General features: G+C 49.2%; 7 protein-coding genes across 14 annotated transcripts in view; 5 read left to right on the top strand and 2 right to left on the bottom strand.

Annotated features, from left to right (window-relative positions):
• Positions 1-6356, top strand: part of SDE2 (SDE2 telomere maintenance homolog) — a 12756-nt gene extending 6400 nt beyond the window's left edge. Inside the window, exons 5-7 of the mRNA XM_081039268.1 lie at positions 300-414; positions 2105-2609; positions 4858-6356. Of these exons, the coding sequence (XP_080895394.1) occupies positions 300-414; positions 2105-2609; positions 4858-5079 (842 nt within the window). The 3' untranslated portion in view covers positions 5080-6356. The remainder of the gene's footprint in view (positions 1-299; positions 415-2104; positions 2610-4857) is intronic.
• A 17462-nt stretch (positions 6357-23818) lies between these two features.
• On the top strand, positions 23819-25851 carry LOC308493299 (left-right determination factor 2-like; the record flags this gene model as incomplete). The annotated part of the gene is made up of 4 exons (XM_081039267.1): positions 23819-24068; positions 24467-24713; positions 24890-25132; positions 25488-25851. 4 exons carry the CDS (start codon positions 23819-23821, stop codon positions 25849-25851), a joined length of 1104 nt encoding a protein of 367 aa, XP_080895393.1.
• Positions 25852-30535: 4684 nt separating this feature from the next.
• Positions 30536-34465, top strand: PYCR2 (pyrroline-5-carboxylate reductase 2). The gene is made up of 7 exons (XM_081039245.1): positions 30536-30758; positions 31054-31124; positions 32130-32309; positions 32408-32629; positions 32838-32930; positions 33117-33280; positions 33842-34465. The coding sequence occupies exons 1-7, from the start codon at positions 30692-30694 to the stop codon at positions 34005-34007; spliced, it is 963 nt and encodes a 320-aa protein (XP_080895371.1). The 5' UTR covers positions 30536-30691; the 3' UTR covers positions 34008-34465.
• Positions 34466-52793: 18328 nt separating this feature from the next.
• On the top strand, positions 52794-55714 carry LOC308493319 (left-right determination factor 2-like; the record flags this gene model as incomplete). Its single annotated transcript, XM_081039314.1, has 4 exons — positions 52794-53043; positions 54330-54576; positions 54752-54994; positions 55351-55714. 4 exons carry the CDS (start codon positions 52794-52796, stop codon positions 55712-55714), a joined length of 1104 nt encoding a protein of 367 aa, XP_080895440.1.
• Positions 55715-58185: 2471 nt separating this feature from the next.
• On the top strand, positions 58186-89038 carry TMEM63A (transmembrane protein 63A). 2 transcript variants are annotated; one of them, XM_081038973.1, is made up of 24 exons: positions 58186-58406; positions 61513-61690; positions 63317-63515; positions 65497-65576; positions 67408-67474; positions 68376-68413; positions 71265-71407; positions 72158-72209; positions 72599-72707; positions 73422-73492; positions 75516-75596; positions 75851-75974; positions 76075-76208; positions 77471-77608; positions 78419-78572; positions 80468-80574; positions 80682-80768; positions 81225-81287; positions 83389-83551; positions 84443-84548; positions 85698-85865; positions 86320-86435; positions 86765-86827; positions 88083-89038. In XM_081038973.1, exons 2-24 carry the CDS (start codon positions 61602-61604, stop codon positions 88248-88250), a joined length of 2520 nt encoding a protein of 839 aa, XP_080895099.1. In that variant the 5' UTR covers positions 58186-58406; positions 61513-61601; the 3' UTR covers positions 88251-89038. The 2 variants fall into 2 exon arrangements, with proteins under 2 accessions (XP_080895099.1, XP_080895100.1); XM_081038974.1 differs by lacking the exon at positions 61513-61690 and having other exon boundaries at positions 58192-58406.
• A 582-nt stretch (positions 89039-89620) lies between these two features.
• EPHX1 (epoxide hydrolase 1) lies at positions 89621-130992 on the bottom strand. Of its 6 annotated transcripts, none has more exons than XM_081039474.1 (9): positions 130858-130992; positions 97414-97604; positions 95944-96124; positions 93336-93563; positions 92614-92743; positions 91881-92089; positions 91530-91638; positions 90678-90803; positions 89621-90116 (listed from the first exon to the last, which is right to left on the bottom strand). In XM_081039474.1, exons 2-9 carry the CDS (start codon positions 97594-97596, stop codon positions 89915-89917), a joined length of 1368 nt encoding a protein of 455 aa, XP_080895600.1. In that variant the 5' UTR covers positions 97597-97604; positions 130858-130992; the 3' UTR covers positions 89621-89914. The 6 variants fall into 6 exon arrangements, with proteins under 6 accessions (XP_080895600.1, XP_080895599.1, XP_080895595.1 ...); XM_081039473.1 differs by having other exon boundaries at positions 97414-97601; positions 130858-130989; XM_081039469.1 differs by lacking the exon at positions 130858-130992 and adding an exon at positions 115893-116203.
• On the bottom strand, positions 123056-131065 carry SRP9 (signal recognition particle 9). Of its 2 annotated transcripts, XM_081039476.1 has the most exons (4): positions 130858-131065; positions 126902-126970; positions 126179-126236; positions 123056-125236 (listed from the first exon to the last, which is right to left on the bottom strand). In XM_081039476.1, exons 1-3 carry the CDS (start codon positions 130927-130929, stop codon positions 126192-126194), a joined length of 186 nt encoding a protein of 61 aa, XP_080895602.1. In that variant the 5' UTR covers positions 130930-131065; the 3' UTR covers positions 123056-125236; positions 126179-126191. The 2 variants fall into 2 exon arrangements, with proteins under 2 accessions (XP_080895602.1, XP_080895601.1); XM_081039475.1 differs by lacking the exon at positions 126179-126236.
• Positions 131066-140062: the final 8997 nt, after the last annotated feature.

The raw sequence follows: 140062 nt of genomic DNA, 5'->3' as shown, positions 1-140062 counted from the left end.
TGAGCACGGGAGGAATCACTAGGTTTGGGGAGATCTAGGTTTGAACCTGTCACCTTCAAAGTTTACAAATTGGACATTGGTGCTTTAAACATCTGGTTCTAGCACCAGAATGCTTATTATTTTAAATCTGTGTAAATCTGAGATGAATCTCATTTCAACGATATTAACTTTTGATATCTTAAGAAATTTGAATCTGTAGCTTTAGATTGCAGCTCATTTTGCAATCCAGATTCCTTACAATTTCTTTGATTAAACTTAATTCTGATAATAGACGCTGAGTTTTTAAAATTTCTGTTCAGGTATGCAGGCGGCCTCCAGCAAGGTGGTATCTGCAGAAATCAGCGAGACTCGGAAGCGGCCTAACACATCCAAAACAGACCAAGGAACGAGTGCAGCGAAAAGGAAATGCTTTTGGTATGTTGTCTTTTCATTCCACATTCATCTTTGAGGACTGACATGCTCCATTTCCTTCTTGTCTATCTGGTATAACGCATCTTTAAGTAATGTTTGATGGGAGCTCAGAAATTTTCCAGAGTGTTTCGGGTTTTAATGATTGTCACGTTATACTCACTAGTAATGGTTTCTGCTGTGAGTGCCATTAATCGAATCTAAAGGGCAGTATTATTCCTTAGAGTGAAAGATCACATAAAAATAAATTTAGACTTGAATTACCATGTGGTGTAGAAAGAGTTAACTGTCAGAAATCCCAGGTGGAAACCCAGGCTGCGCTTTCCAAGTTGTTCTCTTTTCTCTGGGGTTTTTAACAGGCATCGTTGAGGTCTTTGGTCCCTTTGCCAGACCACTTCTCCACTTTGCACTTGCGGGTGAAAAGCACAACGGTACTTTTTCTTACCCATTCTTCTGATAGCTCTCCAGCCCTTCCCATTGGTCCTCTGGTTACCAGCTCAGTTCCCTTGGGCCGTGTTCTAGAAAATGATAAGTCCAAATGGATCTTGCTTCCTTGTTGGCCTCCCCTTTGGGGATAGAAAGATAATTATTAACAAAAGATCATGTAACTGTGAGTCCAGCATAGAATTTTGTGTGTTCTTTCTGAAGTGGGAATTAAATGTTTCTGAGAGAAAGCGTAGTGGCATTGTGAGTGTTTTTTAAATCAGGCTTGTTGGGGTATAATGTATATACAGTGAAATTCACCCTTTTTAATTGAACAGTTCTGTGGGTTTTGAAAAAATAGTCATGTAATTTCTATCACCCTGAAAAGTTCCCGTGTGCCCCTTTGCAGTTAATTCCCTTCCTCTGCCCCCATCCTTGGGAGCCAGTGATCACGGATGCGATCTTTGTTCCTGTGGTTTTATCTTTTCCAGAATGGCCTATGGCCTTTGTGTCTGGCTTCGTCCACTTACCATAATGCTTTTGAGATCCACCGATGGTATTTTATTGATCAGGAGTTCATTCCTTTTCCTTGCCAAGTATTATTGCATAGTACGGCTGGACCATAGTTATTTATTCATTCTCTACTTGATAGATATTTGGATAATTTCCAGTTTGGAGCGATTGTGAATAAAACATAAGATTTTCTTTAAACTATTTATTAATTTCCAACAGTTAATAGTAATATTAACTCATAATTTCCAACAGTTGAAATTCATACAATATGTGGGAAAAAAAGCTTTACGTAAAATCAGTTTTGCCTTAAGAGATCCTATAGAGAAAGACAACATACGTGGTTTTATTTATACGTGGAATCCAAAAAAACAAAGCAAGTGAACAAACAAAACAGAAACGGATTCATAGAAGTAGATCAAAAGAATGGTTGCTAGAAGGGAAGGGATGGGTGAAAAGGATGAAGGGGAATATAGTCCACAATATGGTGATAAGTCTGCTCGGTAACAGACGATGACTAGACTTAGTGGGGTGGTCACATTGCATGATATAACAATGCCAAATCACTATATTGCACACCTAAAACCAATGTAATATTGTATGCCAACTATACTTAAATAATAAATCAAATCAAATAAAAAGAGATCCTCCGGTATGTTCAGGACAGTTGGTGCCAGTCTCTGTTCCTTGAACAAACCGTAGCTCTTTGTTTTATTTTGAAGTAGAAGCTAGACATGGTGTTGAACCTTTCTGTTTCTGACAGGTTGGGCATGGAAGGCCTAGAGACTGTGGAGGGGTCCAGCTCTGAGAGTTCAGATGATGACAGTGAAGACGCACCTAGTACTTCGGGGATGAGCTTCCATGTTCCCAAACATGACAGTGACGGTGTTGAGATGGCAGTCGAGTTTCCCAGCAGTTCTCAGAGGGTGCCAGGATTAAGGACAGACTGCAGCTCACCAGAGAAACTACAGGCCCCCGCCACTGGCTCTGGGAATGGTATTTCAGAAGACTCGTGTGCTGAGCTGGGGGAGATCCCTACCCAGGCATACGTGGAAAGGAAGATGGCTACAGAAAGAGAGAAAACCCAGGAGGAAAAGGAGGCAGACAGAAAAGAACCCACAGAAAGGGAAGCCGCTGGGACTGGACTGCATGAGGAGAAAGAGACAAAAGAAATGACTGATGGGGAAAAAGCTGCCAACGTAGTACCTGGAGAAGGCAGGGAAAACATTCCTGATGCCAAACTGGAGGGGAGCCAGTCAGGAAACACAGTAAGTGATTCTGAGGGGTCGCTGTGTAAAGCCAGATCAGTTTAGTCAACACAATAAGTCATTAAAATAAAAACGTGCTCTTCCCCATCAGCTGCTTGTTTAATAGTGGAAAAGCCTATTTAATCATCAGAAATACAGAGAGATCATGGTGAAGCTTGCCGTGTCCCCCCAAAAATCCGTAGGGTTTTTTGGTTTTTTAGCTCTGGAATTTATATTATTTTGCCACTAGGTGGTGTCCTTGGTTCCATATTTCATTAATTCTAAGATTCATGTTTTTCACATTTTAATTCTCTCTGCATTTGGATGTGTATATCACATAGCATAATTGTATTTATTCTTTCTTGATAATACATACAGTAGTAAGGCATATTAAGATAGATGGCATTTTAGATTTGATGAAAGTACTCATTTTCCTATCACTAAGTCTCTAGTTACTCAGTTTCTCTTTTTCACGTGATACCATTTGAACAGTACTTGTCAGCTGTATGTGCAGGTTTTCCCTATGGAAGAGAACCAGCTCCTTCTTAATTTATCATTAAATCTTAAGTCCCTCATCAGCCTATTAAAAATTGGTCTTCGGGCAGGCCTGGTGGCTCAGGTGGTTTGAGTGCCGTGCTCCTAATGCTGAGGTCGCTGGTTCGATTCCCACATGGGCCAGTGAGCTCGGCCCTCTATAGCTAATGGTGAACAACAGCTCTCCCTGGTGGAGCTGGGCTGCCGTGAGCAGCCGGGGGTGGGCGTGAGTGGGCTACCGTGTGCTGCCTGGAGCGGCCCGCGTGAGTGGCCGGCAGCTGTGGATAACTGCTGTGAGCGGCCGACCGGCTGCCTCAGCCAGGGCAGCGCAAGGCTCATAACACCAGCCTGGGCCAGGGAGCTGGGTCCTACACATCTAGACTGAGAAACAGCGGCTTGAACCGGAGTGGAGTGTGGGGGGAGGTGGAAGAAGGGGGGAAAATTGGTTTTCATTGTGCATGCTTTCCCTCAAATGGTGGATTATTCTGTCATTCATGGACTGACTACCCAGAAAAATCTTTTAATATTTACTCTTTGATTTAATGATTTGCTTTTAGAATAGATGAAACCCACACTGTTTGGTTTCCTTTGATAAACACAAAGCCTATCATTATTTAACTAGCACCTCCCTCTCCCCAATAAATAAGCAAAAATGCATAAATTACCCTTTCTAGGGAGGATAGTGGAATTTTTTTATGTTAAGGGCTTTGAATTGACCCTTTAGAGTTATAAGCATGTAACTTTTATGTTACTTGTATATATTAGGAGCCCTAGCGTGACCAAAGTCTTAGGAAAATGAATAAAGGAAAATAGAATAAAACCTGATTTGGCTTTCAGTTGTTAAGCTTTCACTGTGGAAATTTTTCTCTTAATATTGTAGTAGCTATTGTATTCATAATAACTAGGTGTGATTCTCCAAAGACACATACGTGGTGTTTTAGGATTTAGCCACAGATAGCAAAGCCAAAGTTTACTGAGAAATCTAAAAAAAATGACTTTTTCTTTTACACGAAGATCAACTAGAAAGACAGGGCCTGTTCCGAGAGCTCTTTATGTGTAAAAAAAATAACTTATTGTGAGAGAAAATTCTTGTTCTTTGAGTATATTTTTTAAAAACTCCTAGATGTGAACATTTCCACATTATGGTCAGAAGTGTTTAATTGTCTCACAATCTGTAAAGATGCTTGGTGGCTAGAACAGTTGCAAATCTATTGAATAGCATTTGAATTTATATAAGTCGGAACTTATATAAAGTGAGTTATATAAGTGGGAAATTTGACAATCAATTTAATTATTCAGTTAGAATAGAAAGCATTAAGAGTGTGAAATTAATAGATTTACGGGCATGGGAACCTCATTAAAATTAAGCTTTATGGGTTGCTGCCTTTTCTGTGGTCATAGTGTGGGGGGAGGCGGCGTATATTTTACTGTTTGACTTTTTGCTGGAAAAATCCGAAAATAATTTAAAAAGTAATATTCAGAATCTGTTCCGGAATCCTGTAACTTCTGTTACTGTTCTGAATGCTTGTTTCTAAATATGTAGATGGAAAATTAGCATGAATTATGTGTAATGAGAAGGTAGGAAGAAAAACATTTAGATGATGATTAAAGTTCACTAGCAAGATAAGGCAAAAAAACTGCAAATTCCTTGGAAATAGAACGTGGTTGACAGTTCCATGCAGAGAAAGGAGCCTATTTTACAGATTTCCTTTGTGTTTTGTTTCGTTTTTCTCAGGATATTGGTCAGGAATCTGTAGATTTACTGGCATTCACCTCGGTTGCAGAAATGGAGTTGCTGGGTCTGGAGAAGCTCAAGTGTGAACTCACAGCCCGAGGGCTGAAATGTGGGGGCACGCTCCAGGAGCGAGCAGCAAGACTCTTCTCTGTCAGGGGACTGGCGAAGGAACACATAGACCCAGCACTGTTTGCCAAGCCTTCAAAAGGGAAGAAGAAATGAATTTCGTCAGAACTGATATCCTCTTTCTTTCTAGTCTAGCCCTTACAACCTGACATGTGGCCATTATGCCTGTTGATATTAAAGCTGTTAGAACCCAATTCTAACTATCCTCTTTTTCACGATTACAGTTACGGAATTAAGGTGTGAAACCAGCTGAGCTTGACGTTTTTGTGGGAAGATTTTTTTAAATAACGAATTCAGTAATTATGAAGCTATTCAGATGTTTGGTTTCATCTTGTGTCATTTAGGAAAGTTATATTTTCAAGGAATTGTCCATGTGACTCAAGTTGTCAGATTTGTGGACGTGAAGTTTTTCGTAATAGTCCCTTCTTTTGAAAGTCTGCAGGAGCTGCAGTGGTAACTTTTTCATCTGAGTTTTCAAATGGTGTTTCTCAAAGGGAGAAAGCCACTGCCATGGTTCCCTGCACTGGAGTACATAGATGGATAGTTGTCCCACAGGAAGCAGCTATTCAGTGAAATGTCTTGAGTAAAATCAGGTAGTAAATAGTGATTTAAGAAATCAAATGTCTGTTGAAAGAGATCACAGGACTTAAAGTCTTAGAGGAAGAAAACACATTGTGAGCCCAAATTATGCTGCCATGTGCCAGCTGTAGGTCCCAGGGTCGGGGCGGGGTTTTGCAGATTGAGTGAAGTACATATGCTCCACATTCAGTTTCATCTTCCTGAGAGTGGTACAAATTTTGCGTTTGATCTTACATGTCTACAGAAAAAGGTAACGTTTCAAAAAGAAATGTATTTTTTTCTTTATTCTTTCAGGAATATTTTGGACCCTTGTCTTTTTATATGATGATAGAAACCTTATAGAGACGTCACTCTGTTTTTCCTGGTTTCCAGTTTTTTAAACTGTATGTCAACTTCCCTCCCCTCCTTTTTTCGTAATGCTTCAAGTTTTTATTTGGGCCCAAGAATCATTCTGCTACATGCTCTGTCCAATTATTAACTTATTTTCATTTTTTGTCTTCTATGGTATTCTTAGAGTAATTTTTTTTTTTTTGAATAGAATATATGGCTGGTGTATTTTCTGAATCCTTGCATAATCTGGTATTTTTCTGTTGTCTTGTCAAATCCTCGGTGTACAGTCTTTTCCTTTCAAAATAAGAGATATTTGCTATTGTTTTCTGGCAGATAGTATTTCAGAAGAAAAGCTTTATGCCTGTTTTGAGTTTCTTTTTTATTGTATACAATGTGTTTTTCTCATTAGACATTTCTATATTTTTTCTTTATCCTTCAAATAAAAAAATGTCACCAGGTTGTTTCTAGGTGTGATCTCTTCCTTAATATTTCTTAGTATTGGGTGAACCCTTTTGAGGTCTGAAGACTAGGCTTTTTATTTTAGACCACTATTTTCCTATTACTTATTTGATTATCGCTTTTATTCTCTGCTCTGTTCCCATGGGACCTCATTTTCTTTCACATCCAATCTGCTGTTTGCCCCTCCTCTTGTGTTTGTCAATTCAACAATTGGGTTTCTCCTTTAGATCTTTCTCACACTCAGATTAGTTGCTCTTCATGCTTGCTTCTGTTTTATAGATGTGTTGTCTTGAAACTCAGTGTGCCTATGCTTTAACGACTTGTATATATCTTCTCCATTTCTCTTTCATAGGGATGCATTTCCTCTGATCCCTCAAATTGATTTATTTGTGATTAATCCTTTTTCCAGTGTGTCCTCATGTGTATGAATTTAGGTCTAGGATGGGGTTCTATGCGCAAGGCATTTCTTGGGGACTGGTGCAGGAGAGGGTAGGGAGAATCTTCAGATGCAGGTTTGACACCCACGGAAGGAGGGGGAACAAAGCATTGGGTAGGCAGAGTCTCCGGCTGCAGTGCCCGAGGAAGGTTCTTCCAGGTTGATGGCGAGTCCCAGAGCCAAGGTCATCTGTTGGCATCGGAATCTTGCCGGAATGGGACTCCTCAGTGCCCACACCGTGCTCCCTGGCTAGAAAGTCTGGCCTGGGTGTGAATCTGATGGATCCAGAGGGGCAACCAGTGGGACCACCAGTCAGTTACTCTCCCCAAAGCAGGGGGCCTGACGGGCATATATTCATAGCTGCCAGAGTGTTTTCCTGTCGCTAAGGGTTTTTTCTTGTTTGGATGGCTGAAAACAGTTTTCTTCAAACTAGATTGCTATCTGTACAATCTTTAAAAGCACACTCAAAGGGGGAAGGGGAAGCTGAGATGGAGTGGAGGTTTCCTTTGTCAGATTAGAGGTTCTTTTCACTTGTGAGACATGCAGGCATGCAGGCCCAAAGCATTTCTTTCCTGTTGTGGCAGTGTGACATTGGCTGGGTCAATGCCCCTTTCCTAATTGGCATGGTTAGCCCCTGCAGGTTGCCAGCTCCAGCTGTGCCCTGCTTCATCTAACACAGAGTGTGAGCAGCCCTCGCTCTGCTCCCCACAGGCAAATGGACCTTGACTGGCAAAGTGAAGAGACTGTCATTCTGAAATGGCCCCTTTGTTGTAGCATTAAAGGCTGGAAGTCAGGATGCTCACAATTAACAGAGACCGACCATCTTGCCATCCTCACAGTGACTAGTCGGTCCAGCTCTCACTGGTCCACACGTGGGGGCATTAATGGGCTTCTGTGGTGGGTCCATTTCACCTGCTGTCACTTTGATTTGGAGGGCGCAGCCTTTCTCCTTCCCAATTTCTGGTGCCAATACAGAGCTTCCTCGTTACATTCCTTTGGTGACCTCAATAGGAGTTTGCAAGAGGGAGTTCATTGTGTGTGCTCAGATTACCACCTTGAAGCAGCACTTGTTAGCGGATTTTCAAGATTAAAAGTGCCCCCCAGAAAGTCCAGCAACTTAACAGCAGCCACTAACAATTCTGGGCTGCCTCCGATCAAAACCAGGAAGGCACTGTCAAACTTCATGGCACAGTTTGCGTGTCTGAACTAGAACACTGCAAAGGGGACTGTGGAATCCAGGTAGCATCGTGTCACACAGGCTGTCACTAAGCCAACTGCTCATCGACCTGTTTCTGGGGAGAAGTCTGACTCAGACTGTGCCCGTCTAATCTCTGACAATGGAGAACGGATGGGAATGGTAAAAAGTGCTACGTGGTGTTACCTTTTCATTCCATCTCTATAAGGTTTCCGTTCGAGAAGAACTAAATTAATGGTACTCGGTGAAAGGGGCCTACATCCAAACCATTTCTATCTAGACACTGATTCAGGATCACCCCAAGAATTTGAGGTCACATGAATATGGCCACGAGTTGGTGACACTGGTGGGTTAAATCAAAGCCCTTGCAGTGCCATCCAATGTGTTTTCCGTGGAATCCCGGCCGTGTGGTGTGATGGGCTTTCTGTTACGGACTGTGCTGTCACAGATTTGGATCCAATAGTGTTTCTTCAGAGAAACGCAGTAAACTTTGTGAGCGGCAGCTCCCTAATCTTACCATCCGATGGGATCATGTCTATTTTTAGGATTGTTTGGACTAACTAGGATGCTATATAAGCACCAGCGCAGTGCTTGGCAGCTTGTAGGCGTTCGTTCAGGAAATGGAAGCTGTTGGAATACTCTAGAGTGTGCCATTGGCTGACAGCAATACAACGCAAGCCACCCGTGTCATTAGAAATTTTCTCCTGGTCACATTAAAAAGTACAAAGGAACAGGTGAAATTAATGTTAATACAAAGTATCAAAGTATCATTTTATATTTCCTATATTGGTTACACGAGGAAATGATACTTTGTATACAAATGAATACAAAGTATCATTTCCACATGTAACAAATATAGGAAAATTATTAAGAGAGCATATGGTTTGGGTGTTTTTGGGACTAAGCCTTTGAAATCTGGTGTGTATTTTACACTTACAGTGCTCAGTTCAGACTCGCCACATGTCAAGTGCATCAGAGCCCCACGTGACTTGTGCGACTTGGCCCTCGTGGCCCTAGGACACAAGGTGGTGAGCATTGTAGAACAGTCCATCTTAGTCCAAAGCAGCAGGCACCGAGCTGAGTCGAAGCAGAATGAGACTGAGGGCACTCGGGGCTCTTAGCGAGCTCCTCGCCTCCCTCAGCTGCCGAGGCGATCCAATGGAGTAGATGGGAAATGAAACCTTCCTGAGCAGTCCAGTGTCGCACGTGAGGTGGAAGCATCTTTCATGTGGGGAAACACCCATGCCAGTTGGCTCAGGGACCAAAACAAGTGTGAGCTGTCATCTATGACTCCCCATGTCGGCCTTGCTGGTGCCGGGCTGGGTGACATCCCAGCAAAGTACTCGAGGTATCTGTTTACTTCTAGGAATTGAGCTATAAAGCATAGGTTAAGTTTGCATGGGGTAATAATTAGGCTCTTTAAGATGAAAGCATCTTCAAATGAAAAAGTAGTGAGGAATTAGGAATGCAGACAAATACTCAGTGAAAATGGGCATTCCATTTTGAGAAGGACCCCAGTGCTGGCCACCTGGAAATGTCCCAGGTAGGTCACTTAGTACACTTCATGGTTTAGCATAGGAAAAGCCAATTCACCTAGGAAGGCATATCATGTCTCTGCCTGTTGAAGCTCATTTTCGAGCCAGCTCACGTTACCTCCTCCAACTGAGAAAGGAAAAAACAATGGGCTTCACGGAGTTTATTCTGCAGACCTAGGGCTTTCAAACTTTATGACTTGTTCATGTCTATCAGTAAAACATTTGGGGGTGTGCACCCAAGATTGTGCCATCTGTGGCGAGCACTCCGTTTGGTTCCCATTCCCTCTTGAGTAAAAGCCAAGTACTGACAACCGCCTGCAAGCCCTTCCCAATCCACACCCCTCTCTAACCTCACCCACTCTCTGCCTCCGTCCCCCTCAGCCAACATGGCGCCTTGCTGTTCCCTGAACAAACCAAACACACCCAAGGCGCTCTGGTCCCAGAGCTCTGCACTGCCTGCTCCCTCCGCTTGGGACATGCTATCTCCAGATGTCCCCACGAATGGCCCCCTCCCTTCTCACTCTAATTTACAAGGACAACTGCCCCTCCTCTTCCCATACACACTCCTGTCTTCCTTTCCTGCCTATTTTCCATACCACCACTTTTCATACTATTTATTTGCCTTGCTTATTAAATGTCCCTCTCCCCTCAAGGAGGATAAGCTCCATTAGGGCAGAGATTCTTGAGAGCTTTGTTAGTGCCTGGCACATAAATGATGCTCCACAAATATTTATTGAATGAATAAATGTGCTGCTGAATTCACGATGTACTTTATAAAACAATACACAAATAGAAGTCCGAACGAATTCACTATCCATCAGTGAATCTGCAGGGACGCATGGACCGAGTTAAAACCTTCGCTTGTAGACACAGGGTGCCTTTGTAGGTTGTTGAGGAAAATGGCTGGAAGTGAATATTTTACCAAAATAAAATCTGAGAGCATCTGAAGGGGGGGCACAGATGGCAGTTGTATAGAAAGGGATTCTGTTGCTCACCACCTTCCAACTATCAAAAATGCTACCAATTTCTGGGAGGAAGAAAGATTCTTCCATCTACCAGTAGGGGGTGGTGGGCACTAAGAAATGTGAGCAGAAGCCAAGCAGGATGGGTGGTTGCTCAGAAGTAAGATGTGAGGAGGTCACAGGGTACCTAAGAGCCCAGTGACCCCCTCACACACAGAATAAGTGGCAGACAGATGGAGAGGTGCAGCTGGCCTAGATTTGACCAGGTTCCGTCCTTTCTGATGCTTGAATTATATTTCACTTCAGCTTGCGTTCTAACCAGATGTGAAGAAATCATGTATATGCTTGCTGAATACCCCATAAAATTAGTACTTCTCAATAAACAACTCTTTCCTAATCATGTGCTATTATTTTCTGCTGAAGGAATTTGAGTCTCCTTGAATATCTGACGATTGCTCTATTTTTGTGTTATAAAAAAATTTATTTTTTTGGAATACAATGGGATTTTGTACAGCTCTGACATTTCTGACTGATCCCCACATGTCGCTTTAGTAGGAAATGTAGTCACTGATGCTTGAGCTCATTACTCCTGCCCCATAGCCTGAGACCAGCAGAGCCAGAAGCCTCTGCCCAGAGCTGGCATCTCGAAACCACGGAGACACAAGGAAATACGCCGTATTTCTTTTCCTTCTCTCTCATTTCTGGAGAGAGCTGCAGGAAGGTTTGGTCTCAGATTGAGTGAAAAGGAATTTCTGGAGAGGGAAAACAGAGGGAAGTCAGGCCAGGGAGTGGGGACGACAAAATCCCAGTCTCTGCCCTGGAAAATCAGAGAAAATGACTGCTTTTGCTTACCCTAAGTGAGTAAGCAGATAGGGTTCCTCAGAGCACCCTTTCTTCCCCTCATTCACTTGGTGACATTAGGGAGACTCCTAGAACTACCTGGAAGTCCCAAGTAGGCACAGCAAGGTGTAGGGAAGGGAGCCTTCTCCCTTGGCTCCTGGGAGTTGAACAGGTCTGTCCCTTTGTCTCTGGAGCTGCCACATGACGCTTGGGTGTGGGTGTTTGGGGTGCTGTGTTTCTGCGGCTCCTCTGCAGCTGTCGCATAGGCCTTTGGTGGGACCAGGTTCCAAGCGTGCCCTCATTTAAATAGCCTCAGTATACTTATTGATTGACATTACCATAAGCAAATACCAGGCCTTTGACTTAGAAAACAAATTTGACTAAAATGCCATCGTTGCCTCTTTGTATGTTGGAGTTCTCTGTAAGCTTCTATTAATAAAAATAGGATTTGTCAATAAAACTTAATTTTGAAAGCTTCTAGGCATTTGTTCTTCAAAATATATGCTATTTTGGAAACATGATTTTTGGAAAATGGGTGGTCCAGAACTGAGTGAAGTGTGGGGTGGGGGAAAGGATGAAAAATGATGCTGAGATAGAAGGATGAAAGAATGGAACACTGAGTGCCTCACAGCAAAGGAGCAGAAGCCCGCCTCCCCGCTGAGGCGGCCCGCACAGCTTCTCCAGACCACAGGGCCTGAGCTCTCAGCCAGCGGGGCCAGCCCTGGGCCCAGAGGAGAAGATGCCAGAAAGGCCCCAGCCCCCAGGGCCTCTGCATCACTCTCAGGTCCGGAGGGTTTGTGGATGAGCCGCTTCCCCCCCTTTGGGGACTGAGAGCTTCTGCTCCTTTTCTGTGACGTGGCTTCGTGCTCTCCCGCCCCGCCCTCAGAATCCACCTCATGGACACTGAGGCACAGAGTAGAAGCATTTGGTGGATGGCAGGGCCCATTCTGCTGGCCGTAGACTCACAGCTATTCAACCTCGGTAAGCTCATGTCCCTTCTTTGTAATATGGGGACCATAGTTAGTCCCTGCCTCCTAAAGTGGTCTCCGGGATGCCACATAGTTTCCCAAAAGCAGCCATCAGTACCTGCTGCTTTCACAGCTCTGAGACTGGACTGGTCCCCCTCCTCTCAGACAAAAGGCCAGGAGGAAGGAGTATGGGCAGCTTGCTGAACCAGACACCCCTGTCACCAGAGCTGTGTTGATAGGGTCCAATGCAAGGCGTTCTGCAGCCTTTTATGGACTTGGGGTCCATATCATGGCTTGGGGATTTATAGTGGCCTTACACATGGTCTTTAAAATCTTGCTGAAAAAAATCGTATATTAAAAAAAAGAAAAATTTACGTATATCTTTTTTTTGGGGGGGGGAAGGGGAACAGGTCTTTATTGGGGAACAGTGTGTACTTCCAGGACTTTTTTCCAAGTCAAGTTGTTGTCCTTTCAGTCTTAGTTGTGGAGGGCGCAGCTCAGCTCCAGGTCCAGTTGCCGTTGCTAGTTTCAGGGGGCACAGCCCACCATCCCTTGTGGGACTCGAGGAGTTGAACTGGCAGCCTTGTGGTTGAGAGCTCACTGCCCCATGTGGGAATCGAACTGGCAGCCTTCGGTGTTAGGAGCACTGAGCTCCAACCATCTGAGCCACTGGGCCAGCCCTAATGTATATCATTTTTAATATGCTACAATAGTATTCAATACAATTTTAAAAATTAAAACATCTTAAATACCATGCTAGCACAACTTATTTTGGAATGCTTTCTAGTTAGCCCTTTTCATATTGTTATTGTCGTTTGTCAGCAGGTCACAAACTTTTAAACTTTTTTTGGTTACAAACATACTGACCTCTCCCTCCCACTCCACTCCATTGCTAAGTCCTAGTGACCTGGTTGACAAATCTACCCACTTCTCCCCACCCCTGCGGCTGCTGCCTGGTCAGGCCTCCAACCTCTCGGACAGGCTGCCGTGTCTTGGAGGGTCTCTGCTTCGTTCCTTGAACATGAACCCACTGCTGTTCATCCCCCACACAACAGGCAGAATTAGCTTTTCAATCTTGTGTGGTAAAATACACATAAAATTTATCATTTTAACCATTTTTAAGTGCACAGGTCAGAGGCGTTAAGTACATTCACACTGTTGTGCAACCATCACAACCATCCACCTCCAGAACTTTCTCATCTTCCCAAACTGACACTCTGTCCCCACTGAACAATAACTCCCCATCCCGCCTTTTCCCAAGCCCCTGATAACCTCTATTCTACCTCTTGTCTCTGAACGTGCTTGCTCTTGGTGTCTCACATAAGTGGAATCACACAGTATTTGTCCTTTTGTGACTGGCTTTCTCAGCTTTAGCCTAATATCTGCAAACTTCATCCATGTAGTAGCACGTGTCAGGATTTCCATCTATTTTAAGGCTGAATAATATTCCATTGTACGTGTATATCACATTGGGTTTATCCATTAGGATTATCTTTGAAAATGCACATTAGATCATGTCTCTGTTTTGCTTGACATTCCTCAGTGGCTTCCCATGGCCTTCCCATGGCCTGGGACCCCCCTCTTCCAGCCCCTCCTTCTCAGCCTCTGTGCTCTAGCCACATGGACGGCTTCCTGATCCACAGCATACCAAGCCCTTCCGCATCCCCACATTCGCCGCTCCCTCTGCCTGGAACCATCTTCCCCACGCCCTTTCATGCTGGTTCATTCTCATCACAGACATTGCTTCTCCCTCAAGCCTCCCCAGTCACTCTCTCTTTCATCGCTCTGTTTACTTCCTTTCATTATCTGGCTTCTTTGGGGTCTTGTTTATCGTCTGTCTCCTCTCACTGGATTGGAAGCTTCACAAGACACAGGCCTGGCCGTCTGGGTTACTGCTGCCGGGAGCTCAGTAAAGATGGGTTGATGAGAACGTGGCTGAATGGTGCTGTCGGGCTGTCTGGGGGTGTGTGGCCTGGCATGATTTATTGTCGCTTGTCATAAGCGCTCATTTATAAAAATACTAATATTAGGAAGTGGTATATGGCCTTGGAAGGGCCGGAACTAGATTTAGGAATCCTGGTTTTCTCCCTTTCTTGTATCCATATTGAGGGAACAGAGTCCCAGAGAGCCGTTTCCAGGCTCTCAGCCTCACGTGCAGGGGTGCTGGCTCGGTTGTTGGATGGCCGTCAGCTGTGATCGGGTCGCCATCCGCTGTGCCTGGGTGGCCGTCAGCTGTTGTCGGTTGGCCATTGGCCACTGGTGTGGCTGCCGTGGCTGGGCTGGTGGGTGTAGATTGCAGTTAGCAAGGGGTTGGTTGGTTGGCAGAGAAGCCGATGGCAGATTGTGGCTAGCAAGTGGGGTTAGCAAGTGTGGATGGTGGATTGCGGATCATGTGAATCTGACTTCCTGTGTTTCGCCCAGCCACCAGCGAGATTGGGGTGCAGGAAAATCCCTTGTTGGGGTATTGGCAGATGCTTGCTTTTGTGTCTCAACCAGCCACCATCAAGAATATAGTGGTATGAACCCTCTATCCATGGCTCCATGGGTGTTCTTTTTTGGCCTCACCATATCCTGCGTTCTTGTTTGGGGAGCGGGAGCTGAGACCCTGCATGACACATATTTTCCTGATCATTTAGCTGGACTGAAGTTCTCAGTATCTCTTTATATCCAATTGCGGGAGGTGATGCTGACAGCATCCATTTTCTCTTTGCTTTCTAGCAAATTTGTGAAGGTGTGCGGAGACAGAGAAACCGAGAATATTGGGCAAAAACAAACAGTTTTAAAAAGAAATATATCACATCTTTTAATCACAGGGAAAAAGAAGCCAAGGACTACATAAACAAATTATTTGAAAAAAATTTTCAGAGAAATAGCAAAATTTCACTCATCTGCATTTAAAAGTTTGTAATGGGCGAACATCTATTTGGTAAATACAAAAAGTCATTTATTTTCAAATTACACATGTCTACAGAAACACATAAAAATGCATAGTTAGAGAAAGATGAAGAGATCCTAAAAATGAAGTAAGAGATCCTTACTTAATTTAGAGTGCAAAGATCAAGGTGATATATTAACATTTTCTTTTTTATGTATTCCAAATATCTCCTCCTACCCTCATCTTGCCTTTTCATTAATGGTGTCTTAGAATAAACATATTAGTGACTATAACATATGTGTAGAACAGTGAATAAATCATGATGTGCAATGTGAATTTTTTACAAATGAGCTATGTAACCAGCATCCAGATCAAGAATCGGAACACTGCCAGCATCCCATGGGATTGACCATCCATGACATTGCCCAGGAGCAGGCACTGGAGCCAATCAGAAGACAGAGACGGTCTCTGCTACGGGAAGAAGCCAGCACCCCAACTTAGGTCTCAGTCATACATTTCTCGACTTACCACCTTATTTTTTTTAGGCCCTGTCTTATTTCTTCTGGTGCCCTGAGCTGGAAGAATATATTTGCTACGCATATGATCAAGAGAGGCTCTGTATCCAGAATATATAAAAAAAGTTGCTGCAAATCAGTAAGGAAGAGACAAAGGACGCAATAGAAAAACCGGCAGAGGAAATCTAAATGACCCATAAACATTGGAAAAGCCGTTCAGTCTCATTGATAATCAGGGGAATGTAAAATAAAGGCAATAGGATTCCCTCTCACTCCCATCCCACATTAGATTAGCAAAATGTAGGAGCTTAATTAAGAGAAGGTGAGGATGTGAAAAAATAAGTTCTCTCAGACACAGTTGGGTGGGTCTGTAAATTGATAGAGAGTTTTTGGATAGCAATTTGGCAGAATCTGATAAAACTATAAAATACACACACACACACACACACACACACTATAAAAACTATAAAATACACACATCCTTCTACCCAGTTCTCAGTATTTATCTTAGAAAATATGTATTATACCAATGGAAATATAAGCATATTATCTCTCTCTCTGCATATATATATACATGTATATATGTCAATGTGCCACTAGAGTACCAATAGAGAAATACCCATACATGAGTACTCAAAGGAATGCTCAAGAATTTGCATTACGACATTGAAGACCCAAAAGCCTGAAGAGAAAACAAACATTAATAATAATAATAATAGATCATTATAATGGCATCCAACTTTTCTTTTTTTTTGGTTTTTCCTTTGGCATCTCACTTTTCATTAGCAGCCCTAACTGCCCTAATCACTAAAAGTCAGTGGAGCCATGCCTTAAAAATTCAAAGGAAAATGATTTTTGACACTAGAATTCTACACCCAGCCAATCAAGTCAAAGGAAAGAGAGAAGACATTTTTAGACATTTAAGCTTCCTTTCTGAGAAAGTTACTTGAAGATGAATTCTAGCAAAATGAAGGAGAAAACAGAAAGAGGAAAAGAAGGGATCTAGAAAAGAGTGGATTTGACCCAAGATAGCAATAAAGGGACGTCCCAATGACACCGTGTAGCAGACCTTGAGAAGAGCCTTGTCCAAATTTAAGCAAGAGAATAGAGATCTCTGGAAGAAGGGAAGATCTCTCTAGGGGGGGAAAAAGAAATGCTCTGCAATAGATAGATGGAGGAAAGGCTGAATAATTTTGAAGATATGATGAAGACAAATTATTCTTTTGTCAATAAGAAGAAAAGTAATCAAGAACTCTGAGAAAAGTGAAAGGCTGACCAAGAAAATCATGGTCCAAATATGAAACAAATTTAAAATAAAGTAGATTGGGAACAATTGATGGGATATTTTAAAAAAGAGAATCTATTTGTCTTCGATGCCAGAAACAATTTTCTTTGAATGACTCAGGGTTTATTTGCGACCCATAGAAAGATAAATGTAATTTTAGCGTCCTTTTTGGCTCTACAATAAATAGTATTTACATAATCGTGGTAACATAAATGTTATTTATTGGTTTTCAGCATTTAAAATCAACTTACAAAGGATTGAGCAAATGTTAAGGTTATCTAGCTTGACAATGCAAAAGTTAGAGTGTAGCTGGTAGAGGATGGGAGACTAGGGTGGGAGAAAGTGGAAAACCATGGCCATTTCATAGTCTTGTTGTATGTGTTGCTTACTATTTTCCTCTGTGAATACTGTCTAAAGCTCTAGGCGCAAGACATAGAGGTTTTAGTATACTGTTTAAATTTTCTAAAGCAACAAAAAGAGCTAAAATTACCAATGTGTTTATTAAAAATTTGAGAGGAGGATGAAACAAAAGAGACCTAAGCATACTGTTTATGGTTTAGGAGGTAAACAACCGGAAGTGATGTCTGAAGAGTGGGAAAGGATGGAGTGGGAGACGACTGCTTTTCATTATTAATCCTTCTTTGCTATTTGATTTCGTACCATAGATATGTCTTTGATCACACACACGTCCTTTAGAAAACTCATCAGCTCCCACCAGGAACCTCTCAGAGAGCCTAGAGATCAAGAAGCAGGCCAAATGCTCAAAGGACAGCTTCAAGTTGCATTACAGAGGAAGCAAGAAGTGTTTGCAGGAGGTGTAGGGGCTGCTTGGTGGCTGGAGTGTCACGTTCCCTAATGAACGTGGCGGGGGGAGGGGGGGAGAAGTAAAACGTGCCAGTACCTTCTCACCAGAGTAGATGGCAAAAGCTCGTTTCCTTTCCATAATAGGTACAGCACTGAGCTATTGATAAAATGGTTAAATTTCCGTGAAAAGGATCGTCCCAGCAGGACAGAGCTAATCCTCCAGATTTCCAAATGACTCCGTGCTCATTATTATGTATTTTGTTTACTCAGCCCGCCTTTCCAATTACCTCTCAGAATGTGGAAATCCTTCTTCCCTGATTTATCAGCCATGCTCTGGAGATTAAAGAATAGGGTAATGACTCTCATTGTCAATACCCCCCCCCCCCCCCAATGCTTCCCTCTGGATTGGTTGGAACTTGGGCTCCACACACACAGATAAATCTATAGTCTGGAAAACATGATCCAACCCTGGCCTTTAAGAATTTTCCATCTTGATCCTAAAGAAAGAACAGCGTGATCCTAAAGAAAGGCCAAGGGAATCACGTGAGGTCAGGCCCAGCTCTGGTCCTGAAAACTCCTGGCTGTGTCTCCAAGGGCAGAGAGGCGGTCAAGGGTCTGTGGTCAGGTGAAAACAGGACATGTTACCACGTACTGATGGTATCGTGCGCCGGGGCTTGTGCAAGTTCAGTCTGTCCTGGAAGTGCATAGAAGATGCAGCGTTGCTCTGGAGAAGGTGGCAGCATAGGAGACACTTGTCACTGTCCCTACCTCTTCCAAATGTAGATATTTTTCAACTTTAAAGTTGTATGTGTTGGTTACTAGTTTCCTGAATGAATACTGGCCTTACTTTGGACTAAGATCTCATGTCTCTTAGTCCAAATTTCAGAATTTTAGCAAAAAAGGGCTCATCTATCTATCCATCCATTTATTTCTCTCTGCTACTGCACTCCTCGCCATCCTCACCCTCTTTCTCAAACCTAATGTAAGAGAAGCTTTAACATTCAGATCCTTGCACTGGGCTCCCAGCAAAACCCACTCAGGAGGCCCGGGCTGGGGTCCAGGAATCTGTGGTTACACAGGTTCCTCAGGTGATTCCAGGCAGAAATCACTGCCCCCAGGGACTTCTCCCTGGAACAAAGCCAGATCTGGTGGAAGGTGAGAGGTGCCAGAACAAGGGTTGTGGAGCAACTGTTTGGGGGTGAGTAATGGGGAGTCACCCCAAAGCACAAGGGCAGCTGGCCCTGTGGCTCCGTGATGGCCAAGCTGTGTGGAATGACACCAGGTCAGGGAGCGCCCTGCGGAAACCATGGAACCCTGTCCAGAGAGGACAGAGGAGTCTGAAAGAACTGTTTGAAGTATCCTCAGTCCTAATGGACGTGCCTGGGAGCACGGCGTTTACCTTCTTGTAGAGCATTCATGCAATTACACTTACATCATTCCTAACACTGGAAAAACCATCTTCACACAGTTTGAAAATCCCTAACAATACAGGTTTGTAAACAGTATGGGTGTCTTCCACCATAGAAAAACCCTAAGGGAGAGAGGTCTGATTTAGACAGCTTTGTAAATTGTCATCCCTCCCCCATTGTCAGAAGAGGCTGTTTTACACATTTTCTGCTTTTCAAGCCCATCCTGACCCTGCAGACTCTTCTTCCAGACCCACAGTCAGGGGGGAGGCCTGGTTCCCTTCTCTGCATGACAAAAGGCAGCTGTCCTGACTACTGAGTCCCTTGTAAAAAGTCTCCCAATCCACATTCCTGGTCTTCCTTTGGCCATGAGCTAATTGCCCAATTATTTTATTTCCCCAGCAAAACTTCAGTCTGCCTGGAATCCACATTCAGGACCAGGAGCCTGAGTCCAGGAAGCCACAGGAGTCTGGAGATTTGTCCTCTGTCTGTCTGCTTTTCACGCCTGCCCAACAGCCCCGTCCAGCCCCAATCCTGGAATGACTGGGTCCCTAACTGCCTGGGGCTGATGGGGGCCTCCCTCCCGCTTCAGGGGGTCGAGCAGGACTGTGTACTGGAAATAGCTTGAGGGTGTTGGAAGTGCCTTAGGGCTGGAAATTGGAAGACCTGACTGTATGCATGTGTCCATCAACTGTGTGAGCTGGGGGACAGTTGTCATGACCTCTCTGAGCCTCTCTGAGTTTTCTTAGTTCTAAAAACTGAGGGCAGGACAGTGGCCTAAACAGTCCATTTCAGCTCCGATTCTACAGAGAATCAGAATCATTTGTATAATAAATCCTCTTTGAACGTTGTTGGTAGGTTCTCAGAAACTGTGACTTGGAGTGAAACGACATATAAAGAAACCAATTTTACCAAAAGCTAATGGATAGAAACTAGAGTTAAGTTGCTACCGCATATTTCTGGTCACAAAAACATCACTGCACTTCTAAATAAAGACCCCCAAACACTTCTAATATTAAACGTTGAACTAAATGGGAGCTATACACACATGGAAGAAAGATGAATAAAAACAAGTAAGATCATTATTTTCCAACCTGCTTACTTCAGTTCAGGGTCTTTGGGTGGCTGCAGCCTCTCCAGGCAGCTCAGGGCACAAGGAGGGACCCATCCTGGATGGCACCCTCTTCCATCACAGGGCCACTCACACCCACACCCACACCCACATTCACTCATACTGAGACAATGCAGACACGCCGATTCACTCAGCTGCACATCGTTAGGATGTGGGAGGAACTTGGAGTCCCCAGAGAAAACCCACGCAGACGTGGGGAGAACGTGCAAACCCACACAGAATGTGCAAAGAAAGGCCATTGAATGAAACACAATTATTCGAACACCTGCTGTAGAATCATTTCCCTCTGATTCTACAAGGTACAGAGGGAAGTAGGACGATGGGGCACATTGCGGGGTGTGAAACGCTCCCAGGCTCTGCCTCCTGAGGGGAGGCCTCCAAGATTGGGAAGTGTTCTCAGGTGCCCAGTCGAGGACCACCTGCCCAGGCTGTCAGGCCCTTCGGAGCTCCTGCACGGGGGCCAGCAGCCCATCCCGGCTGGACTGGTCCTCAGTCAGAGACGCTAGATGCTGACTGGGCAGTTCCAGTCTCCACTGAGGATTCAGGTCCAGAGCGGGCTCTGTGCTGGGAGGCCAGGAGGCCCAGTGCAACATCTGGGGCTGAGGGTGGCAGAGCACCCAGCAGAGGAGAGTCTTTCCACTTGACATTGTGCTTTGGAAAATGAAGCTTCTACCCCAGGGGCGGAAGGGGCTGCTGACCAGCCCCTGAGGCGGCTCCTTGGTGGGAGGAGCCACGTGTGGGCACACAGCGCTCAGGCGGGCACAGCACAGGGGCCTGGCCTCCCTCCGCCTTTGACTGCAGCTCCCTGGTTAACCATCACAGGCCTCATTGTGAGGTTTCACCCCAGGGAGCTCCTGGGGGTCTAAATGTTGGGGACCTGGTGAGGGGGTCATGGCAGGCAAGGGCAGCTTGGGTGTTATATCCGTGGCACCAGCCTGGCCGGTGATAAGCCACAGGGCTTCCTCTCACCCAGTGGCCAGGGGGCGGACTTTACATATTTATGGAACACCAGCCCAGAACAGCTTTCAGGGACTAAGGGCCACAGGTCCCAGGTTGCCTGTAAATGTGACACTTCTGCACCTTTTGGCCTGACTTGAGGCCCAAATGTTTGCATCAAGTAAGTCCTTTCCCTGTTAATCATCACTTGCAAAGAAAAGCAACAGCTATGCTTTTGAAGAAGGCTACACTTGTCACAGAGAGAGCAGGAGGGCCTGTTGGGGCCTGACGCAGAGGTGGCGCCTTATATTTCTGGGATGTTCAAACTCTGTGAGATATGAGCCCCAAAATGGGATTTGAATTTCTCCTTGTGAATGACACAGATTCCGTGGAAATAAAGGAGGGAGAGGAAAGGAAAGGGGAGCAGGAAGTAGCAAAGCTCACCAGTCTGTCACCTCGAGATTCTTCTCCGGCGATCAGCTGTCAGGATTTGTGTATTTCCTCTTACCTTGTCCTGTACATGTTTGGCTATTTCCTTCCCGTCAAACAACCGTAGCTCTGGTCCTTCCTAGCTACCTGATCTTGGGCAAGTCAGGTAACGGTTTTATGCCTCAGTTTTTCATCTATGAAATGGGAACATTAACGGCACAATGCTCTGAGGGTAAAGAGTTAGTGTATGTAAAACACTCAGAACAGCCCGTAAGCACTATTAGCCATGATGACTCCTATCCGTGGTATCATTATTCCTCCCCTTCCAAGAATTCTAAGCCCCTGTCCCCTATTTACTACTAAAAGCCCTTTATGCATATGCATATAGTGGCAGTTTGTGCATGATGTCCCTGGGCTCTCATCCAGGGGAAATCTAATGTTTGAGCACCAGAAGTTTCTCTCTTCCTCTGCCTGGGATGTGTGAGGAGCACAGCGGCAGGGGGCTGGCCCGAGAGCCCTGTCAGCGACACAGCATACCTACAGAGGAGGCCGAGTGTCCCCAGTCTGCTGGGAAGGGGCAGAGGGGGTGCTCCTTGCCCACTGGGCCCCTTGGCTCTCACCCAGAGTCCTGTCCCCACCTCCCACGGATAGAACATGGGAAGTGAACCTGCTGAGTTTTGGAAATGGCTTCCTCCTGCACATGCTTAATCCCCTGGGCCAGCAGGTTCCTCTGGGGACAGACGCCTGCAGTGATCTCCTGATCCCTCCGCTTGCTGAGTGGGCCTGGGCAGCATCCTACACCGGGTGGTGTTCTGACTTTGCATCCGGAAGATCTCCAGGGTGGGGGTAGGGCTGGGGGGTGGGTGCTGACACCTGCCTCCTAGGGTTGTTGTGAATACAAGACCAGAGCATAGAACAGCGCCTGGCACACAGTGAGCACTCAAGAAACGATGGCTCTTCTGGTTGCTGCCATGTTTTTAAAAGCCACATTGGGCGGATAATGACAGCAAACTCTTATATGGCCTTCCTATGCACCAGGCCCTGGGCTAAATATCTTACCTGTGTTAATTCATTTAATCTTCATACTAGTCCTAGGAAGTAGACCCGATATCATCACCCCCTCCTTTAGATGAGCAAACTGAGGCACTGAGTAGTTAAGGAACTTGCTAGCAGGTCAAACAGCCAGCAGGCAGCAGGCCCATATTTGAACCCAGCCAGTCTAAAATGTGTGTTTGAGGAGATGGGGCGGCTCCCACTCACCCCGACGTGCCCAGTACCTGTGGCTTTGGACAGGATATGACTCTGGGCAGCTCGGGCCTCTGCTTTCCAGCTTCCTGTCCCTTGAGCCTTGTCTGGGCATGATGTGGGCCGGAACTGAGTGCTGGTGGGGTGAGCGCCAGTGGCCAGGCTCCCTGTACGACGTGCTCCTCTGAAGGATGACACACCTCAGGGAATCTCTCACTCTGCAGAAGAGTGGGTGCAAGGACACTGCACAATCCCTGGCACTGCCAGGAGCTGAGCTGCCAGATTTCCTATCCCGACAGCCTCTAGCTTCCTTCTGTCACAAAGGAGGACAAGGTCCCCTGAGAGACTATGCAGAGGAGAGGAGGGGAGGGGGCCTTGCAGGAACTGAAGAATGGAGGGAGACGATTTAAGGGGCTTTTGTGGAAGTGCCTGGAACAGGCAGAGATGCAGGATACTTCCTTCCCCTCCTGCCTTCTCAGTGAAGAAACCTAGACCCAGAAAAAGAGACTGAAATGGCTGGCTTGTGGGACTCTTTTTTTTTCACAGAATAGGCTCGCTTTTTCATAGACTAGGACCAGAGTAGAGCCAGGGAAATTCAACAGGCACTGTATTTATTTCTGACCTGCCGGACAGCAGTGGCCAGAGCCCCAGGCCTGTGTGGCATCCACACAGCCTTTGTGCCCTTTCTAGACGGCCCCCCTCCTGGGGGCGCAGGGACCTGTCTGGCCACTGAGCTCCCAGGAGGGCGAGGGGTGTGACCTCCCTCCCTCCCTCCCACCACCCAGGCCCAGCCCAGGGCTGGCTATAAAGCTGGCCCAGCCTGGCTCTCAGCACGCCCAGCTGGGACCATCCTGGAGCCTCCTCAGGGGACACGCCCTCTCTGTTCCTCCTTCTGAGCAGCACCATGAGGTCCCTGTGGCTCTGCTGGGCACTCTGGGCGCTGCCCCTGACCCACCCTGGGGCAGCCATGACAGAAGAGCAGATCCTGGGCAGCCTGCTGCAGCAGCTGCGTCTCAGGGAGGTGCCCGTGCTGGACAAGGGCGACGTGGAGGAGCTGGTCATCCCTGCCCCCGTGAGGGCCCAGTACGTGGCCCTGCTGAAGCGCAGCCATGGGGCCCCCTCCCGGGGGAAGAGGTTCAGCCAGAACTTCCGAGGTGAGACCCTCGCTCCTTGCTGCTCCCTGGGCCTGGGTGTGGGTGGGGGGCTAAGACTGGATGTGCCCGTCTGGGGAAGCTGTCTGGGGCCCCTGTCTGGGCCTGGGCTAATCCTCTTGGTGCCCAGAGCTAGACTCAAGGGCCCCAAGGTGAGAACTCTGATCTTTAACATCTCTGCTGACCTGTTAGCTCAGGGCCCTAGGGCTGCCCCTTCCTGCTGGTGGAGATCCTTGCAAACAAGACCACAGAGCCGAGGGGGATTTGTAGGTAACCAGGCTTGGCCCAGGAAGACAGAACAGGAGCTGTTCTCTCGCCCCCTGGCTGCCACCTCAGTGGCCCTGCCACCCTCAGAGCTCCCCTGCCTGGAGAGGCCCTGCTGACCCTGCACGTGTCCCCAGAGGTGGCCGGCAGGTTCCTGGTGTCTGAGGCCTCCACGCACCTGCTGGTGTTCCGCATGGAGCAGCGGCTGCCCCCCAACAGCGAGCTGGTGCAGGCCGTGCTGCGCCTCTTCCAGGAGCCTGTCCCCAAGGCTGCGCTCCGCAGGCACGAGCTGCTCTCCCCACGCAGCGACCGGGCTCGGGTCACCATCCAGTGGCTGCACGTCCGAGAGGACGGCTCCAACCGCACCTCACTCATTGACTCCAGGTGGGAGGACAGAGGAGAGGGGGACTGGACCCAGTGTTGGGGAGAGGGACAAGAGGGAGGAGATTCGGGGCGGGTCTTGCCTAGGCTACTCCGGGAGGGGGATGGGGTGGGGGTGAGAGAGGCTCCCCCAGTCCCCACCCCACAGCGAGGGTCTCCGTCTCCATGTGGTGTCACAGGCTGGTGTCCATCCACGAGAGCGGCTGGAAGGCCTTCGACGTGACAGAGGCCGTGAACTTCTGGCAGCAGCTGAGCCCACCTCGGCAGCCGCTGCTGCTGCAGGTGTCGGTACAGAGGGAGCACCTGGGCCCGCTGGCCTCCAGCGCCCATAAGCTGGTCCACTTCGCCGCCCAGGGGCCGCCGGGCGCCAGGCAGGGCGAGCCCCAGCTGGAGCTGCACACCCTGGACCTCAGGGATTACGGGTAGGTGCTGTGGATCAAGACAAATAGGAAATTGCATTGAAATCGAAATGGGCATCTTTTCTTCTCTCAAAGTGCTTTGGGAGTGAATGAATGTATGAAAGTCCTTAGACTCTTAGAAGTAATAGCACTTATTATTTAGGGTATCACTTATATCATTATTATTATATAATTAATAATATCACGTATTTTTAAGGTTATTTCTAGGTATCCATCCTTATCACAAATAATCCAGCTTTTTTTACATGAGACACGGACCCTAATCTCGTCCCCCAGGGGCCCCTCTAGGCCCCACCGTGGGTCCCCTGCCTCAGCCTTCCCAGCTGACCTCGGACTCTGCCTCTCCTTGCCCCCACAGAGCTCAGGACAATTGTGACCCTGAGGCCCCAGTGACCCAGGACACGCGCTGCTGCCGCCAAGAAATGTACATTGACCTGCAGGGGAGGAAGTGGGCTGAGAACTGGGTCCTGGAGCCCCCGGGCTTCCTGGCCTACGAGTGTGTGGGCAGCTGCCAGCAGCCCCCGGAGACTCTGAGCTTCAAGTGGCCGTTTCTGGGGCCACGGCAGTGCGTCGCCTCGGAGACGACCTCGCTGCCCATGATTGTCAGAGTCAAGGAGGGCGGCAAGCCCCGGGCCCAGGTGGTCAGCCTGCCCAACATGAGGGTGCGGAAGTGCAGCTGTGCCTCGGACGGGGCGCCCGTGCCCAGGAGGCTGGAGCCGTAGGTGCTGGGGGTAGCCAACGAGGGATCTGACTAAACACGTGCCTCGAAGCAGGTCTTAATGTAGGTTTTAGTTTTGTACTTAGCAAGGGACCCCTGCTCCAATTAGCGCACCTAGTTTACCTTCCAAGTGTCCTTCCATTTCTTGTCCTCCTGTCCATTACCCTAAGCACTTATAGGAGTAACTACTGGCACTCGGGGTTGCTGAGGAGGAAGTGCCCGCCTACTTGTTAGCGGACAGAGCTGAGCATGGACAGATTGTTGGCTGGGAGCTTCTGTTTGCTGGCAAACGCTCAACTGAGTATGGGACAACACACCCTACCATAAGAACTGGGGGGAAAGAACGGATTTACTCTATTACATGATGAATGAAAGCAAACCAAAAAAATCCCAGTGTTTCTCCTCCATAGAGAGGATGTCTAAAAAAGAACCTCCAGCCTCCAAAACGTTGACCCATCTGGACTTTCATAAACATACCGTGGTCCGTGTTCCCCTGAGAGGGGGATGGAGGGAGGATGAAGAGCTTCAGGCTGGGGCAGTGGACAGGGAATCAGGACTCCTGGTTTCTGGATGTAACAGGGCCACAAGCTGTGACCTCAAGCAAATGCAGATGGCTTTGGGCCACCATCTCCTTGTAAAAATAAGGAGATGGGATTCAGCTCTATGATGGCACTGCCCTGGGGATCCTACAGCCCTAACCTCACCCCCTCCTCTGCAGGCAGAGCATTGTCTGTGCCTATTGAGTTACTTTCCCCACTGTTTTAGAGAACTTATCACCAGTTAACACCACATGTACTTATGACTTTTCTTTTATTATTATTATTTAGCAAAAAACAATTGAACGTAGATAATCTGCTGAAATAAAAGTGATGTTTCACTCCTTTGTCTCTGTATTTAATTTTGAGTATTTAATAATCTCTATATTTAATTTCTCCTTCGCATAGGAGAAGGGAGCAACAATGGGGAATGAGAGCAACATAATGAACTGAAGAAAGGGGAACCCCCAAAGACTCCCAACTTCTGGAGGTGCTGAAGACAGCAATAACTCAATTTAGATTTCATTTTCATTTATAATATTTATATCCCTTCCCCAACTCTCATCCCCAAAATAGTATTGTAAACAATCACTCACATGCCACCTCTTTAGAAAGCACTTTAATCCTTGCAATAGTGGTTATGGGGACACAGAGGGGCGTGACAGTCGTGTGGTGAGCAAGCTAACATCTACTGAACATTCACGATGAACCGGAGAGCTGTGCTAGGCAATTTCATACACATTACATCACTTAATTCTTGCAATTATCCCTTAGATAGCTGTTATTACTCCCATTTTTCAGATGAAAAAAATCAAGACCGAGGCAACACAAATCTGTTGAATCTCTACCCCATGGAATGAGTTCTAAGCTCCTTCCCACCCCACACACCAGTAAATGTGCTCTGCTGGTGACACAGGCATTAGGTTAACATGTCATTTGGGAGCTGCCACATCTGGCAATTCCCCTACGCTTACCTTTCCCAGTCAGCTGGGTTTCCCTATGCCTGACCATTGAAGTTCATGGACTCTCTTTTTACCGACAGTGCTAATTAATAGCAACTGAATAGTGGAGGGAAAACCGGTGCTCGTCTATGGACAGTCAGCATTTGAAGACATGGCAAGAATATTGTTCGTAGAGGGAGAGGATTTTGCTCTGACTTGTAAATGGCTAGATCATCTCCATAAGACATCAGAGTGAAGCCTTCCCACTTGGGCTGCTGTGAGAACTGGGGCGTACCGTTGCTTTCTCTACAAGAAGGATATCAGTATTATCTGAAGAATTCCACCAGCTATTCAGTGGCTCTAAAAGGTCTGTGGACTCCCACTCACATGCAATCAGTAGCAAAGATGGGCCAGCTCCCATCGTCCACGTGAGCTCAAACATCCAGGAGATTGGCTTCATTTCACAATGTAAGGATGTGCTCATTAGCACAGGAAGACAGTGAGATGGGCAGAATGTTCTCCCCAATTATGTCCACGTTCCCTTAATCCTTGGAATCTGTGGCTATGTTAGGTGACGTGGCAAAAGGGACTTGGCAGATGTCATTAAGTCTTCAGACCTTAAAATAGGGAGAGTATCTTGGATTACACAGGTGCACCCCATCTAATCACGTGATCCCTTCAGAGAACTTTCTCTGGTTGGAGGCAGGAGAGGAGGCAGAAGGGGAGGGCAGAGAGATTTGAAGTGTAAGAAGGACTCAAGCTACCATTGCTCTTTTAAAGATGAAGGTGATCAGGAACCAAAAAATCTGAGTGGCCTCTAGAAGCTGAGAACAACTCCTGGCTGATAGCCAGTAAGGAAAGGAGACCTCAGTCCTACAGCCTTATGGAACTGAATTCTGCTGACAACATGGATGAGTCTGGAAGCTGAGGCTGCCCCGGAGCCTCCAGGTAAGAACTCAGATCAGCTGACACCTTGATTTGACCTATGGGACCTGGAGCAGAGAAACCAGCTGGGCCCACTGTGCTGGAAAGGGAGAGGGGGCAGAACATGGCGGAGTGAGAGGGGAGGAGGGCAGGAACAGCTGAACCCATCTGACTGGTAGGTGAAAGGATTAGAGGAGCAGGTGAAGGTGGGCAGTCCTGGAGGCTTAGTGAACATTCCCATTTCCTTTCTGGAATTCTCTGTCTGTTCAGATGGAGGAAGAGGATAGATACAGTGGGCCCTCAAGAAGACAGGTGTTGACACAGAGAGTATCTGTCCATGGCAGGATAGCAGTACCAGGCTGGGGCTCTCCTTGAGGGTGTATCCTAAACGGCTGGGTGGGGAGAACGGGCCTTTCCTCTTCTCATCTATCTCATCCATCCAGCACTTCAGCCCAAAGGAAATTCACAGGAGTCAGATGTAATTGCCACGGCAGCCATGGCAGAGGCCACGGCGCCAATGAAATGGGCTTTTAGAGTCAGCAACGTTATTATAAGAGAATAAAATAAGATTGCCTACAATTAAAATATATAACACCACTTATATATAGATATAGAACATATATTATAGTACATATAAACTTTAAACTTTGGAGAGGAAAAAATAATAGATCTCAAAATACCACAAAAAATAACCAGTTTCTGGGCAGTGGCTCACATGTCCAAGCTTAGCCAGGAGGACCAGTGCCTTGGCTGTGCCCTCTCCTGTGTGGCCTGCCCTGGCTGGGGATCAAGCCAGCACTGGAGTCACCAGCATGGCCTTTCCTAAGCCCTATAGTCTTCCTTTTTCACCTCTACCCCTGGAAGCTGAGACAGGAGATAACAAGGCAAGCAAGTAAGGGATGGATGTGTGTAAGGAGTCTGATAGGAGACACTATTGTCTCAAACACTCCACTCCACTCCACTCCACCCCAGCACACACACACACACACACACACACACACACACACACACACACACACACACGGACTTCCATATGTTTTGTTCACAGCTGTGCCCCAGAACCTGGCTCGATAAATATCCATTGAATGAATAAACGAACCTAATGTTGATCTCTGGGAGAATGGTTAAATTAGTGCGGTGCCTGTGGCACACCAATGGAACGCTAAGTAGTCACTAAAATCTTGTTTTAAGTAACTGCAGTGACATTGGAAAATGCTTATTATATATCTAGTATAGAACTTTAAAAACTCTATGTGTATCAGTTATTTCCAATGATGGAAAAAGTATATATGCATGGGAAACAATGCATGGAAATACACCAGAAATATTTATAAGAAACTGTCTTTAGGAAGTATGATTATAGGCGATTTTGACTTTCTTTTACTTTTTTTTTTGTATTTTCCAAATTTTCCTCAACATGCATGCATTAAGGCGATTTTGACTTTCTTTTACTTTTTTTTTTGTATTTTCCAAATTTTCCTCAACATGCATGCATTACTTTTCTAATCTGAAAAAGCCATGCAAATATTATTTTGCTTAATAATAAACATTTGGTCCTCACTTTCAGGGGTGCAGCAACTGAGGACCTGGGTACCGAACTTCCTCGGGAATGTGATCAGTTAGAAGAAAATCGCAGAAAGCGGCCCTCTGCTGGGGGTGGGGGTGTGAATACAGAAAGGCCCAGAAAAACCGATGGAGAGACGGTGGAGGAAGTAATACTTTAGCTAGACCCTAGGGAGCCCATCATTTCCTAAACGGAGGAACTGACCCTATTTGCAAGCCATTAATAGTTAGGACCAATTCGCGGGAAGGATGCAAGTTCAGGTGAGTAACCGCGGCTGCCCCTGCCGCCTCCGGCTTGGGCCTGGAGGAAGCGGACGGACTCCCGGGGCACACCGAGGCGCCTGCTCGGAGCCCACAGGGCTCCACGATTTTGTCTGAACCGCTGGCGGTGGGGGGGTGGGGAGGTGGGCACACTCGTCCCCTCCAATCGGCAACCCGCAGAGCTCCTCTGGCTCACACGGGCAGCTGATGGCCCGCGCCAGAAATAACGTCAGCCACACCTCTGCTCGGCCTCAGGCCTCAGCCCGCAGCCCCCAGCCCCGCAGGTGCGGGAACCGGCCTCCCGGCGGCGGCGTAGGGTCGCACACAAGGCGGGGATCCCGGCTTCCGGGCGTCGAGTCTGAGGTTCCGCGCGCCAATCCCGTGCAAGGAGGCGGGCGCACAGCCCCGACTTGGCCTCGGATTGGCCGCCTGGGCGGGGCGGGGCCACGTGTGGGCCTGGGGCGGGGTCTGAGGGCCGAGGGGTAGCGCGATCCGGCCGGAAGCTGCTGGAAGTGGGCGTCGCGCTGGACTCGCGCACCGTCCACCTGTCCCTTACGGTATCTCGGGTCCGCGTTGAGTGGATTTCCGCGGCTGCCGGGGAGACGCCGAGCCCGGGACCATGAGCGTGGGCTTCATCGGCGCGGGCCAGCTGGCCTGTGCCCTGGTGCGGGGCTTCACGGCCGCAGGTGAGCGAGTGGAGGCGGGAGGCGGGTGCGCGTGCGCCCCGAGCCTGGGCTGCGCACCGCCCTCCACGCCACGAACGAACGAATGAATGAATGAATGAATGAAGAAAGGGCTTATCTGCGTCTGGTGGGGGAGGTCTGTTAAGGAGCAAGAGTCATCTGTCGGTGCAAGGGCTTGAGGGAGACGAGGGACACCGGCACCCTTAGCGGTGGCGGGTTTTGATGCCGCTTTCCGCGGGAAAGCGTGGGAACGGGGGGGGGACATGATCCCCGGTTGAAAAGCCCCTGTCTGCGGCAGGCATCTTGTCGGCTCACAAGATAATAGCCAGCTCCCCGGAAATGGACCTGCCCACGGTGTCTGCGCTTAGGGTAAGTGGGGCCCAGGACCGGGCGTGGGGAAGAGCGTGGAGACCCAGGCCCGGGAGGGCCGACGCGCTGCGCTCCTGAGCGGGGGCTGCGGTGCTGCCCGCGCCGCCGGGACCATCGCCGGCCTCCTGCCCGAGCCCGGGCGCAGCTCTATGGTGGGAGCTTCCCGACAAACAGACTGGGGGTCAAATCCAGGCGCTGGGGTGATCAGAAGTTTAATTGAGGTATTTATGTATGGAAAGCACCTGGCGCACAGGAGGTACCCAGTACATATTTGTTTGGCTTCGTGGACTAGCTGTGTGACCGTTAGGTACTCCGAGCCTCCGTTTCCTCATTAATACAGTGGGAGACCACAGTAGCCACTTTGCTATTGAGTTATTCTGAGGCATGAATGAACGTGTTGGGAAAGAATCGGGCAAGTTAGTGGTTCCTCTCTCAAGAAAGAATATCCCAAGTCTTCACCTGAAACCTGGGCGGTGTCACCTGTCTGGGTCTAGGATGGCTGGTGTTCCTAGCACTGGAGGGCCCTGCTTCACGGGTTGGAGTCCTAGAGGGATGGGTGTCCTTCAGCCCACGCTAGACCATACGGAGACCATGCAGTCTCATGAGCAAGTTTCCAGGGTTGGGATAGGGCCAGACCCAGCTCTACTTCTGACCCTTGGGCGCTAGCATTTCCCCTTTCCCTCTGCCACTTTCCAGCCAAGGAGCCTCCATGGAGCCTACCTGGCAGAGCCGTGACTTGGGTTCCAGGTTGGGGGGAATGTGGGACAGCCCTTTCCTGGTTGCCATGGAGAAGCTTGTCCATGCCCAGCGCCTGTGCTCACTTGCCCAGTAGCAACACTGGAAAACTTGGTGCCCACGGGGGTAGGGACAGACCGTTAGAGGACAGGGCAGGGAATTCCAGGCTGAAGCAGGGAGAGGGCTTGGCAGGGGTTTGGCTGCTCCTTGGGCGGGTCTGGGCCTGGTGTAACTGCCCTGCACTGTGAGCTAGGCAGTCTCCTCCTGCAGAAGTTGGGGGTGAACCTGACCCGGAACAACAAGGAGACAGTGAGACACAGTGACGTCCTGTTCCTGGCCGTGAAGCCACACATCATCCCCTTCATCCTGGACGAGATTGGGGCCGACGTCCAGGCCAGGCACATCGTCGTCTCCTGTGCAGCCGGTGTCACCATCAGCTCGGTGGAGAAGGTGCCCATCTCAGCCCTGGTGGCCCTGTGTAAGGATAGGGGTGGGTGCTAGTGGGTGCAGTGCCCTGGCAACTCACTCGGCCCTCTTCCTTGCTGCAGAAGCTGATGGCGTTCCAGCCGGCCCCCAAAGTGATTCGCTGCATGACCAACACACCTGTGGTGGTGCGGGAGGGTGCCACAGTGTACGCCACGGGCACCCACGCCTTGGTGGAGGACGGGCAGCTCCTGGAGCAGCTCATGAGCAGTGTGGGCTTCTGCACGGAGGTGGAGGAGGACCTGATTGACGCCGTGACCGGGCTCAGTGGCAGTGGGCCTGCCTACGTGAGGCCCCTAGACTTATGCAGCCTTTTGGGGACGCAGGGGAGCAAGATGGGATGGCAGGCAGGCTTGGGGCTGTTGTCCACCCCTTGAGCACAGTTGGCTGGTAGATGAGGCTGATCCTTGGCACTAGCTCCAGGCATCAGGCAAAGCAGACCCCAAGGAATGCCCTTGGTGCCTGCTGCCCCAGGACCAATGAGTGTCTCCACAGGCGTTCATGGCCCTGGACGCGTTGGCTGATGGTGGGGTGAAGATGGGCCTGCCGCGGCGCCTAGCAGTCCGACTGGGGGCTCAGGCCTTGCTGGTCAGTATCTTCCCCCTGCATGTTCTGGACCAGGGTATGCATTGGGGGTTCTTGTGTGTCCGTGAGCTGGGGGCAGGGGTTGGTTGCAAGGTATAGATAGGCATTGGGGAAGAGCAGTGGTTGTGGAGAAACCTGTCCCAAGGTGTACTGGCAGTTTGCTCCTCTAATACCCCCTTCCTGCCTTAGGGGGCTGCTAAGATGCTGCTGGACTCCGAGCAGCATCCAGGCCAGCTCAAGGACAATGTCTGCTCCCCCGGAGGGGCCACCATCCACGCCCTGCACTTCCTAGAGAGTGGGGGCTTCCGCTCCCTGCTCATCAATGCAGTTGAGGCCTCCTGCATCCGAACACGGTGGGTTGCTCTCCTCTGCCCTAGGCCCCCCAATTCCCAGCCGGTCCCTGGGCTGGGTTGGGTCTTGCAGAAGCTGTCGTCTTTGGTCCCATTAGCAGGGTTGGAGTCTGTGTTCTGTTAATAACCATGACTTATTAGACTCTGTTTAGCTAAGAGTTTGCAGGTCTTCATTGAATTCTCATCACAGTTCTGATAGTTGGGATTAGCTTTGGTTTATAGATGAGGAAGGTGAGACTCAGACGATTTTTCCCAGGATCAAACAGCTAACAAGCAATTGAGACAGGATTTAGCTTCAAGTTCATGAACTCCAATCCCTGTCACTTTCCACCCTCTGTCCTATATGACCACAGCTACCTTCTGGCGCTCTACATCTGTGTAGGAAGCCACACGTAGTTAAAGAGCGCTCTGCGAAGCTTGGGGGAGTGTTTAGTGCAGGGTTCTCATCTTGGGTGGTATCATGGGAGCAAGGGTTGGGGGTTGTGTGGATGGGGAAGCCTCGTGAAACTCTGCTCCAAGCTTTATTGCCTTCCTCCTTCAACCCCTCTCCGGCTTGGTCTGCAGAGAGCTGCAGTCCATGGCTGACCAAGAAAAGATCTCCTCAGCGGCCCTCAAGAAGACCCTACTGGACAGAGTGAAGCTGGAATCCCCCACAGTGTCCACGCTATCCCCTGGCAGCTCAGGGAAGCTTCTCACGAGAAGCCCGGCCCTGGGAGGCAAGAAGGACTGAGGTAGCCTCGTCCCACTCTGTGCCCAGAGCCCTCGCCTGAAGGGGCCGTGCAGGGTGAGGCCAGATCCTTGTTACTAAACCTCAAATCTGTTCAGACCAAGAAGCCCTAGTTTCCCCTGCTGTCCCCTGCTGGAAGATACTCCGAAGGGGTGGTTGAAAGCCAGATGTCCTGCACACCTCCCACTGTCAGAGCCCCAGTCGGGGGAACCCCTCAATTGGGGTTCTCCAGCTGGAGCACAAAGCAGCGTCAGTGTGATGGCACATCAAGGAGGCGAGAGGTACAAAACATGACGAGGGCATTTCTCTGTGAATGGAAGATGAGCAACGTTAGAATTGTCACGATGAAGCAGAAATGCACGAAATGAGACAGCTCATATTTAACTGTCGCTTCATAGGTGCACCATTGAGGAAGTGCTAAGTTTAGCTGCTTTAATAAAGTTTTATGTTTTGTTACCCTGCTTCTCTTGTGCTTAATCCCAAGTCGTCATTCTAGAGAACTCAAGGCCCTGGCTAGGTGCTCCCTGCTTCTGTGGGGAGCACTAAGGACACAAAGTGAGAGAAGAAATCCTCCCCGAGGGCGGCTCTATAGAAGATGCTGAAGCCTGGAGAGGGTACGCAGCCCAGCTGAGCTGCTGGTCAGTGTGGGGGCTGTCTGTGTTCTTAGCCGCCCGCTGTCCTGCCTCCCAGAAGCCAAGGCTGGGTATGCCATCCACACAGCCAGACGGGGCCTGTGATTTCCCCACACAGGCCAGTGTGCCTGGCTCTCGTCCATAGGAGCTCGCTGCCTGTGCCATTGGCAACAGCATCTGGCAACCTGGGAGATCCTACCACTTTCAACTAGGCGACTGGGAGAGATTACTGAGTATCTCTGACCTCAAGATTTCATCCTCCATCAGTATGGTCGTGCTTCATGAAAAGGTTCTGGTGGGTGTGAAGTGAGGCCATGTGGGATTGCTCAACAGAACATCTATAACACTGTAGACCCCTTGTCCTTCACCACCTGCTGAGGAGGGAGGAGAGCCTTCTGTTCCCGAGTCCGGGCAGCCCTGGCTCCAACTCTAAACCTGTGAGCCCACGAGGAAGGCTCAGTCCTATGGGGCCAAAGTGACCACAATAGTAAAAGCTATCATGTTATGCCCCATTACATGGCAGGCCCTTTTGCAAATCCCTTACATAAAACCTCATGGTCTTAGGAACCGGGTATAACTTAAAAGTAAGGTGATGCTCAAAGAGGTTAAGTTGCCCAAAAAGATTCGAGTAGACCTTTCCCCAAAGAGGATATACAAATGGCACATGAGCACATGAAACGATGCTCAACATCATTAGTTATTAGGGAAATGCAACTCAAAACCCAATGAGATGCCACTTCATGCTCTCTCTTAAAAAAAAAAAAGAAAAGTGTTGGCAAAAATGTGAGAAATTAGAACCCTCATGTATTGCTGGTGGGAATAGAAAATGGAGCAGCTACTTTGGAAAACAGTGGCATTTCCTCAGAAGGTTAAATTGACATGCTACAGTGTGATGGACCTCAAAAACATATGCTAACTGATAGCAGCCAGTCACAAAAGGCCACAAATTATATGATTCCATTTATATGAAATGTCCAGAAAATGCAAATCTACAGAGTGGTTGTCTAGGGCTGGGGTGGAATTGGGAAGAGCACGAGATTCCTGTTTGGAGTAACAGAAATGATTTAAGAGAAGATTGTGGTGATGGTTGCCCGAGTGTACATAGATAATCTTTGAATAGTACACTTAAAGTGGGTGAATTTTATGGCATGTAAATTACACTTCATAAAGTTCCAAAACAACAAAATATGTTGCTGAGGTTTTAATTAGCTAGGAAGTGGTGCCAGGATTCCAATCCACATCTGATACCAAATCCTGTCCTCTGTACTAGGCCTGCTGGTGAGCTGTCCAAGGTGACATAGTTAAAAGATTAAAAAATGTTTCCACTGCTCCCCACTGGCCCTGCCAGGCAGCTTCATCTGCGTCCCTAGGTGACCGTTACTAAGCAACGCTTGGAGGGACACTGGAGAGCCTGACTGCTCGCTCCTCTCCATTCTACATCTGAGTCACAGTGCAGCCTGGTGGGACCTGAGCAGGTGACAGTGTTGCCCTGACAGCCCCTCCCCTTTCTATAACACACACTGCAGGGTTTCCTCTTTTCTGAGATGGAAGGCCTGGCCCATGTTGCTTGTCAAGCAGCTTCTCATGTATAACTTAAAACATAGAAACATCCATGGTACACGAACATGTGTTTTCCCCAGTGCCAGACAATTATTTTGTGTACAAGATACATAATCTCATTTAATCTTTACTTGAGGAATGAGGATGTTGTTATTGAGTCTGTATTTTACTGATGGAAACACTGATGGTTGGGCAAATTAGGCGCACGGCCAGTGACAGGAAAACCCTGGGTGACTAAAACCAAGGCCCGTTTTCTGAAGCACTGAACTGTCCTGCCTCTGGCAGGCATTGCCACTCTCACTGCTCTAAGGGAGGGGCCCTCCTGCTGGAATACAGGAGTGACCTGAAAAGCAGGCTGGGTGAGGAGTGGGGGATGCAGGCAGGACATGCTGCTGCAGGGGTCCCTGGGAGGGGCCCGGGAAGGAACAGAGTGGGACTGGCCTCCTTACCACCTTCAGTGGGGGCAGGGACCTTGTTTTGAGAGTTACCAAGTTCCTGGGAAACCCACTCAGAGACGTAGACACTTTAATTTTTTCTGTTTTATAGAAGCAAATAAAACTATCATTCCTCTCTGCCCTTTGAATTAAGACAAAGGAACAAGAAACGAGCATTTATGGACTTCTTTTTCCAATACCATTGCACACCTCTCCCCATCAGGCTCCCTTTGCCCCAAACAGATACGTCTGTGTCTGCTGAAGCCCCTGGCCTCCAGGGTCTTGCTTAGCCCACCCCTCTCCTGGGAATACCTTCCCCTTCTCTTCAGCTCCTCTGCCCCAGCTGCTGCCCTCAGCCCTTCATTGGCCCTTAGCGTCCTGGAACTTGCTCTGTTGGTTACTTTCTCATGAACACAATACTTTGCTCTTTACTAGTGCTTTTGACCCGACAAGAAGCTGCTGTCACTCATCACATCCAATAGGATTCTCACAGCATCCTGGGAGGGAGGTGGGGAGCCTATAAGCAGCCCCACCTGGCACATGAAGAACCTAAGGAAACGAGGGGAGCTGGGGACAGGATTCCAGCCTTCGGAGTCCAGTCCAATTTCCCTCCCACTCTCACAGATGAGCTTTCAAGGACAGCAGGTGGTTCCTAACGACGCTCCTACACGCCGGCCCACTGGGAAAGCTAGTCCCGGAAGCCGGGCTCTGTTCAGGTCCCACGGCCTGGAAAAGGGCCCTGGCAAAGGAAAGGCTCACCTGTGCCACTAGAGGGCGCCAGGCGCTAACTAGTGAACGCCCTGGGTCACCTGCGCTGACGACAAAATCCAGGGTGCTGCGTCCTGGGGAGAAACCGGATCAGAGACACCCGATCCGGCTCCGCGCCCCGCGTGCCAGCTGGGGCACGTGATGTCGTGTAGTCACAAAACAGTGTTGGTGAGAGAGGGGAGATCTTGAATCTTCTTTGGAACAGCCCTTGCCCTCTGTCCCTCACCATCATCGTCATCCCCGGTGGGCCTTCCGGCTGCCCACACACCTGGGCCCCTCCCCTGGGCGTCCAGAGCCGAGGAAGACAACTCTTATCGAGTGCCCAACAGTGTCCAGGTTTGTTGTAGGCCGTCTGAATCAATACACAGCAGTCTTGTTCAAGAGGCCTTGCGAGTCAGATCACTTACTAGGAAGCCGTATGACCTTGGGCTAGCTACTCACCCTCCAGGAACTTCTCCGCAGTGTGAGGACGATAGCAGTCCCCACCTGGAAGGGTGGAGGCCAGGGTTAAAGGAGATTCAGGACTGGGCTGGGGTCAGCAGGAGGCGAGCCCCAATAACCAAGGCTACTGTTGGTTTGATGGTAATCTAAGGAATCTAAGGCTCAGAGAAGTTAACTGGGAGCACAGGCCCCAAAGCCAGGGCCTGGTGGAGCCAGAGTCAGCCCTGGTCTGGGTGGGCCATGGCCTGTTCCCTGGGCACCACTGGCTCCAGGCCTGGTTCTTAAACGAACCTGGTTCTTAAACCGATTGTATTGCCTGCCTTTTTTTTTTTTCCAGATTTTTTTAAAAAAAAGATTTTATTGGGGAAGGGGAACAGGACTTTATTGGGGAACAGTGTGTACTTTCAGGACTTTTTTCCAAATCAAGTTCTTGTCCTTTCAGTCTTAGTTGTGGAGGGCGCAGCTCAGCTCCAGGTCCAGTTGCCATTTATAGTTGCAGGGGGCGCAGCCCACCATCCCTTGCGGGACTCGAGGAATTGAACCGGCAACCTCCGGCAACCTTGTGGTTGAGAGCCCACTGACCCATGTAGGAATCGAACCGGCAGCCTTCGGAGTTAGGAGCACGGAGCTCCAATCACCTGAGCCACTGGGCCAGCCCTCACCTGCCTTTTTTAATGAAGGAAAATGGAGAGGAAACTAGCATTTATTGAGCCCTGTTTCTAATCTTATTACCCTTGACTCTCCAAAATGCTTCCTCTGTCTGACCCCAGACCCACCTTTACCACATGCCCCGACCTACCTACCCAGTTATTGCTCAGCCCATTTCCTCCACTGGAAATGTCTTCTCCTTGCCTTTTCTGCTCTCTAAATGTTGCGCACCCTCATCTCTCACCCAAACCTCAGAATCAGAGCTTCTGACCCTCAGCCGGCATGGGAACCACTGCCTGGCACTGACCTGGGAGCTGGACAAATGCTTGTTAAATTGAATTGAGCTGATCATGGCCTGCAGCCAACATTCCTGGGTATCCAGGGAGATAGACGAGAAAGGTGAAGTGCCGAGAAGAATACCTGCATGATTGCCAAATAAATAAATGTGGATTTATTTAGATCTCCTTATGGGCATATGAAATGCACATTATTCATGTATCAGGACCCTCCATGGTGTGGTGTCCATGTCCTGAGATATTCAGGGCCAACCCTGGGAAATGGGGGTCCAGGTAAAAAAGAACCCTAGGGGACTGTCGGGGTCAGGGGGGTGGGGAGGGCAGAGGCTGAAGCTGACCTTCCTATAATCTTGTACTTGCTCAGTCAAGTGAGGATTAAATGGGATGAGGTGTGAGAAGCACCTGGCTCAATCTGACTCGCATGCATTTATTTATTCAGTCATTTATTCGGTCTGCACACATGAAGACTATGTGCCAGACTGTGGGGCCACAGATAAAACCAGACCTGATCTCTTCCTCCCCACTGGGGTTTCTGATCTGGCGGGGAGAGTAGATATGAAAGAGATCGCTGCAAGCTCCATACTACAAGGAGATAAGAGCTCTGATAGAGGCAGTCAAGGGTTCGGGAAGACTCTGTGAAGGAGGTTATGCTAAAGATAGGTGAAGATAGGTCTTGAAGGATAAGGCGAGTTTTCCAGATAGAGAGAGGTGGTAAAGGGCCAGAGTGGGCCTAGGAGTGACACCCTGGCGATGGTGGTGGGGACTGATGCCCAGTGATAGTCTTTCACATGGCAAGAATGAAGAGGGAATGTGGGGGGAGACGGGGGGGGGGAGGCTGGGTGATAGACAGGAAGGCCCAGGTGACACCGGACTGGGCCCATTGGAAGGCAGGTGCAGCCACGGGAGGGTTTAACGCAGGGAGGGATCTGGCCTATTTTTGCTTAAGAAAGAAAACTCTGGAAGCCTCGAAGAACAGTAATGTGAGTCTTGCCGCCATCTGGGTAAAAGATGAGAGAGGCCAGTTGAAGAGGGTAATCCACAAGGCGTAAGGACCCCCCCTTCCCCCAACACATCCCCGTGTAGTGTAATTGCTTGTTTACAAATCAGTGTGTGTAAATTATCAGCTGAAGCAGATAAGCTGAAGCCCCTCTGGCCCACAGCCTCCCCGCTTGTGTGCTCAGCCCAGCACAGTGGCTGTGGGTTAGCAGATAGGTGAGTAAGTAGGTGCTTGTGGGGATTGTTGAGCTAATGAAGCAAACAAACCCATGAGATGGGGACAGGTGAAGGGGAGCAGGTGTGGCGGCCAGGCCACGGTCTCAGCTTGATGACTCCATGAACTACCAGAGAAATACTAGAAAGAGATCAGGTTTGTGACAAATGATAAAAATAACAGCTGCCATTTATTGAGTGTCAAGTACAGGTCAAACCCAGAGCTAGGCCCTTTATATACCTTCCCAGATCCTCACAAACAACCCTGTCAAGTGGGTGTTTGACAAATGCGAAAACTGAGGCTCTCCGCTTTGCGCAGGGCTGTGGTGAGCAACAGTAGAGGCCAGTGCCTATGCTCACCCCATTCTGCCACCCCTTCCAGTGGGGTGCAACCCCTGAGGAGCAGGTGAGGACAGAGGCTGGGCCTCCCAAGAGGCTGGAGGCCCAGGTGTGGATTTGTAACCTGGCACCATGAGTTAGAGCTAAGTAGAATGACAGCTTTGGGGACACCTGTGTGAGAAGAGCAGCTAGGGCTGCTGTCACAAAGTACCACACAGATTGGGGGCCTGTAGGGAAAATAGCCTTGGTCTCCCCAACCAGCTGCTGGCTCTGACCTGGCCACCTGCTGGCCCGAGATGATGGAACACAGCGCAGGCGCTGTCCGTCTGAAAGATGTTCTCTTACGTAAGCACCATGGCTGTACGTCACCTTTGTCTCTGCATGGTTTAAAGGTGTCCGGCTGTTTCATGAGGTGGCCAGCTGAGACATGCTGGGGGCTGCTGGCTGTATCCAACGACGGGGCTGATTGAGCCCCATAAGCCTGAATAAAGTATGTCTACTTTGCCTTCAGCTGCACGCACCTTCTTCCAGCTCCCCGAGGTGCTCACACTTTACCCCCGAGACTCAACCCAACCGGACCGGGCCTTAAGCAATAGACATTTATTGTGTCACAATTCTGGAAGCTGGAAACCTAAGACCCAGGTGTCGGCAGGGTGGGCTTCTTCCTAAGCTTCTCTCCTTGGCTTGCAGCGGGGCACCTTTTCCTGTGTTCTCACGCGGTGTTCCCTGTGTCTGTGTCCTAATCTGCTCTTCTCACAAGGACACCAGTCATACCGGATTATGGCCCGTCCATGAAGACCTCATTATAACTGAATTACCTCTTTAAAGTCCCTACCTCCAAATATAGACACATTCTGAGGTACTGGGGGTGAGGGCTTCACTACATGAATTTGGGGGGGATACAGTTCAGCCCATAAGAGGCAGAGTCTGGGGATTATGAAGGTTAAGAGTGAAGGGGAAGGACCAGAAAAAGCCTATGAGAACGGGAGAGGTGGTCTGGGGAGTAAATCCAGGAGCTCATGGGACAAGGGTGCAATAGACCCGAGGCTGGCAATGATGGAGGCTCCAGGTGACCCGAGTGAGAAGGCTGGGGGTGAACACGGCTGGGTTCCTGAAGCCAGAACGTTGAGAAATGGAAGCATGCTCAGAAAAAGAGGAGGTGGCTGCAGTGGCCACCTCCCGCTGTAAAAGCATCAGTCAGACGGGCCTTAGAGGAAGGCCGATGTGGCCGTGGAGGGCTCCGCTGGTCATGGCCAGCCAGGGCTGTGGTGGCCTCATCAGAGATAGTGAGGCCACTCCCCAGAGCTGCGGGCTGGGGGTTCCCGCTGCACTGAGCACTTCCCTGCAGGGGTGACCAGCCGGAAGTCCAGGCCACAGGGAAGCAGTGTCCAGGCGTGTCCTCCCCCATAAGTGCATAGGGTCTGCTTCAGGCCCGTCCGTACCCTGCATGCAGGTTGTCCTGGGCACCCCGGAGCTGCTGAGGGCAGGACCCAGAACCCCAGTCCAATGCAAACTTGTGACCCTCTGTGAACTCTCCTCATCCTGCCCATCTCTGAAGGGGCCAGTTTTGTTTCTTTTCTTCCCCTATGCTATTCAGGTCTGGAATCTACTACAGCTGCTCCCTGCACAGACCATGGGACCCTGGCCTGTAAGATGGGAAAAAGCCGGGCCCTGTTTTTGGACACATGTTTCCCTTGACCTGGCGGGAAGACCCTGCCTTTCCATTAAAACCCAAACAAAACCATTTCCTGGGACCACCGCGAGCCTGCTCTGTGGTCCTGGTGCAGTTAAAGAGCCCCAAGTCCTAAGTGCTGCCCTTGGCCAGCTTGTAGTCGGGGAAGGGATCGCATACACACTCATACACACGTGCACACACTCACACATGTGCGCACACACACCCCAGAGGAAGCTTCTGTTTTACTCAATTGCTGCTGACCCTGAACTAACACGTCTTAGAATCTTCTTATGGAAAACAGTAAAAATGGTCGCATAGGTTGAATCCCTCATTGTTCAGAGAGGTCCTGGCTACCTAAGATCACACAGCTGGGGGGGCAGCTTCCCTTAGCTCCTGCTGGGGCTGTGAAGGCCAACCCCCGGCCTACCTTTGTTGGCCTACCTTTGTCAACGCTGACCCACACACAAGCACTGGAAATGCTCCCTGCTCCCTCCTCTGGGCCCCGCAGCCTGGTGCTTTGATCCCAGGAGGGGTCTCTGACCTGCTCCACAGTCTCCATCCTTTTTCGGGGGCCCCTGTGCAGGGAGATGAGAGGCTGGTCTCAGGGAGGGAGGGGACCAGCTCCTCCCTCACGTGACATGTTATTCCATTTTTAATTACACAGCCAAGGCAGCACAGCCTCCCAGGCTGAGTCAGAAGTAGTTAGCTTTTTAATTTGATTTTTATTCTCCTGAAGGAAAGACTTCGGGGCCCACTGCACGAAACATGCAGGGGTGAGGGGCTCAGTAGCCTGGAGCTAGAGATGTGGGGGATCCTGTGACCCAGACATTTGACTCCAGCCTGCCCAGAATTTGGTGTTGTCAGTGTTTGAGATTTTGGTCTTTCGGGTAGTGGTATCTCATTGCTGTTTTAATTTGCATTTCCCTAATATCATACGATGTTGAGTGTTTTTTCATATACTTATTTTCCATCTGTGTTTATCTTTTGTGGTGAGGTATCTGGATCTTTTGCCTATGTTTTAATTGGGTTGTTAATTGTCTTATTGTTGAATGTTAAGAGTTCTTGGTATATTGTGGATAAGAGTCCTTTATCAGATTTGTCTTTTACAAATATTTTCTCCCAGTCTGTGGCTTGTCTTCTCATTTTCTCGACAGTGTTTTTTGCAGTTTTTAAATTTAATGAAGTTCAGCTTATCCATTATTTCTTTTATGGATCGTGCCTGTGGTGTTGTATCTAAAAAGTCATCGCCAAACCCACGTTTATCTAAATTTTCTCCTTCTAAGAGTTACCTTCTAGATGTTCCCTTCTAAGAGTTTTATAGCTTTGCATTTTATATTTAGGTCTACGATCCATTCTGAGTTAATTTTTGGAGGGTTTGAATGAATAGAGTGCATCTGATTAAAGTTTGTCAAAGATTACTATTGGCTCTGGGGGTGGGGAATGGAGCAGGAAGATGGCAGTCGTAGTTGCCCAGACAAGTGATGGAGGGTCACAGATGGATACGATTTATTTTGCAGTGAGACCAACAGGATTTGCTAGGAATTGACTGAAGGATGTGGGATAAGAATCAAGAATGACCCCTAGGTCTGGAGGCCTAGGTGGGTATAGGGTGGAGCCATGTACTGAGATGGGAACAGGTAGGGGTGTAAGGGCAGTTGGATATATGGTTCTGGTGCCCAGTGGAAGGGTCAGGCTGGAGGTGTGACCCTGGAGTCATCAGTGAATGGGTGAGACAGGGTGCCATGAGACTGGGTGCCACGCGATCTCTTAGGAGAAAAGAGAAGCAGGTTCTTCCCATGACCTGAGGCTGTTTGCAGCAGGCTGTTGGCCTGGAGTCTGAGAGTTGGTGAGACATCATTAATACAGGAGGTTGATGGAGTGTGGACAGGGGAAGGGGATCAGTAGAGGCAGACACACGGCAAATCCCCCAGACCTATTATCCCTCTGCAAACAGACCCCTTTCCTGAATGTGGATTCCTCAGGGGTACAAGGGTTTTGCTGGGGAAATAAAATAAGTGGGCAATCAGCCAGAAAAAAGCGAATGTGGATTGGGAGACTTTTTACAATGGACTGATTAGCCTTCAGGCGGGAGGGGCCCCCACCCTTTGTCATGCAGAGGAAGGAGCCGGCTTTGGGCTGTGGATTGGGGGAGAGTCTGGTCTTCTGTGAGGTTGGATTGGGCCCGAAGGTCAGAGGTGGGAAAGTCATCCCCAAGCTGTCCTGGAGGGGGGCAGTGGAGTGGGGAGAATGAGGGGAAGGTCAACACCCCTGATGGAGGGACTAAGCGTGAGGCCTGGAGTTGAGGACATTGTGGGGAGATGGGTGACAGGGGCTGTGACAGGCGGGTGGTGGAAGCCACAACCACTCTCCTGCCCCGATACACATGGGTTTGACCCCAATGAGAGTCTAGGCTGCCAGGTGAGGGCCAGGGGGAAATGTGGGGGTCGGAGGTCATCGGGCAGCCTTCATGAGTGGGGGACAAATAGTACCAGAGGTTGGCTCAGAACCAAGGGAGCTGTGAGGTTGGTGAAGGCTGAGCCCAGAGTGGGTTCACGTCTGGGTTAGAGCCCAGCGTCTGGGGGTCTCCAGGGTGGCCCCTTCCCAGCTAGGGGCAGACACTGCTGTGCATGCTCCAGAGATGCCCTGAGGCCCAGCCCCAGCTGCCCAGGGCTGCCCCAATCCTGCCCCTTCAGCCTCCCTGACCTCAGGCCTGGGGGCCCATATGGCTCCAGACATGCCCTTCCTGTTCTCCTAGAGCAGCTTGGCCTCTGGCAGCAGCAGGCCTGGCCCTTCCCTGGGGATCCCTGGGCTAAGGAGGGTGGGGGACAGGGGCGGAATAAGGACCCGTGTTTCAGCTCAGCCAGCCCCTTCCTGGCAAGACGGAGGCCTGGGCTCAGTCTTTGCTGTCCCACTCACTAGCCGTGTGGCCTCAGGTGAGTCACTGAACCTCCCTCTCACAGCTGCCTGCTTGTCAGTTGGGCGAGGCAAGGAGAGGCCAGGATTCTGAAAAGACCAGGAAGGAGGTCTTTGTGTGCAGATAACAAGAGTTGATGTTGATTGAGTGTTTATTCTGTGCCTGTACCTGCACTCTTTTCACCCTCACACTGAGCTCGTGGGATGCATATTACTAACACCCCATCTTACAGATAAGGACACCCAGGCGCAGGCAGGTGATGAACTTGTCCTAGGTCACTAGGCCCGGAATGGCCCCCCTCAGTGCTCTCATGATCAAACTATGACCTTGGGCAAGCGTCTGATCTGCTCTGAGCCTCCTTTGTGAAATGTCAACAATGTCTTCCTGCAAGGGTGGCGTGGAGCGTGAAGGTGAAACGTGAGGTAAGGAAGGCAGAGGGAGAGGCCTGGCTGCCCCCAGAGGAGGGGAGGACGGGACACTGTGGGACCACCTAAAGCCGGGGCGCTTAGGGTACCCTTGGGCTCCGAGCACAGCTTCGCAGAGTGTACCCCCTTTCCCTGGAGTCACCACACTGCTCTTGAGTTTCCTTTTGTATCAGTTGCCTCTTTGTCTCCTCAGGTAAGTCCCAGGACGCAGCAGAGGCACGTGGTCAGTAAATATTGGCTTAATTCATTGAAGAGAAAGGAAAGCAGGAAAAGGAGCTTATAGAGATGAATGGCTTCTAGAAGTTCCTTTTTCCAGGATAGATTTGGGGAGAGAGACTGGTTTATGTGTTTTGGTTTGTTTTTTTTAATTAAAAATAATTTTAAAAAATTTTCAATTACAGTTGACATAGACTATTATATTAGTTACAGGTGTACAACCTAGTGATTAGACATTTGTATAACTTACAAAGTGATCCCTCCATAAGTCTAAGGGTGTTTTTTCTTTTTGAACACTTATTTTATTTGGGGGGCAAATAAGAGATGAATACTGCTAACTACTCCCCCCTTTAAAAAGGAAGGAAGGAAGGGAGGAGGGAGGGAGGGGGGGAGGGAGGGAGGGAGGGAGGGAGAGAGAGAGAGAGAGAGAGAGAGAGAGAGAGAGAGAGAGAGAGAGAGAGAGAGAGAGAGAGAAAGAGAGAAAGAGAGAAAGAGAGAAAGAGAGAAAGAAAGAAAACTGCGGGCAATCCTACCACCTAACTGTTTTTTTGTGTTTGTGATTTTTTGAGTCCTGGCTAGTCTTGTCTTTTAAAGGGGAAGTGCTGCTTGGACTGAGCTGCTGGGAGGTGGCAGCCCTCAGGAGGTGTGGAATGAGAAGTTGGAAGCCTGAGATGTTGCAGACAGAGATTAGCAGGTGACAGTGGAATCACTTTTACTCTGGGAGCCAAGCATGTGTGCACGGCTGTGGCAGAGCACAGACCCGCGCTGGGGTGGAATCCAATGCTCTCCCTCAATATACACCTTCGAGGTGTTTCCTCCAACAAGATGGTGTTTGTTCACTGACAGAGGGAGCCAAGGTACGACAGGTCATACAGAGAGAACACACACAGCCAGGATAGTGTGGTTCTAGCACGTTACACTCTCACCAGCAACACATGAGAACCAAGCCTGTTGGGACTCTGCTGACTGTGGGGCTCTTTCATGTTGGTGAACGTCACTGTTCTCCATCATAAACCATTCCACTTCCTACCAGGCCGTCTGTGCTTTGTGCTGGCCAGAGTCAGAGCTCCCCAGTGAGGCCCACAACAAAGAAAGGAAAGGGCAAACTCTTGAGATGCATCGTTAAAGTTAGGGAGGAAATAGCCCCACCACACCCTGCAAGCAGGGGCGGAACTAGGCAGTAAAATACTATGGCTTTGAGCCTAAAATAACCAGGTAGACTCCACATCTTCTGATATAGTGGAACCATTGATGTGTCCCCTGGTGGGAGCATGTCCTGCTCCACGTAGGACAGTGGGGTTTTAGTAGGAAAATGTTCAGTGTTTAAATTGTGGGCTCAGAGAATGGTAGCAAATGTTTGGAGGCAGGAAAAGGAAAAAACATTTCTCAATATTTATCAAGTGTCTATTGCTGTCTGCTGCCATGGCAGGTCCTGGGATACCCTGTGAAGAACTCAAGGTGGTTCCTTCACAGAGCTTGCTTTCCATGGGGAATTATGGGAGTTCACTGGAGAAGCGAGAGGTAAGAGGAAGGGTGGCCTGGGGCTTTGAGTAGAAGGTCTTGGGTATCATGAGAGGGGCCCTATCCACCCCTCTCACCAAGAGTCTGGGGGCTCAGAGGGAGAGCTCAGGATAAAGGCTCTCCACCAGGGCACACCCAGCATCACTTACAGGGCAAGAGCCAGGCCTGCCCTCAGCTGGGCCCCAGGGAGACAGCAGTATGCGAGGAGCAAGCCCCACTCAGCACTGGGGGCCTACTTGGCTGTTAGTGGCATGGATGAGAGATGAGTATAAGGCTCAGGGCTTCTGTGGGGCTGACTCCCACTTCTCTTCAGGTCCCTGGTAAGTGGAGGACAAGGGAACAGTAGTTCAGTATGTATAGAGGCTGCCCCAAAAATGTATCCACATTTTAAGCAAGGAAAAAAACTGTTAAAATTATAATACTCAATAAATACTGACAATAAAAGATGGATGAATACAAGTCACGTTTGACTTCTGCAATGACAAGAGGTGCTCAAAGTGGTTCCCATCAGCGTCCAGACACTTCTGATTACGGCGAACTACTGCTTGAGCTACATGTATACAAGTGCCCACTTGTATACATTTTTTTTGGCACCCCTGGTATAGTGTAGAAGTGTAGTATAAAGAAGGAAATCGATAAATTAAAGTCACTGCTGGCCTGGAGGTACTTCCTAAAAAATTTGTATGCAATGACTACGAATGCTCTGTACCTGTAGAAAGAAATCAGAGGTGTCAATATTAGAAACAAGGAACAAAATGATCATTATTAGCAAATAACTGTTTTTTTCTTTCCTAAGAAAGTGAAGGATACATTGGCAAACACTATAGTTTTGCCTTGTTTTGAATTTAAATAAATGGAATCAGACATATTTCGTGTTTGGCATCTTCTGCTCAAGCTTCTTTTGTGATAGTCACCAATATTGTATATAGTTTTGGTTCATTTTCCTTTTTTTCTTTATTTACAAATTGAATTATAATTGACATTAGTTTTGGTTCATTTTCTTTGCTGCAGACTATTCCAACGCAGGACTAGACGACATTTTATTTATCTGTTACACTGTTGATGGATATTTTTGGTGGGTTTCTGCTGTAATCTTCCACGTGTAGGCACTTCTGTCCAACTGAGTGGAATTTCTGTGTCTTTGGGTAGGGTGGTACCTGGAACTGTAGTAACAACGTCCAAAGAATTTTCTAGTGTGGTTATAGCACGTGACACTCTCACAAGCAACACATGAGAGGCCTTGCTGCTCCAGATCTTCACCAATCTCCAACATCTGTTCTTGATTCTCAAAAACTGCTATTATGGATACTTCCTTAACATGATAAAATGTATGTATCTCGACTCTCAAGCCCATACTTCATGGGGAAAGAAGTCGAATTAAAACAGGACCAAGACAATGATATCTATTATTATCACTTTTAGTCAGCATTGTGCCGGAGATATTAGCTAATGAAATAAGAAAATAGTAACCAGAGAAATAAAAATTGAAAAAGAGGAATCAAATTACCATCATTAGCAAACATTAAGATTTTTTTTAACCTAGAAAAGGCAAGAGAAGTAACTAAGAGCTACTACAAATTATCAGGTTATCCAGTAAGAAGACTGGGTTCAAAATTGGTACCTAGAAATCAATACTCTTCAATGATACAAACAATAATTAAGCAATGTCATGAATAAAATATTTTATTCTCAATAACAACAAAAACTATAAACTACCTAGTAATTGATTTAACAAGTTCTGTATAAGATTTAAGACCAACAACAACAGTTTTTAGAAAGACTTAATGAAGAAAAGATAAACTGTGTACTTGCATGAAAAGATGTCAATGCTTCCTAAATTATAAATTTAACATAATTTAATAAAAATATTACAGTATGGCAAATCCCAGCATAACCAAAGTTGAAAACAAAGTTTTATAAACCAAGGGGAAATATTTACAATGTTTACAACAGAGAAAAGGCTAATGTCCCCAACATATAGAGTGTCTATAAATCAACATGAAAAAATGACAACTCAATAGAAAAAATGGATGAACAAATAGTTCTCAGAAATGGAAATACAGATGGCTTTAAACACATGAAAAAATGCTCAAACTCATTCATAATAATGAAATAAATGCAAGTTAGACTATAGTGAAATGGCCATTTTTCATCTATTAGATTGCTGTGGTGTTTTTTTTTTTAAGTTTGGTCTGTAATGACACTATAATTGTTAAGGCTTTGCTGGTGTAAATGGAGGTCAATTTGGCAACAGCTATCAAAATGGAAACTACACAAAACTTGTAACCCAGTATGTCCTCTTGTAGACTGTTTATCCAAAAGATACATTCATACATGTATAAAGTGGCATTTATATAAGGCTATTTATTACAGCATTATTCATAACAGCAAACTACTGGAAACAATTCATTCAAAGGGATCTGGTTACATAAATTATGCTACATGTATACAAAAAAAGTTCACGTAGCAGTAAAATAGAATAAAAGAATGAGGCAGTACTATATAGCAGTTTCCATGAAATACATTGTTAAATGAAAGAACAAAGTGTAAGAAAATATGTGTTGTATGCTAAGCTTTGAGATAAAAAAAAAAGAAAGGGAAGAATGTCTCGGCTTGTATTTGTATCTCTGAAGGATACCTGAGAAATCATAATTCCTCAAACTTGAGACCCTTTGATGCTTGAGCTTCCTTCATCTGACCAGGGCTGAACTGTGTCCCATCATTTCATATATTGAAGTCCTAACACCTAGTACCTCAGGATGTGACTGTATTTGGAAACAGGGACTTTAAAGAGGTAACTTTTAAAAAGTTCAAATGAGGCTGGTAGGGTGGGCTCTACCTCAATCTGATTGGTGTCCTTATAAGAAGAGGGAATTTGGACACGTGGAAAAACACCAGGGGTGTATGTGTGAGGAGGAAAGACTGAGTGAGGACATGGTGAGAAGATGGCCATCTGCAAGCCAAGGAGAGAGGCCTCAGAAGAAATCAACTTTTCTGGCGCCGTGGTCTTGGATTTCCAGCCTCCAAAACTGTGAGAACATCCATTTCTGTTGTTTAAGCCACTCAGTCTGCGGTATTGTGTTATGATAGCCCATGCAGACTAATACATTAGTGTCATCAGAAGGTGGTTGCACAGATGTGTCTCAACTGCCACCTGCTTGTGATTGTAAGATAAATTCTTATGTGAAAGAAACTTAACTGTCAGAGAGAACAATAACCCCCTTTGAATCAATTGAGTCAATAATACTGGTTGCCTCTGGGGGGTGAGACTTTTCACTGTATCCTTAAAAAATTATAATGATAAATTAAAATTATAATTTTGAAAAAAGGGGTGTAGATCATGTTGATAGATTACTCAGATTTGTGTGGTGGGAAAAATACTTCAGTGTTTCTTTGTAAAGACCAGACTGTCTCTGGGGAGGTGAGCAACAAAGAAAGGGACACTGACATTTTTCACACATGCCATTTTGTACCTTCAGTACTACATGTACTCATTATAAAAATAATTAAGAAACATTGTTAACTTAAAATTTTAAAATGGTAAGCATTGTAAGAATTAGTAACAGTGTGAAATTTATTTATTGAGCACCTACTGTGTGTCAGGGGCCTATGCTGACATCTTTATTAATACTGACAAGTTTATTGCAAAAAAAGGACATTATCTCTATTTTAGAGGAGAAGACTCATTTCAGAGGGTAGAAAACTCGCCTGAGGCCGCACAGCAAGGACCTAGCCCTGGCCTCGGTCTTGCCAAGAAGGGGTTGGCTGAGCTGACACAGGGGTCCTTATTCCTCCCCGTCCCTCACCCTCCTTAGCCCAGGGATCCCCAGGGAAGGGCCAGGCCTGCTGCTGCCAGAGGCCAAGCTGCTCTAGGAGAACAGGAAGGGCATGTCTGGAGACCCCAAGGAGCCACATGGGCCCCCAGGCCTGAGGTCAGGGAGGCTGAAGGGGCAGGATTGGGGCAGCCCTGAGCAGCTGGGGCTGGGCCTCAGGGCATCTCTGGAGCATGCACAGCAGTGTCTGCCCCTAGCTGGGAAGGGGACACCCTGGAGACCCCCAGACGCTGGGCTCTAACCCAGATGTGAACCCACTCTGGGCTCAGCCTTCACCAACCTCACAGCTCCCTTGGTTCTGAGCCAGCCTCTGGTACTATTTGTCTCCCACCCATGGAGGCTGCAGAATAATCTCTGAACCCCCACATTTCTTGTGGGTACATGGCCCACTCCTCACTGGCCCTCTTGCCTCAGCCCCCATCACCCACCTCTCTAGGACCATCTGGGTGCCAGGTTTGCCACCCACACCCTGGGCTGGCTGATCCATTGCCCTCCACAATACCCTCAGATCTAGGCCCAGGGCCAGATGCAAATTGGCCTTTGGCCCCCTCTCCTCCCTCAGGATGGAAGATCTGGTTGGGGGCCAATTTGCTGTCTCCAGCCGACCTGACCCCACAGAGAGTTGGGCCAGACACAGGTGCATGTGTGTGGGGGAGGGAGTGGGGCAAGCGGGCTCCTTCTTCTGCATGACAAAGCATGGGGTCTGCCCTCCCGCCTGATTACTAATCAGCCCGTTGTAAAAGGTCTCCCAATCCACATTCACTTTCTCCTTATGGCCTCTGGCTAGGGCCAGATTCAGCAAATAAAAATATAGGACTCCCAGTGAAATTTGAATTTCAGATAAACAACGAATAATTTGTTCTTATAAGGATGTCCTAAATGTTGTCCTGTATTTTATCTGGCAGCCCTCCCCCTGGCTGCCTGTCCAATTGTTTTATTTCCCCAGGAAAACTCCTCTATCAGCAAATCCACATTCAGGCTGAGGAAGCCTCAGACCCTGGGTGCCCCCTGCCCCCACCAGACACTATCACCTGGACGGAGAGCGCCTGAGTGCTTGGGGAGGGGGGGACAGGATGCTGGGTATAGCTTGAGGGTGTGGAGAGGACTTGGGGCTGGGAATCTGAAGACTTTATGTAGGCATCTGTCACCTGTGTGAGCTTCGGGACATTGTCACATCTCCAGCCTCAGCTTTTTGGCTCAAAAATTGAAGGAGGGGTTCTACTGGAGGGTCCTTTCAACTCTAATCTCTAAATCCATGAACAGCCTAGAAAAGGGAGAGAGGGTGGGGTTCCTTACTGCACAAATCCCCATTGGGGTTAAGGGTTCCCAGGCTCCCTTGCCTACGAATGCCCCCCAGGACAGTGGGGGGGGCACTGGGTTCCCTGTGGACAGTCCACGGTCTCAGCAGCGCGAGGTCCAGACGCTCATCCCTATAGAAGGGTTGGTCCTTAGAGAGCCCTGGTGTCAACTGGGCAGTCACTGCAGCAAGGCCCACACACCAGGGACTCGAGTCCACTCTGTCCCTGGGGGGACATGGAATCTGGCAGACAATGAGACCCCTACCTTTCCTCCAGGAAAGAGGCTTTTTAATGTAACAGATCGGGCACCCCAAGCCAAGGTAGAGGCTCATGACCACTGTATACACACCTTCGTGCCCTTTCTAGACGGCCCCCCTCCTGGGGGCGCAGGGACCAGTCTGGCTACTGAGCTCCCAGGAGGGCGAGGGGTGTGACCTCCCTCCCTCCCTCCCACCACCCAGGCCCAGCCCAGGGCTGGCTATAAAGCTGGCCCAGCCTGGCTCTCAGCACGCCCAGCTGGGACCATCCTGGAGCCTCCTCAGGGGACACGCCCGCTCTGTTCCTCCTTCTGAGCAGCACCATGAGGTCCCTGTGGCTCTGCTGGGCACTCTGGGCGCTGCCCCTGACCCACCCCGGGGCAGCCCTGACAGAAGAGCAGATCCTGGGCAGCCTGCTGCAGCAGCTGCGTCTCAGGGAGGTGCCCGTGCTGGACAAGGGCGACGTGGAGGAGCTGGTCATCCCTGCCCCCGTGAGGGCCCAGTACGTGACCCTGCTGAAGCGCAGCCATGGGGCCCCCTCCCGGGGGAAGAGGTTCAGCCAGAACTTCCGAGGTGAGACCCTTGCTCCTTACTGCTCCTTGGGCCTGGGTGTGGGTGGGGGGCTAAGACTGGATGTGCCCGTCTGGGGCCCAGAGTCCACAGGGCAGTGAGGAGAGACCATGAACTGTGAGGATGGCTGGGTCTGGACCCTTGGTGTCTGTCTACACTGAGGGCCCCACCCCTCAGGCCAGGAAAAGCCATGCTAAGCTGGACCCACTGCCAAAGCCAAGGGCAGAATAAATATCCGTGGGGTAGGGGAGCAAAGTGGAAGGAGGGAAGAATGGTGAGGAGAAAATAGACTTCAAAGAACAAAGGCAAAGAACTTCATGCTGGGGAACAAAGAGGCCGGTCTCAGCAGAGAGAGTTGCCTTAGAGAGAAAGGACCCCTGGGTTCAGTTCTCGGCTTTGACCTTTGCTGTCTTACTTCAGACAAGTCTCCAAATCTCTGGGCCTGTTTGCTTCTCTGTAAATGAGGTTAAATGAGTTCTGACTAGTTCTCAGAGTTGTGGGCATTACATGAGATGTAAGGGGTGGTTTCATAATTTAAAAGTTCACTGTTTGAAAAACAGCGCATCAGACATGTTCTGGGTCTGAATGCTACTGCAGCCTCTCACCTCCCTGGGGCTGGGGCTCACCTCCTCAGTGCCCAGAGCCAGACCCACCCACAGCTGCTCCCTGGCCAGCAGGGTGCCTGGGGAGACGAAGAGGTCTGCAATGAACACTCTAGCTTGTGCCACCAACCTGGAGCCTCAGGTGTTAGCGACAGGTTGCCTGGTGCCTCTGACCAAGGTGTACTTCTCTCTGTCATTTACCTCAGGGCTCAGGAGCCCTGCAAAGGTTGTTTATAGGCCCCTGGCTCCTCTTCCTTCTTTTGGGGATGTTTTGTTGGGCACGAGCCCTCTCGCCAGAGAAGAAAATGAGAGTATTCAGCTGGTGACCATAGATTTCCCTTGGCTGGGTTCTCTGCCTCCCAATCTCCAATCCCTCTCCCATTTTAGTCCTGCCCCCTTTGCCTAAAGAAGGCTGCGTGTCTGTACACCCCATTCAGGGGACAAAAGCTGCCCCCACCCACTGAGGGGGGGGTTGCTAGTAAACAAACCCCAATCCCAAATGATTGTTTTTAGGAAATGGCCTGGCCTGAACATTTTTTCAAGGTAGGGGGTGTTCTCTTTCTGTCCTGGCCTACCAGTTTCCCAGCCCCCAAATTCTCTCTGTGGATTACCGGGGAAATCCTGTTCCCTAGCTCTGGGGGGGCGGGACTCTGCTGCCCTCAGACCTGACCCTGCACGTGTCCCCAGAGGTGGCCGGCAGGTTCCTGGTGTCTGAGGCCTCCACGCACCTGCTGGTGTTCCGCATGGAGCAGCGGCTGCCCCCCAACAGCGAGCTGGTGCAGGCCGTGCTGCGCCTCTTCCAGGAGCCTGTCCCCAAGGCTGCGCTCCGCAGGCACGAGCTGCTCTCCCCACGCAGCGACCGGGCTCGGGTCACCATCCAGTGGCTGCACGTCCGAGAGGATGGCTCCAACCGCACCTCGCTCATTGACTCCAGGTGGGAGGACAGAGGAGAGGGGGACTGGACCCAGCGTTGGGGAGAGGGACAGAGGGAGGAGATTCGGGGCGGGTCTTGCCTAGGCTACTCCGGGAGGGGTTGGGGGTGGGGGTGAGAGAGGCTCCCCCAGTCCCCACCCCACAGCATGGGTCTCTGTCTCCATGTGGTGTCACAGGCTGGTGTCCATCCACGAGAGCGGCTGGAAGGCCTTCGACGTGACAGAGGCCGTGAACTTCTGGCAGCAGCTGAGCCCACCTCGGCAGCCGCTGCTGCTGCAGGTGTCGGTACAGAGGGAGCACCTGGGCCCGCTCGCCTCCAGCGCCCATAAGCTGGTCCACTTCGCGGCCCAGGGGCCGCCGGGCGCCAGGCAGGGCGAGCCCCAGCTGGAGCTGCACACCCTGGACCTCAGAGATTACGGGTAGGCGCTGTGGATCAAGACAAATAGGAAATTGCATTGAAATCCAAATGGGCATCTTTTCTTCTCTCAAAGTGCTTTGGGAGTGAATGAATGTATGAAAGTCCTTAGACTCTTAGAAGTAATAGCACTTATTATTTAGGGTATCACTTATATCATTATTATTATATTATTAATAATATCACGTATTTTTAAGGTTATTTCTAGGTATCCATCCTTATCACAAATAATCCAGCTTTTTTTACATGAGACACGGATCCTAATCTCGTCCCCCAGGGGCCCCTCTAGGCCCCACCGTGGGTCCCCTGACCTCAGCCTTCCCAGCTGACCTCGGACTCTGCCTCTCCTTGCCCCCACAGAGCTCAGGACAATTGTGACCCTGAGGCCCCGGTGACCCAGGACACGCGCTGCTGCCGCCAAGAAATGTACATTGACCTGCAGGGGAGGAAGTGGGCTGAGAACTGGGTCCTGGAGCCCCCGGGCTTCCTGGCCTACGAGTGTGTGGGCACCTGCCAGCAGCCCCCGGAGACTCTGAGCTTCAAGTGGCCGTTTCTGGGGCCACGGCAGTGCGTCGCCTCGGAGACGACCTCGCTGCCCATGATTGTCAGAGTCAAGGAGGGCGGCAAGCCCCGGGCCCAGGTGGTCAGCCTGCCCAACATGAGGGTGCGGAAGTGCAGCTGTGCCTCGGACGGGGCGCCCGTGCCCAGGAGGCTGGAGCCGTAGGTGCTGGGAGTAGCCAACGAGGGATCTGACTTCTGTCGGAAGTGTCCTAGGCACCAGGAGAGATGGGGATTGCTGATGGGCAAATGCTCTGTGCTCTCTGCTGAGCTCCAGATTTGCTTCCTCTGACCAGCCTGGCTTCCCAGGAGCAAGATTCCCTGGCCACTGGGCAGCCCCTGCCCAGTCTTCTCTGTCCTTCATATTGTTCACTGCACTGTATGTTAAGCACTTAACTGTGTAGATTCTGGAATCTAGGAGCAGAAACCCAAATTTGTCATTGTTTTCTTGTCTCATCACGGGATCTGGGCTGAGTTCTGTGATGTGGGTGGGAGATCCAGCTGCCGCTCTGGGTTTAAAACCTAGGGTCAAGTATGGATTGTGCATTCCCATCTCAGATACTAAGGGCGTTTTGAATGAAACAAATAAAACACATTTTATTATATATATATATATATATATATATATATATATATATATTTTTTTTTTTTTTTCCCCAGAAGTCTGGCAATTGTGAGGGAACAGAAAGTTCTGTGGGGATTAGGCCCACCTGATTAGAAAACTAAGGAAAGAGCTAAAAAAAGACATGGTCAACGTTTCAGTTAAGTAAAACAGGAAGCTAGGATTGAAATGCATTCAGATTGTAGTGTACTTGTCCGCTTTGAATTGAGGCAGAAATCTTTTTGTCACTGTTGAGATTTTCCGGGCCCAGTGCGTGGTCTTTGTTTCAATTCTACCCGCCACAAAATAAGAAAATCTGTGATCAAAATCATCATCAGTACTACAAGAATGTGGGTCACTCCTTTAGCTTTGGGGGCAGATAAAGGGAGCAAGTGTTGAAAATGCCAGATATAATATTTTAGAATGCCAAGAGTACAGAGGCTTTAAAGCTGTGACTTTGTTGTAGGATCCAGTCTGCGGCATGGACTTTTTGGATTCCTTGCCAGTCTGCACAGCTCTTATTAGCTGTAAATCCTACATCCTCTCAACCTGCCATTTCCTTCTCTATTAATAGGAAAAATCCCTGACTCCCATACAGTTACTGGAGCTTTAAGGAAATGATGTTTTTTTACAAGCACGTCCCACCCTACCTGATACACAACAGAAGCTAAGATTATCTCAAGTCACATTCTGGTCCATTTTGGGATTTCTCTTGATTTTGAAATAAACTTAACCTACTGAAAATCAAATTTCAAAATCCCTTCCCTGTTTGTAATCAAAGATCCTAACTTTCTTTTTGTCAGTTGCTTTACCATTCTAATCTCTGGGGTTAGAATCTTCCACTTTCCTGGACCCCTCAGCAGAGACCAGGCAGGAGGTGGTGCCACTGAGGCAGAAAAGAAATAAGGACAGGTAGGTGGGGGGTATGTAGGTATGAAGAGAGTGGACAGGTCAGTGGGAGGAGCTGGGAGAAGTCCAATGGGCCACACCAGGAACCTGGCAGAGGACAGAGGTGGGGCCCTTAGCAGCAGGAGGTAATGGCAGAAGAAGAGAGGTGTCCAGACACAGCTATGGAGTAAGGACAAGAGCTGAGCCCAGGGGCAGAGGGCAAACTGTGGGAAATGACTAGTAGCTGGGATTTGAGGGAGGGGGGAGAAGGAGGAAGCCAGATGGGACAAAAAAGAACTGTCAGAGAAGCAGGAAAAGACCCTGCTTCTCCCCATCCCCACAGACTGCTGCTAGAATCTTGGGCAGAGACGTAAGGAGAAGACGTTTATCATCACCATGAAAGATGAGAACCCAGAAATGGTAGAGAGGACAGAGACCCCGCAAAGATGCACGTGTGTGAGTGAAGAGCTGGTCAGGATGTACTGATAGTTACTGTTAGGAAAGACCTGAGGGGAAGCTTTGGTATAACCCAAGGTTTGGCAGAGGCGGAAACTGAGGCCGGCGGGGAGGGGCGACAGTTTGCCTGGGGGGGCAGACATGCGGTGCTGCCCCGCTTCACAGGAGCCCTTCGTCCTGCTCAGTGCACACCGCCATGCCCTCGGCGAGCTTCCAGTCCAGTTGCGGAGGCCACTGGCTCAGAGCAAGTACCCTGGACCCAGCCTGGGCGCAGCCCTCAGTGAGCTGGGCCAGGTCGCTGCCCGGGGAGTACAGTGCGACCATCATGTGGGCCACACCGAGGACCCCCACGGACGTCACGGCGGCGGAGAGGCCGCGGTACCGCGGGGGGGTCTGCCCCGAGCCCTGGTGCTGAGCCCAGCCGAGCTCCCGCCCTCCCACTCCCGGATGCGGCCTAGGAGCCCCTGGAGGAAATAAAGTGCCAAACACGGACGACCACGAACGTTTGCGGATGCTGTCCCCGCGCGTCCCGGGGCCGCGACCACGTGTGCGTGGCTCGGGCCTCATCGGGGTGCCAGGGGTATGGGGACAGGCGGGGGTCTGATTAGCCCTGGCGGCGACCCCCCCTCGGCCCCTGCACGCGAGCGGGCGGGACCAGGAGCCGCAGACCTCGGGGCGGACACGCGCGGGCCGAGCGCGGCCCCGGGACCAGGCCCGGGCCGAGCACCGCGAAGGGCGCCCCGTCCGCGCGCGGCCGCAGCTGCAAATTGGGCAAGCGGCTGCTGCCGCTCTGCGCATGTGCAGGAGGCGCCGAAGTTTCTCTTCGTAACTTTCAAGCGGTGGGGACACCACCCCGCCCGCGCAGGTGCAGCCAGACAGCTTCCTCCCGCCGCGCGCCGCTGCCCCGCCGCAGGTAAGCGGGGAAGGGGGTGTCGAGCCGGGAGGACGCCGTCCCCGGGCCTCCTGCGTGGGACCGGGGCTCTGCGCCCGGTGCCCGGTGCCCGGTGCCCGGGGCTGGGGCGCGGCCCTGCGGCCCTCGCAGCCCCCACTCGCGACCTGGGTGGGAGCAGAAAGGCAGTTCCCGGGCGCGCAGACCGCGCGCCGCCTTCCCTCCCTGCGCTCCTCCAGGCTTCCTGACACTTTTCCGGGTTTTCCACTCCGAGGCCCCAGCGTTTCGCTGTGACGCCGATCTCTGCCTCTTCCCACCCCTCTCTTGGGGGATTTGTCAGCTGAAGGCAATCCTCCCAGCCTGACGGGGCTCTGCCTTTCGAACCACATGCCGGGCAGGCCTGGGGAAGGGCCAGGCTGCGTCCCCTGCCGCTGGGAAGGTTGGAAGCACGTTGGGGCTGTCCCTCGGTGACCAGTCCCTGCAGCTCTGGTGGAGTCCCGAGGAGGGAAGCTTGGGGGCTTGGGGGAGGGGAAGAGAGGGGCAGGAGAACTCTGTTAAGAAACCCAAACTACCGAGGTTCCAGTGCCGGATAAGACTGGCTACCTGACACCCTGGGCTGGCCACCATCTTTCGGCTCCAGGTGGTGTCTTCAAGGGCAGGAGTCCCCAGTGTGACCGACCAAGTAACCTTCGAGCTTCCATCACCCTGAAGTTGTGTGGCTGTGCCCCTGCCCCTGCAGTGCTGAGGGTTGGAGGTTAAGCCAGTCCCAGGCCTGGTGGGCGGTGGGAGCAATGGGCCTTTCCCAGGACCTGGCTCCTGCACGGTGGTAGACACCCACTGGGGATGAGGGAAGACTCCAGGTCATCCCTGAATGGAGAAAGAACCTGGATTTCCTCATCTCCTGTGACGTGCCCCTCTGTCCTTCTCTCCTCTCCACTCCTCTGACACCTGTCAGAGTTTTCAAGTCCGCTTCTGCCTTAAAGTGAATGTGAACCGAAGCAGAGGCCGCTTTCTCCCCTCCCACACCCTCTTGTTTGTTTAGTGTTGGGACAAAGGTCTCCCTTGGCTGTTGCCTGGCTTTAACAGGGAAAACATCAGATGGGGTCCTGCGGTTGTGTTTCCCATTCGCTGGAGGGTGACTTAAAATAAAAGTAAAGGGCTTTTGAAAGTTTGCTAGGGCTGGGCCCCCGGCTAAGTGCTTTATGGGCATTGTCTCAGGTGTATGCCTCCCAACAGCAGAGGAAGGAAGCCAGGCACAGAGTGGTTTAAGTCACTTGTCTGAGGGACATGGTGCCTGGACCCTAACACCACAGCCTACTCAGGTAACTGCCAGGCACGCTGCCTCCCATCGCAGCCAGACGCTGTGCCATTTCCAGGGCCGACCTGTGTGGAGGCAAACAGCTGTCCAGGTTCTGGAGTCCTGATTGGTGGTGCTTTAAGCAGAAGTTTGTATTTATTTTCCAACCTTCTTCTGTATCTAGACAATCAGAGGTAGGTCCCATGGCAGAGGGTTGGAGCTGCTTATAGTCTTGCTATCATCATAACAAAAGTGGAAGATTTGGTGATGTTTTAAAATACCCTGAATTTGTACGGGGCCTTCTTGTGAGAGCCAACAAGGCTCACACACTGCCAGTGGCATTCTGCTGGCATTTCTGGAACGGAGGTATAGAGACCGTCAAGTGTGCTGCAGGGCTCAGTCCTTGCTGCCAGCTCAGGTGGGCAGTGGGTCATGATTGATGGTTGACACCTTTGGCAAGTTTGAGACCGGCTGTTGGATTCAGCTCTCTGTCCCAATGGCCACAACCAGACTCGGGTGCACATGGGCTGAACTTTGAGTTAGAGTGTCTGAGTCCCCTGCTGCTCACCTGGCTCCTGGGCTCAGCAGTTATTCTTGGCTGTCCTACGCTCAGGATCTTGGCTAGGAATGAGATGGTGAATATAGACTTCTTGGGATAAGTGCTAGGCATTTGCATGTACATATCTAACAAATATAGGATGACTGAATACTGCGAAGGTGCCAGCCAGGCAGGGCTCTTGTGGCCACAGGGCCTACTTGCTGGTTTGGCCCCTGCCTGGAACTATCAGTCCTTTGCCTACTGAGTCAGCTGCCTCCCGATCGCGGCCACCTGAGTCCCCTCGCTCCCTTCACCCCTCCTCCTCAGCCTGGCAGAGCTGCCCTCTCAGAGTGTGCCTCTTCTGGAAGATGCAGAGGGGCAGACCTTGGAGGGACCCTGATGTTTCAGCAGAATCCGGACTTCATGTGTTAATGGGCAGGGGCAGCTACAGCTGAGCTGAAAAGTCTGAGAGAGACTGAGCACCCATAAAGCTGTCCCCTCATCTGGGCTTCTCACCTGATGTGGGCAGATGGGACAGGCTCCATCCCAGGCTGGTGGTATTTCCTGGCTGACCTTACTGAGTTCTCTTATCAAACTGTTAAACCACTCAGGGGATCCTGTTTGGCAAGAGGAAAGTGACTTAGAGGCATGACTGGGGCCGAAGGGGGAAGAAGAGCCATAGGTGCCTTCCTCCCATGGGGCCTCTGCCTGTCTAAAGCTTGGCATGAAGCAGCGTTGGTGAGAGTTGTCCTGCCCGCAGCACCACCCACAGCAGCCACCCCTTTTCAGGGACAATGTTCCCTCTGTGAGCATTTTATGGGGAAGTTTTTTTCTTTCCACTTTACGTTTTAAGCCTCCCTTGTTTTTCCTGCTGTGTTCCTTTTTCCTGATTCTAGCCCTTGGGGGCCCTTGGGGCCCATATGAGGTCCTCGACTCAGTTTTACCTCATACCCACAGCCTGCAGTGCTTGGGGAGGGGGAATCACTGCCGTGGCCCCAGCAGGGCTTCAAGCCCTCGGGTGGGTGGAGGCTGGAGCCGCAGGTGGTGCTGGGCAAGGAGGGAGGAGCAGGGTGGCACAGAGGAGCCTGGGCCCAGAACCAGTTCTGGGAGTTGGGGAAGAGCCAGGGCAGGAGGGCGTCCATTGGGAGGAACCAAAAGCTTCATGTGAGCGTTTCAGTTCAGAGACACTGGGGCAGCTGTGAGTTTGGGGGAAGTATGCTGAAGGGTCTCAGGCCAGAACCCCTGAACTGGAAAAGGCAGCTCCCACGTGACTTTGGCCATCTGTGTTCCTTCAGGGAAGTCTGTAAAGGCTGGTACCCCTGACCCTGTGGTCAGGAAAGCCTGCAGGAAATGAGTGGCGGGCCTGAGGCTGCTCGGGCGGTGCATGGGGCTGCTGCTGCCTTTGCCAGAGCCAGCTCCAACTGAGGACCTCTCCAAGGGGCTCATCCAGGTTCTGCCTTCCTTGGGTGTGTGGTAAGTGTGGGCACAGGAGTTGTGGCAAGTGTTAGCCTCCTAGTGTCGGGCGGGGTGGTGCCACTGGGTGGGGTTTAAAGCAAGGAAGCCAAGACCATCTGTCTCCTGGGGGCAGCTTTGGTGACTGTTCAGAGCCACCAACAACATGGCTCAGACACCACACCCTCTAGCCATTACTCAGTCTCTTATAGGGGTGAGAAAGTTACTCGGCCTTCTGGGAATCCTCCCAGGCCTTGCACATGCCACCACCCTCCTTGTTATACTTTCTGGCGTGTGTGTTTGAGATTGTCCCCAGCCCAGCAGTCCCAGGGGTCAGAATTGGGACTTTCCCCCTCCCCCCTCCCCCACACCCAGCACACCCCCCACCAGTACTACCAGGTAGTCCAAACTTCTGTTTGGGTTCTCTGTACCTTTTCTTCTTGTCCCCAAGATTTTTGTCCCTGTAGCAGGTAGAAAGATCAGCCCTAGCAGAAGTCCTCTGGGAATCTGGTTTAACCATATGTGGGGAGATGGGAGCTTGAGGAAGGGGGTGCTGAGCAATTTCTCCTGGCTCTCAGCTACAGACAGTGTGAAAAGCAGGCCAGAATTTGGGCAGTAACTCTGAGGCTTCTGGTGTCAGGAGAGAAGCACGGGAGCTTTCCACTAGCTTGGTGGGGTGGGTGGGGGTACCAGCAGCCAGGAAAGGGAAGATGAATTGCCAGCCTGGAGTGATGTTTGCTTTGGACATGCCAGGCCTTCCCTTTAGACCAAAGGTACCCAGGAGTGCAGGAGTCAGAGGGCAGAGCCTGGCGTGACTCATGGGTCCCTGAGGAGGCCCTGAGACTCCTTCCCTCCTTCCCCGGGACTACTCCCCTCTCTGCCTTCTCTGTCTTTTCCATTCCCATATCTCTCCTCTCCAGCTATCCCTTTCTGGACCTTTATCTCTCACTGAACTAAAGTGTGTTTGTCGCTGGCTGGAGCGGGCACGTGGCCTAGTAGAAAGAGAACTGGCATCTGGAGTCAGGAGTCTGGGTCTGATACCTGATTCTGCTCCGACCGGCTCCTTAATCTTGGGGCAGGTGAATGAAGCTACAGCCTGTGAGCCTCAGTTTCCATGTGTATTGAATGGGTCTGTCTCTGACATCCATGAACCCTGAGAGCAGGGGCTGAGGCTCTCTCGGGTCAGCAGTTGTTGCATAGTTAGACACCACTTCCTCCTTATTTGCCCCCTTCACCCTCTCCCCTGCCTGTACTAAAGCTCTCCCAGTGGCTCCCATGGGATTACCTTCCCAGCGGGTGTCCTGGAGGCTGGAGGCCCTTTAGCACCTTTTAGGCAGGCAGCTGCAGCAGCTCCTGTCCTTCCCTTTCTTCCTGTTCCCCCCACTCTGGGGAGACTGCCAGCTGTGTCTTGGCTGAGCCATCTGCCCAGTCCATCTGACTGGGAGCTATTCCCACAATGGAGCTATTCTCTGTAGACTCTGCCAGGCACGCGGGGCCTGGTGTCTGCCTCTCCCTGACCCCTTGCTGCTGGATGCCCGTGCCCCACCAGCCCCTGCGGGAGACACCCATCTTTGGCTTTGCCAGGGCTGGCTGGGGCAACTACAGGAGCGGTCCAGCCTTGACCTTCTGCCTGGTTCTGTTCTCCAGGGAGGAAGGCACGATGACCATCTCCCCGTTCCTGGATCTGTGGCAGTCCAAGGCGGTGTCCATCCGGGATCGACTGGGCATCGGGGACCAGCCCAATGATTCCTACTGCTACAACTCGGCTAAAAACAGCACGGTGCTCCAGGGGGTCACCTTTGGTGGTATCCCCACTGTCCTGCTCATAGACGTCAGCTGCTTCTTGGTAAGACCCCTCATGAATCATGTCCTAACTCCCCCACCCAGGGTCTTCTGGGAAACTCAGGTGAGGAGCCAGACATACTTGGGTTTATATCACAGTTCTGCTACTTACCTGCTCTGGGACCTTAGGTGAGTTACATAGCTTGTCTGAGCCACAAGTTTCTGCTCTGTACAATGGAGATAATAATTCTTACCTCAGACAGTTTTGGAGCTTAAGGCATGGTGTGGAAAGAACACACGTCGCTGTTCCTTTGATTATTACTATTGTTACCGAGTTATCAGCCTGTCATGTCTTTAAGGCCCTTGGGAAGGGACAGTCCTCAGGGACAAGAGATGTGAGTGAAGAGTGTGGATTAGAATGAGAGCAGTTGTAATTCCCAGTTTACAAGTGTTACCTCCTGTTCCCCACTGGGGTCCCTGGGCCTTTTAGAGAATTAGACGTGGTGAAAGGAGAACAAGAGGTAAAGGCACACCTTACTTAGCATAGCTGACCCTCACAGGTGCCCTTTCTTTAATGTAGACCTTGTTCCCAAAGGTTCCCCCAATTTGAAATGTGCTATTTTTCTTCCCTGGATTGACTCAGCATTAGCTAGGTGAAATTTACTGGAGCTAAGGGGCATCTTCTTTTCCCAAATGCCCGTGGAATGGTCAGTCCATCTTGGTGCCTTTTCCTAACACCTGGTGGAGACCATCTGAGTAAATGGAGTGAGATGGAATCGCTTTGGGGCTAGAGGCTAGGCTTAGGTGGGGTTTGGGGGAGGGGGCGTTAGGGTAGCATGAGGGCCCCAGTCCCTGGTGGAAAGAGGCAGGTATCAAACGAGTTCGCTGGCATGAAAAGTATCCATACAGTGGGGGTTAGAGAGTTCTCCTTTCTTCTCTTTCCACTTGGGTCCCTAGGATTAAGGTCTAAATGGTTGCATTAGAATTTTGCTACACTGTTGGTCTTTGCTACACTGTTGGGATGATGTAGGAACCTACAGGCTACATATGTTGCTTTTATGGAAGAGGGCTCCTTAAGTGGCAAATCTCGCACGTCTTGGAGCTAAATACCCATTTGAAGGTAGAGATGTCATATTATAGAGGGAAGAGCGAGCAGGATGTGGTGATGGATTTGAGGGTGGTGGGGTTTAGTCGGAGGGCGGCCCTGGAGCTGTAATCCAGCATCTTCAGGGAGGGGGAGCTTGGGCCAAGGGGAGAAGTCCGGGAAGGTTGGATAGGCAGGGACCCTAGGAGGGCTGGGGGTGCGGGTGCCTTTGGAACAAGGTTGGTTGAGAGAAGATATTTGCTCTCCAGGGGAGTGTGATGGTGGGGGCAGATTTTTATTGGAGGAAGTTATGGGGGGGCGGTCACAGAAGAGCTAGGGGAGCTGGACAACCTGGATACATGGGAAATGTCCACACCAGATGGCCACGAAAGCAGGGGCAGGGGGCAGAGAGGGCAGGCCCTTGCTGAGCAGCCTTTGAAAATATATCATCCGATTCCAGCTCAGCTTGGGGTGCTCTGCTACCTTGGTTCAGAGAATAAAAATGAAAAAAAAATTAAAAATGAAATTCTACGTTAAATGAAGAAGGGAGCTGCTGCCTAGGGCTGTGGTGAGGCCAGCCCTCGCCTTCCTGCCCTGGGACCGCTGAACAGCGATCAGGGCCGAGGAATGCTGTGGCTGTCAAAGCTGCCTGAGGACAAAGGACAGGCTGATGTGCTTGGTGAGGAGGGTGCTGGGGTAAGCTTAGTGTCTGTGTCGACAGCCTTCGTGACTTGGGAACAGGTGACAAGAGCTAGGGAAGCAGGTGGGTGAGCAAAGCATCAGGCCTTAGCGTGAGCTGTGTGGCTTTGGGCAGCTCAGGAACCCCTCTGGGCTCGGATGGTCTCCAAGGCCCTTCTAGCCTCACTGAGTCCAGGCACGCGGGCTTTGCCCCTAAGACAGCTGTCTCCTCTCATTAGAAGCTTTCCAATGTGCTTTCCCTTGGTTTCTTTTCTACTTTCAGTTTTTAATATTGGCGTTTTCATTCATAAGAAGAAAATTCTGGGATTATGGCCGCATTGCCTTGGTGTCAGAAGCAGACAGGTAAAAAATAATATCACCTCGAATGTGAGTGTGTGTGTGTGGGGGGGGCGGGGCAGATGGGGGCTTGTGAAGCCCACCAGGCAGGACTCACACATGATGCTGACATAGTATCGTGTTCTCTGAGTGCATCCGCCGGGCCTGTCCCAGACACTGTTCTCTCTGCTCTGCACCACAGACACAAAGGTCAGCCACATTCGCTGAGAAAACCAAGGCCACCCGCCCAGCTCTGTCTTGGGGCTTCGGCCTGGCCGTGGCTGTGGACCTTGCTGCCTTCAGGCTACAGAGGACATCTAGTTCCTTGAGATACTTTGGGCTTTTACCATCTGAGGAGCAGGTTGCCAGTGTTCTTTCTCACCTTGAATATTTTCAAGTGCATCTTCTTTGAAATTCATTTGTTTGGGCCTGGGATGAGGCGAGACAGACTAAGCATGGGCCGTGGACGAGCTCTTCCTGTCCACCTTTTGGGGCAGTGCCAGCCGATGGCCCTAACTCAGCCAGGCCTGGAGGAGTCTGTTACAAACCACAGACCTCAGGTTCTTGTACTTCCTCTTTGGGCTCTGACAGCTCTCTGCTCGTGCCACCGGAAGGGGATAAATGAATTCTCGATCTGCACAATTGGAGTTTCCGGCTCCAGCTAGCTGTCACATGCCGCAGGATCTTGTGTCAGATGCAGCAATAGGCACTGAATGGGAAAACGCATACTGGCCCCGCTGCCCACCCAGCCTGCCCCTCACCAAGCAGATCCTCCGCTTTTGCAGCACAGGCTGCCTCCATATTGAAATGTGGTCTGTGCGGGAGCAGTGAGGGGTGCATATGTAAGGGTACCTTCTTCCCCACAGTCTCCGCTCTGGCATTTGTGAAAGCCTGAGGGTGTTACCCTTGGGGTAAGGTGGTGGAGCCTCTTACTTCGGCTGTGTTGGAGCCTTAGACTATTGGGGGACCCTTTGGGGACATCTGATGTGTTCTTGGTACATTCAGCCCTAGGAGGGGCCAAATACTATAATAGAATAGAGCACTTGGAAATCGGGAGACCTGGCTGTATGATCTGGATCAAGTCCCCAAACTTTTGGGGGTTTGTTTCTTCCTGTCCTTTCTTCCCCATAGGCTTACTGTGAAGGTCAAATGAGACCGTTCTCTGCAAAAGCTTTGAAAGTTAAGTTTCACCACGTCTAATGCCATTAGATGGTGGAGTAGGAAAATAGAAGCAAAAAATGAACATTGCAAACACTTCAAATTTACAGCACACAGAGTGTTGTTATGGGTTACTCAGAAGAAAGGATCTGATTAAAATGCCACAATGTAAAACGCCAGAGTTCATCAACTCTAAAATGCACGTTTTGACATTTTCTCATCTCTGAAATCGGGATGCAACTTATTATCAGTGGTAGTCATAGTTTAATTGGGAGCATTTTTCTTCATGGTTCATACAGTAATTATGCCCCTTACAACCAGTCATGTCTTAGACTTGATAACATACAGTATTTATTCCACGTTTTAGCTGCTATATGGGGAAATATCTTGTACACAGGTGATACTTTGAAGTCCTTTTAGGTGGACCGGTCACTGGGCTGAGGGCCAGGGCGGTGGGGCACAGGATTATTTACCAATGCCTGACCCCACGTGCTAATCGCATATAACAGATTCATGTCCTACATACCTAGGAATGGCCATTGCCCTTGTGTATATTTTTCACAGGATGAGTTATATTGTGCCCCAGCCATTGAGAGCTAGTAGATGTGGTCCTGAGCTCTAAGAGGCAGCAAGATACTGGACATAAGTTTTCAGCTATTTTAGGAGAATTATCTGACCTTTTTTCTTGTCGTGTTTCTAGCGGGTCCAGATTTCACAGATTGTCATCATCTTCCTCCCAAGGACCACAAGACTTTGAAAGCGAGCTGGTTGGTATCTAAGGGCCAGTGGTGGTTGTGGCCAGGGTGCTGGGGACCAGAAGTAATGAGTGAGTCAGGGGTAGAAAGGATAGGGGTGCTGCTATTCAGCCGCTAACTTGGTACCCTGGACCTTGAGTGGCTAGTGCTGGTGAGACCTTTTCTGTGCCTTGGCAAAGTACCACAGGGGAGATGGCAGCTGGATGACCCGGGATTGTGATTCATTCTCAGGCAGAGGGCTATGGAATCCCCTGTGGTCCCATCCCAGCACTTGTCTCTGTTGTTGTACGGCTTTGTGTGACAGTTAATTATTCACTTGCCTGCTGGCTTGTGAGCCAAATGTGGGCAAGAACTGTGTCTTGCCCAGCGTTGTTTTCCTCACCTGACACCCAGTAGGTGCTGGGTAATTGTCAAGTGAATGAACAATATTGTCTTCCCCAGCTGCGTAATAGTCCGTCTATATGGGGCATTAGTTTTCAGAGATGCAATGGACAGTGAGACCTACAGACCCTCCTCTCTGTCTGAATCTCACTTCAGGGCTCTTCGGTCCCACGTCCCATTCAGTTGTTTTGAAACAAACAGAAATCCACATCAGTTTCTCCAAAGCTGCCCTGAGTTTTCATTAACTGTTGATTCACGTTTTGTGATTTGACCCTGGAGCATGTGTAATTCCACGAATTGTCCAATTTGAGAGGTTTTTGCAAACATTCCAGGGATGGAGGGCATATTGCCAAGGACTGGGAGCGTGCAGACTCTGTCATGTTTGGGACGAGGGGTAACTTGCTGAATTTGGGACAAAAGTGCTGTTTTTATACCAGGGGAGGTTAGATGGTCATTTAATGTCAAAGACGATAATTACATCTGCTCCCAGGCAAGATGCTCGTGGCTAATCCCTGATCTCTCCACCTTCCAGGGATGCTGCCCCTGGCTGACTGCAATCTTCCGACTGAAGTGAGTGCAGCGGGGCAGCTGTGTGTGTGTGTGTATGTGTGTGTGTCTTTGTTTGGGTGGGTTTGTTAGGGTGTTTTCCTCTTTGGGGGAGGAAAGAGCCAAGATGCCTAATTCTGAGATGGGGGCCCCTTAGGTACTTTTCAGTTCTGGTCCAAAGCAGCCTGTGGGGGCTGAGAACAAAGGTAGCCCAGGCAGCCCTTGTACACGCTATTTAAAGCTCCTTTTTCCCCCCTTTAGGCAGGAATTATAACAACTTATTATTTGACATGGATATATTTACATAGAAGTTCTTCTAGGCAGTTTCGGATGTCTTTGAATTAGTGAAAAGTAGAGAACTAATCATTGCTTGATATATTCAGCTCCTTTAAAAGTGTGTGTGTGTGTGTGTGTGTGTGTGTGTGTGTGTGTGTGTTTGTTTTTTTAACATGGGGTCTGGGGAGAGACAGCCAATTCGTCATCTCAAATGTGGTAGAAGGACCAAGATGTGAGTCTTGGCTCTGTCGCCTGCTGCCACATTTCATCAAAACCAAGAAACCCTTGTTTTGTAAGATGCGTATTATTTGACATGGCGCTAAGAAAAAGAAAATGCTGCCTGTGAAGCTGTGACCAGCTTTGATCGTAGGGTGTACCCCATTTCAGAGGTGTCCAAATATGCAAAGGACACCCTAGCGTTGATGAAATATGGTAGATACAGGACTTTGGGTAAGTCCTTCTCTCTGGGCTTCAGTTTTCCCAACTATAAGAGAGTGCCAAGGATGATGCCAGCTCTGCCTAATTCAAATGAATTAACACACGTGAGAGTGTTGTAAACACGAGAGTTTGGGGGGAGTTCTTCCCAGGGGGACTGGCAGGAGGCACAGCTTCTGTAGAAAAGCCAATGAACTCTGGTCTGAAGCAGGAGGAGGGATTTCAGGGAGGAAGGAAGGGGACAAGTGGGGCAGGCAGATCTGCTGACCTCATCCTTCTATGCCTACCACAAAATCATGTCCCTCGGACACATTTCCTTTTGATATTGGAATAAATACCTTGAGCAAAAAGTCCAGCACATACAGAAAAGAATCAATAGGAAGAAATTGTAAGTCCTCCGTAACTGTACCTCTGAAAGATGTCCATAGCATGCTTTCCTTTGGTTAGCCACTGTCTATAGACCCTGCTGGCTGGGGCTCAGGCCACTGCCTGCCACCCGTGGGCTGTGGACCCCACTCTCAGCCAGGACGCAGTGGCAAAGCCAGAAACTTGGACTCATTATTTTCATGGTAACTAGAAAGGCTCTTCCAGGTTTGCCCTGCAGTGCCTCCCCTCTTCATGCCCTCTATGTTCATTTTTCTGTGTCCCCAACAATCCTCTCCACGTGGGCACTCATTTCTCATTGAGTGGGGCTGTCATGTGGGTACAGCCATGTATTCTGCTGTGTCATTTTAATGCTAATATCAAACATGCTTTTGCATTTCAACTCCTGGTGGTTTTTCTCTTCTTTTCTAGCCACAGAAAGGACTACCTTTGGACTTTTTTAAAGTTGCAATTAAATTTTAACATCTGCTCACAGCCAACATTACAACTGACATTTAAAGAGGCCTCTCAGTTTCCTTCCGAATTGCCTTTCCCCGGCAAGATAGGGAAGTCAGAAGAGAGTCTCAAGAAAAACTGTGCTGAAAATTGCTCACTTGTCAGTTGTATTTGTTTAGTAAGAACGTGTTGTGGCAAAGCATGTGCACTTTGGCAGTTTATTTCTAAGTGAAAACAGTGTAGTTAATTGCAAAGCTTTGTCCTCCAGGCAAATAGTAGAAAGGAGTAACCTTAGCAAGCATACCTCCGAGCATCTACCAGATGCCAGGCACCAGGCGCTGATTCTCACGGCCACTTGTGCCCCTGCTAAGTCACCAGGTAGCTAGCAGGTAGTGCCTTCCAGGCTCTAGGTGAGTCCCAGCCTAGGTGAGTCCAGGGACCAGCTCCCGGAGGAGGCTGGGCAGGATTCCTCTGTGGTCTGTCTGTCTGACCACCGAGCCCATCCGCCACAGCTTTCAGATGTGCCTTTTGTGCTGCAGCACTTGCCTTGCTAAGCTGTTCCCAGGGCAGTGCTTTTCCAGCCTTCTGGAAGCAGTACCCTCAGGGAACCTACCTCCCTTTCAGGAGGGTGGGAAAGAAGGAGGACCGCCCGTCTCCCTCGGTAGCATGGAAATCTGGTTGTTAGAACCCAGATTTTCTGGATCCCTAAATGACCTGGAGCCTCCAAATACAGCACTGAGGGTGGGACAGGGGGGAGCAGGTCACCTCCCATCTCTGGGGCCATGGCAGGGACAGAGAGGACCTAGGGCCAGGAGGATGTATGAGCCTTGGCATGCTTACGCAGTGGCTCCACCACTCTCTTCCAGCTTGGCTGAGGGGGAGATGGGAAAAAGGATGGGGGCCGTGAGCCCCGACACCCTTCCAGCTCCGTTCAGAAGGACGTTCCCAGTAGCCCTCGTCCGTGGCTTTGTTCACAGAAGCAGGAAAGGGCTATGGGATCACTCATTGTATTTATACCTCTCACCCCTACACAGATGTGGACACCAATGTTTCTAGAAACACAAATGGCATGGTGGTACACTCCTCTGCCCAGCAGTATGGTGCGGGGCTAAGAGGACAGGCTCTGAAGTTCCCGTCGTAGCTCTGCTGTTACAAGCTACGTGATTATAAAAGTTATGCAACTTTTCCGTACCTCTGTTTACTCCTATAGAGTAAAAAAGGAGCTAAAATTAGAACCTACCTCCTGGGATGGTTAGGAGGGTTAAAGGAGGTCATGTGTGCCAGGCCCCAAGGGCCGGGCCTGTGACGACGACGTATTAAAATTCCACCTGTGTGTCTTGGCCAGTGATGACCAGATCCTGGAGTGGTGTGGGGAGGACGCCATCCACTACCTGTCCTTCCAGAGACACATCATCTTCCTGCTGGTGGTGGTCAGCTTCCTGTCCCTGTGTGTCATCCTGCCCGTCAACCTCTCGGGGGACCTGCTGGGTAACCATCCTTGTTGTCCTTGTCTGTGTTGGGCCAGGCAGAGTGTAGGCCTAGGGGAAGGGGCTCGTTGTGGTGGAGGTGGACCAGAACCCCAGGATTCATGCTCACACTCAGATGTGAGAAGGTCTCAGGGTGACTTTCTGGACTTTTCCATCTGATAGAAAAATCCACAGAAGAATCCACCCCAAACCTGGGGCCCCTGATATCAATTTCTGGTTCTATGTGAGTAGGAGGCAAAACACAAGATTTATAGAATTGGGCTTCAAAGAGTATTGTGTACTTTCCTGCCCCCACCCAAATCAGGAGGCCACCATGGGTGGAAGACTTTTGTGATGCTCAACGTCCAACTCAGAGCAAGGAATTACATTTCCAAGCCACTGCAGGAATCCAGCCTCCAAAATGCCACCATGAATCCACTTCTGATGCCCAGAGATTCCCAGCCTTGGTTTTGGGAACAGCTTAGGATCTTTTGAGATTTCTCAAGGAATGCCACAAAAATCTCAAAGTCAGTGAACTCAAATTTGACTTCACCCACATGGTGGGTTGAGAAGACGTTATCAGGGAGCGTCTTGGAGTAACACAGAGGCCTCAGTTGGGGCAGCTCTGAAAAGACTGGGTGGACGTCAGTGTCCTCTGACCAGTCCTGTCATCGGTGATCCTTCTCCTCAGAGTTCCACAAACCAAGGCTGGTTATACCCCACTCCACTTCCCTAGTGTGACCTGGAACTAAGTACCTGTGCTTCTCTGTAGACAAAGACCCTTACAGTTTTGGGAGAACGACGATAGCAAACCTACAGACTGAGTGAGTATGGGGTGGGAGGGTGGGGGGGTGCTGAGGGGCGAGGCCAAGGAGAGGGCAGATTCCAGACCCCTGGGTGGCCCGAAGTGGTCCAAAGCGGGTGGGCTGACGTCTGAGAGCCCCTTTGCAGGGAGTGTGTGGCTGGGCTCTGGGCCCATCCTAGGCAGCCGCTCTTTGGAGGGGGTGTTAGGAAACCCGGAGGGTCTGTTCATTTGTCGGGACAGGGCCCTCTGTAGGGGGACAGTGGCCCCATGGCTTCCATTGGGGGCATCTGTTGTGATGAAGCCATGGGCCTTCAGATCAGTGCGGTGAGGGTACCCAGGCCCCCGCCGGCTCCCCGCCCCCTGCTCGGGAGCCCTGTACCCTGATGGCAGGACGTGTCCTCCCCCCAGCAACGACCTCCTTTGGCTGCACACCATCTTTGCGGTCATTTACCTCTTACTCACCGTGGGCTTCATGCGGCACCACACCCAGTCCATCAAGTACAAAGAGGAGAACCTGGTGAGTGAGGATCGGGCGGGGCGTGTGCTGGGGAGGGTTCCAGGTCCGGGGCAGAGAGGAATGGCACCCCATCTTATTCCCCAGGAGCAGGAGCACCAGAGCAGTGAGCTTCAGGAGGGGCCGCTGGGGGACCCGGCTTGCATATTTGCACTCAAACGTGGCATTATCTTTTTTTTTTTTTCCTTCTTAATTTTCTGATAGATTCTTTTAGGATTTAGGTCTTTTCCCCCCCTATTCTGTCACCTAGCCCTTAGCTTTCTGGGGTTTGGGCTTGTAAGTTACTGATTCTAAGTCACTTCCAAGAGGTTTGGATTGAGACCGGTCCCCTCTCCCTTTGCAATACACAGCTTGACTGGGGAGGGAGCTTCTGTTACTTGGTTCCAGGCCAGGGTTCTCCTCTGATCTGCTGTGTGATCTTCTTTGAGTCACTTACTCTCTCTGGGTTCTTTCTTAGTCTCCTGTCATGCAAAAGGAGGCTCATAGAATTGCTTTTAAAATGTAATCTTTGTACAGCCCGGAAGGAGATGCTATGTAGGTAACATGCTTCAGGGCTCTGCCAGGCCACAAAGGACATCCGTGGAGCCTGCTGAATTCCCATTGATATTTTTTGGGGGGCAGGAGTGAAGGGGGGGCTGGAACTGGGTGGAAAACCTGGGCCTACCCACAGACTGGCTTGTCCTGGTGACATTTCTCTCTGGTATGTTTTTCCGGTAGGTGAGGCGGACCCTGTTTGTCACAGGACTCCCCAGCCATGCCACAAAGGAGACTGTGGAGAACCACTTCCGGTGAGTAGGGCCAGGGCAGGAAGGGGAGTGAGCCTCTCCAGGTGGGACCACGGGCCAGGGGCCTGGGGTGACAGCCTTCCATCTTCTACTTGGGCATCTGGGTGAGATCCAAGAAGGACCACCCTTGCCCTGTGAGCATCGAATGGCTGCCTGGCGCTGTCTCTCCTGGTGCTGTGGAAGAGCTCGGGCCAGGGTGGCCTGTTTGCTGCCCCATGTGAGTACAGAGTATAGGCCAGTGTGTCGGTGCAAATAACCGTCTTGAGAGCACATGGGGAAAGAAAATGATTCTCCCTGGGCTTCTCAGTGTCAGCTTTGCAGAGTAAGAGGTACATGGGGCAGAGCCAGTCCAAGGGGAAGGACCTGGACCCCTTCTCCTGTGTGTTCGTCCATTCATCCATCAGCAGGCGTCTCTTGAATGAGCACTCTGTCCTCACAGAGCCCATGCTCTCCTGGCAGAACGTCCTCCCCAGCAGCCCCCATTGAGCACCTGCACCAATGATCCCTCCAGGGGGAGGCTGGAGGAAGGGCTGTCCAGTGAGAAGGAAGTTGTGTGCACAGTGCCATGAGCACAGGGCGTCCTACGGAGCTTCAGGAAAAGGGGGTGTGGGGGGACAAGCAGGCTGGGCAGGTCCCGGGACCCTGGGCTGGAGGCCTTGTACCCAGGCCAACGAGTCTGTATTCATCCCTTATCAGTTCAACAATCACTAATCTGTAGCATAAACCAGGATTGGCTACAGTTTAACTTTGCCCTATTGACGAGAACACTTGCTAAGCAAATTATTAGTATAAACGGAATTTTAAATGAATGTTTACAATGTTTTGACTAACCTCTTCAGAAACTCCAAGTATTTTTGAAATATTCTTTTATATATAAACATTGGATACTGGAATGTTGTTTCTCTGTTCCATGAAACAGCTCCCCAGGGTTGCCTGCTGGGTGACATTTGGAACCAGTATAACCCTAAAGAGGAAAAAAATTTCGCTCGTTTTCGTACAAACACTGAATCATAGTTTCCCCTATTTTAGGAGGGAACATCGAGTGAACGCTGTTACAATCTGTGGGGACTGAGTGTGAATTTGCCTTGGGTCAGGGATACTTACACCAGGGTTCTCTTCCTGAGAGCTTTTACTGGGACTTGAAATTTGTCCTACTGATTAATTGAATGACTGGTGTACCTGTGGGCTGTCTCTCTCTCACTGAAATATTAACATATCCAGGTTCCATCCCCAGTACCCAGAAAGGTGCCTGGCATGTAGTCGTGGGGATTTATACTGTGATCCCCAGGAGCTGTATGTATTGATTTTGTGTGGATGGTAAGGGAGTTTCTGACAGCAGCTATGGGCATGGGTCCTGCAGCTGGGCCACCTGGATTGCCATCCTGGCTCAGACACTCACTGGCTGTGTGACCTTGGGCACAAGTCATTTAACCTCTCTTACCCTGACTTTTCTCATCTGTATTACGGGGACAAACCCTCACAGGTTATGGTCAAGACGAAATAAAACTGTAAGAGTACCTGGCCAATTGCATATGTACAGTGCGCTTACAAGTATTTTACTGTGATTGTTAATGTGTAGACGTTTTTTGGGCTGAGGGTGCTTTGCTTTCATTAGACCTAAAAGGTCTGTGATCTTCAAAAGGGCCACAAACTAAACAGGATTTCAGTGATGGTCCAAGGTAGATATGACCTGGAAAGAACAAAACATCTATTCCTTTGGGTGGATAGACGGAATAATGAATAATGTTAATTTTTCCCCATGAGAGGTGCCAGCTGATTTAAAGCCAAGTGGGTATAAACTTGTCAGTTACAGGCAGTTACTTTCATGCTATTAAAAAAGGCCTCTTTGTATTAAATTTCAGAGTTTCCCCTTTTGCTAAAAGAGAAAGAGAAAAGAGGTCTCCAGTGGCACAGGAATGAGCACTGTGATTGCCCTGCCAACCGTGGAGATGTGGGGGGGTCTCATCTGTCTGGGAATTCTCTTTTCTAACGGCCATTGTTTGCCTCCGGCCCACCCTGGGCACAGGGACGCGTATCCAACATGCGAGGTAGTGGAGGTCCAGCTGTGTTACAACGTGGCCAAGCTGATATACCTGTGCAAGGAGAGGTAAGGCAGGTGGCAGGCAGGGGTTAAGCTGGCCTACAGCTTCTGACCCTTCCCCTCTGAGATGTCCTCCATCCTTCCTTGATGGCCTCAGATGGCCCCCTGGGAAGGGAGGAGGGAGGCTCTGCCCTTTTCTTGTTCCGAAAGCTGAGCTCCCAGTTCTGGTGGTGACTCATGGTTGAATGGAAGGTGTGGGCTCCATCGTGCCACAGCACTGTGAGTCTGAAGTTTGTCCCCTCCCCTGCACCCAACTGCAGGAAAAAGACTGAGAAGAGCCTGACCTATTACACAAACCTGCAGGTGAAGACCGGCCAGCGGACCCTCATCAACCCCAAGCCCTGCGGCCAGTTCTGCTGCTGCGAAGTACAGGGCTGCGAGCGGGTGAGGACCCACAGCCTGGCTAGGACTGCAGGGGGTCCTACGGGGTGCCCCTGCCACCTACACAGGGCCACGTCATCACAGGGGATCTGTCTTCCTGTAGGAAGATGCCATTGCTTATTACACGCGCATGAAGGACAAGCTGGCAGAGAGAATCACAGAGGAGGAGTGCAGGGTCCAGTACAAGCCTCTGGGGATGGCCTTCGTCACCTTCCAGGAGAAGTCCATGGCTACCTAGTGAGTGCCCCAGGCCCGCCCTTGGCTGACCCCTTTGTTCCCGTCCTGATACCTCGCTGTCCGTCTTGGATAGAGATGGTACCACACAGTCACCGTCACTGGGATTTGTCGGTGGCACGTCCATCGACTTCCCCAGGTGCAGCTGAGGAGGCAGCCATCATACTCCCTCCCTCAGTGAGTCCAGCCCATGTTTGTGCGACAGCTGGGCGTGGGTGATTCTAGATGAGCCCCTCTCAGGTGGATGTGGTCTTACCCTGCCCGGGGCTCCCACCAGCTGCCCCAAGAGTCCCACAAGCTCTGTGTCCCAGAATTCTGCTAGGCGGGATGGATGCCAACCCCCTTCAGATAGCCACTCTGCAAACACAGATCCTTCATCTGTGTACGGGCTCCTCATCTTCCTAAAAATGACACCTGTGGGGGCAGACGCCTGAGCACTCCAGGGCGCCCACCGCTGCTGCATGGGGCTGGGGGGTGGGGTTTGCATGGGGCACCTTGGTCTGGGATCTAGCTCATAAAGCATCCTCGTGCCTGGGATCTAGGTGCCATCTTGACTTGGCAGCAGCCAGGGGTGGGGTCGGGAGAAGGATGCCTAAAGGTGGTGGCCAAGCAAAAGCCCTTCCCTGCCTTGGGCATCGTGGACCCTGGAAGGGTCTTTTGGATGTGCCCTGTGGACCCAGAAGTGAGGCTGGAGCCAAGAGGAGGCCAGAGGAGAGAGGAAGGGTGTTCTTAGACAGGAGTAGGGGAGCTGGTGGGTTCTTTATGGGAGACCAAAGGGGGAGTGAGTAGGACCCACGGAGATGGCAAGTGCTGCGGTGGGAGTCCTAGGAAAGTCAGAATGGGAACAGGCCACATGTAATATGGTCCGATGCTACTGTGGGGTGTGGGGAGTAGGTGAGAGAATGGAAGGCTGAGGCCACTGCCAGCAAGATCCCGGGGAGAGCAGTGTGTGCGGCAGTGCAAACGCATGGCAGCTGGAGCCAGACATATGGGGTGCAGAACCTAGCTTGGAGAACCTCCGTTTCCTTATCTGTCAAACAGGAATAGTACTCCTTGTCTTGCAGCGTGGTTCTGAGGAAAACAGAGTCCTCCACATAGTGGGCCGAGCATGGCATCTCTTCCATAGCATTAATTATAATAAATGAGTAATAATAAAGCAAAGGTCCCGTACCACGAGGCCCCCAGTCTTACTGGGTCCTGTGTGCTGTGTATGGACGGGGCACCCCCGTGGTCTGGGCCCTGGCTATTTCTGCATTTCTTGGCAGTATCCTGAAAGACTTCAATGCCTGCAAGTGTCAGGGTCTTCGGTGCAGAGGTGAGCCCCAGCCGTCCTCCCACAGCAGAGAGCTCTGCACCTCTAAGTGGACAGTCACCTTTGCTGCTTACCCAGAGGACATCTGCTGGTGAGAACGCAGGCCGGGAAAGGCCACATGTCAATGCTTGATAGCCACACATAGCTCATGGCTGCTGGATCTGTCAGTGCAGCCTTGTGTCAAGTGTCAGCGGCCTCTCCTGCCTGGGAGACATGCTGACGAGCTAAGCTGTGTCCACAGGGTCTGTCGGCGAGCCTTAAGCATGATGCCCAGGGTGAGGGCAGCCCCAGCAGTGGCCCCGGAACTGCTGCCGTCTGGTCCAGCCTCAGTTCCTTGTTCAGAGTGGGTTTGGGTACTTGTCTCTGCTGGACTCTAGTTCTGCTTCTGGTGGTTCTGCTCGCTGGTTCTTATTTCTAAACTTGGGATTGGTTCGTCAGTCTGTTCTTGATGGGGTGAGAGGTCAGGGCAGGTTCCAGCTGGGCCTTTGTGCCTTCGTCCCCTGCCTCCCACCTCCTGGGACCCCAGCTCATGGCCATATTGGAAAGAATGTGTCATTAGTCATAACAGATTACAGACAGGTCTAAGAAATGCCATGTCGGAGCCTTGTGGGTAGATTCTGGCCCCCAGACTGAGGGAGCCATATTAGCAGTGAATAACTTGTTTTCCCTCTAAGCTCACAGGGACCCAACATTTGACCTTCCTGTAGATGAAGGTCAGTGCAGAGAACTTGCCTGTCCTCCTGAGGTTGAAACGAGCCCTCAGCCAGAGCCGTCAGGCTAGTCTCTTGGCTTGCCTCGATGGGACCTTCTGACCCGCTTGAGCCGTGGGCACTGCTGCTGAGGTTGGCGGCCAGGTCCTGGGAGATACGCCTTCAGGACCTGTGTCCTTTCTCCTCTGCAGGAAGAACCTCTCCATCCAGGGCCTCCGCTGGTGGGTCCAGTGGCTGGGCATCAACTTCACTCTCTCCGTGGGGCTGTTTTTCCTGACCACACCTTCCATCATCCTGTCTACCATGGACAAGTTCAATGTCACCAAGCCCATCCATGCACTGAATGTGAGTGGGGGGAGGAATGGGGGCCAAGGGAGGTGGGGCCACTGAACCAGGCGGCCTTATTGTTCAGCTCATGTCTATGCCTTTAAAACTCAATCAACAAGTAATTAAATAACTAAAGTTTTAAAAAATGTATATAGGTATGATTGACTGTGCTTTTTGTCTGTGCTTTTTAAGCCCTGCGCAAGCATGGCCACGTTTATTACAACCACTTACAGTAATCTAGATATTCCATATGTATGTATTCTTTCCATGTATATATATACATATGGAATCCATCTACATGTTCAGCAGTAGGTGCCATTTGAGTTGAATGAAGTACATTCAGTCTCACAGCACATTAAGCATCCATTAAAAATTATATAGACTTTTCGCAGACATTGGGAGTTTATGATAAAAACAGAATGTAGAATTGTCCCTTAGCCATGGTTACAGCCCTGTGCCAACGGTGTGGGTGTCTGATGTGTGCTACTGGGAGTGGAAAGGAAAGAATGAAAAGAGCTTTGGGGATTGGGGTGGCAGAACCATGAATTAATTGTTTCTTTTACATTTCAGTTTCTGGGAATCTTGTAGAAAGTCATTGATTCCAGATAGGTAATGAATGATTTTCTAAAATCTTAGATGACTCAATGAGATAACAGCTAAACACGCACTAAATTGGTATCTACGTAAAAAGATATTGGTTTCCCATAATTAGCTTTGCTGAAATAGCACCCTAAATCTTTCTCTTTGCTCCAGTTCCACTTGGCATTTGGTTAATCTCACGCCAGGAAAGCACTCTGTGCTGGAGGCCTGGGGTCCTGCTCCTCGCTCTGCCTTTCTCTAGCTGATGAATTCTGAGCCTGGGTTTTTCATCTAAAAACTGGGGTCAAAACACCTGCCCGATTACACTCATGGGGCTGTTGTGATGGTGATCGAATGAGCGAATGTGTGGTTGAAGCTCTCTTTTCTGACTCAATACATCACCAAAAATACATAGTGTACTTGAAAGCAGTTTTGTCTAGATTTAAAGCACGTAAATGTTCATTTCTTTGTCAGTCTTTTGATGTATGGTCAAGGCTGGTTCTTTGAGGATGGATCTGCTGATTAGAGTTCCCCTTTGTCTGTTTTACACAAACCACACCATTATTTCATTGTTTGTGATTCCAGTTTTGGTCTCTAACAGGAAAGCAAGAATTTAAAGATACTTGTAAAACCAGTCTAAGTATAGAACCCTCCTAGATTTCATTTCCCTCCGTCTTTTACAGTTAATTTATTCTTATCTAATTCAACAGCATTTTTTAGAAATTGGCTTTTATCAAATCTTTCCGAAATATCCGACATAGTTTTCAAAGAATTTTTCGTTCTATTTTTATGTTCATTTAATCAGGGAACGTAATAAGTTAATCAAATCATGTAATTACAGTAACAAGTACAATGGGCACAGCAGACAGGATTGGGAACAGAGTATTTCTGGTAAGCTCTGACTGGGCCACTGCGAGCTGAGCAGGCAGATGGGGCAAGGGCCAGCCTTCTTCCCTTGGCAGTACCCTTGGTTTTCTATAGGGAACAGAGAAGGCTAACTATCTGGTCAGTAAGACAAGGGAAATTTATTTGTATGTGAAATTGATATCTTCACTCAAAAGAACTATACTATACAAAAAATACGATGTGATTATTGTCTATTTAGCCAACATTATGGAATCCCTACCCTATACCAGGCACAGTATCATTTCTGCTCACCCTTCCTCAGCAGGGTGAGGGTGAATGGCCGCCCCTCCCTCGCTCCCTCCCTGAGGCTGGCATCCCTTTGTCCCCAGGGTGAGCAGAAGCCACCCTCGCTGTTCACTGAGCCACCATGCCAACAGGCTATGGCCTCAGAGCCCCCAACTCTCTCTGCTGTGCACCTTGTTTTCCAGGACCCCATCGTCAGCCAGTTCTTCCCAACCCTCCTCCTGTGGTCCTTCTCGGCCCTGCTCCCGTCCGTTGTCTACTACTCTACCCTGCTGGAGTCTCACTGGACCAAGTGGGTGCCCGGGAGCTCTGGCCCCTTCCCCTAGGGCAATGGGCACACAGCATGGGGCTTCCCGACAAGGCCTGGAGCACTGGGTGCTCACCTCTGACGTCCTGCAGGTCAGGGGAAAACCGGATCATGATGACCAAAGTGTACATATTCTTGCTCTTCATGGTGCTGATTCTGCCCTCCCTCGGCCTCACCAGGTACACATCGCCACCTCCTGCTCTAATCTTAGCATCAGGGTCACACCTGGAGATCACAGTCCCCCGGAGAATGGAAACGGTTTTGGAGTGGATGCAAAACCCTGACAACATTTAAGGCTGTCACATCCAGTTGGGGTGCAGTTGTGCTGGTCCATGGGAACTTCTGGAGATGTGATCCTTCCTCCTTTAACATCCATACTTTTTAAAAAGCTTGAAAACAAAACTTATCGCCACCTTTGACTTTGGGGGAGGGTCTAATCCTGCCTTTGTTTATCCCAAGGAAGGATGTTTCTGTTGAATCAGGGCCTGGCAAGTTACACTGTCATAAGTGACCTTTTAAAGGTTAACTGTAGATCGTGAGATTCAGGCTGTTTTTAGAGCAGAGAAAAATGAAAACGGGTAGTGATCCCATGAAGCGTTGGAAATAAATTCTCACGGGATGCATTTGTCTTTCAGTCTGGATTTTTTCTTCCGGTGGCTCTTTGACAAAACTTCCTCAGACACCTCTATCAGGTTGGAGTAAGTATTAGTCACACTGAGTTTTGAAGCCACGGTCCCAGTAAGTGTCCCACGGGCTGGGGCTGCCCTGGGGGAAGGTTAGTGTGGGCTTCAGAACAGATGTCTTCCTCCCGGGCACCGGAGACCGCAGGGCCTGGGGCTCCCCTGTCAGCTCTACCAGGTCCCTTGCTGGGCTGGGGCCAGGCAAAGCCTTTCACCGCACCGTGGGAGCTGGCCCACTTTGTGCTTGCTTCGTGTGCAGAAATGGGGTTATTCTTAAAGGCCAAGACTCAATTAGAGGCAGTCTCGTTCATTCTTTGAAACTTACTTACCGAGCACGGAGCCGCTGGGGAAAAGGAACTGTGGGATCTCAGTGGTGCCAGGGAGCAGGGGTGGAGAATAATAATTAACATTGCAACCATAGTCACTGTCTGCACTGGGACTATTTTTTTTCTTTACCAAGAGAATGGAATTCAATTCATTGCTGATGCGTGTCCTGGTTGGTGTTTTCAGCTTATATGATGCCCGCTTAGCGGACACACTTACTATTTCAGAAGGCACAATGGTCAATGCTTTATTCTTGCTCTCATTTCACCTTCACAACAATTTATGAAAGTTACCATCATCTCCTTTTTACAGATGAGGAGACTGAGGCCCAAGGATGCTGAATAATCTGTCCAAGGTTACCCTCCTAGTTAGAGGACAGAGCTGGGATGCAATCGCAGCCCCTATCACATTGTACTTTAAGTCCTAACAGAGGCCCTTAGACTCAAGATGGACTTTTCTAAAGGGATGTTTATAGGGAAGGCTGCCGTGTTTGTCTGTAAGGATGGGGTGCATTATTTTAAATGGGTTCTTTCTGAGTGAGCTGATGACTCGGGAACTGGCAGCCACACCTGCTCCCCACCAGCTCTTGGTTGACAGTGACGTCCAGATTGCCAGCTCTTGGTCCTCATCTTGGTCTGTCAGCACCATCTGGCACATTCATCGCACCTTCCTCCTTGAAATGCTGTCTTCACAGGCTCTGGGACTCCCCTCTTCTCGTTCTTCCATCCATGGCGTCTCCTTCTCAGCTTCCTTCGTGGGTTCTTCCGCATGTCTCCAAGCTCTAAGTATCAGCTGCCGAGGGCTCAGCCCTCAGTCCTATCCACACTCCCTTGCTAGGTGACCTCAGCCAGATCCACTGCTTTAACGCCCCCGAACTACTCCTGCATTGGAAGACGTCCACATGCATAACCCCAGCCTGCAGCTCTGGACTCCCTAGCCGCCTGCCTGCCACAGCCCCACTTCGGGTTCTACTGGGCATCTCAGACGTTACCGGCCCCAACCCAAACTCCTGACTTTTATCCTCAAATCTGCTGCTCCCACAATTTTCCCTAGCCATGACTCTGGTTTTCTGGTGACTCTGGCAAACCAAACCCGAGTCCTTCCTGTCTCCTCTCTTTCCCTCACATGCCACACCCACTCCGTCAGCAAATCCTCACAGCTCTGTCTCTAACATAGAGCCAGAATCTGAGCACCACCTCCAGCGGGACTGCCCTCATGCCACACACAGATGACAGCAGCAGCCATCTGTGTGGTCCAACTGCCCCTTGGCACCCTCCCCACGGGCAGAGCAGCTCTTCTGCCCAGGGCCAGCCCACCACTCCTCTCGGCCTCACCCTACCCCTCACCTTGGCCCCTGACCTTATTGTGTTGACATGCCAGGCCCGCTCCCCCAAGAGCCCTTATGTGTTTCCTCTGCCGGGAATGCTCTCTCCTCAGGATCCTGGATGACACCCGCTCTTACCTCCTCTGCCCCAAATCACCTTATCAGACAGGCTCCTCTGACCACCCTGCGTAACACAGTACACATTGCCCGCCTGCTTTCTTTTCTGTGCCCCTGGCATACATACATGTATTTACGTGTTCGTTTGTGTCTCCCAGCTGGGACCTAGGCCTCATGAGAGCAGGGTCGTGCTTTGTCTCTCTGAGCGCCTAGAACAGGGCCTGGCTCGCGTGTGTGCTGCATACGCACGTGTAGGATGGAGGGACGAGTGCAGAGCCTCGGGGCTCCCCGTCTCCCTCCGGTGGGAAGGAGGCTCTCCAGGCTGTCAGCTCACACGCCCGCCCGGGTCCCCAGGTGCGTCTTTCTGCCGGACCAGGGCGCCTTCTTTGTGAACTACGTGATAGCCTCGGCCTTCATCGGCAATGGCATGGAGCTGGTGCGGCTGCCGGGCCTCATTCTCTATACCTTCCGCATGATCATGGCCAAGACCGCCGCCGACCGCAGGAACGTCAAGCAGGTGCGCGCTGGCGGGGCGGGCGCTGACTCCCACCCGGCCCTCGCACCAGACGCGGTGCTTCTCACCAGGGGCAAGGGGCGCCCCTGCGGGGGTGGAGGTGTGAGGACCCCGCGTGAATGTGGCGGGTCTGCAACATTCTCCACTCGAACTCACAGGTGGATTTTTGCATGTTAGCCAGTCTGATCACACACACACACACACACACACACGCGCGCGCGCGCACACACGACCTCAACTCAATCCTCATTCTTGGGCGTCCTTGTGCGTGGATTCTTAAGATTATCACTGATGTCAAAGGCATTTGGGGCTTGTGACATTTGTTTTAAGATTCTGTAAATTGGGGTGGGGTGGGTTCTCTTTTCTTCTCCATTGCCCTGTGGGTACCGGTGAGAAGAAAGTGGAGACGCCCTGTGTGTTTTCATTTCATCATCAGAACCCCATCAGTGGGCGACATGGGCACTGCCAGTCCCCTACTGAGCAGATGTGCAGACTAAGCAGTAGGGCGGTTCCGAGGTGGGGTGGCCCAGGACACATGCCAGAACGGGCAGCACTGCTGTCGGGTCTGATACCCACGTCTGGGGGGTTCACTCCAGTCTGTCCTCAGGCCCTGGCTCTGCTCTCTAGAGGCTCACAGGCCTGTTGGGTGGACATGATTCAAACAATGGAAACACTAAGGGATGATGAGTCACGGTACCTTCTGAGGTCTGGGTTTGAGCTCAGTGAAGCTGGAGAAGGCTTGTGGAGGAACAGAAAGGACTTCAAGAGGTGTGGGTAGCTGTGAGCCTCCCATTTCCAAAGTCCTCTACCCAGCGATTCCCCTCACCACCTGGGGTGCACCGAGGGGGTGTGGGTAGAACAAGCCATAAGTGCCTCACCTCCTCCTGCCCCCAGAACCAGGCCTTCGAGTTCGAGTTCGGAGCCATGTATGCGTGGATGCTGTGTGTCTTCACCGTCATCATGGCCTACAGCATTACCTGTCCCATCATCGTGCCATTCGGTGAGTGGCCCTGGAGCCGGTCCAGGTTGGGGGCGGGGTGGCTGATTCTGCCAAGCACCCCGGCTCAGCCATCCCTGGGTCATTATAGAGCCCCACACATAGAGGACCTCATCTAACCACAGTCACAGGTGGCACCAAATTTCATTTCACTTGTAATGAATTCCTTCCATTGGCCTTCAGACTGTGTATTTCTTCTGGTCTGAGCTTCTCTGCCAGCTGACCACGTCATTCTTGGTTGTTTCTGCAGCAAAGGCAGCCCGAAGTAATGCCTGAGGCTCTCGTGTGTGCTCTCTGGCTGATCAGCCTCGCACTCCCCCGTGGATGGTCCGCTAATTCTCACACCGTCCTATCAGCCACGTCTAGTTTCTGTCTCCTCTCACAGAGGAAGCTCTTGATACGTGTCGGTGAGGAGTAGAGCCAGGATTCGAAATTAGGGACTGTTCCATTTCAAAGGCCAAAGTCTTGCAACTAAAATAAAACGTCAGGAACTGGCCGACAAATGGCAGACTCTGAAAGGAAACAGAACACCCAAGAGCCTGTTGGCAATGGTAGCTGAGGGTTAGGGGTAGGAGAGAGTTTTAGTTTTCCTTGTTTACTCTCTTATACTATTTTTTAAATACAGCATTACTCTTTCAAAAGAAGATACCGATTTTTTAAAAACCTGCCCTAATAGAGAAAAGGCAGTACCCACCTTACGTGCCACCCCTGGGATAAGATACTTGAGTATCCACTGATTGTGGTGTGGACAGGAGGTCAACTTGGGTGAGAGAAGGAAAGGAGAGTGGGAGCATTGAAGGATCTGGGGATGCTCAGCATGAGAGGGGCCCAGGAAGAAGCAGAGGCCAGGTATCTGTGTGTTAAATAGCTTCTTTCTCCAAAATGATCCTGGAATTTCAGTGTTCCATGGGCACAGACTCATAGACACATGTACTCCTTGGAGTCAGAAGGGGTAAGGGAAGGAGGAGGGGAGAGAGACGAAGAACACTAGCAGCTAGGAAATGCATTTTGCACTTTGCCCCCCTTCTGGTTTATGCAGTCGGGCGGCAGCCCCAGCCCCAGCTCCATGCACAAATAGCCACCCCAGGAGGAGGGGGCAGAGGGGCCCTCGTGGCCCAGCCGCTTCTCCGGCTTACAGCTCTATCTCTTCAGGCCTCATCTACATCCTGCTCAAGCACATGGTGGACCGGCACAACCTCTACTTTGCCTACCTCCCAGCCAAGCTGCAGAAAAGGATCCATTTGGCGGCTGTGAACCAGGCCTTGGCGGCCCCCATCCTGTGCCTCTTCTGGCTCTACTTCTTCTCCTTCCTGCGCCTGGGTGAGGGGCCCTTCTGCCTTGGGGGTCGGGAGGCAGCCCGCGGCCTCAGGGTCCCATCTCCATACCAGTCTGTCAAATCCCTCACTGCTGTAACGGCATCAACTCGGGGTCCAATCAGAATGTGGCACCCAGGGTGCAGGGCACCAGAGACTGGAGGGAACTGATCCAGCAAGGAAGCTGGGAAATTGCCATTGACTTGGTATCCTAGTACCTGAAATCTGAGCTGCGATAATGCCAGCTGTTCCGTGAGTCGCTCTGTGTGCGGCTGGCTGTTCAGACCCCATCCCAGCTGCTTGAAGGGGTCTGGGGAGTGGTGCCATCTCTTTATTTTCTGCCTAAGGGAGAACCCACCCACGGTTCCTGCACCACGTGTGGACCCTTCCTCAGCAGGGTGAGGGTGAATGGCCGCCCCTCCCTCGCTCCCTCCCTGAGGCTGGCATCCCTTTGTCCCCAGGTCTGACAGCCCCTGCCACCCTGTTCACCTTCCTGGTCGTGCTGCTCACCATCCTGGTCTGCCTGGGCCACACCTGCTTTGGATGCTTCAAGCACCTCAGCCCTCTGAACTACAAGGTAAAGGGCCCCTTCCCCCACTGCCACCCAGCCAGGACCTGGGAGGAGGAGATGTCAGTCCACTCTCCACCCATTCACATATCAACAGCCTTCTCTAGATTTTATTTATTCATGGGAAAGGCGTGGGCAGTTGGGTACAAAGTGTGGCTTCCCTCCCCACCTCCTTCCCTTCTCCCTGCACTGCCCGCCCGCCTCCCCCTTCTTCTCTTGGGCTACTGCTGGGAGCTTGGTGCCAGCTGGTACTATTATTCTGCGTGTTACTTGTTGGAGGGTATTCGTTCAGGAAGATCAGTTTGTTTACCATTGCAAGTTTCTGCTGTTATCTGCAGACAGAAGAATCTGCAAGTGACAAAGGAAGTGAGGCCCAGGCCCCAGCGCCGCCACCATTCACAGTAAGTTATGGTTCTCCCCCAGCACGGAGCACTGGCTACGGCCCCAACCAGATGGGCCTTGCAAACATGCTTCGATCACCTCTTTTAAAAATAGAAGTCCCTTGATCATGTGCCAGGCAAATTGCGGAATTAATGTCACTTGAGAAAGAATCCCTGGTCCCTCTGGGTGCTTTAGCTTACATATGTGAAGCCATCCATGTGTCCCTGAGAAGAGAATTAGGTTTGCCACGTCGTATGCCCATCCCCCTTGGTTTCATTTCCAGGCTCACTTTCCTTCTCTGCATATTTAATGCCTAGAGGGTTTGGCATTAAAACAATGAAGCAATATCGCAGGCCCTGTGGTTTGGTGACACTTACCATGAGCATTTCAGCAGCCCTGCCTATGTGAGGTCCTCTGTGGTGTCAGACCAACTGCCCTTTGAATGGAACAATTAATGCTTCAGAGCAGGCACCCTGTTAGACAGACACTGGGACTCCTTTCCTTTCTGGTTCTCCCTGCTTCCAATCCTGCTCCTAAGGTGGGGCTGGGAAAGGAAAACGGAGCCACGGGATCCCAGAGCTGTGACCACTAGCCTTCCTGAAAGAACCAGGCTGGACAGCAGCCCATCTCATCAGCAGTGTTCTTTCCAGTAGCTGCTTCCCAGGCGTCAGCCACTCTTATCCATGTCTGTCCAAGGACCAGCCCCAGAGAAGGTTCATTACCCAGAAGCAAACCTGTGGCTGTGCCCGCCAGACAAGAGAAGAAGCAGGGCAGGTGCATGATGTAAATCCGTTATTCCCTGCCTGGGTCTGAGGAAGACCAGAGCAGGGCTTTGCCCCGGGGTCAGCAGGGGAGCCTGGGACTGGAAAGAGAAATAACCTACAACGATTCATTCACTTTCCCAGAAGTCCCATTGACAGCATCCTAAGCCTGTCCTACGTAGAGAGACTTGTGTCTTATATAAAACGAGAAATTCTCCTAGGATCCAGTGCTAGGGAAAGCTTTGTTTCCTCTGAGAAATAAGTGTGTGTGCTTCCTTCTCTATGATCTGGAGAACGGTGTAATTGATTGCATTTTCTGTTTTGCTGTAGCTGCTAGGAAATTCTGCAGTTGGCATCTTTTTGGTCCTGACATCCTAAGTTGACGTTATTTCTTTCTGTGCCCTTCATGAGCACTGGGTGTCCTCCTGCTGGAAGGGGGGGCAGTGGGGAAGGAACGGGGTACAGCGTCTCATGCCTGCCCCACCCAAGCACTAATACCCCCATTTGCTGGCAGCCCTACGTGCCCCGGATTCTGAACGGCTTGGTCTCAGAGAGGACAGCTCTATCCCCACAGCAGCAGCAGAACTACGGTGCCATCCACAACATCAGTGGGGCCGTCCCAGGGCAGTGCCTGGCCCAGAGCCCTGCGGACAGTCTGGCGGCTGCCTACCAGGAAGAGTGAGGGTGGGCGAGCTGCCGGCTGGGCCAGGCTCGGGAGCCCGGAGGTGAAGAGACGCAGGTGGAGAAGCGGCTTGACATGGACCCCAACCAAGTTCAGGACTTCTGTCCACGTGTTCTAAGCCCCACTGCTCAGGAAAGATGGAACCAGGAAGGGGCCCTTGGCTGAGGGGATTGGGGCAGGACTCTGCCATCGAGTGGCGTATTCTGGCACATACAGCATCTTACCCTTGCTTGTGTGCCTGAGGCTCCGCTCATTTCCAGTCCCCCTTCTGCATAGCTCTGTAGCTGGGTGATGTCCCCCATGATTTTTAGCAAGATCATGAAATTGTGCCCCTTCAGGCCCATTGGCTGCGGTGACTCTATCAGGTACTAGGGAGAATGGAACCAGTGGAAGACCTTGTCTTTTCTGAGCACCTGGACATCACCCAACCCTCTCTAGGTACACACACCCCAGCGGATAACCAAAGAACCTATGGCAGGCCCAGCTTGAGATGGGGTCCCGAAGACTGTCCAGGGTCATTCTGGCTCCCCATTCTGTGCATGAAGCCATTCACCCCAGCCCTACCCATGGAGTGAGCCGTGGGGAGCAGGAAGGGAATGGCCAGTGCAGGATCTTGCCAGCCGCACACACCTCTCTGTACCTCATTATGGTTCTGTGTTTTTATATCATGTTGCCAGTGACAAGGTGGCTGGGCCAGAGTCATCCGGCAGCAGGCAGGGACCGCGAGGACCACTAATAAAGTGCCCATTCAGCCAGATGGCTGAGTGCGGGTGCTCCATCTCCTGCAGCCCTTGACTCCATCTGTCTGCGCCCTCCAAGGTGGGAGGTGTGGGGAGCAGTGCTCAGGGCTTCCTTGGAGTCAAGGGAGGACTGTCGCTGGGCGGGGGGAGTAGGGCTGTGCACCACCATTGAGCTGTGACCCTAGCAGGAAGGACGTGCAGTCCCTTGCTTTTCTGTCCCTGCAAGATTCCAGGGCTGGGATGCAGCTTTGGGCACCGACCAGAGAAGCCGCCTTCCTACTGCCACCAGGGGGCGCCAGAAGCAGAAGTCGGTGGGTGGGCGCTAGTGGTCGTGGGTGGTGGGGCAGAGCGGGGAGGCTGCCTCAATCCCCAGAAGGTGCGCCGGGCTGCGCGGACCTGGGGCCCGTTTGGACCCTTTCCCCAGCGGTCACCCGACCCCTCAGCCTCTGCTCCGAGCCGCCCGGGCATCAGGAGCGGGTAGGGCCGAGTCCTGGTGCCCCCAGCAGGTCTGTCCTGCCAGCGTCGAGCAGCATTCCCTTCCCAACCCAGGCTGCGGATCTGCCAGCTCTGCTAGGAGGGGCACCCCACGTGGGATGGGGGCAGGCACAGGTCACTTAGTTCCAGCCACTCTTAGAAGTAAAATCATTTATCATCAAAGCCATGTTGTTTAACACGTGTGGGGGAGTGGGCATGGAGATGAGCGTGGAGGTGTGGGATGGGCAGGGGACAGAAGCAAACCCATTCCTCAGAAAAGGGGCTCTTCACCAAGAGATGATGGGGGCAGCCTCCCTGCCAGCCCTCCTCCCTGGGGAAGCTGGCAGTGGGAGACCTGGGACTTCCCGGTAAAAGGGCAGGTTTCAGCAAGGGAGCCTGCCACAAAGGGTCAGAGGCTGCCTCTGAGATGACAGCTGGTCCCCAGTGGCATCACTGCCGCTCCAGCAGCCCCACGAACTTGCAGATGTCCCGGGCGAGCAGCTCCGGCTCCTCAAAGGCAGCAAAGTGGCCCCCACGGGCCATGTAGGAGTAGGAGATAAGTTTCGGGTACTTGAACTTCACCCACTTTTCTGGGGCGTGTAGTAACTCACAAGGGAAGGCAGCAAAGCCTGTGGGCACGTGGACTTTCATCCTGGAAGAGGACAGAGATCGCACTGATGGGGTACGCTGCCACCTGGCAGCCTGTTCCCCACAACAAAGGGTTTAGGGGCAGGCAGCTGGCCCATGCACGGGAAGCCATAAAGAAAAGGGTGGACCTAAGTTTTAACCATCCCCCTCAGTTCCAACCTACCGAGGGCCCTCTTTTCTGGAAGGGCTGCCCAGGCTGGAGAGGGTGATGGGACAGCCTCTAACTCCCTTTTGTCCCCTTTCCTTTTGCTACCCCCCTGAGTGTCTTCATATGAGATTAGCCAAGGGTGCCAGGGAAAGTCCCAGAACCATCAATGCCACCCCAGGACCTGGGGGAGGTTCAGGGTTCTCTCCAGGAGCTAACTCTAAAGGCAGAGGGATTTCTCCGAACGCCCCAGGCCTTCTTTGAGCTGTGTTCTCATCCTACACACCCAGTGCACCCCGCAGGCAAGGCTGTACTTTTCTGCCATCAGATGCCCTCCCTTGAGTTCCAGAGCAGGGCCCCCCTGCGTCCTGCCTCAGAGACCCCTCCTCAGAGGCCGGCTCTGGGCTCAGGCAGGCTCACCGATAGTGCTTTTCGGCCATAAAGCCCCGTCCCATGTTCTCCTTGTAGAAGCGCTGGGAGGAGGTGATGGTGCCAGAAGTCCAGTAGATCATGATATTGGTCAGCAGGTCATCCAGAGAGAACTTCCTGGGAAAGCAGACCGAAGGCCACGCTCAGAGCCAGGTGCAGTTGTGGACAAACAAGAGCTGCCACTCCCCAGCTGCAAGCATTTGCCAGGCCCCGTGCACATCTGGCTTCCTTCCTCGGACCTCACTGCAAGGTCGGAGCTTTTGTCCCCATGCCACAGGCAGGGCAGGCTCAGCCCAGGGTCACCAGCTCCCATGATAATAGGCAACGCAGAGTGCTGACTACGTATGCGAAGGTGCGTCAGGGCTGACCTCGACGGAAGCTGAGTCAGGCTAGGGACCTGGGAGTCGTGTACTGCAGAGGCTGTAGCCTTTAAAGCTCTCCCATCTTTCTGCAGCCACCTTTGGGGATGGGCTTCCCACAAACCGTGCAGTCATACGGCCATGATGCCAGGCTCTCCGGGCTCCAGGAGGGAGAGGCCCTGGGCTGCTCCTGCTTCTTTGTAATAAAGAGGTGCTCACGGACCTCAGAATGCGGCTATTTCGCAAACAGAGCATGTACAGTCTCGGACTCTGCGTCCTAATCTTATCCAGTCCGCTGTGAGGCTTGGAGCAAAGCTTAGACCTCTCTGTGCCTCAAGGTTCCTTATCTAGACATTGGGTCTACGCTGGTCAGAGGAGGAAGATTTGTGGGTCATCCAACAGTAGATGGAACTTGCTGATCACCCCACCCAGGTGAAGAGGGAGCGGAGGGTGTTGGGGGGTGCTGCTGGGATGGGGGGCTCACCTCTCCAGGCCTCCGTCCTCCAGGTCTCGGAACTCTGAATTGGTCCAGGTGGAAAACTTCTCTAGAATATAGGCAGCCAGTCCCACAGGGGAGTCATTCAGGGCACAGCCTGGTGTGGGAAGAAGCAAGGGAGCGACTCAGGGAGCAGCGCAGGCCTGGCACCAGGGAGCTGGCCGTCAGGACTGAGGTGTAGTGCAGGCTCCCCAGAGCAGCACCGCAGGCAGGGAGCCTATGGTGGGGCACAGCGCTGCCCTGTTGCTCGGGGTGCATTCGGAATGGAAGGGCTGGAAACCGCCTCCCCTTGGCCCTGGTGGAGCAGGCCACGAGCCAGGGCCCCTCCTGAGCACTCACCCACGGTATCGGGCTTGGTGGACTGGATGTGCATGTAGCCGCTCTCCCTCATTATGCTGTAGAACATTTTCTCCTTCAAGGGGTAGAGCAGCTCCATATCCCGCTCGGTGTAGCCAAAAAGCGCCCGGAAATGCCGTCCCAGGAAAAGGGTCAGGGGGTAGAAATTTCTTAGAATCAAAGCCATGTTCACATGCAGGCCTTTCACGTGGCTGAGGACAGAGAAGGGCCAGGTGAGGCTGGGCTGGTGTCAGGAAAGAGGGGGAGGGAAGAGGAGGAGGAGGAGGAGGAGGAAGAGGCCTCTTCCGTATCTGCCTCTCTAGGTGGCCACATAAGGTGAAGGAACAGGTTGGGGAGAAAACTGTTTCTAGAAAGTTCCAGTCAGGTCTCTCCCAGGGCTCGGTCCATTAGAAAGGTCTATTTTCTGACCTTCCCCGCCTCTAGCTGGCCCTCTGTACCTGGGCCTCTTCACCTGGGCACTTGGCCCAGAGTCACCAATGCTGTGTGACACGGAACGGAGGGAGGATCCATGTCAAGGGCAGAGCTGAATGACAGGGGACCCTCCCTCCTCTCCCCTGGGGTCACAAGCATCCTGCCTAGGTGGCCCCTACCAAGAGGGCACTCCAAGGCTCACACACTATGTCCTGGCAGGGTGTGGGGGGAATAACCCTGCCGCCCTGCACAGACGTCCACTTCATGGACACTGGGCACACACGCACCGGACAGTGACCCTCACCTGGGCACCAGCTGGGCCATGTTGGTGCATATCAGGGAGCCCCAGTCCCCACCTTGAACATAGAATTCCTGGAAGCCCAGTCGCAGCATCAGCTTATAAAAGATCCTGGCAGTGACCACTGAATTCAAGCCTGGTTGTGAGGGAGAAAGAGAACAGTCATGGAGAGGTCACTCGTTGGGTCCTCCTGGTGTCCTGTGAAATTCCTCACTGCCCCCCCTTGCCCCAGGCTAGGAGAGGAGTCCTGGGGCCCAAAGGTGGGGTGCCTGGTGCCGGCTTTGGAGGAGAGGGAATGAGTGGACAGCCAAGCACGTGATGGGCTCCGGCCAACCCGGGTGGGCTTCTGTGGGGCCACAGCGTGTGGAGCTTGGTCAGCCTTGCTGGCCTGGAATAGTCCAGGGCCCAGATGAGGAGCTCCTGAGAACACAAGAGTTCAGGCCCCTGAGCCAGCCCTGAACAGTGACCGTTGCTTTGCCCAGTCCCTGATCCACTGCACTCCTCAGATCCTGAGAAGATTCGTGGGCCATTTGCATAATAAAAATTCCCCCCTCGCTTGCTTTTCTTCCTTCTAGCTTCAGGTCCTTTCCCCAGCATCCTCAGGTTCTGAAGGAAGCTGTCCCAGGTGACTCCCTGCCTCACCCTCCCGGAAGGAGAGCCTGGTGGGAAAACCTGGCTCCCATCAGGTGAGGCGGGGGTGGTGACACGGCCTCCAGAAGCCCCCATACCCTTCTTGGACGATGCCTCTGAGTAGCCGTAGCCGGGAATCGAAGGGCAGATGACTTCAAAAACGTGCTCGTCGCTCAGGCCGTGGTTCTTGGGGTCAGTCAGGAATGGGATGATGTTATAAAATTCAAAGAAGGAGCCCGGCCAGCCATGCACCATCAGCAATGGCTTTGGGGTGCGGCCAGGGGGCAGCTGAGGAGGCTTCACATGGATGAAGTGGATATCCAGCCCTGGGGGGACAGATGTGTGTTTATTTGAAAATAGAAAACAGTCCAGTATGGATTTTTCCATGGGAAAAGAAAAATTCTAAGTCGTGTCCATGTGTGATACAACTTTTGTTAACAGTCACATGTATGCATAGCTTTATACTGCGTGTATATGAATTTTAAAGTCTAGAAGGATAAACTACAAAAATGTAAAAAATGACTGAACAGAATTTCAAGTGCTTTTGTTTTAGTTTTTTCGTGTTACATGTACTTTCTATTTTTTCTGCACTGGACATAGTAAATGCATCATTTTTTTTTGAAGTGGAGAATTTTTGTTTAGGCAGAGTAGAATATTGGGCACGCGGAATGCCATCCTAGCCAGGGGCAGGTGAGCAGGTTCCAGGCCTCTCTGGCATCCCTCTAAAAGCCCTCTTTCCCAGGTGAGGGGCCCAGATAGCGCCTGGGAGGTCACAGCACATAAGGCCAGGATTGCTGTCAAGCCTGCAACCCTCAACCAGTATACCCATAAACAGTTTCTTCGTCCATCAACATCTTACATTAGTATAGTACATTTGTTATAATGAATGAACCAGTACTGATACATGAGTAACTAAAGTCCATACTTTGTTCAGATTTCCTTAGGGTTTTTTTGTTGTTGTTATTTTTAAAATTGTACGGTAGTAAGAACATTTAACATGACACTGGCCCTCTTTACAAATATTTAAGTTTGCAATACAGTACTGTCATCCATAGGTATCATGTTGTATAACAGATCTCTCGAAGTTATTCATTTTGCATAAATGAAACTTTATACCTATTAATTAGCAAGTCCCTCTTTCCTCCACCTCCCAGCTCCTGGCAAACTACCATTTCAGTCTCTGCGTCAATGAGCTTGACAACTGTAGACGCCTCATATAAGTGGAAACACGCAGTATTTCTGTGACTGGTTTATTTTACTGAGCACTGCAGGATTTCCTTCTTTTTTAAGGCTGAACGATATCAGTATATATATACAGTGGAATGTTATGCAGATTTCCTTCGTTTTTAACTAATGTCCGTTTTTCTGTTCCAGGACACCGTGTTATATTTAGTTGTCATGTCTCCTTAGGCTCCTCTTGGCTGTGACAGTTCAGACTTCTTTTTAAACACTTAGAGAACATAACTTGCTTTTAACAAAAATAGAACCCTACCTCCATTCTATCTTGGAACCTTATTTTTTTCACTTAACAATATATCCTGGGTGTCCTTTCAGGTTGCTAAATTTACTCTTATTTTAAAGTTTATTTTAGTGGGTAATCTTACCTCCTTTGGAACACATTGCAGGATATGAGATTCATTTTCATTCAAATTCTATCACATTGTCATTTGGGTTTAAAATTAAGAAAAAAAAAACCCCATGTATACATACATGCTTGTGTGTGTGCGCGCTCTCCCTGGAAGCCGACATAAGAGAAGCAGAACCTATCCCTGGGGAGGGAACTGGGATTTGGGAGAAGGCCTGAGATGGAGACTCCTTTTCACTGTGCATCTTTTTGTACTTTTTGAATTTTAAATATTTGCATTTTTAAAATTAAGACAAATGTTAAAAGCTCATACTTCATAATTTGCCCTGTGAGGAGGAAATGTTCTCTTGGTTCCTCTAAAGGTCTGTGGTGCCAGCAAGATGCTCTATGCCCAGAATGCTGGGTTAGGAGCCAACTTGGGCTCAGAGGCAGCGCTGGGCCTGGTGGATTGTGAGGGGAGGGCCTTGGGGGTGAGGGGTGTGCCAGCTAGGGCCTGAGCCGGGACAGGCTGGGCGTCTGGAGAGCTGGGTTCTGGCCCTCCCTGTGATTCGGGCAGTTCTCTCCTCTGGTCTGAGGGGATGAGCTGGGCATCTCTGGAGGCCTCTGCAGTGGGAGGCCCAGGATAGTGGCGAGAGCCAGAAGCTCACCACAGAACAGGGAGGCCGAGCGATGAGGACAGAACACTGGGATAGGGGTCAGAGGTTGAGCTTTGAGCTCAACACGGGTCAGTGCAAGGGCTAGGAGGACCCTGTAAAGGTCCCACCATGAGGGAAGAGGACACCAGCAAATAGCGAGTGAGGAGGGAGGTCTTCTTGGACCAACCCCAGGCTGGGGAGCCAGGAAGAGGTGTGCTGAAGGCTTGCTGGGCCCAGGGAAGGGAGAGAGCCAGCTCAGCATTGTGGGGTCTGGGCAGACAGCATGTGAACCTGGGCTCAGCCTGTTGTATTTGTTGAGATTTCACATTATTTTGACATCCTGCTGAGTTTATACCTTATAAATACATCTCAATGACCAATAATTGGATTCTGAGTCTCCCCAGCTTTGTCTAAGTCACATTTTGTGTCTAAGGAAGCTGTTCCCATGACATCTATCCCCCTCCAGCTGGTGTTTTGGAAACATACCTTCAATCTTAGTCTTGAAGTGAGGGTATCTGTTGAGAACCTCTACTTGCTTCTTCCAGTTAAATTCATTCCGCCAGTAGGAGAGGATTTTCTTCAGATAGTTGGAGTTGAAACCATAGTGGAAGCGGCTATCCTCCAAAGGTGAGGTTAAACGAACCTTCTCGATTCTCCGGTGTAAGTCCTGGAGCAAAATTCAGGACCCCAAGGAGAGAGGGGTAGATGGGACAGAGCACAGAGAAAGTTTGCTTCTGGAAGACAGAGCAAACCCTGTAGCCACGAGACACTGCACTAAAGCAGAGGGAACGCAATCTTCCAACATATCATCTGAGAGGGTGAGGAGGCCACTGGTCTATAGACTTGTGCTCTGGCTTGTCCCAGAAGAAACTTTGTTTCCCACAACGGTGGCTATTCCCAAAGCATCCATTCTTCACTTTTGACTTCAGGTGTATTTCTCATCTTTCAGTTTTAAATATACGAACAATATAGATCTTTAACTTACCCAAGGTCCATCTAACTTTTTTTGTAAAGGGCCAGAAAGTAAATATGTTAGGCTTTTTGAGCTGCAATTACTCCATGCCGTCCCTATAGTGAGGAGACCATGGATAGTACGTGGACCAATGGGTGTGGCTGTGTTCCAATAAAACTTTATTTATGGACACTGAATGTGAATGCCATGATTTTCACATCATGAAATATTAATCTCATTTTGATTTTTTCCACCTTTTAAAGATGTAAAAACTATTCTTAGCGTGGGGTCTATACAAAAACAGGTGTCAGGATGGATTTGTCCTATGGGGCATGGCTTTCCGACTCTGACAGATAGCACCGAATGAGAACTCAGTGGGATAAAAATTACAGGCCAGCAGAAGCACAGGTCTAACGAGTGTATATCAGGCCAAGAGACCAGCCCCAGCCGGGGGAAGTTCAAGTCAGCTCATGGAGCCTCTCAAGTGTTACCCTTCTCAGAGTGTTCCCCCACGCCCTTGAGTCACCCCCAAACAGATTTCGGAGCTCGTAGGCTCTGGCCCTTGCAGCAGCTTTGTGCTGTAGCATTTTATGTCACCATGGCCTTGCTCTTCATTCAGGATCTCTGTCCAGGCCCTGATGAAAGCCTGCTTGCTTTCTCCTACAAGCTCACGCCCCAGGTTTCAGGTCGGGCACAAAGGAGGCGAAGCAGTTGCTTTTTGTGGCTTTTGATGCACATAACTGGGTCCAGCAGGCACTCCCCTCCCCCTGGGGCAGTGATGGGTCTTGGGTAGGGAAAGGAGGGAAGGAGAAGGGACCCGGTGGGCAGAGTGGGCAAGCTGGGCACGTCTCTCTGGAGCAACCTGTATGCCCAGTGGGAGAAGAGCGGACTAAAACACACGGCCCAGAGGGATGCCTTCCTTTCCTTCCCAGCCTAAGGCCCAACCCCAGAAGGGGCTTCTCGCCTCCCCTCTGCCCAGCCCTGCCTGGAAAAAGGGGCCTTACATTGATCTCCTCATCTGACGTTTCCACCTTGAAAGGACGAATGCTCTCGTCTTCCCCATCTGTGGGTCTCGCCCCAGGTCCCCACCACCCATCTTCAAGTGGCAACGTTTCTTCCTTGTCCCGGGAGACAAACCAGTAGATGACGAAGCCCAGCACTGAGGCGAGAAGAATTTCCAGCCACATGACTCCTGCTGAGGGGAGAGAGTCCATCAACCATAGAGACCACCCAACCACCCCAGCCTCTGGCCGGAGATGCCATACCCCCAACTTCTCTCCCACCCAACCCTTCCCTGATTTTATATACTTTTGACCTAAAAAAACCCCAATAATATAAGCATAGTATAGAAATATTGGAAAACAACAGAAAAAGAGACAAAAATTACCCATAATCCTTCTGAGCTATGAAATTCAACCAGGGTTGGCTCGTACATAGCCCTGGGTTTGGGGGCTGCATTACTGAGGCCTCATGCTTCTCTGAGGGGCCTTCTACTCCAGAAGCTTCTCCCCACCCATGTGACTCCCTTCCCCGAGGGAGATGCAGCAACGTCTCTGAGGGTGGGAATGGAGCCAGGGTTCGAGCCCCTTGCTGTCTCTCTCTGAGACAGTCTGGTCTTCAGGATGTGTATATGGGGCAAGGGGGTGTCTGAAGGGCTGGAAGGTTAAATTCAATTTGGGGTGGGAAGTGGGAGAGTGTTAGATAGCCCGAACATGGCCACACATCTCAGCTGGTTTTTTAACAGCTTTATTGAGATATAATTCACCCATTTAATGTATATAACTCGATGATTTTTAGTCTGTTCGCAGGTTTGTGCAACCATAACCACAATTTCAGAACATTTTCATCATCACAAAGAGAAACCCTGTACCTTTTAGCTATCACCCCCTTATTGCCTCCCACCCCACCCCAGCCCTAGGCAACCACTATTCTACTTTCTGTCTGTGGATTTGCCTATGAAATTTCATATAAGCAGTTTTCATCCCATTTGTCTGACTGCTGTGTCTTTCTTCTCAGAAGGGAAGAAAAAAGAGCTTAATTCCTGCAAACCAGTACCAGGAAGACACTGGGCAGCTCTGTTACCTTCTAGCTCTCATCTTACACAGTCCCAGGGAGGTAATCACAGAAGGTTCAGTGTGCATGAATATGGACACGATCCCCGTGCCAGAGGCTGCAGAGGTTCTGCTGGATGCAGCGTGGCTAGGACCCAACAGGAGGAGAAAGCATCGTGTTTCAGCTGAGGTCTTGGCACAGCCACAGCCCTCCAGCCCTGCCCCTGACTCTGTCTTGGAAACCCGAGGCAGGGGAGGACTCTGCTAGGAAACCCACTCTAGTGTGCCCTCTATTCCCCACAGGACCCTGGGGGGGGGGCCTTGCCAAGGCCCTGAGGTTTGCTCCTGCCAAGAGCTGCCCCTCTAAACCGAGCACGGGGCCACTGGGGGCCGTTCCTTGAAATACTCGTTCACAGCAGTCCAGAAATGGAACTTCCTGACAGAGAACCATTGGAGTTGGCTCTTCCGTCTTCCTGTACCACAGTGGAAATCTAACGCCCTATTTCTGTCCAGGACCCCACTGACTTCCCAGCTCCTAGATCCAGTCCCTGGAATCATCTCTGATTCTTCTCTCACACCCACCCATCACCAAGTCCTGATGCCACTCAGAGTCAGGCCCCTCCATGCCCAGTCCCCTCCTCTGAATCGGTGCCTTTGTCACCTGCATTTAAATGACTACGACAGTTTTCCAACCCCATCTCTCTGGTCACTGGCTCACTTCTTAGGATCCACTGCAGCATTCTTCCTGGGACCATACCCAGTGTCTCCACCATTAAACTTCTATCCCTCCCTTTCAGTCGTGAGATAAGTGGTTGAAGTGGCTCCCCCTTTCAGTCCACATGTACTGGAAGTCTCAGCTGGGCCAGAGAGCAGGCCTATGCTATCCCAGGCGGAGACGTAGCATGCGGTGTGTCAGTGTGTACCCTATCCCCAGCCCGAAGACAAGCCATAGCTTTCACCTTCCAACCCGAAGCACCAATAATGCCTGATCTTCTACGTGTCAGATGGAACCAGCACTCCTACAGTTAAAACAAGGCAGGGGCAGCTGGAGATGAGTCCCTCCTAGTTTAAGGAATTCAGAAGAAACAACTTGCACAGGCTTCTTCCATTTCTAGAGAGACCCTCTGTCCCTGCCAGGAAATCCTACCCGTGCAGAAGATGGAGAAGGGCCAGCTATTAGCCTCCTGGGTATGTGAAGGCGGGACTAGGCTTAGGGATTGTGGGCCATGTGGGGAGCATGTGGGAGGAGGTGGAAAGCAGCAAGCAGAGCTGCCCCCAGCAGCAGGAGCAGAGGGCAAAGTTCACCTGGCAGGTGAGTTGCACAATGATAATCTGGAGCTTGGGGAGGCAGGACCGTTGTCTGTCCTGGTCACTGCCCTGACACCAGTGCTCAGCATAACGCCTGGCACAGCAAGGCACGCTACCAATGTTTGTGCAATTAGTGTGTGCGGTGGAAGCAAATAAGACAAATTTTGCACAATGTTGTCCAAGAGGCTGAAATAATGAACTTCTTCAACCTCCTTTTACAAACCCCTCTCCTGACCTGACTTGGGCACAGAATCCAAGAGCACCACTTTCCCTTTCTGGGCGGAATTATCCCAGTGCTTTCACCTGTCGACATGGGCGCCGTGTTCTCACCCTTTGATCAGCTCCTTGGGAAGCAGCCAAGGAAGCAGAGCTGTGGCGCTCTGTACACAGCGACATTCTAGAGGCCGGTAGGAGAGGCAGGGCAGGCTGCAGGCGCGGGCCCCACTCCCCCATGCGTTTTTACAGTTGCGTGATCCTGCCAACTCAGCTATTCTGATGTGTTTGCAACGTGGTTATCTCCCCTAGATTTCATGCAGCAAACTGGACCGTGCTGGCCCAGAGTGTTAAAATGACCAGGGTTCAATATTCCATCTAAATGCAGGTAATCCAGGACAAGGCGCATTCAGTGGCCCACTCCAGCATGGCCAAGGCCAAGTTAACAGATTCAGGAGAAATTTTAAAGCCCTTTCTCTTGCACTCACTAAGATACTAAGAATATTACTACTTGGCTCAAAGACAGTGCTTTGGAGCCACTGATCTCAAATTGCAAAGCAGGCTTTAGCGCAGGCAGTGTGTTAATTTGACACCTAGTAACCACTTTTTATTTAATAGAGGGTATTAAATGCACACGAAGTAAGGTGTTCGAGGTCAGCCAGCTGTAAGAGGCATTGACTGTCTGCCAATGGGTTTTCAAGGGATGTGACCAACCATGGAAATCCACCCAATAAGCAACTAAAATTCATTGAAATTTACTTTCCTTTTCATGTGTTTAAGGCAAAAATCACACCGCAATTATGAGGATTAGAATTTGTAGCCAAAGCATTCATTGCCTGTCACTGAGCACGTTGCACACATCGCCCCCCTCCCCCCAGCCTGTCTCCCCATCGCCTGTTTTCAGTCTTAAGACTCATACCTGCTCTCTGGGAGCCCCACAGCCAGGCAAGCCACGACTGCACGGGACCCGCGGCCGTCTGCCCCCGTTGCTTCTCTGGCCTGCACAACTTTTCCAGAAAATGAAATAATAGTCAAGACCTTCCCGTTCCTGCCAACAGCGGTTCAATGGAGAAAGAGGCAGCGGGTCAGCCGGCCTGGGGAGAGGCGGGGCCTCGGAGTCCGACCAATCAGAGCTTAGGCTCCCACTCGGCATTCCTTTTAACTCCGCCCCCATGCTCCAGGGCTTGGAACCAGAACAGAGTCCCTCACCCCCAGGGGCCTGGAGGGTCCGGGAAGTGCCAGGCCCAGCAGGCCGGTGTCCAGGCAGCCGCCCTCAGGCCTCCGGAGCTCCCTGGACAGGGCTGCTCCTTTATTTAGAGTATGAGAAAAGTGGTGGTTTGAGACTCAGGAGAGAGGATCCTCTCTGCCAGCCCAGCTCCCCGCACAAAGCAGGCGAGTGTGTGGAGCTGGCTGGTGACTCTCTTTCCTCCCCAGGGTGGGTTCCTTGGGGTTGAGCCGGTGGAAGCAAACATCAACCACAATGGGGAAGGCTGTTCACCGGGAAACCCAAAGCCAACTGGACTCTGGTAGCAGCAGCCTGGATTGGGGTGGGAGATGACACTAGGCAGGTGACAGAGCCCTCCCCTCCCTAAGGCCCTCTCTGCCAGTTGGCACCTGAGAGGAAGAAAAGGGGTGCAAATGCCCAACCTCCAGGGGGTCCACCAGGGAGTTGGGTGGAGCCAATGGACACCCAAGCTGGAAAGGAACTCAGCAACCTGACTCCAAACCCCTCACTTCAAAGCTGGGTAAATTGAGGCAGGATGAGGGGTGACTTGCCCCAGGTCATGTGACCAGGGAGCGACACATCTGGAATAAAGGGGGGAAAGAGTCACTGCACTCTGCCCTCTATCCTACCTCATCTAGGGTGGGGTTTCTCAACCTCAGCCCTGCCGACATTTTAGACCAGGTAATTCTTTGCTGTGAGGGCTGCATTGTAGGGTGTTTAACACCATCCCTGGCCTCTACCCACCAGATGCCAATAGTACCCCTCGCCCCCCAGTTGTGACAACCAAACATGTCTCCAGACATTGCCAACTATTGCCAAATGTGAGGATATTGACCTCAGTTGAGGACCCATGCTGTAGATTAGTGGTTCAATTTTTAGGATGTGTTAGAATCAGCTAGGGAGCCTGTTAAGCTAAGATTCGGATTCCTGGAGTCCGGAGAGTCAGCATTTCTAACAAGTTTCCAGGTGAGGCTGCTGCTGCTTGTCCCGGGAACACACTTTGAGAAGCCTTGCTCTAGCCTGGATTGTAGACTTTCAGAAGACACTGCTCCCCAACCCAGCACCGAACCCAGTTCTGGCAGAGGCAGGGAGCCCACCAACAGTTGTTGAATGAACACTTGGACCCGAGGTGGGAGGAACCCTGGCTCTTCTTCAGGATATAGAAGAAAGGGAAAGAGAAAATGCCATTGCGGAGATAACCAGGTGAGCAGAGAATCCCAGAGCCTCTCTCTGCCTGCAGACTGGTGAGTTGGTCCCACGCAGAAGGCTGGGTACCCGAGCTGCCCTCCTGGTTATGACCCTCTGGGGAAGGGTGGACCCACAACTCTTCATCCGTACTATCCAAGATCCCATCAGAAATTTGAAGCCTGCTACCCCTAGCCAGGCCTGGGAAAGGCTCTGCAGCTCAACTCTCAAATTTTACCAACTCTTTTTTCCTAGGAGGGGTTCCCAGAGAAATTCCATAACCTCTGTTTCTCACAACCTGCAAGCTACAGTCTAAACCCTTAGTCAGACACATGAGGCACACCCCCCATACACACTCTGCAGTCTGAAGCTACACTAGGCAGTTCTCTGTCCCCCCAAAACAGAGCTCCAAATCCTAGGACACCCTCCATTTCCCTGTTAAAACCCTGCTCTTGAACAGGGATGGAGGGAATGAAAAAACGACACCCGCCCCCCGCTCTTCCTTCTTCAAGAGTCAACAAAATCTCTCTCCCATAATCCTCCCTTACCTCTACAGTGGCATGTATTCATACTCTCTCCTGAAGTCCCACCCCAGTGCCTTCTCACTCCTAAGGGCTCACTGTCTGAGGGTAACAGGCTATGTCAGCGAGGACTTCTTCGGTCACTGCTCTGAGCAGTTTCATTTAATGTTCACAACATTCCCATTGTACAGATAAAAAACTAAGGTAGAGTAACTTGTCCAAGAGCGAAGAGCCAGTGAGTGGGGGAGGCAAGATTCAAGTGCAGGCCACCAGGCCCCATAACTCAAGCTCTGTACCCTTTCCCAGGTCACCTCTAGTCCTTAGGCTTTCTTACTTGGGAAAGCTTTCTCTGTCTGGTGAAACTGTACTTCTCAAAGCCAAGGATTATATCCTTTTCAACCTGAAATCCCCACCATGCCTTGTTTATAAAAGATGGCCAATAAACCACAGAACTAATGCTGTCACAGTCAAGCCCATCACGACAAAGAGAGTGGGCTGAGGCTTAGGGAGATCAAATGATGCTGCTCAAGGTCACCTGGGCTTATTGTCTAGCCTGGGCCTGAGTGTCTTCCCACTGTTCTCACAGCTTCCACCAGCCCACAGCAAGAAGCTGAAGAAATGCTGCTATGCCTTCCAAGTCACCTTCTGTCTCCTCCAGCTAGAACGCCATCTTCTATTTCTTCTGTCTCTCCAACTGCCCCAAGCACAGCGCTCCACACACAGTGGCGCTCAGTGTCAGTCAGTGCAGCCACACACCGGAAGTTGGGATGCTGGGTTTCAGTCCCCGCTCTGGCTGGGGGGCCTTAGTCCTGCTTGAGACTGGAAGTCTCAAGTAAGGCATTTACCTTTAAGGCGACAGGGGAATGTAGAAGGTACCCTCACAACTGGAATTGAGGTACTAGCCCTAGAGAGCAGCTAGGATAAATCAAAATGTAATCGGAGACTTCCATACAATCACTCTGGAAAGCCATTCGGCAGAATCTACTAAAACTGGACATAATACAAACGCCATGACTCAGCAATTTACTCCTAGGTCTAGACCCAACTGAAATGTGTCCCGTGTTTACCCAAAGTCACAAACTAGAATGTTCATAGCAGTACAATTTGTAAGAGCCCCAAACTAGAAACACCCTAGATACCCATCCACCATAGACTGTGGCATACTCACAATGGAATGCCATAGAATGAGAAAGAACAGTTTACAGGCACACGATGCCGTGATGTTTCCACAGTGCTGAGCCAAAGAAAGCAGACAAAACAGCACGTCACATGACTCCATTAAATACAGGAAAAGAGTAAAGCCTATTTATGATGAGACTTCAGAATGGTGTGTTTTCCAATCACCTAGTGACAGTGTAGCTGTCTTAAATGTCATAGCACAGGACGCCTGTGTTTGTGGGGGTGCAGGTGTACACAAACCTGCACTGCGAGTTGCATACAAGTACAGCACATACAATGAAGTACAGTACACGATACCTGCTAATGATAATAAACGACCATGTTACTGCTTGATGTCTTTCCTATACTATACTTTCTATCATTATTTTAGAGTGCACTCTTTGTACTTATAAAAAAAAAATTGCTGTAAAACAGTCTTCCGTTATGCTGGCCACAGTCTCATATGTTTCATCTCATGTTTACTGCACCTCTCAATGACATCATTTCCTCTTGTGTGCGAGTTAATCTCATGTTGTTTTGTACAGTCACATGCTGTACAGGCTTGTAGCCCAGGAGCAATGGGCTGCACTGCAAAACCTGGGTGTGTAGTAGGTTATACCATCCAGGTTTGTGGCAGTGCCTCTCTGATGTTCACATGATGACAAAATTACCCAACAACTCACTACATAGAATGTATCCCCGTCGTTAACTGTACAGATGGAAGAGAAGTGTGCAAAACTCGGAGTGGTTAAGTCTGCCACAAAGGTTTCACAGAGAAGGGGACACTGAGTCTTTAAGGACAAATACGAGTTTATCAGGCAGAAGATAATGGTGGGATGGGGCCACATCCAGGAAGAAAAAAAATCACGTACAGAGGCATGGAAGAAAGAAAGTGAGTGCATGGTGTGGCTGAAGAACCACAAGAATATACATTCATGTTCAGTGTAAAAGTTGGCAGAAATGAACTTGGAAAGACAGCTGTTTCATTTATTTCTGTATTAAGTGAAAGGAGTCCCTACTTTATCTCTGTCATAAACTACTACTTTATCATGATGAAGCGGACCCAGGAGTTTTAACTTAGAAGTTGTGTTTGCAATTCAGGTGACCCTTCTGTAACAGATTACGCAAATCTCAACATTCCACCCCAGCTGCCCTTACTGAGCTGGCCGCTCCAGCACACATGCCACCAGATTGAGATGGCATGGTAGACTGCCAGCTATGCTCTTCCCTTCTTTCTTAGCAATGGAATTTTTATTTGCGTTGGAGAAGCCCAGCTAAACACTATGTTTCTTGGCCCTGTTTTGCAGCTCAGTGTGACAGAGTGATGAGGCGCTGACAAAGAGCTGTGAGTGTGTCTGAGGCGGAGCCAGTACCTTTGTGTGAATGAGGGAAAAACACCCATTCCTCAAAATACTGTCTGAAAATTAACCCAATATACTGCTTTTGTTACAAGACACCTCATTGCCATCGGCTAGAAAGTCGTAAATGAAAACACAAATCCATGATGTGAATGGTGATTAGGGAGAAAATAAAACGGAATAAGCATTGCTAAGAGAGCCATTTAAAATGGAGTCGGAGGCCATTGAGGAAATGGGGCCTAAGCACGTCTTATGTCTCAGTTTGTGGAACTATCGTTAAGTTGTGGACCTATTGTTGAACTCAGCTCAAGGCTGAACGACAAACATCCTGGATCCACGATTGCCACAGGGACATATAGAGACTTTACTTGCTTCCCATCATGATCACCATGCCATCTTCATTCTTCCCCTTGAAAGGAACCAACCAATCCGTTTCAACAACCAGCATCTCCATTTATATAATGGGCCTAACCAATCCCAGCTGACGTATCCATCAGCCTTCATTTATGTGGAGGACCGAAATGAAAACAGCTCTTACGGTTCTGCCCTTTACAAATATACCGTTGCTTTGTTTTCTTTGGAGCACAGTTTAGGTTGCTACCTGAATCTGTGCCCCAGATGGCAATCCTTCCTTTGCTCCAAAGAACTCTTTTTCTAGTCTTTATTATAGCCTAAACCTTTTTATTTTATTGTATTTATTTTGATTAGTAATGGCATCCTTTAAGGTTGTCCGATACACAACCTGTACAAGAGTACATGGGTCCTGCCTGTGTGTGGAAGGCCGAAAAGAGCCCTGATTCCGTTGTTCAGGCCCTTCCCCTTTCTCGTCATGCTTTCTGGGACTTAGGCATGATGGCTGAACATGATGGGCATGACGGTCGCCATTTTGGACCATGAAGTGACCTTAAGGATGGAAGTCAGTGATGAGGGAGAAAGACGGAAGGAGCCACCAGCCAAGTCCTGGACTCTTTATTCCCAAACTTCCTTTGCATGACAGAAAAATAAACTTCTGTATTGTTTAAGCCACTGTTATTTTGAGTTTTCTATTACATAAAGCCTAATATAATCCTAACTAATTGAGAAAGTCAGGGGTAAAGAAAATATACCAAGTCCCCCAATGGACAAACTCTGAACAAAAATGCTCGGTCTTCAAAATTTTCAATGCTATGTTCATGTTCTATCTCTGAGACATTTTATGATAAACATTTTCCTGCTGCCCCAGGTACATAAAAGGTAGGTTCTTAAAGGGCAGACAATGCAGTGGGTGGCCTCTCGCAGAGGTGTCTTCTAAGATGGAGCCATCCCTCTTGAGGACAGAAAGGGGTGTTATTTGGTTCCAAGTATTCAGACCAGTTCTTTAAATAAAAAACTGGATGGAAAGCAATTTTCTAATACCTGTCAAAATGTAAAATACAGATGGCCTTGGACCCGGCAATTCTATTCCCTGCACTTCTTTTTTCTTATTGTAAAAGCAGAAGATTCAAAACACTGTGAATGTTCATCAATAGGGGACTGGGGAAATAAGCTGTGACATATTCTTATTGTGACTACTATGCAGAAGGTGAAGAAAAAAGAGGTAAATCTCTATGACAATAGGGACAGCTCTCTATGACATATAGTTAAGTGAAAAAAAGCAGGGTTTAGAAAAACGTGTATGATTAATGGGCACCAAAGGACACATACAATCCAGATTGAAGACTGTTTCCGGGGGACACGCAGACACTGGCAACAGTGCCTGCCTGTAAGGAGGGAATAAACGTTCATGGAATAAGCTTTTGCACTTAAAAAAAAAAAAAGTCATCTTTTACCAGATGCCTGTACTAGCTACTCATAACAAAAACGATCATACATTTTTTAAAATATGAGAAACCCAAAGTGACAGACCCTGTGAGTCCACTCTGAGAGTGAGTCAGACGCCCTGACAACATCAGAGCTGCACAAAACATGTTCACGCAGCTATGGCTAAGATGTCTGCTGCATGACTTTCTGGGGGCCAGGAAACCCCTGTGACCAAGGTTAATGCAGAAATGCATGGGTGCCAGAGGCCTGGTGACAAGGTGAAACGGGGTAAACAAAGCTGGCTGGGCTGCCAGAGAAACAGGAGCTGCCAGAGAACTCGTGTCCACATGGAGCCATCTTTTCTGTGAGCATGTCCCCTGCTTACACCTCTGTACAGAGGAGAGACTCGTGTCTCTAATCGAGACCTCCTCTGACCTCCAAACACCTGTATACCTACCTGCCAACTTGACTGTTCCATGCATGTCTCCAAACCAACTCCAGTGGATCTGAAATTGCCCTGTGATCTTGTCCCCCTAAACTTTGTCTTCTGGAGTTTCCTCTCTCTGGAGCTGGCAGTACCCACCTTCCAAATGCTAAGCCCCCAAACCCAGGCCATGTCCTCGAAACCCCTCTCTCCTTCATTCCACCCACATCCAATCTATCGACAACTTCTGGCAGCTCAACCTCCAAAACATATCTCAAATCCATCCCGATCACCACAACAGGTTCCTGTGTTCTCCCTGGACCACGACAAAGCCCCCTGCCCAGGCCACTCACACCTGCTGTGCCCCCTCCAACACACTCTGCAGCCAGAATGTTCTTTTGGAAATGCATATCTGACCATGTCACACCTCCTGTAAAAACCCTTAAATAACGTCCTGCTGCCCTTGGGACAAAGCAACACCAGCATGGCCTCCAAGACCTGTGTGGTCTGACCTGCCCACCTCTCCCCTTCCGCTGAGCTTCAGCCCCCCACCCCCATCTTCTTTCAGTCCTTTGTCTCATCGTGAATGCAACACGCTTCCCTCCCTTCTCAGCTCCTTGACTCCCACTCATCCTTCAGATTTCAGATCAAGTGTCCCTTCTTTGGGCAGCCTCTCCTGACCTATTTCAGCATGACACACCTCGCATTCCTAAGCCCTTGTCACGGTCACATTTGTCAGTGTGGTTATGTGACTGATATCGGCCTCCCCCACTGGAAGTAAGCTCCTTGAGGGTAGAGACCCTGTCGCTTTGGCTCCCCTCTGACCATGTCCTCAGTGCCTGGCAGTTCTGGGATGATCACTAAATATTTCTTGAATGAACAAATGAATTCAAACATTGTTTGAATGACAGTGTAGAAAATTACTAGACCTTCTAAACAGAAAGATGGCTGAATTCTCCTTGAGGAATTATATATGGTTTACTCAGCCTAGTTTGTAGAGATGGGCCGTAAGATGCAGGAAAAGAGTGGAGGTGGTGGCATGCGTCATTATAGGAAATTTCTCCCCAAACGAAGACTAGAGAGCCCATATCCCAGGCACACTGCAAATATCAGAGTTTGGGATCGAAAAAGATGAGACTCAGAGTCGGGATCTTGCTGAACGCAATGAGGGGGGGTAATGTCTGCCAGCCTGCCCTCGGAAGACTCCCCTCCCTCAACCCCAGGCTGGGGTGGTAGGGAGAACTTCACAATCAGAAAATGCTCCTAAATTCATAGAAAGGTACGAGCTAACTCCAACTCAGCCAAGTGCATTGCACGCTGAGCAGCTAAGGGTTCTTTAAGAACAGAGGTGAGAAGGTGAACACAAGCCCAGCTCTGTCGTACGTATGTGTGAGAATTCCTCCCCATGCCCTGTTGGCTGATGGTTTCCTGACCATGACTCAGACTCACATGAGTACTGAGAACCTCCTCTCCTTCTGGGAGAAGACTGCACGGGCAGAAAACTGGGGGGCAGAGGGAGTGAGGGGAAACAATGGTACTGCGTGCCCCTCGGATGCCAGGCCAGAGAGAAAGGAGGGCCAGGGATTGCATGTGCTTCTTTGGGCCTGGGTCTGGGCCTGGGCCCCTCCCTGCCCTTCCCAGTCTTGCTGCTTCTCCCTGGGGGAAGGCAAAAGGAACATCCAGCGGAAAGGGAAAAACAGATGGCTCCCCTTCCACTTCAGGGCTGGCCTACCAAGGCAACGCAGAATGGGATGTTCCTGCCATTGTTCCTCAACGCAGTGTTGAGCCGCCAAGCCCTGGGGCTCCCAGGGGCTTCCCAACAGTGATCCCCCAAATTCCCAGGCCAGCTCACTGTAGCAGAGACCACTCTGGGTGGCAGGCTGGCCCACCATGGAAGGGGAGAACCCTGGAGGGGCTCCCTGACTCCCATGGCCCAGCACTCTGCCAGCCTCTCCACCCACATTACCCCTGAAGCCCAGCCCCCAATGGAGGATTGAGGGTACGCTAGGTGGAATGTATGCGGGCCTGTCAGAGTAGGATGCTCTGCACCCACAAGGGCCCTGTTTATCTCCATGTAGGACCTGGAGCTGAGCCCTGGGAGCACAGGCGAGGGAGAGCACCCCAGGGAAAGGACAAATGCGGTGTGTAGGCGAAAAGAAAGGGGAGTAGAGGAGAAGCAGTGTGAGGGGCAGCCTTCTGCAGGGAACCCTGCTCTGGGGCCTGAGTGAAGGGACATCACCATCTGCTTGGGAGGGACTCCCCGCTCCATACGCCTGCGTGGATAAAAGAGCAGAGTCTGTGACTAGGGGCCTAATGAAAACATTTACCGAGTTGGAGCCAGCCTGCCTGCTGGGCGAGCACTAACTGCCTGCTTTGAATGCTGCCCCTGCCACTTGCCAGCCATGTAACCTTAGGCCAGTGCCTGCTGTTCCCATGCCTCAGTCTCCCCATCTGCAAGATGGAGAGAATAAAGTACCTCCCTTACCGAGGAGGGAAGGTTTGATGAGTCAACTTGGGTAAAGTGCGGGCACACAGAAGTGCTTTCACAGGACTTCACTTTTTGTTCTTAAATCCCGAGAACAGTACACGTGGGGGAGAGGGGCCTAGCCTGAAGCTGAAGGAACCTCCCCTGAGGAAATGCCACCTGAACCAAGATGGGAAGTTAAGGCACGATCCTTGTAAGAGGAAAGACCAGGGGTTCCAGGTGGGAATACAACACCTGAAGACCAGTATGGCTGGAAGGTAGAAAGTGTGGAGAAGAATGGCCGGGGATAAGGAGAGGGCCACCAGGCTGGGCTGGCTGGCCCTGAGCAGCTTTAGAGAGGGGATGGCAACCTCCACAGATTGTAAATACCCCTGACGTGGCGCCTACCACAAACTTTTACACAGCCTTCCAGTTTTAAGTTATGTAATGCGAGGAGGAGCCAGACTTTCCCCACACGGTACGGTTCACAGGCTCATGTGCGGGGAGTTTCATGCGAAGTTCTATTCCAGCCCACGTTCTGCCCAGGAAAATAAAAGCTGTCGAGTTTTCCACTGGTTTTAAATTACCAGAGGAAAAAAAATCCAAGTGGAGCACAGTTCACTGCCTATGAGGAAAAAGCATTACCTTCCACGGAATGTTAATACCTGGCATTCTCTGTCTGAGTAGAGCAAGTCTCCTATTTCAAGGGATAATAGAAGTGGACTGTATAATCTACCTATTTGGTTTTCTTTCCATTAACCACACTGCCCTCTCTCCCCTCCCCAAGTCGGCTATTCCTCAGCAATGTGCTCCCCATCTGGAAGCTTCCTCAATGGTGTGTAACGGGATAGCACTGTTAGCTGGGCTCTGGCTGAGTAACCTGAGCCAGCTTTCTTGCCTGGGGTTTAGCAAAAGGGCCATGTGCTTCATGTAGAGGAGCCCCAAGGACTATTGTCGGAGTTTGAGGAATGTTCTGGGTTGTTGGTATCTTGGTGGGGTTAGTTTGCTTGCAGCAAGGTTTAGGTTACAAAAAAGAATAAAGTCACAAAAGCCTAACAATGCTTCTGGGGTTCAAGCAAAGGTCCTGGCGGCCATTCTGAAATTAAGATGTGCCATCTTGACAGCGTGTCACCGTGACCTTGAGAACAGCCCTGCCTCTAAGGGAAGAAGACACAGGTGGCCTTCCCCTAGCTGGTGGCTGGGCCTGCCCACTCCTGCCCCCTCGCAGGGACAACTTGTGAGGGAAGCAAAACTGAAATGCAGGAGACTCAGACGAGAGAGTCAGACTTTCCCGAGGTGTTCTAGTCACTACAAGGGTTAATCACGGGGCTTGGCACTGGAACCAAAAGGCCCAAATGTCTCCAGTTCTAACAAGGAGTACACAGGAAAGCCACCACCCAATGTAGCAAAGGTTGCTCCTTCCACAGGGAAAGCCAAGTCCCAGGCTCAGCTGCTAAGGGACAACCGGAGGTGGTGAGGGGCGCCGCACGGCTGTGTCACAGGGCATAGAGGACTCCAGGCCTCCTGCTCCCGGCCCGTCAGCTTCCTGCAGCCCTTGCACACCCACGGTGCAGGCCACATCCAGGCTAACGCCAGCTGGATGGGCCCACGGCGGTGACCCTCAGAACCCCTCCAGTACGTATCTGGGCAGCACCACCTCCTGTTAGGAAGCTCAGAGAGGCCCTGGACTGTGCCCCGGGGGTGGGAAAACTCTTTTACCACATGTACAGCAATAACCCTGAGAAGTGAGGGGCAGGTTTTCTGTTTTGAAGAGATTTCAAAATGAAACTCAGAGGCTAAGTAGTCTGCTTGAGTTAACTCAGCTGGTACAGTGCCAGGACATCGGAATTCAGCCACTCTGTTTATCAATCCTCCCAAACACTAAAGGCAGCAAAAATTCCTGTTCGTGACCCGGGTCCCCCTTTGTGGGTTAGCCACAGAATCTTCTGAAAAGTCTTTGAACTCCTCAGAGAGAAGAGCATTATTTTTTTTCCTAATGCAAGCACTTGGTTAGGCCTCAGAGAGCCTAACAGGTGGGGCTTTGCCGCACCTGGACGGTGCACTACTAAATTGGTTCCGCATGAGAACAGTGCCCGCCCACCCTCCAGGCAACAAAAGCAAAGAGACAGTGCGGTCCAGAGAGCATGAAGACTCTACCCCAGGTCTCTGAGCCCATCTGGAGGAATGCTGTAGGCTAGACTTTAGAAAGTGAAAATAGCCTCTCTCCAGTGAGAAAGGATGAACTGTGACCTCCCTCAGGAATGTAAATAAACCTTGATGGTAAAAGAGGCTGCTGCCATTTGAATTTGGTTTGGGCAACTGTGTGTCTAGTTATACAGTTTACCCTAGAACAATGTGGGGGGTCGGGGGGGATGGGAGGAGAGGTTAGGGAGTTCCAACCCCTGCAGAGTTAAAAATCCACATACAACTTTTGACTCCCCCAAAGCCTAACTACTCGTGACCTACTATTGACTGGAAGTCTTACCGATACCTCAAACAGTCGATTAATACACATTTTGTATGTGATATGCATTATATACTGTATTATTACACTAAAGTAAGCTAGAGGAAAGAAAAAGTTACTAAGAAAATCATAAGGTTTGTCTGCTAGTTTTTTTAAATTGTTGAGAATATCCAAAAATGTTTCTGCTATATTAAAAAAAATCCACGGATAAGTGGACCCACTGGAGCAAATCCAAGCTGTTCAAGGGTCAACGTGAGAGGGACCTCTTCCCAGAGCACCCACCACCCCACCCTCCTCAAGGAAAGGGGTGGCTGGATCCTTGGCAAAAGTTTGGTTTCCTCTTGGGGCAACTATTGGGGTACTTTCTCCCTGCTGCAACCTCCCCACTTTACCCACACAGTCCCCTGGAGCCTCTGCTCCTAAATCGGCCAGCCTAGGCCAAGAACACCCACAGGCAGCCCCCCCACAGGTGACCCCAGGAGGACGGCTGGGCTGGGCGAGGACCCTTCTGCCTCCGTCCTGGGCCCCTAACCTCTGTCTGAGGGTTTGTTGCCCCAGCACGCTGGGGCCAGGGCCTTCACTCATTAAAGCTGCCCTCCGTGGACCTGGCACAGGTTGCAGGGCCCACCCAGGCCCCATCCACACTGACCACTCCCCGCCTACATGTTTGCTTCCCTGAAGATCCCTTTGGACTAAGCACAGAGTCATCATACATTAAAGCTGCACATAGCAACATTGGATAGTCCAACCTTCTCATTTTTTGGATGAGGCCCAGGGAGGGTGACATTAATGGCAGAGTTAGGACATGAGCCGGGTTTTCCTTCTATGCCAATTCTCGTCCCACATCACTCTACTACCTCTCAAAGGAATGATGGGATCTGGGCCCTACCAGAGGTGGGCTTTGCATATGAGACCCTAGAGGCCCTGCCTAGTTGCCCCACGCATGCCCCTTCCAGCTCCCAGTGGGTATGTTCTGGATCATTTCTCCAGCAGTGGTGACCAGCTCACATTCAGCCCTCCCACATTTTGTAAGCCCAGCTGTGTTCCATGTCTTTGAGTATTTCAGCTCAAGAATGGAGACATGGAGTCTGGGCAGCTCGGGCTTGGCTAGGATGCTGAAAGGGAAAAGTCAAGATGCCAGGCGAATGAATAATCACCAACCCCAGGCATGCTGGACTCTTATGTGGATGGGAGGGGCACTGGGCATTAATGACACAGGGTCCCCTGTGAGCTCCAGTTGGTGCTGGATTTAGGACATCAGACATGAACCAGGATACCACAGGAGGGGTTGAGGAGGGTACTCCACTTTCTCCAGTGGTCAGATGCACTTTCTCTAAAGGTCCCTCTGCCTAAGGGCATTCAGTAACTTCCTGCAGACATCTGCTGGGGTGCTTAAGGCATAGCTGAGAGGGGGATGGGGTCACGTAGATGGGCTGAATTGGAGCAGATGGCTTTCAGGTTCATTCTGGCTGCCTTGTTGAGCAGTTGTTTTTCCATAACCATCTTTCCTTTCAGGAACTGTGGGGGAGTCAGCAGAAAGTTTGGAGTCTTCCAGCTCTCAGGTTGGGCCAGTTCCGTTTATCCAGTAGGTCACTCACACCAGAGGACACTGGTGGCAGCTTGGCCCACACACAGACATCTCAGCCACACAAGGCACAAGCCTGCAACTGGCCACAGGGCCTTTGCACTTACTCTTCCCTCTACCTGGGTTACTGTCACCCCAGATAGCAGCTTGCCACTTTCTTACTCCTCAGTATCATTCAAATATCACCTCTCAGTGAGACCTTTTCCTTTTACCAACGCTCCCCAGCCCTCTTCAATGCTTTATTGTTCTCCATGGCATAGGTCGTCTTCTAACATACTTTATATTTTATGTATTTATTTTCTTTATTGTCCATCTTTCCCCCAACAAAACTACAGACCCCATGAAGGAAACTCCCTGCTGAGCCTCTGTACCGAGGGCAGAGGGCAGGCAGTCCCTAAGCACTGCCCACACTTCCTAAGGGAAACAAGAGGAAGTCATCACAGGGTCCTCGTAGATGTGGAAATTTGGGAAAGAAAAACCACGGAACATTCCAAGAGCTTTTTGTTAAATCAGATTCAGTGGGGCCATCTCCCAAACCCTGACTCCCTGAAGGAAGCAACCAGGGCACCGAAAGACATTACTTTCTGAGCAGTGGGGTTTCCTGAAAATGTTTACTTTGAACCAGGCTGAATTCACAGGAGACTGCAGCGGCACTGAAACAGGCATACATCCCAAAGTCCTCAACAATTTCCCCAAACAGCTCACACATCTGGGCAAAGGCACTGCACTGGGAGCTAAGATGCCAAAGGCCTAGGTCCCCTTGCCCCTGACCCCTACCTCAGGTGCAGAGCAGTCCCAGAGCTGCCAAGGCAGAGACAGGGGTATCCTAGAGGGAGAGGGTGTCTGCCCATCCAGGCCCCTGGTGGATCCAGGCTTTGGGGAGCCTGAAATTTATACAGTGGAGGGGAGGGAAGCAGAAGCGGGGGAAACACAACTTTAAGAAGTCAGCATTAGGATTACAGCATTGCTAGAGCCCCACCCCCACGGCTGCAGAAGGAGTCAGGGCAAGCGAGGGGCCAAGTTCCACAGCTTCGAAGTCCATGCGCCCTTGCCAGGAGGGAGGCTGAAGGCATTTGCGGTGCTTTTCCTAGGACTGCTCACATCCGTCGGTTTCCACTACGCGGTGAACTGTAATAACCCCAAGGCCAAGTTTCCTCTTCGGTGCGCGAGGCTGAGCTGAGCCGGCTGGCCTTCCCTCCCAAGAGAAGAGCAACCGGGGAGGAGAGGGGAAAACCAGGGCGGAGGGCAGAGGTGGCAAGAAAGCACAATGCAACTGAAAGACTTGAGACGGGCTGTAGGAGTCCGGGGACAAGCCCATGCATGTCACTGCGGGGCCGGGACGCACCCTATTCTCCGGGAGCGCGGGACCAGGGGCCGCGCTGCGCCCACCGGGTCGGAGGCCGCGGAAGTCGCCGCCCTGGCGGCCCGAGCCGGCGGGCAGGGCTCGCCTGGGCCTCTTCCAAACTGCGTGCTCTGGAAGCCCGGGGGTGGCTGGGGGCCCGCTGCGGGCACGCGAGGTCCCCGCATCCGGGACGCAGCTGCGGGTGGGGCGGGAGAGGGGCGGGCGACACTATGGGAGCGCAGGCCTGTCTGCGAGTCGCATCGGAGCCCCGGAGGACGGCGCGGCCCGACTGCGTCCCCCAGCCCGCGGCCACCCGCCCACCGCCCCGTCGCGCGCCCTCGGCCCCACGGATCCCGCCGCGGCCGTGTGGCCCCGAAGCTGCGTGCCACGCGCCCCGGGCGCTTACTGTCGTCGGTTCCCCAGCGCCCAGGCTCCCAGGCTCCGGCGGCGACACGCACGCTGTCCCTGCAGCTCCCCGGCTCCCGCGACTCCCTCGCGGCCGGTCTCGGGCCCCGGCGCTGACCCCGCCCCGGTAGGCGCTGCCGCGGGGCGGTCCCGGCCGGCAGAGGGCGACAGAGGGCGACAGAGGGCGACAGAGGGCGGCAGAGGGCGGCAGGGGGCGGCAGAGGGCGGCAGGGCGCTCCCGGGTTCGGGCCGCCTGCGCGCGGCTCCCTGCGACGCCGGGACACCTCCCGCACCTCGGTACCGCTCCGCCTCTGCTGTGGGCCCCGTCGAGAAACTTGACCGAAGTGTGATGCTCTGAGTGTCAGCTGAATCAAAACAAAAACCCCTAAGCGTGCATGTTGTGTGTCTTTAATCTTTCTAGCAATTCCTTGTTATTGGATTTTACACACCTATAGGTCCGGGACCGACTGGGAAATTTAAAGGCTAATTTGTCTTTCAACACTGTCTCAGAAGCGTTGTCCGCATGAAAGGAGGACCTACTCGAAGAGTCTTCACGGTGAGCACCCAGCTCCACGAGGCCTGGAGAGGAGCGACGGAGGAAACGCAGTCCGGTTGGGAAGCAGCTGGGCGCTCAGGCCCGCGGATGCTGGGCGGGTGTGACTTGTGCGACAAGCGTTACTTCCCAGACTTTCGTCCTTAGAAAACATCCCACGTGACCTCTGTCACTGCTCCTTCGTACCTCCTCACAACTCCTCCAACACCTCTTTCACGTGCTCAGAGACGCAGTTTCAACAACCAACAGACCACAGCGTGGAGGCCCCACCCGACCCCACCCCCAGCACGGCCTCTTGTGGGATGTTCAACTCTGCACACAACTCCAGGATAAAGTTCATCACCCTGGTCTACAACCTTGCCGCTCACCCTGGCCCAAGAACTGTCCACTTCAATTAAGAGAGACTGTTTCTGGTCAGCAAACACACTCAACTCATTCCCACGGCCAAGCCTTTGCTCATGCAACACGCCTGGACAGGATGGAATCTCCTCTCCTTTAATTCTACACCCTCCTCCAAAAGCTTTCTCACACCCCTGCACTCTCTGGTATCTCTGTAGTCCTTCAACAATTGCAGTCTGTAAGGTTCCCCACTTCTCCCCCAAACCTTTCAAATAGTAGCTCTGCCCCTGGCCATTTCACCAAGGGATGCAAATTTGTTACTGGCAATAAAAAACATTCTAAACTTCGATACTGGTGATGGTGGGTGGCATTTCACCAAAACTCTGTGACTATACTTGAAACTATTGAACTGTACATTTTAATAGGGTGAATTTTGTGGTATGTGAATTCTACCTCAATAAAGCTGTTATTTTTGCTATAAAATAGCTGCGGTGAGATTGTGACCTTACTCATCTCTCCTGTATCCTAATATCCTTCTCCTTGGTTAGATCACTCATTAGAATATGGAATCTAAGACACTACGAGATATTTCAAAATACAATGTACATAATACACTAAATAAGCTAGAGTCCAACTCAGCAGGGCAAAATTTAGACAATTGTAATTCTACTGCTTTTAGTCAAAGGTTGTTGGTATGGAGCAAAAGAATGGGTATACTATGATCTCTAGAATAAATTATATTTAAAAATCAGAATAAATGATTAAAGAAGTAATCCAAGAATATTTCCCAAATCAAAGGACAGAAATCTCTAGATTGAAAAGATACAACAAAAACCCAGAAAACCACACCAATGCAAGTCGTAGCTTCTTCAGAATACTAAAGAAAAGAGAAAATCTTAAAAGCTTCCAGAGAGAGAGGGAAAAACAAAACAAAAAACCCCAAACAACAAAAATAGGTCAACACAAAGACTCAATCTCTGGATTGTCATCAGACTTCTTAGTAACCCTGGATGCCATGAAATAGTAAAGCAAGGCCTTCAAAAGTTGTGGGAAAATTATTTTCAACAATTTTATAATAAAGTGTGAAAACAAAGACATTCTCACACATGCAAGGACTAAAAACATCTGTACTCATGTACCCTTGCTAGGGACACCACTAGAGGATGTACTCCAGCAAAACAAGGGAGTAAAATATGAAAGGGGAAGACATGGTGTCTGGGAAACAGGAGATCTAATACAGAGGAGCAGCAAAAGGAATCCCAGGTTGACAACTGTGCAGCAGGATTGGAGAGCAGCAACCTGTCCATATTAGATGAGCAGCTAAGATGCCAAATGCATCAGTCCCCAGGAGGCAGGTCTCTAGGAGGCAGGTCTCCAGGGAAAAAGAGAATTATACACTAACTGATAGAGTTAAGTTTTGGAAAAATAATAAGAATAGACATTTGTCAGATCTGATGGCATATTTTGGGGGGAAAAAAGTAAGGAAAGGAACATAGAAAAATAAGCAAAGGAATAAATTGATTAACGGCAGGAAAACAAAGTTGCTCAAGAAAGAAAATGTAACCATGGAACACTGTTTGGCTCTGTAGTGAGCAATATTTACATAGTCATAATCATGTAAACACTATTGATTTAACAAAAAAATAACTATTACTATATTGGGTGGATGCAGTGGGAGCAGTAGGAGTGAGTGTATAATGCTTGAGTCTTTATCTACTATTAGAGAAACTGAATAACGTCTAAAACTCACAAATGAAGAAACATGCATTATACGTATATTATTAGATAAATGCCAAAAGAGTTGAAAGTAGAATGGGAAAAATGAAGGATGGGGAATTGTTATATTTTATTCTAAGTCTTGATTATTTGATTTCTTAAAAATCATGTATATGGATAAAAATAAAAATTAATTAAAAAATATTGTTTTCCAAGGCCATTGGCACTCCAGATTCATTGCTTTTTCTTCTAGGATCTAAAGCATGTTTTGCACTCTTCCAAATTCCAGGCTCAGGTCAGTTCTAATAAACTGCTTCCTTCTGCTCCCCATGCCGAGCTTTTCCTTTATTCTTATTTGCCATGGGGCTCCTGCCCGGTACTCTTTGCTCTTTGGATGTTAACCAATAAATTGCTTTACCAGATGCCAATTGAAAGATCACTGATTTCACGAGACCCGGTGTGTATTTTATTACAGTTAGCTTCTCTAAAGGGCATATCACCCACTACTCATTACAAAAGTATGTCTACTTCAAGATTAACAGATTACAAATCCACTGTGACATTAAAGAAGTGGGGGTGGGTATACCAAATGTTTATTATACAAAATGTCCTAAAGAGAGAGCATTTTGTAAGAATACCAATTACATAGAATTGTTTCATATCTGAGTCTTCTCATCATTTTTATCATCAAGTATATTTACCAGTCATCTGCTAGCACATGGTGTTCCCAACAAGCCAACCGAAAATGAAACAGAAGCAGAATCCCCAATTTCTAGAAACTTGCCCATGTACGATGGGCAAGATAATTTGCAAAGTTATCTGTTGGGAGATAGCAGGAATGACAACATCATATATCTTATGCACTGAGTCATTACAAATAGAAAATAATTTAAGATTTTGTATGGAGTTCATATTTTATAAAAAGATGTGTTAAAAAAGAGACAACAGGGCCGGCCTGGTGGCTCAGGTGGTTAGAGCTCCATGCTCCTAACTCCGAAGGCTGCTGGTTCGAGTCCCACATGGGCCAGTGAGCTCTCAACCACAAAGTTGCCGGTTCGACTCCTGCAAGGGATGGTGGGCTGTGCCCCCTATTAGAAATGGCAACTGGACCTGAAGCTGAGCTGCACCCTCCACAAGTAAGACTGAAAGGACAACTTAAAGCTGAACGGCACCCTCCACAACTAAGATTGAAAGGACAATTTGACTTGGAAAAAAGGCCTGGAAGTACACACTGTTCCCCAATAAAGTGCTGTTCCCCTTCCCCAATAATAATAATAAAAAATAAGTAAATAAAAAAGAGACAACAGGCCTAAAATGGAGTCACTTGTGGTAAGCCCCATGTCAGCAAACCAAGACTCAATTGACTTAACTGCAATTTCAGCCTCTCCCAGGAATGTAACTGTTAACCAGTAAATCTGGGATTATCTAGTCAGCACTAGTGAGTTAATCTTTCTGATAGATCCTTGCCACCCCTAAAGGAAGGTGAACTAGTCTGAAATAATCTTTCCTTTTGCTAATAACTTTGTTCCCTCTTCCTGCTTTTAAAATCTTCCATTTTGTACAGCAATTTGAGCTCCTTTCTATTTGCTGGATGGGATGCTGCCCAATTCATGCATCGTTGAATAAAACCAATAAGATGTTTAAAATGGACTCAGTTGCATTTTGTTTTCTTAACAGATGTAAATGAAGAGAAAAGATGCTAACTGTTGGGTTTTTAAACTCTCTTCCTATATCCACCAAAAAGAGAAAGGTTACATTATTACTCATTGATCCTGAACATTCTTTTAAATGACTTCACACTGACTACCCAAACCACTTTCTCTCAGGTTTCTTGAGATCTCTGACTATACTATGTTCCCAGAGCTTCCAGAGCTTTGGTCAACAACATAATCTTGTGAAGATCAAAGGGCAACAGAAGAATTTAGGTAAATAAGCTAGTCTGCAAACAGGAATTTCAATAGCAGTAAAGGCTCTCTAGGGCCCTCTATGGGCCCGTGCTGGAACTGCATGCTGACCATGCCTTACTTATGCATGACTCATTTTGTTCCTGTTTTGCAGCGGATGGGAGGATTGTTATTAGGTTGGTGCAAAAATAATTGCGGTTTTTTTCACTTGTTTTTAACCTTTCAAACCGCAATTACTTTTGCACCAATCTACTATTTAATTAAACGTCGTATTTTAATCAGAGTCAATTGTTTGAAGCGTCACCTGCCTCTACGAGGATTTTAAGACAACAGCAGTTGCAGCCCTTCTCTCAACCTCCCAATCCCATTCTCCTTGAAGAGCAAATCAGGTTTAACCCTTTTAGCAGATTCGTTTCGTATTTGCATATTTACATTTGCTTCTTTTAAGTTTTATTTTTTAATCCTGAGCTTAGGCACTAAATGTCCAAGACCTCAACTGACATGTAAATTAGGTCTTTCTTAAATTGGTCTCACTACCTGGTCTGCCCATCATCCCCCATATTCCCCAAATAATTTTAGCTTTATCAGTATTCAGTTGCCTCATTATTATGAAGGCAAATCGGGGCTGATCTATAGTAACTGTGATTAATTTCCTTTTCCGGTATAGCATGCTGTTTTCCCTAGAATTAACATTTGTAAAACTTGCCTAATTTTCTACGTACCAATCATTACTTCAGCAATAACCTATCAGTTATGTAAATCCCTTCCTAGTAAATTCAGGCCCATTAGATTTTCTTCCATTTCATTTCCCTAAAGAAGTGCCTGAGGAGCCCTTAGATCTGCCTCCCGGTCTGCTCTCTGGTGCACAGCTGTCATCTGAGTCCCCCTTTACCTACAGCCTGGGGAACCTTCCTGCTCTCTGGTGTCAAGGATCCGCTTTCTTTAGCCCCCATCTTCCTCTTCCTTGGTTCATTTTTCTGTTTTAGAAAAACATCCTCGAGTGGCTTCTTGAAAAAGGGTTTGTGGGTAAAAGTTTCAGACAGTGTGCAGATAGATTACTGTCGCCAGGGAGTCGGTGCTTGTATTTTCATGCCCTTTGCTATGTGACCTTCAGAGCTTTGCTCCCTGCGGATGCATAGAATGCCCCATGTCACCGACAGCAGGCTTGGACATGTCACTTGCTTTGATCAATAGAATATGATGTGACCTCTGAACAGAAGCTTTAAGAGCTGTTGTGAGGATCTGCTCCTTCATACTAGACACAGGTACCTGGGATTTGAGCAAAAAAACCTTTTTTCAAGATACTGATTGAAAAAAGATCGGGGTGGGGGTTGTTACTTCAGTAAAACATAATCTAAATATGTCTGGAAATGTCTTTATTCAAATGCTTCCCATTAATTAAATTTTGGCTTGAATACAAAACAGAAAATTCCATGATGGAGTTTTGAAGGCATTTCTCCACAATCTTCTAGTTTCCAGTATTGCCACTGGAAAGTCCAAGGCCATTCTGATGCCTAATCCTTTTCAAGAGCCCTCTTCTTCCCTCTGGAAGCTTGTAGGATCTTCTTCATCCCCACAATCTGAGGTTCGGAGATCATCCGTCTTGACATTTGGTCTGCTTTTACCCTTTTTGCAAGGCACTAGGAGGGCCCTTTTAGCCTGAAAATTCATGTCCTTTAATTTTGTAAAAATTCCTCAAATAATTCTGTTGGCAATTTCTTCCACTCCATTTTCTTTTTTCTGGAATTCCTATTATCCAAATCTTGAACAGTTTTTCCTGTCCTTTCCTGTTTTTCTACCTTTTTGTCTTTTTGGCTGTATTTTCTGAGATAGCTCTGCAATTTTTTTTTCATTTCTTTTTCATTTCAGCTATCATGTTCTAAATTTCCAACAACTCTTTAAAAGCAGAGCCCAAGACAAAGGCTTTCATATAAATAGTTCATTTGGGAAGTTGTTCCAGGGATAGATAAGGAGTAAGGGCTGGGGAGGTGAAAAGATAAAGGATGAAAAGACAATATAAGGATGTGCTTTCAACCTGACCGCTGCCCTGGGCAACTGGTGCTTCTATGGGATCATCTTAGAGGTTTTATAAAATGAGAACTGTCCACCCAGGGGACAAAAAGTGGGAGTATTGGCTCCCATCTCTCATTGGTCAAGGCTTTGACTTCACTGCATCTCCTGGTTGCATGTGAATGAATGTTGAAACTGATGCTGTTTCCCCGAAAATAAGACCTACCCAGACCATCAGCTCTAATGCGTCTTTTGGAGCAAAAATTAATATTAGACTCGGTATTTATATTATTATTATATTATATTCCCGGTCTTATATTATAGTAAACTATAAATAATACTATTTTTATTTAGGGAGAAGCCAATCCTCTACAAGAGAACATGTATATACTAGCAGCAATGTTTAATGGGCTCTGTGATCCAAGGAGAATGGGTCTTTACAAGAACAAAATGAAATTATTTCAACTGCTAACTGTACCTAGAATCTCAATGACCACATGACTTCATTTGGATTACCTTACAGTCAGCAGTGTTTGATCGAATGTATCACAAAACAATTTGCTAAAGAATAATCCATGGACGTGTGATTATAGTGTCTAGAAATACTTCCCGATTAAAACAAAATTAAGAGTACCCAGCATTGCAATTTTCAGAATATATTATGATTTGGTATTTTATTATTTACATGGTCTTTAGGAGATTCAATACTTTTACCACGAACTAGTTCTCTCAGTAATTTTATTTTGTGCAGACACAAAAAAATACAAGTTTTAGATTTAAGGATTTCAGTCCCCCCCCAAAACAAGAACACTGTCAACGAGGACGATCTTATATATCCCAGCTGCCAAAAATGGCATGTAATAATAGACAGAGCTTGGCAGAAAAGGCAGACATTACCAATAAATAATCACTCAATTAAAATTATGAGAAAACTTAATACCTGTAGCTACTTACATCCTTCCCCCTGAAAAACAAGTCATAATAATAGTAAGAATAGCCACCATTTATTGAGTTTTACTACGTTCCAGGCACTGTGCTTAGGGCTTAAAATGGATCGTGCCATTTATTTCTCATAAAGTCCTAAGAGTACTATTGTTAACTCACTTTCCAGAAGAAAATAGAGGCTTAGAAAGGATCTTGTCTAAGACCACAGAGGCAGGCGTTGTGGAGCCAAGACTACAACCCAGGCCGTCTGCCTCAGAACCTCTGCTCGTATCCACTCTACTATAAGCTACAAAGGACTCCAAGAACCCAAATATGAGTCCATCCCTTTCTGTTATCTTTACAAAGGAGGGTTAAAAGTGGAAGATGTAAATGAGAAAGAACAAAAAACTCTAGTGATCCCACTAATTCTGGAGGGAAAAACCCCCAAACTTAAAAAATCCTACACTATTTGATGTTATTTTCCTTAATCAAGAATCTTGCGAACAACATACAGCTCAGAGAAAGTCATGTAATTAAAGCACCAAGAAACAAAACAAACAAAATTTACTTGCAGTATTATTAAGCTGTTTCAACGACATGAATACAGTATACCCAGTCAAGAAATCAGTTATTCTTGAGAAGTCAAAAATTTTAAGAGAAACAATATATAGTCACATAATATTTTATTTACTGACCTCTCTGAAACATGTCAAAGTTTGTAACAGCTAATGGAACTTTCCATCTTAAAATGTTGCTCAACACGACAAATTCCTAACAAATAATATTTTAATGTACAAATCAACATATGAACATTACATTCAGCTTACAAATATAAGCTAAATATCAAATAATATCATACTTTTGGTTTAATGGAAAATATTAAGTTGTGCCAGTCATGCTTTAACACTTGGTTAAGCAAAGAGTGAAATGAGCAGGGAGGTGAGAGGTATGCAAAGGTTTAACAGTTTACATAATCCATAGCCCTTCTGAGAAACTGGAAACATATGGCAAATATTTCTGTAATATGGTGCTTTCAGTCCATCAGTGATCGTTCTGTTCATGCATTTAAAGGAACTGTTCGGTGTTTTGAGCACTGAACACTAGATTCAAAGTAAGTCTGCTCAACAAGATGAATATGAATCCTTTATATTCAAAAATATTGTTTAAATTTGGAAAGTTTAAGGTAAAGTTTAAGGTAAAGCATAGCCGTTTTCCTAATTACTTTGGGGTACAATCGAGACACTACTGTACATTATCAGTATGCTACTGTACAGTTAATTCTAGTTATTATATATTTGGTGGTCATCAACAGCACAAATTGTATGCTCTAAAAGAAATCTATTAATCCAGCAAAATTGGTTACATTTAATGTTTTTTAAAGATGGATATACTAAATTTAAGGAAAAATATGTTTTTCTTGACATCTCAATTTCAATTTCTGATACAAATTTACCAAAAGAAATAATTATGTATTTTGCCTTGCATCAAATAATCTGCAAAGTTTCCGAGATAGATGCATTTCTTGTTCAATTTCCAAAAATAAATAAAGGCTTTCTAACTGAAAGCATTTACATTCCTAGCTCTCTACAGTAAACATTTTTTAAAAAGTACAAAAAGCAAAAAAAGAGAAGAAAATAAAAACAAAGACAAACCAAAAAAAAGTACAAAAAAATGATCTCAGGTCTTCTGAATAACCCACTTAGTTACAAAAAGTATTTTCTGTCTCAAAGTCAAAAGACGTTTACTTCTAAGAACATGGCAGTCTTCATTTCAAACCCTTCAGTCTGTTTCCATGGCAACACTGCGGGATTCCTTGGCTACCATAAGTCGCATTAGTTGACTGTGGAATTTCTCAATCTTCTTTACATCTTGAGCTTGGTCTGTTCTATACACCAAACACTGTCGGAAATTTTAAAAGTATACATTAACTATGTAAAACCAGATTACCGACAATGTAGCAAATGGATGACTGGGTAAGAAGTTGAGTCTCTGCTACTATTGTTTTGCTCTATTCTCTCTGAAGGACATACAGATATACATAACTATCCACTCTGTGACAATCACAATCAAAATTTTTCTTGATGTGAATGCACATTTATTGAGTCCATTAACTGGCAAGCACTAATGGTAGATAGGTAGGTACTTTCACATATTTGGTTTCCTTTCCACAACAAACCAATTAGGTAAGCAGACTATGACTATGGCACTTTATAGATGAGGAAATTGAGGCCCAGAAAGCCTAACATTTGCCTGAACTTTTCCAAGGCTGAAGCAGTGGGCAATGGGTAAGCCAGGATTCAAATCTACTGAATCTAAGTCTAGCACACCAGACCTCAATTTACTCTTCCTTTATCATATTTTCAGTTACTTCCCCAAATTCAATCGGTTCTTGGAAGACATGCTAATCATTAAAAGATACATGACCAAAAAGTGATTTTTAAAGTCACTGTGAAACTTTTAAAATAATTAATCGATTAAAAACATATTTACTAAGTACCCTCTGGGTCAAGGCTAGTCACTGAAAATACAGGTAAGAATATTACTGACCTATCTCTATTGTCTTGAAGCTCCCAATCTATTAAAAAGACAAATGGAATAAAACAATTGTGATGCAGCACAAGAAAAGTCAAAAAGAAAAGCAAGAGATGCAGCAATCCTTTTGAGCAGAGTTTTGAAAGATCAGCAGCAGTCTTGTCTAGTGGGGCGGGGTGGGATTTAATACTGCAAAGATGGAAACAGAATGTTCAAAGCACGGAGGCCTAAGCCAGCATGGCAGATTAAAGGAGCACTTAAGCAGAAGAAAAGGGCAGAGATCTGAGGTCGTGTGAGGATGGAGTTTACCTTGAGTGACGGACTACTCCAAAGAAAGTGGTACGAAAAGGCAACCAAGGACAGAATCCTGGAGAAACCAATATTTATGGGGGCACATCAGTGAAGTAATCCGCAAAGAATGAAACAGAAACATAGAGAAAGATAAAATGGAGCTGCAGATGCAAAAAATAATACTTTCCACGAGAGAGTGATTTTCTGTATCAAAAGCAGCAAGAAGGTCATGTGAGGTAAGAACAGGTGAGACTGCTGGGTTTGAAAATGAAAGGGCTGCAGCTGAGCTCTCACCAAGAGCAGTCTCAGTGGAATGTAGGAAGCAGGTGGCAGAGGGTTAAGGAGTGAAAGGGATGTGAGGAAGTGACAGGAGTGAGCAAACAGGGAAAGAGATGTAACTCTAAAGCCTAAATCTTGTGTTCAAATACCACCATTGACTTCTCACTCTCCTATAAGGAAACTGTTACCTCCCTGCATCCAGTTTTGGTCTCTCCATTCCTCTTGCTTAAGGTCTGAAGAGAACAATTATTAAACTACACTTGACATATTGCCTTATGAAGCACGTTCAATTATTTCCTCCAGATCCTATAGAAGTAGCTTCTAGAATGCTGTTCTTGACTTTGGAATGAGATGCAAAATAGGCATCCTAATGGGTAATCTGCATGACTTCTACGTAGCTACTTTTAAATGATTATCTCAAACAAATCTGAAAGTATGCAAAAAATAAAAATGTATACTTACAACTAAATCATCTGTTACTTTCATACACAAACTCCCATCAGCATGTCTATATTTAAGAACCACACGTGCCTGAAACAAAAATACGTGTTTAGAAACAGTGAAGTCAAGGATATTTCTCATAAATAATTGAATCTTTCGGTGGGCTAAAACAGATCCTTTTAGAATAGCCAAAATGTCTAAAAGCACTTTTACTAAAACCATATTACTGAAATAAGATACAAGCAGCATTTTAGTCCATTCTATTCCTATTGCTACAATTTATTTTTTTGTAGACTTAAAAAAGTTGAATCTTTTACATGCAGTCAGTTTGAAGAGATGTACTGAACACATCCATATTCAGGCGCTGTCTGTGAGACTCGTAAGGCACTGGGCATTTCTTGACAGTAATATATCCTGAAGGGGATCAGAGCACACCACCTCAAAATAAGGCACTTTGGCATAAGGACTGAGCTGAAGGAAATTAGCTCTCTGCCCTTTCTGGCTAAAAGCAGGACATAAATTTACCTTTGTAAAGGTGGCATGAATTTTCAGTTGTTATCAAAAAAGCCTCTTATCTGCATGAACAAACTGTACTAAACAACTCTTATTCACCATATATTTCCTAGTCACTCTCCCACAATTTACCCTCCTTCCAGACGTCCCAAACCCCTTTTCCTTTGTCCAGCTTCTTTCCCACTTTATCACCCTTTAAGATGGTATAGAGGCTCCAAATTCTAACTGCTTCCTTATATTTTTTTGTGAACTCAGTGCATATGTAGTATTTTTTCCTCTTGTTAATCTTAATCTGTCAGTTTAATTTGCAGGACCCCAGCAACTAAGCCTATGAGGATAAAGGAGAAAAGTATTTCTCCCCTACAATACTAACACATCTAGCCACAGAGCAATGATAGGAAAAGGGAAAAAAACTTAGCAGAAATATCTTGAAGTTCAAATCCATTTTCAGGAAATCATAGTTCACACTTTCCCCTTCCCATGGCTCTCAGGATGCGGACCGAAACTAAAGTATTCAGCAAAACTACATCTTTATTGTGATGGTACATGGTTGTACACTGAAGAGATGCCAGTACATTTCTTCAAACCGGCAGAAGTCTGTCTTGAAGTGTCCATCAACAATTGTCCCAAATCTAGACTAATTCCTACACTGAATGCCATGCCACACAATACTTTTTGTTGTTTCGCATTCTACAGTTAGGTAGTTAAGAAAATGATTTAGATTATCAGCATATTCCAATAAAAGAAGACATCTTCCAAGAATTTACAACTTCCATTAACATTATTTTTATTTCTTTAAATGACAGTTTCAAAATAGTGTATTGTAGCTGAGTCAGTGTTTTGCTAACCAATATAGTAACTGTTTTAAAAAGTGTAGTCTACGAAGCCAAAACAGGAACATAATTTTTAAATGGTTATAATGTGGCACCAGAAGCCTCAAGACAATTCTGGGAACTAAATAAAAAGGGTTATCAGAACTGTAACCTACAGCTTTTCCCATTATGCTCTCAGCTCCCCTGGGATTGCCAAAAAAAAAAAGTCACACCACCCTATGAGATTTGTCCTGGTGGAGGAAGAAAGGGAACTCAGCAGTAGATATAAATAATAACTAGGTTAATTACCGTTAGATTACCTGATTCTATTTATTGAATTATGAAATTCAGTTTTACATATTTTTAAAAAGTTCAGTTCTCCAGAAACAAAAAGAAACTGAAAATTTTAAATGTACTAAGCATGACAACTATGTAAAGTTTCAACTCTTTAAAATACTCACTGGCTTCATTAGTAGAAATGAGAGTTAAAAGGTTTCTAGTATTATAAGACGGTTCATTTTATAACTTAGGGAGCAAATAAGTTACCATGTCAGAGATGCCTTGAAGCGAGAAAAAGAAATCAAGGTTCTTGCTCTCTTAGGAACCTTGAATTCTACCAACCCAAAACAACCAAAACACAAAGGAGCACGAAGTAAGTCCAATAAAGGCACATACAGGTAAAATGCTAAAAGAGAAAACAAGTAATTTAGACAGGGGGGAGAGGAAGTGTAAAGAGGCTTCCAGGAGGTGGGTTTGGAAATGCCCTTTTTCTTTTAGGGGAGAAGGTAGCAGAAAGGCTAAGGAAGCAGTCTGAATGAAGATTCGATGAATTCTGTAGCTTCTTGAATCTAGAGCTGAGAGTGGAAATGGTGGGAGACAAAGCCAAAAAGACAGGATCAGACTGCAGGATGGAAGTCTGAATTTCATCCAGCAATTAATGAAGAACCAGTTTTTAAGTAGGAAACTGAGAGAATTCAACTTTTTGTGTTTTAGACAACTGTGGCGTGAGCATGAAGGAGGGATTGAACAGGCAGACAGAACTAAGAAGTTATTACATGGTTGGGCAGTAATCCTATCTTCAATTGGAGTAATGCCAGAGAGAAAGGTAAAGGTGACGTGTACCATCATGAACAGGTTCAATGTGGTGGGGAGAGAAGACAGAAAATTATGTAAAACAGATCCGGGAGAGTTCTGACAAAACGTCTTTTCTTCTTAGTCCTGGCAGTATGAACTGGTAGAAACAGGATGGACTTGGGGTTTAGAGACCTGGTTCAAACTTGAGCTTAATCTCTTAGACGAGGCAAATCGTCTAATGTATCTAAGATTGTTCATTCATCTACCTCGAGGGGTTGTCTTCATTGCTCACGTGAATTATACATATAAATACATGTGAAATGCCTGCCACATAGAAGGCCCTCAATAAAACTCTTAGTCAAGCTCCCTCCCGGATTCATCCCCTTACCTCCCTAGTAAAAGCCGGTAGAAGGCTGTCACGAAGACAGGGAAGTGTTCAGGTCCCTGGCATTTTCTGATTGTGTCAAGAGCTGAAAAGTTTTCCCTCTCCTGTCTATTCTAGACATCTTTGTTCACAGCAATGCTTCGTCATTACCGTCTTATTTTCACTTTTCCCGACCCCCACCACCATATTCTTAAAATATGATTACTCCTGATGTGAGCTTGTCCATTCTTTACTGTCTTTTCAAACGTTTTACATTTACACTACGCGTACTTCTGGACAAAAATCCCGTGTTGGTCTCATAGTGTATTGTTTGCAGGAAGGAATGCAGGGCCCCATGGACAAGGGAAGTCATCCACATGGAGGAGCCAGAAAAATGGTGTTGCAAACGAGGCGCTCAACGTGAAACACATCTAATCCATTCTATTGTTATTATACTACCTTATCGTCAAGAATGGGACAGAATGTTTCACAGCGGCTTGTTACTTACTCAGCCAGCTCTAAAAAGCTTGCAGGATTTTCAGGTTAACAAGGCGGTGCTTCAAATAAGTTGTAGACCCGACCGTAAATCTCAGCTCTTTAATAACGAGCTAACCTCCGGCGTCCACTTACAATAACCTTTCCGGGGGCCACGGATGCGTCCTCCAGCCCCCTAAAATTGCTTGCAAACCTGTAAGTGCATTTTTCTGAAGAAAGGGCGCGAGCATTGTCACATTCTCCAAAGGGCACGGCCCCCCCCCGCTCCCCCAATTAAGACCCACTGTTCCAAGGGGTGTAATGTCTCCAAATTGGGGTTTCTCCACACGGGTCGGGGTTGGCAGAAGAGCACACCCCCTTATTTCACACGAGGTACCCTTCTAGCCCGGCGGTAGGGGAAGAGGGCGGCAGGGCTACGGGGACCGGAAGCCGCAGCCGCGGGGGGGGAGCCCCGCCCTCGGAGACACGTGAACCCACCAAAGCCCTAAGGGAAGCTGAGGCGCGGGGGCCGGGGGAAGACCGAAGATGGAGAGGTCAGGGCCCCGAAGTGACCCTGCTTTCTGCCCATTTCAGGGCCGTTCATCAGGGAGGAGGCAGTAGGAGCCATCGGCCTTGGCGGGGCCGTCTCTGCTCACTGGCAGCCCCTAGCAGGGTGCTGGAGAAGCTCCGGAAGACACCCTGGGCTGGGCACAGAGGCACCGGCCCCGCGGGCAATTTACCTTCATAGGGTCGGCGAGGTAGAGTTTCTCGGCCGCGCGGCTGAACTCCTCCCAGGTCTGGTACTGCGGCATCGTGGGCCCCGCGGCGCAATGGGAGAAGGAGGCAAGGTCGGGACCAGAGCCGGCGCAGCCCGGCCGCCCTACCTTCCCCAGGTACTTAGCTCCCACCACCGCCACTACCACCACCTGCACCCGGCACAGCGCCCAGCAGCCCAAAGATGGTGGCGCCTCTTCCCACTAACGCTTCGTTTCATTCGGTGACTCTGACCGCCGTTGTCCAATAGGAAGGCAGGATGTTGCCAGGGCGGGGCCGGAGCCCCGAGCGTGTGATTCTGGGAGCTGGCCCAGAGAAGTCTAGAGCAGGGAAACAGTTGGCGACTGCTACGGCGCCCCCTGGAGGTCTGGAGGAACACGTGTCCTGCCGTGCTCTGGGCTGGACTGCAATGGTCTCGTCCCAGGTTCCTTCAACAAAGACAGCGGCGCAGTGATCGGCGCTGGAGATACAAGGATGGGGACGACAGGGTCCTACTGTCACACCCACAGCTTAGTAAAGGAGAGGGGAGACATACAGACGAGAGTGCGGCCGAAAACTTTATATCGTTTACGTCGGGTCAGTGAAACACAAGGGAAGAAGGATCACTTGTGGGTTGCGAGGTACGTGAACAGGGGCAGCACAAGCTGAACCTCGAGAAACACGTTGGATGTTCAACAGGTGGACAAGGAGAGGCAGGAGACCTAGGCCCATTTGAGATCTGCAGTGCATTTCATCTGACGGGTGCTTAGGGGATGGGGGAAGAGAAGAAGGAAAGAAGCCATATCATCACTTACGGCAGGATGAGAAATTTGATCTTCATCCTCCAGGCAGTGGGGTGACATTGCAGGGTAGCTTTCTTTCATTAAGTTGATTGAGGCATATTTTGCATAAAATAAAACGTTCTGCTTTTAAATGTACAGTTTGATGCATTTTGACAAAGGTACCCATTGGGTGTATACCCAATACCACAGTCAAAATACAAAATATTCACCTCCAAAAAGTTCCTCCTGTTTCTTTATATTCAACCTCCCCACCCCCACCCCTGGCCCCAGGCAATCACTAATCGGCTTTCTGCTACTATAGTTTTTCCTGTCCATTGAAGGGCTTTAAGCAGATTTGCATTTTATAGGCCTCCAGCTGCACGCTTGAGACTGAAGCCAAGTGACAGCAAACCTGGAGGAAAGGAGACCTCTTAAGATGCTCTCGCAGTAATGCTGGCATAAGAGATTATGACTCTGAATTAAGGCACTAGTTTAGGAATTGAGAGGAGGACACAAATTGGAGATTTACTTGGTGAATGATTGGATGTCAGGAATGCAGGAGAGAAGAGGAGAAAATGACTTAGGCCACTGGAGGTGGCGGTCGTTGACTGATATGGGGGAAAGGAAGATCAGGTTTGGGGACACTGGGGAAGACAGTAAGTTCAGTTCTGGACTTAATGTGCTGGAAGTATCTTTGGGACATCCAGTGGAGCTGTCCAGTAGCCTAGCTGGATGTCTCCATCTGAAACTCCTGGAGTGGTGTAAAATAGGAGTCATCGGAAGAGGTAAGTCTTAGTTGAGCTCACCCGAGGACATAGCACAAGAAGAGAAGAGAAGGATAATCCTGGGAAACAGCCACATGTACAAAGGGTGAGAGAGAGGGAGTAGAGTCCACAAAGAGGCAGAGGAGAATTATCAGAGAGAAACGGAGACCAGGGAGGGAAGTAAAGGGAGGAGAGGGTTTTGAGGAGGGAGCTGTCAGGGGTGTCAGATAACAGATAGGACTCAAGTACAATAAGAGCTGAAATAAGTTGATTGATTGTAGTCATTGGGAGGTGACCCTGGTCAGAGGAGCCTCTGGCAGGCTGGGAATCAATCAAGTAGAACTGACTGAGAGGCTGAAGAGGTGACAAAATGAAGGCAGCTGCTTTATTGTCTTCTCTATGAACTCAACCATGAGCAGAAAGAGGAGATAAGAAGATGACCTGAAGACACTGGGTGAAAAAGAGTGTTATTTATTAATTTATTTTTATAAATTTTATTGGGGGACAGTGTGTTTCTCCAGGTCCAAGTCATTGTCCTTCAATCTAGTTGTGGAGGGCGCAGCTCAGCTCCAAGTCCAGTCACAATTTTCAATCTTTAGTTGCAGGGGGCACAGCCAACCTTCCCATGAGGGAATTGAACCAGCAACCTTGTTGAGAGCTCGTGCTCTAACCAACTGAGCCATCCGGCCACACCTCTGGAGGCTCAGTGGCAGCTCCTTGTCTTCAATCTAGTTGTGGAGGGCGCAGCTCACTGGCCCATGTGGGAATCGAATCGGCAACCCTGTTGTTCAGAGCTCGCCCTCTAACCAACTGAGCCATCTGGCAGCTCGAGTGTTATTTTTTTTTAGGATGGAAATATCTTGTGTCTGTTTATAACTTTTAGAGAAGAAATTATAAGAGAAGGAGAGACTTAAAATATAAGAAAAATGGGAAAGCAAAATCTCAGGGGTAATAGGAAGGGAAGGACTGAAAGCACAGATGTATGAAAACAACAGAAGTTTCACCATTGTCTTTGAGGAGGTGAGGAAGGAGGAAAAGGTGGGTGGGGATATAGGTGAGTACGTAGATACAAGGGCAAGTAAATTTTCTTTTGTCACTTAAGCAAGAACATGAAAACAAGGCATCTTCTTAAGCGGCATCTTCTAAGGCCATCTTCTAAGATAGGAGGGTATGGGTGGGTTTGGAGCCTTGAGGAGAAGATTTGGGAAAGCCACTGTGAGAAATGAATGAGGAAGTAGACCCGAAACTCCAAAATAGTACGTCAAGCAGGGCTGAAGTCCCAGCTGAAATTGGAGATCATCTGGGAATAGTCCCAATCTGCACATTTGTGCTCTATCTTCAACACCATCCAAAAGCCTGGGTCTTGGAATAGAAAAGGCAGATGTTAGGGATTTATAGGGTACATGAGGCAGAAGGACAAAATGTTGAAAGAATTGGCAAGAGAGTGGTTGAAGTGATAAATCATGAGATCCAGGCTAGATAGATGAGTAATTAATTAGGTCCAAAAAGAGAGGTTAAGGGGCCAGGTTTCAAGGAAATCTGAAAGTAGCATAACAGAAAGAGGAACTGCAGTTATGGCCAGATGAGGTATTTAACATTTTAGAGGAGCAATAGTTCCTGGTGAGGCTGGGTTGTCAGCTGAAGTATTAAAGACACTTATGAGAAAGAAATGGGAGAGGATAAAGAAGAAGGCTGTGAGCCAGGGACCCAAATCCTCAGTTAAGGATTTGGAGGAGCCAAAAAGAAGTGAGCGGCAGAGAGGGCAGAGTCAGATGGAATGATCCTGGGACGAGAAGTTTTTGCCTCAAGGTAAAAACAGTGGAAGTTAAAACCATGTCAATTTTGCCTTCTGTCACAATGTGGACTATAAGAGATCAATTTCCTTTCAGTTTAGCAAAGCATACATTAAATGCCCACCCTGGGCAAGCAGCAAGAGCTGTGCTGGGCACTGGAGACCCAGCCGTGAAAGAGACAGACCTAGTCCCTGCCTCATAGAGCTCAAAGCTTAGCAGGAAGGGTGACAATAAAGAAGTGATTGCATTGGTAGGGTCCCCATCACTGTGAGTTCCATCTTCGCCCAGCTGAGCTTAGCCCAGCCCCAGCCTTTAAAAAGAGAGCAAAATCAAGAAGATGAAGTTAGGAGAACTGTCCTTGAACATTCAAATATCCCCAGCTACACTCGGATGCATTCCTTAAAGTAGGTTATTCATTCCAGCTGTGGAGAAATGGCTTCCGAAAGGCTATCAGAGAGTGTCCTTTATAAATTGCTCTCACACACACACCATGTCAGAAAAAGAAAGATTCCTTTCATTCCCAGTCAAGAAGAGCGGGGCCTCTGTGCTCTTTGTGGTTATCCCTTTGGCTTCATTTTCACACGCACGTCTCATCTGAGCCTTCAAACAACCCTGTGAGGGCGGTCCATGAGCTCTTATCATAATTCCCCAAATCTGAAAAACCAAAGTATCTTGGTGACTTCTTTGATGGAAAACTTGACCTGACCGCTGGTAAGATTGTTTATAGTCTTGATCTGACCCACTTGGTATGTTTGACTACTAGGTGGACCCCAGTCTCTGTAATATATGGCAAATGTACCACATTACCTTTCTGGAATTCCAAACAAGCTGTGAGTTCCAAAACGCATGTGGCCCCAAGGATTTCAGATAAGAGAGTATGGACCCGTGTGCCTCTCCTTTATAGGTGATGAAAAAACCAAGCCTGAGAAATAAATTATACTAAACAGATTGGCACTGGACTTTGCTCTTCACTGTTCAGCAAATGGCAAGCCAGCACATGTTAATCACCACAGGAAGTGGTAGGATTAATTTTGATTTTAAGAAAATGTAACTGGTGTCAATAGGGAAGCTAGATTGGCAGACAGAGTCTGGGTGCAAGGTCAAAACCAGAAGCTCTTGTTCCTTCCCTTCTCTTGTGATTGTTTTCATGTTCTTGCCTCCCATTCAATCCCATTGTCACCATGGTGTCTTCCACTCTACCCACCCTCATCCCCAACTGAAGCTGCTTTCACTGAATTCATCAAGTGCTCTCCCAGGTCACCATTGACCTTTGTGTTGCCCAATCCAGTAGTCAGCTCTTAATTCTCTCGTAATTAGATTATTCAGCTGCACTTGAGGCCACTGCCCACCACTTTATCCTGAAAACTTCCCAAACCCTTGGCTTTTTAGATTCCTTTCTTCCTCTCTCCTTCACTTGTCTGGTTTTCCCTGCTCTGCCCCTGTCCTGGCCTCCTCTGTTCCCTTAGCATTGGGTCCCAAGGTCCCATAGTTTGATTTCATCCTCTATAGTCCTTCCTGGGTGATACTCCGGATTTTCACTTCCACCTCCTTGCTGTGTGACTCCTGAATCTCTGTTTAGTCCAGAATTCTTCCTGAAGCTCCAGATTCATATATCCAAATGCTTGCCAGGCTCTGGGCTAACCCTACAGTTCAATGTTGGGAGTCAAAAACAATTTCTCAGCAAACTGAACCAATTTATAAGCAATAAGTGTGATGTTTCCATTTTTACGTATTTTACTGTTGCCATTGGCAAGTTATTAGGCATTCATATATTATATTTGACTGCCAGGAATTCAATAAATGTATTGCAGACCTTTTAGGAGCCACTCTGCTGGGCAAAGTGTTTATAAGCTAATGAGGGCAGTGGCAGAAATAATAAGGCAAATTCACAAATACCTATAATCGAAGACAGAAAATGTGTCAAAGTGAGGGAGAGAGCAGTCTCATCCACAAGATTTGGCAGTACATGTGTTTACTTTCCCTCTCCTTTCTCTTTTCCTAAAGGAGGAAGGTTTTGTGGTTAAGATAGAGAGAAATGACTGTTTTTGAATTCTTCTGCTTGAAGCTTTTTGTCCCTTTTCATCATCCTCCATTGTCTTCTAAAAACTGTCAGCGCCATAGCTGTACCAGACTCAGAACAGCTATCGGTTCTTAAATGGATTCTGATATAAATAATCATAATAATAGTCCACAGTGCTGCTGGCATGCCAGGACCCTGTGTCATGATGTTGATTTTCATGCATCAAGTATTTCAGGAACCCATGATAGGCCAGGAGTCAAAGAAGCCCTGATCCTCTTGTCCCTCCATGAGTTTCATTGCTTCAATGCACAGCAGTCAGAGTGGAACAAACTTGGTAAGCGGAGCCAGCCAAGAAACCGGTTTGCCCAGTAGTTGAGTCCAGAATGGGGAGGGAAGGAAACCTGAGGGCATTCTGATGTGGAGAGGGACTGGGGCGGCTTTGGCCCAGTGTCCAGTGGAGGGCAGTCGTGTGCAGACAGTCACATGGAGACGTGTCCCTGCGGCCCGACTCCAGCCTTTTCCTGAAGGAAATGGTCCCCCATGGAGCATTTAGCTGGGGAAGGCGTTGGTGGGTGTGGCTACCTTTTGCTCAATCTCTTCCTTTCTGGAGAGAGCCCTGGCTCTTATTTGATTGCCAGAAACTTCCAATCCAGTTAAATTCATCACTTATTAAGCCCCTCTTCCGTGTCAGTCACCCGACCTGGTGTGTGCTACAGGGAAAACAAAGATGTGTACAAGAAGCTAACATGCCAATGAGAGCAGAGGAGGGTGCAGGGGTAATGTAAGCTTACAATCAAAACTGAAGGCAGAAATCGGTGTTTATAAAGCATCTACTCCAAGAGGGGACCGTACTCTGAGGACTCAAGCATCCCTTCCCCGCCCAGGTGTTTTTGGAGGGAGGTGACTGGATGAAGTGTCACAAACAGTTCCCCCTAGTGTGTCCTTGGGAGCAGCCCAGAGGTGACCCCCAGGGACACACATTCAGCTCTCCCGATTTCTGTGATCAGAAGCCCTGGAGTTGCCTAGGGACAAAAGGGGTAAGGAATATCTGGAAGCTGGGGGTGGGGTGGGAAAGGGGATAGTGCGAGGGGCCAAGGTAGAGATAGAAGTCGCCCTAAGAAACAAAGTCCCCTCCAGGAGACAAACTGAAGGGACTGGGAGATCAGAGACCACATCAGTATCTACGAAGCCTTCTCCTATGCGCATCTCAGAGCTCCTGGCAGCTGGCTCTCCCTGTCCCAGTTGCACCCCATCCAAGAATGCTGACATTCCCATACTTTGGGCAGGTAATGATCCCTTTAAGGTGAAACAGGATTGGAGCAGAATGAACACACCTCTAAAAACAACAGGGAAAAAAAGCCTTGTTTTTTCCAAGGGTGTTGAGAGCGAACAGGCCCCGATTGAGCTTTGGGGATCAGAAAGGCCACCCTGAGCGCGGCCTCCTCTGTGGGAAGCTGGGTCAGGCCAGGTCACACAGTGCCCCACTCGGGTGTGCTGGCTGTTCTGGGGACCAGAGGCCAAAGGTGGGGGCACTGAGATTCCAGAGGCCCCTGGCTTGTCAGTTTCATCTGAAACAGATTAAAATGCAATGCAAACCCAAGTAGCTGGGAAGAAAAGGTCAGAATTTTACCCCCACCTGCTCCCCTCCCTCCTCCTCAGCGCCCTGTGCTCTGGCCTGGGTCCCATCGCTGCTCAGATTTCCCTGCATGCCCATGAACCACGGAGAATGGCCCCATTGTAGATGAGACAAACCAAAATAGCAGCATCTTCTGTTCTCTGCCTTAGGGAGATTCACTTAAAACCCCAAAGTCCCAGATGTGGACGACAATGGGAGTTGTTGTTGCAAATTAGTGATCCTGGAACAGATGAGAAGCAGGTAGTCGGACAGCAGCCAGTGTGGTGGGTTGGGCTGCAGAGAGAACAATTACACAGTCACTCCATTAACCCAATTAGCCCTCCCTGGCAGGAATCCTGATAATCACCAAAGAAGCACGGTGGGGAAGGTGGGAAAAGGGGACAACCAACTGGTGGGGGCTGATGGGGCCTGGGAGGTAGGAAAGGGGAGATCATGCTGGAACCAATGCACTAGGAATAAAACTTCAGTGATTTCTCAGCCGGTAAGTGTTTTTTTTTTTTTTTATCATTTTTTTAAATGTTCTGGATTTTCAAAAACCATGTCCTGGAGCATTTGGATGAATGGTGTCTGCATTAATTAATAAATCAGATGACATCTCTACTCAACAGTGGGCTCTGTCGTAGAACATCTCTGGGTGGCCTGGGAAATGGTGACGGTGGACTTTTGATTGATCACAGCTATCATGTGCTTAGTCATTTAGTCCAACAAGTCAATCCATAGATCCTGAGCCTCAACCTGGTACTTACTTGGGTTTTGGGGACGGGGAGTGGACACAGCCCAAAAAAGGCAATGTCTGTACGCACAACTAGCTATCATAAATAGTGTTTAGAATCAAGTCACAAAATTCTGAGGAGCAGAGAAGGGACAGGTTAACTGAGGGCAGGGATCAGGAAAAGCTGCCCAGAGGACTTGGGTTTTGAAGATAAAGTTCAGATGATAATAGATGGAATGGCTAGGCTTTTGGATACAGAGAGGGTGTGAGCAAAAGCACAGAGACAAGCTTTCAGGGAGCAGAGGTAGCTCTCCCTAGAGGGAGGTTGGGGTCCCCGGAATAGGGTGAGCTTAGTGGCAGAGATGCCTAGAATGACGGTTGGGAAAGAGGGCATTGGAGTGGGCAATGGGAACTGGAAACACGGTGAGCGAGGTCCCCCCACTCCCCTGTCTTGACTTTCTTCTTTAGAGGCCATGGGTGAGAGCCTGGCCTGGGAGGTGAGTGTGACCACGTGGGGCTGCAGGAACCAGGGCACTGATAACCATAGCCTCCATCGGGAAGTAAAGGGAGACAGAGACAGCTACCAGGCTCAGTGCACTGGGTGACTGTGGGAGGACAGATGGAGAAGATACGCCCAGCCCCGGGGGAAATCATAACTGATTAGGTGCCTGCCCTGTCTCCTTCTCCACTCAGACCCAAGAGCCACTGTCCCCCAGCTCCCCCACTCTCTCACTCCATTATCACTTGCTCCACACGTCATTATACTCTCACCCATTTTCTCTCCTTTGCTCTCATTCCTTTCTCACCTTATCCAGTCTTCCAGCCACTGTGAAAGAGAAAAATAGTAAAACATGCAAAGCTTTTGTCTTCGGGACAAAGATGAGGTATTCTGTGTCTCTCGTGTTTGACCGATTGCAAACCTAGTGTGTCTGGTTGCTCAAGCTCCTGCTAAGCTTTGCTCCCCTTTGTGGCCTGTCTTCAGGGACACAGGGCTGGGAGGGCAGACGCTGACCTTTGTAACCAAATACCTGGGACAGGACCATGCAGTCAGTACTACTCAGTAAATATTTGCGGATGACCAGCATGAGACGTATGGGGAAACTACCTCTCACCAGTTTCTGGAAAACATCCCTCTTTAATCACTGACCAGTGGAATTTCTATATCTCCAGAGATGTCTCAGGCTATATGTTGAAATCTATGGGACTGTTATAATCCATAGGGCGAGGCCTGGGAAACACGTCCATCTTGGTTTCTGGGCCTCCTTTCTTCTGGGTGTGGGTCACTGACAACTTGCTGAACACAGCCGTCCTTCCATTTCCGGTTTGAAGCCACCCAGGCTCCTGGAAGGCCTCCCCACGTCTGTGCAAGGCTGGAATCGTGTTTGTGTGTGAATGGATGGGTATTCTTTACCCCCTCTGCGGCCAACCACACAATACCCGCCTGTTCTCAAAGCACCAGCCCCAAGTCACTCCAGCTTCTCCTGA

This window comes from Rhinolophus hipposideros (genome assembly GCF_964194185.1).
Source record: "Rhinolophus hipposideros genome assembly, chromosome: 26".
NCBI lineage: Eukaryota > Metazoa > Chordata > Mammalia > Chiroptera > Rhinolophidae > Rhinolophus > Rhinolophus hipposideros.
Note: the sequence above shows the minus strand (reverse complement) of the source record. Positions and strands in the feature narration are given on the sequence as shown.

Coding starts and splice junctions, on each gene's coding strand:
- PYCR2 (XM_081039245.1), top strand. CDS start 30,692: ATGAGCGTGGGCTTCATCGGCGCGGGCCAGCTGGCCTGTGCCCTGGTG. Junction 32,310..32,407: donor CCATCAGCTCGGTGGAGAAG/GTGCCCATCTCA, acceptor TCCTTGCTGCAG/AAGCTGATGGCGTTCCAGCC. Junction 33,281..33,841: donor GCCTCCTGCATCCGAACACG/GTGGGTTGCTCT, acceptor CTTGGTCTGCAG/AGAGCTGCAGTCCATGGCTG.
- TMEM63A (XM_081038973.1), top strand. CDS start 61,602: ATGGGGCTGCTGCTGCCTTTGCCAGAGCCAGCTCCAACTGAGGACCTC. Junction 81,288..83,388: donor GACACCTCTATCAGGTTGGA/GTAAGTATTAGT, acceptor CCGGGTCCCCAG/GTGCGTCTTTCTGCCGGACC. Junction 86,436..86,764: donor TCAGCCCTCTGAACTACAAG/GTAAAGGGCCCC, acceptor TGTTATCTGCAG/ACAGAAGAATCTGCAAGTGA.
- EPHX1 (XM_081039474.1), bottom strand. CDS start 97,596: ATGTGGCTGGAAATTCTTCTCGCCTCAGTGCTGGGCTTCGTCATCTAC. Junction 90,804..91,529: donor GAGGACGGAGGCCTGGAGAG/GTGAGCCCCCCA, acceptor CTGCTTTCCCAG/GAAGTTCTCTCTGGATGACC. Junction 90,117..90,677: donor ATGGCCGAAAAGCACTATCG/GTGAGCCTGCCT, acceptor GTCCTCTTCCAG/GATGAAAGTCCACGTGCCCA.
- SRP9 (XM_081039475.1), bottom strand. CDS start 130,929: ATGCCGCAGTACCAGACCTGGGAGGAGTTCAGCCGCGCGGCCGAGAAA. Junction 126,971..130,857: donor ACCTCGCCGACCCTATGAAG/GTAAATTGCCCG, acceptor TTTTTGTTTCAG/GCACGTGTGGTTCTTAAATA. Junction 125,237..126,901: donor AAGTAACAGATGATTTAGTT/GTAAGTATACAT, acceptor AATTTCCGACAG/TGTTTGGTGTATAGAACAGA.